We start from the raw sequence: 144,179 nt of genomic DNA on the forward strand, positions 1-144,179 counted from the left end.
ATCACCCGAGCCACAAACTGTTCTGTCTGCTGCCGTCTGGCACAACAGCCACATTCTAGGAGAGGATGTGGCTGTTGTGGAGGACTACAAGTACCTGCTGGGAGTGCACTTATGGGCTGAACTGGAGGATCAACACTGACGCTGTGTACAAGAAGGGGATGAGCAGACTATTTTCTGAGGAAGCTGAGATCCTTCCACGTGTGCAGCAAGATGCTGGAGATCTTCTACCGGTCTGTTGTGGCCAGTGCACTCTTCTTTGCTGCGGTCTGTTGGGGGGGGGGGGGGCAGCATAAGAGCCGGTGACACCAGCAGGATCAATAAACTGATCAGGAAAGCTGGGTCTGTCATCGGCATCAAGCTGGACCCCTTTGAAGCTGTGGTGGAGAGGAGGACACTGAACAGGCTGTTGTCCATGATGGATAACCCCACCCATCCTCTCCACCTGCAGCTGGACAGTCAACGGAGCTTGACTGTTTATTTGTAGTTTTGTTTTATTGTAAAATGCCTTGTCTTTTATGCTGCTGCAACAAAAACAATGTCCCAAATTGGGATCAATAAAGTACCATCTTATCTTATCTTACCTTACATCCGGACTAAAACCACCAGACTCAGGGACAGTTTCATCCCACAGGCCATAAGACTATTAAACACCTGAACTTTGCAATAACATCCATAGCATTCATCTGGCTGCTACTTGAAATGATTTGTCTAATATATCATATTCCAATCACTTGTATATAGACTCTTATTGCACTATTTACTATTTTACTATTTTTCTTTTTGTATTGACTTGCACTATTTTTTCTGTGTATCTGTTTTATTGTGTTGCACTGTTGGAGGAGCCTGTGACCTAAGGGGGGGAGGGGTAGGAGACGTTCGATTCCTGTTTTGAATAGTGTGCCGTCGATGGGTTTCATTCCATTTCAAAATGATGTTTGTCGCTCGGTGTAAACTTTGCGCACTGCCACTCCAACATCCAATCACAGAGCTTGAGGACTAGTCACGGGGTTTGTCAAGCAAAGCATATGGTATAGTCCCAAACGATAGCTGAGGATTCTGGGTAGTGTAGTGTCTTCGGCCATCCTAAACTGAACAAATATTTGTTTCTCCGAATCGAAGGGGAAAATTAAAAAAACATTGTACACAATTTAAACCTGTGAAGGAATAATTTTGTCTTTACTCCTAGATATTTCTGTTATCTCCTTTAAGGAATGTGCTCCAGCACTTAAGTGTCAGTTTTATGTCCTGATGGTGGGGTTTACGACTGTGAGAATGCTGGCTTCTAAACACCACTGACAAGTGATTGAGTATTTCTAGTTGGGGGATATCTCCTCTAGCTCCACAGATGTTTACGCCTCCCCCAATATGCTGATTAACTCTCTGTAAACTAGTTAAAAGGTCTATCGAGAGATAGGCTGATGAGAATTGACATGACAACCCACCCGTGCAGTCAGAACCTTTTGCTGCTGTGACTTGTGATATGAATTCTCCGGCCGTTGACTTGTAATAAACTACCAGTGTTTGACATCAAAGCTCCAACTCTCCTCGTGTCTCTCTGAGTCCTGACTCTCCATTGCTGCAGAAGTTTCCCTTACAAAACCAATCAATGTTGTGTAATCAACAAGGATAATCTGGTGTTTTTGAGTTGATGAGTAGTGCAGATATCACTGTAAAATCAATCGACAGTAAAGAGAATACTTACTTCCGGGTGTAAAATCCTCCGTTATCCAATGGGAATGGACTCACATTGCTCTCCGTAATACAATAAAGGGGACATGATCAAATAGGAATATAATGTTCTTTTAAAAAACGTTAACTAAAGGGAACAATCTATTTGACACAGCTGAAACTCTGGCCTTCCTTAAAAACTAACTACTTTAATAAAAATCAAAGTTATATTACACACAATGCACTGTTTTTTGAGAACAAAAATTCGTAACTAATGCACCATAATACATTCTGACGAAAAATACAAAATATTATGAATACAAATAAAATAAAAGAAGCCTCCCGTGAGTTACTACAATCTATAAAGTAGATTTTAAAAACGTTTTATAGAATAAAAGCTCACTGCAGGACATTGGGGTTGTTTGCGTGGTGCAGACACGTAAATGTAGCAAAGTTCGTGACTCCACCACTTAATGCGGTGTTAAGGAGTCGTGGTGGAGTCACGCATTCTGGTGAGATCAGGTTGCTTCATGCCGTGCATCACGAGCCTGTTGCACTTAGACCTCTGCTGTTCCCTGTATATACAAACAAAACACTACATTGAGTACAAATCAGGACACACCATGTTTTCCTCAACAACAAAAATCACATCCGTCTTGAAATCATAACGAGACAGTTTACATTAGCTGTTAACAGACAGTAACAGAGGTGCTATTCACATTTATTACAAGGGGTTTAAGCCATCAACAAAAAGGCTGGTTTGCAAGAAATTGAACCACATGGTCATGATATTGAGATAGTTCATAAAATGTCCAACTACTTATTTTGAACCCCACCTCATGCTCAGAGATTATATAAAGTGGCACATGGGTCCTAGAATAAAAAAGAACAGATGATTATTTTAACTTTCATCTTGATAAGTGTAGGAGCAAACACAGTGGTGGTGGCTTAAAGCCCACCTCTGCTCCGCGCCGTCCGTTAGATGAGCCTGGTCAGATTATTAAGAGAAGGAGTTCAAAACACCGGAATAAAAGTTATAACAATAATCTGATTTTAATGGTAAAAAACACCAATACAAGTTACAGAGTACTCTGAACTCCCAGTTCTACTGCCGTGCGATACAGATATCGGGACCAGCAAGTCAGAAACAGGGGGAATTGTGCATGAATCAACAACAGTATACATAGACATATTTGGGGCGGAGTTGTGTCGGCTCTTCCGTCCCATTTTACTCCTAAGCGAATCAGAGAGTCCGTGGGGAGGAGTTGTGCGGCTGCTCACTCCCCTAGGTGTTATTTACTGGTTGGATTCACTTTGGGTCGGGCCCAATACAGCGAATCAGAGTTCTGGGAAAAAGTATTTTTCTTCTGAACAGAGCGTGAGAGCTTCGGAAGTAAACAAGGACAGAGTCACTTTTTATCTTGCACCTGAGTTCACTCCTTTACTTTCCCAAGGAATATTTCACACAAACTCTATTCTTTCCTAAACAATCAAACATTATACACAGATATATTGGTGCCTGAGATTATATTGGCCCAGATTGAACCTTGAAAAGAATATGTGTGTGTGCTGGGAGGAGGTGTATGTGTGTGTGTGCTGGTATCTGGTCAGTGAGTGTAGGTGAGCAAAGAATATGTGTGTGTGCTGGTGGAAGGAGGTGTATGTGTGTGTAGCAGGGTATCTGGGTCATTGAGTGTAAGTGAGAAGGTTATATATATAGGATTACTTAAAACAGTCCAAAATAATACATGTCTACTTCAATACAGTTCAAGATAATACCTGTTTACTTTAATACAGTTTAAAACAATATCTGTTGACTTTATAAGTGAGAGCGCAGGCCAGTCTACATGAATGCAGGGCAAGGCACGATTCTGTCCAAAGGTTCCATGATGGAGTCGATAATGTTTTAAAATATCACTTTGAGTGGTGACACTAGTGCTGCATAGTTTACATCTCCATCCCATCTGTGATTTAAAAAAATAGAAATGGGTACGTTTACCTGATGCTCATACATCATATTAGTATGTAAACATAACACGTCTTGAATTAACCTCTGAAACAACAACTTTAGTCTGACACACTCAAGGGCTTACCTAATATGGACCTGAAGTCACTAGCAGGAGGCAAAATGTCTTCAAGAGGAGGTGGGACTGTTTTCTGGGGAGGAAAATAAAAGAACAAAAATAGTTACATGATGAAAATGTAACAATCATTTCAGTAGAATTCATTAAAACATATTTAATTCAATTAATGGAATCAAACATAATTAAAATATAAGTATCATTTAAAACGGTACTGTATTTATATACATTTATAAGGATGGCATTTATTAAGGATGGTATAGGCTCTGTGCACAAGATGGCGTCGATCAACTTCCGGCGGCTGGGTGTGCGGCCGAGTACTTCCGGTTTGAGTACAGAGTTTTGACAGCTTGACAGTTTGACAGTTTGTTATGACACACCGAGAGCAAGAATGAGCGGATTTCGGGGTAAAGAAAAGCGATTGGCCTTCCAGCGTGTAAGAAAGTCGGCACTACATTGCTGTGTGCCCCTTTGGACAAATTCGTCCCGTTATCAGAATCAGAATCAGAATACCTTTATTAGTCCCACAGAGGGGACATTTGCAGCGTTACAGCAGGAAAGAGCCATAGACAGCTTAGTGTTGCATATCTTACATGCGTTAAAAAAGTACCAAGTTATAATATAATAAACAATATGCTAAAAAAAGATAAAAAGTTACATAATTTTCAAAAATACAGATAAAAAAACAAATCAAATACAAATACAAAAGCATTGTACTGTGGTGCCACGTGATAGGACATCATTCACCGTGTGTTTGGTGTGTGTTGCAACCCGGACCCGTTAGTGAGGGCACCGGGGTTGTTGTTCATTCTGGCTAGCATGACATGCAGTACTAGCAAGTGTACTCATCTCTTGTGATCCAATGTATAATAAAGTGTGGAGTTCCATACTTAACACACCGCCTCCGACTCCCATTCTTCGTTTCTACACTGACGTTTTCGTGAAAGTTTCGGAAGACTCAATGAACATGGCTAATTGCGATGTTTTTGTAAAGCTGCCGGAGTTTTGGGAGCATGGCGCTGCGGCGTGGTTTGCACACGTGGAGGCACACTTTGCCTGCCGACAAGTCCGTGATGGGGATTTGAAATACTACCATATAGTAGCAGCGCTGGGAAGCTCTACGTCATCCAGGTTGGTGGGATTTATCGCTGACTCCCCACACCATGGCAAATATGAGGCGATTAAAGCCCTTCTCCTTAAGACATTTAGCTTATCTGCTAAGGAGAGGGCCCGCCAGATTCTTGAAATTCAAGGCCTAGAGGATAGCAAGCCATCTCAGCTAATGGAGAAAATGCTAAATCTGCTAGGGGGGGGGAAGATCCCCCGATTTTATTCATGGAGACATTCCTACGCATCTTGCCTTCCAGTGTCCAGACCGCGCTAGCCAACACGTCCATTACAGAGCCCCCGTGCATTGGCTGAAGAGGCCGACCTTTTCTTCTTGGCTACCCAGCAGCCCGGTGCAGAGGCGCTAGCTGTGACACTCAGCGCCCCCGCAACAGTTAAGAAGGCTTGGGGGAGACTGGACACGACAGCAGCAAGCTGGCGTGGAGACACAGGAGAGTGTCTTTACCATGCGTGGTTCGGGACCGGCGCAAAGAAGTGTGTCGCTCCCTGCAGCTACAAGCCTCCGGGAAACCGGTGCTCAGTAGAGGGCCTCAGCGTTGGCGGCACGAGCAGGCTTCTCTTCGTCAGCGACAGAGTCTCGGGAAGCTTGTTTTTGTGTGACACGGGAGCTCAACGGATTGTAGTTCCTGCGTCGAGGGAAGACGTTGCTCGTGGGGGACATGGACCGCGGTTGACGACGGCTAATGGCGGCCCCATTCGCACATACGGCGTGAGGCCTATGTGTTTGTGTATTGGAGGACAGCGGTTCAACTGGGATTTTGTGACAGCAGACATTTATTTTCCCCTCCTCGGGGCTGATTTTTTATGTGCTCACGGACTCCTTGTGGACGTTAAAAATAAACGCTTGGTTGATGCCTTGACGTTTTTCTCCCTCGTGTGTACACTTGGCAAGGCAGCGTAGGATGGGCTGTCGGGCTCGCTGTCGGGAGCGGACATTTTTTTCAGGCTGTTGGCTGACTTTCGAGACCTGATGCTGCCCACCTTCTCCGCGCTCACCACCAAGCATGGGGTGGAGCACCACGTCAACACCGAAGGTCCCCCAGTCTACGCCAGGGCCTGGCGGTTGAACCCTTCTAAGCTTTCAGTAGCGAGGGCGGAGTTTTCAACCATGGAACGCCTGGACATGGAACGCCTGGGCATCGTCCGCCGTTCTGACAGTCCTTGGGCCTCTCCTCTACACGCCGTTCCCAAGCCGAACGGTGGTTGGCGCCCTTGTGGGGATTACCGCCGCCTCAACGACGCCACGACACCCGACCGCTACCCGGTGCTGCACATTCAAGACTTCTCGGCACATCAGGCCGGTACGTCGGTGTTTTCGAAAGTGGACCTGGTGCGTGGTTAGCACCAGGTGCCCATGCATCCCCTGGACGTCCCTAAGACAGCAGTGATAACGCCGTTTGGACTTTTTGAGTTCCTGCGGATGCCTTTTGGGCTCAAGAACGCCGCCCAAACGTTCCAGCGCCTGATGGATTCGATGGTGCGGGACCTGCCATTCGTGTTCGTCTACCTGGACGACATACTCGTCGCCAGCGCTTCGGTGGAAGAGCACCTGTCGCAACTCCGAGCCCTTTTCGTGAGGCTCAGCCAACACGGGTTGATCATCAATCTTGCAAAGTGCCAGTTCGGGGTGTTTGACATTGACATCCTCGGACACCACGTCACCAAAGGCGGTGCAGCACTCCTGCCGGCGAAGGTGGAGGCTGTTGCGGCTTTTCCTCGCCCACTCACAGCCCGGTCGCTCCGTGAGTTTCTGGGGATGGTGACTTTCTACCACCGTTTCAATCGCCCGGGCCCGCTCACATTATGCGGCCGCTGTATGAGGCTTTGAAAGGTACGACCCCCGTCCAGGCGATCGGACGGCGGAAGCTGCGTCTGCTTTCACGGAGGTCAAGAACACGTTGGCTCAGGCGGCCCTGTTGGCACATCCATCATCCACGGCTCCCATCTCCATTACCACAGACGCATCGGACTACGCTGTTGATGCGGTTCACGAGCAGTGGGTGGAGGGCACTTGGCAGCCACTCGCCTTTTTCAGCCGTCAGCTGACGCCCAGAGAACTTTATTTGGCCGTGCGGCCCTTCCGTTTTTTGCTGGAAGGCCTTGAATTTACGGCGTTTGTCGATCACAAGCCGCTCACGTTCGCCATGTCTAAAGTGGCAGAGCCTTGGTCGGCACGTCAGCAGCGGCAGCTTTCCTACATCTCGGAGTTCACCACAGATATTAAGCACATGGCTGGCAAGTCGAACCTCGAATTTTTCCGATCATTTCCCTAGGAGACCTAGAGTATGCGAAAATGCGCTTAAAACGGACATTTTTCAAGATGGCCGACTTCATGGGGGGCGGGGATAATGGAAGCCATTTTGAAATATGTCCGCAATTCCATGAGGAATGTCTGTGCCAAGTTTCGGGTAGTTTGGATAAACTATATGTGACTACCGAACAATAGGGAGCGCTACTGAGCCGTATTTGCTAAAACGTACGATTTTTTTGTACAGTCTGGAAAAGGTTGTGGGCGGGGACGTTTTTTAACCCTTCGATTTCGAGAAAAAACTGAATAGAACACGCCCATATTTTTCATTGGTTGCGACCCTTTAAATCTCAGTTTATACTCACCCTTCCAGTATGTCTATGACAACATATATTTATTTCGTCCATCGGTTCTTGAGATATAAATTAGTTGTGTTTTTGGCGCCCCCTATTGTCCAAAATGAACATGTTTTGTTGTGGCTATTCCCCAAGACAGACTGAACCTATCCACCGAAATCTGTGATATTTCGATACATTGCGGATGAATAGCTTGGTTTCAGTCACGTGACTTCTACGACGCGCAAAATTCAAGTGGAGGTCAGGAAGTGAAAACGCAATCATTCATCAACGCAGGAATCATGGAGGACACCGACTATGTCAAACAATTAAATGAACCTGCACGCCGCAGATATCGTGAAAAAATCACAGCACACATCGGATATGATCTGTATCAGCTGAAAAAGAGCGACTTTTCTCGTGATTTATCCGATTTGCCCGCTGTCGAGGCGATGGATATCACCAGCTACCTCGTCCTTCATACCTCCTACTACACGGCTAGCCAAATGAAAGCGTATAAAAGCCTGGAAGCTTTCAACTACTTCGTGTGTGGATGGGTGAATGACCTCAGCACCAAAGAGGCATTCAACAAATGTCGCCTTGTTTTTGCCCGGGTGAGTGTTAACTACCTATACCTTCTTACCTCTAAGTAGCATTATTAGGAGACATCTAGCTAGCTAACTTTAGCTACATGGACTCATGTAAGGCAGGGTTACGGCTGTCGCCTTGCCTTCAGCATTAACTGGCCTGTGAGTGTTCTGTGTGTGTATATATATATGTGTATGTGTGTTATGATTACATGTAGGTACTATGGTTACCACGTCGGCGACGTTGTTTCGTTCCTACCATAGGTCCTACCACCGGAAGAGGTCCCGACGCCTCTTGATGACGCTACTTAAGCTGCGACGTTGTTGACATTCGGGGCACTGGATCTGTGCTAGGACGCCATGCCTCAGAATGTTTGTGTGTTATTGGTGCTTATGTGTGTGTCCTTATGATATTGTTAACAGAGGTTAACTCGGGTGCTTATGATGTGTGTTTCCTTACGATATTGTTAACAGAGGTTAACTCGGGTGCTTGTGGTGTGTGTGTACTTAGGATATTGATGTGAGTGTATGTGTTTAGCTTAGGATATATTGTGTTTTGGTGACAGCGTTGTACTTGTGCGAAACGTCTCACCAGTTCTGTCTTAAGTGACTGATATTCTGAGGCCTTCGTTTTTGTGTACTGTTGTGTATAGACAGCTCAGAGCCTTTGAACAGCCTGCACGTTGTTTATATCACTCTATGTTGAGGTTAATATTAAAAACAACCTCTTTACCAAGACCATCTGGTTATGTGTTGCTTCCCTTTTACCCCGAAACGAGCTGGGGACGTAACGGAACTAGACTAGCTAGCTATGGCTTGATGTTGTTAAATGTATGTTACTAACTAGCAAGTTGTTAACTGGAGCTTCAATTTTGTAGGTCAACCATTCCCAGAGGTCTGGAGAAACACCATTAAAAACGTGGATTGTAGCTAAAGAAGATGGAGAGGTTGTTACAGCACACTGTAACTGTATGGCTGGGTAAGTCATAAAATAAATATCCCAACCCAAAGCATATTTGACACAACACTTAAGCTCAGACACAATAATGCCTGCTATAATATTCATGTTATACATTACATTACATTACATTGCATTTAGCTGACGCTTTTATCCAAAGCGACTTACAATAAGTGCGTTCGACCAACAAAATACAAACTTGAAGAAAACAGAATCATATAAGTACATCAGGCTTCATAGAGAAAAAACATTTCAAGTGCTACTCAATTTGGCTTTAGATAAGCCAGCCCTTTATTAGTATATAAGTGCTTTGTTAATAGTTATATCGCTCGAAGTGGAGTCGAAAGAGATGAGTTTTCAGTCTGCGCCGGAAGGTGTGTAAGCTATCTGCCGTCCTGATGTCAATGGGGAGCTCATTCCACCATTTTGGAGCCAGGATAGCAAACCCACGTGTTTTTGGTGATGGGAACTTGGGTCCCCTTCGCAGCGAGGGTGCAGCGAGCCGTTTGGTTGATGCAGAGCGGAGTGCACGTGCTGGGGTGTACGGTTTAACCATGTCCTGGATGTAGGAAGGGCTAGATCCATTCGCAGCATGGTACGCAAGTACCATTGTCTTGAAGTAGATTCTAGCAGTTACCGGAAGCCAGTGAAGGGAGCGGAGGAGCGGCGTGGTGTGGGAGAATTTAGGAAGGTTGAAGACCAGGCGAGCAGCTGCATTCTGGATGAGCTGCAGAGGTCGGATGGCACATGCAGGTAGACCAGCCAGGAGGGAGTTGCAGTAGTCTAGGCGTGAGATGACGAGAGCCTGGACCAGAACCTGCGTCGCTTTCTGGGTCAGCTGGGGACGCATCCTCCTGATGTTGTAAAGCGTGTATCTGCAGCAGCGGGTTTTAGCAGCAATGTTTGCAGTGAAGGACAGGTTGTTATCTAGGGTCACACCCAGATTCCTTGCAGTCTGAGTCAGGGAAATAACAGAGGTGCCAATGTTGATTGTTCAGTCAAGAGTGGGACAATCTTTTCCCGGAAGGAAAAGCAGTTCAGTCTTGTCAAGGTTGAGCTAGAGGTGATGATCAGACATCCACATGAGAGATGTCAGCTAGACAAGCAGAGATGCGTGCGACGACCTGGGTCTCTGAGCGGGGAAAGGACTGAATTAATTGGGTGTCGTCAGCGTAGCAGTGGTATGAAAAACCATGCGGGCTAATGACTGATCCGAGCGAGTTTGTGTACAAGGAGAAGAGGATGGGACCAAGAACAGAGCCCTGAGGGACCCCTGTAGTTAATTGACAAGGGTCGGACTCGGACCCTCTCCAAGTAACCCTGTAGGTGCGGTCTTTGAGGTATGAGGTGAGGAGGGAAAGTGCAGAGCCTGAAACTCCAAGTTCTTGGAGAGTGCGAAGGAGGATCTGATGATTCACCGTGTCAAATGCAGCAGACAGGTCCAAAAGGATGATGACAGAGGAGAGGGAGGCTGCTTTAGCAGTGTGCAGTTCCTCAGTGACAGCAAGGAGGGCAGTTTCTGTGGAGTGACCTGCCTTAAAACCAGACTGGTGCGGATCCAGAAGGTTGTTCTGATGGAGATAACAGGAGAGTTGTTTAAAGACAGCGCGTTCAAGTGTTTTAGACAGGAACGGGAGGAGAGAGACAGGCCTGTAGTTTATAACATCAGACGGGTTGAGAGTGGGTTTCTTTAGGAGAGGGTTTACTCTTGTCTCCTGAGATTGTTTGGAAAGTGACCAGAAGTTAGAGAAGTGTTGATGAAATGGGTGAGAAACGGTAGAATATCAGGAGCGATAGTCTGAAGGAGGTTTGAAGGGATAGGGTCCAGAGGACAGGTGGTAGGGGCGGGCAGAGGTAATGAGGGTAAGAACCTCACTTGGAGAGAGAGGGGAAAAGGAGGTAAGTGTGTTGGTGAAAGGAGGGTCTGGTGACCCAGCGGTGAGTAGAGGTGAGTCAGAAAAAGAAGAGCGAATATCATCAACCTTTTTTTCAAAGTGGTTAACAAAGTCGCTTGACAGAAAGGAGTAGGGGGAAGGGGCTTTGGGGGGGTCCAAGAGGGTGGAGAAGATGGAAAATAGTTTTTTGGGATTGGAATAGGAAGATTGGATCTTATCTTGAAAGAAAGTGCTTTTTGCCTGAGAGATCGAAGCAGAGAAAGAGGAGAGGAGAGCCTGATAGGTTAGGAGGTCGTCACGGTGTTCGGATTTCCACCATTTCCGCTCTGCTGCCCGAAGGACGGTTCTATTGGCACGCAGTGCATCATTTAGCCAGGGAGCAGGAGGGGACTGACGAGCCTGCCGAGATGTGAGAGGACAGAGAGAGTCCAGAGAGGATGAGAGAGTAGAGAGGAGAGTTTCTGCAGCAGAGTTTGGAGGTAGTAGTTGGAACGAGTCCGAGGAAGGGAGGGCTGAGAGCACCGATGAGGCAAAGGTAGAGGGGGAGAGGGAACGAAGGTTACGGCGGACAGGTGCAGGATGAGAAGAGATTAGTTTGTTATACCATTACTAACTTTTATGATCAATCTAGTTATTCTAGTATGTCTCTGTCTATACAGTTTGTCAGAATCCTGCTCACATGTTGGAGCAGTTCTGTTTGCAATCGAAGCAGGTGGGAAGATGAGAGAGACTGCATCCTGCACCACTGAGAAGTGCAAGTGGCTAATGCCATCACATGTCAAAAAGGTATTCAGACCCCAGTGGTCAGTCAGCTGTTCATGCCGTCCTTGCCTGTCTCATTGTTACACTGCACCTACAGTGTCTGTCTCTCACATGTGCAGATTCCTGCTGCTCCAGTTGCGATGATAGACTTTTCATCCGCAAAATCCAAAAAGCAAAAACTGGATGATGCCATTGCTGGAAGGACAGGTGAGAAGCACACATTTCAGCGTCCCACAGTCCAGGGTTCAAAATTGGAGCGAGGATCAGAGAGGTATATGCAGTTTTTCAAGACTTTGAGCAGAAATTCCCCAAGAAGTGCTGCACTGATGTCCAGGGAACCATATTACAGAGAATTTGTCCCTAAATCTGTGAGCAAGCTACCTAAACCACTACCTCAGTATAGGACACCAGAGATGCTACAGCTATCCCCAACAGAGTTGCAGAATGCATGCCAGGACTTCAGACAGGAAGAGCTGACACAGCCACAGGTCCAGGCAGTAGAGGAGGAGACCAGAAACCAGAGCTTATCACCAATATGGTTTAGCCAAAGAGCAGGAAGGATCACAGCCTCAAGACTGAAGCAGGTTCTACAGACTAGTCTTGCACAGCCATCAAAGTCCTTGATCAAGTCCATATGCTACCCAGAGGCACACAAGTTCTCTACAGCTGCAACAAGGTATTTATTAGGGATTAGGGAGCCAATCAGAATGGAGTATTCACCCAGACCATGGTATAATTAAGCAATAGCTCACGACAGGCATATGGTCATTATATCACAGCTAAGGGGCGTGGTTCGGCCCTGACGCGAAGCGTCTGGACCGCTGCGTAAAAAGGAGGGTTTCTGCCCCGTTACTTCTCCGCTGCTTCCTTGTTCCAGTTTGAAAAGCAACTGTATACAGTTTTTCTCAGACGCGGAGGGATACCGACTTGTTGTGAAAAGTAACTTACAATTCTACCCGTGGTATACGCTGATTATATCACGGCTAAGAACCAATCAGATTGCTTGATTTGACTTGTCCGTTTTATAATGTTCTATTTCTGTTCCTTGTTGTATACATTACAGGTATGGATGCAAATACGAGGCAACTGCCCAAAATCAGTATGAAGGAGTACAAAGTCTGCACCACCAGGGTTTCAGCTGTAAAGACAGCGGGCTTTGGCTGAACCCTCAATGGCCATACATGGGAGCGTCGCCAGACGGACGGTCACGTGCACCTGCCATGGAACTGGTATCTGTGAGATAAAGGTAAGTTATTTGTTCAGTATTGTGCTACAGTAAAGCGGGTAAGTATAGGATTGTGACGTGATCCTGAGTCTGGGGATCCTCTCCCAATACATTTTGAGCTGCAGACACTTATTTACAGTACAATATATTACTTTTCTTTTCATTGAACTTTTAGTGCCCACACAGCAAACAAGAGGAGGCCAATCTTCGCCTGTGTGCTGGAGAACAGGGCTTCTGTCTCGTCAACGATGGGGGCACTGTGAAGCTGGACAGGAGACATGCCTACTACCATCAAGTACAGGCTCAGCTCCACGTCGTTGACGTTGACTACTGCGACTTTGTTGTCTGGACTAAAAATGACCTCTTTGTAGAGAGAATTGTGCGTGATGTGGACCTGTGGGACAACATCATTCCCAGAGTTGAGCGTTTCTTCAGACTATGTGTTCTCCCTGAAGTGTTGGGACAGCAACTTACAAGGGGAAAGGTAAAAGTCATAAAGAGTTGGTGTGCTCATTTCTTTCCACAAGAACATGATAGTGCATAACTATCAGGTGACTAAAAGCCTCCTCTCCCTGTCTGCTGTTCCATTTTTCAGTTTCAGTTGCAAGATGATCAGGAGGGAGAGAAGGCGTGATTACCAGCACCTGTGGTCTGTCCTGGTCCCGGAAGTGCTGGTTCTCTCCTTGTTGCATTATTATTTGCACAGTGGCAGCTCTTTAACCTGCATTACAGCACCTTCATATTCACTGACCACACTCACTAGAGGAAGTAGGGCTGTGTGATATATTGCTATTGTAAAAAAGATGTTTACTGAAAAGATTAAACGATACTAAGAAGACTGAATAATACATAGTTTCTTATTTACATTTACAATAACCCTCAATGGCCATACATGGGAGCGTCACCAGACCAATTGTCATCTCTAGAATATTGTTGAATGAATTAAGCCTGAATGTAGATGAAAGTTGTATATTGAGTAGGGCTACACAATTTACAACACACACAAATATGTTTACTGAAAAGACTTGAACACAAGATGTTTGAACACAAAAATATGTTTACTGAAAAGATTAAATGATACTGAATAATACATGGTTTCTTATTTACAAGACTACAGCTCCATGACTTTACTCCAATGGGTCGACAGACACTGACAGATTAGACAAGGCACAGCAAATAACCCCAATCTTGTCAATTAATGCTAGTGCCTCACCTGGTTTTGTTAGCATGTGCTCTATGGGCACAGCCCTGCTTTGCAGAATCTGATATTTTCTTCTGACTAATCCTATGACTCTTTCAACATGAATACGCACATTAGCTATATTTCTTGTCTCTTCCACCTCATATGCTGACAGCTGACTTTTCCCCCTGGTGAATGCAGGCATCTTCAGTGAAGCACAGTAAAATCCCACACTATCGGCAATATCGAACCCACGGTCTGCTAGGACAATATCTCCAGGTAACAGGTTTTTTAGGAGCCCACTCTGTATTGTGATCTGTTTATCACTAACTCTTCCTCCCCAGGCACAAGATATGTAAGTGACATAGCCTTGGGGAGCAACACCAATCAGAGATTTAACAGTATGGTGATGCTTGTAGTTGGACCATGTTTGTGCTCTAGCTAGTAAATTAGAGGGCCTCTCAATAAAAACTTCAAAACAGTCAACAATCACAGCAACTCTACATCCAAATGCCTGTCTGAATCCCATTGGCATTGTAGCTTGAAGTACATGTCGCTCTGGCCACTCAATTATAAATTCTGTACTCTCGTGAAGTATGTCAATTAACTTATGCCAAATTCTAGAAGCAGTGGAGAGAGAGATGTTGAACCTGAAAGCCAAATCTTTCAGAGGGAGATTTAGTCTCAGCCTCAGCAAAACTAAAATGAACTGTTCAAATTTGGAGAGCACAGACATAGGGCCACAGGTGATGTAAGGCTCGCACAGTTGAAAAACCTGAAGTAAAACTAAGAAGTTGGGGAGCCCGGTGTAAAACTTTGTTTTCTCTTCGTTGTTCTCAAAGGACTCCTGGTTGAACTTTGTGTCCAGTGCCTTTGTCCGAAGATCTCCCAGCTCTGTTGTGTTCTGTCTCAGAACATCCTCCATCCTCTCGATGTCCTCCATCGTTAAATCAGTCTGGCATCCTGCATCTGCATACAATATAGCAGTAGCAAGCATAATTAGTTATTTAAAATAGTCAAATATGAATGTGAATTGTTGTGAAGTTGTCTTTTTGACAACCTTTTTACAGACATGCCAGTTCTCTGTTCCAATAATTGCAGATTCTCAAGTTAGTACTCTATTTTCTAAAGCTAAACCTAATTCAAAGTTTGCATTGATTTTCTGACAATCACATTTGTAATATTTAATAATAATGCTGGTGGTTAATTTACCTTGTTGGTCATTTAATATCCCACTGGTGTCCTCTGGTTGTGGGCCGTCAGACGGGGGCTGCGTCGGTTCTGGGCTCTCGGTTGTCTGCAGGAGATCCAACAAAGCCTCTGCACATTCTGATTGTCTTTGTTGGTCTTCCTTGAGCTCCATCCTCTGCTCTCGTTGAAGAGATGCCTCTGATCTGGGCTTACTTGTTGTGTGGTAACCGAGGCTAACAGTGGGAGCTCAGTCTACCGACTCAACGTCACCCAAAGCGCTAGGGCACCCTAAAAAGTCCCAACAAAGTCCATATTAGACTACAGGTAACTTAAACATGATCAGTATTACTAAGTAAATACGCATTTAACCACAACCCAATAATACATAAACAAAGCCACAAAAACCAAGTTAGCTAATACCTCTGATGAAGTGGTCGCTGCAGACCCGTGCATTAGACGACTCTGCTCCTCCCGACCGCAGATGTAGGTTTGAAAGCCATTTTTTTCCGGCGTTCTTCGGTTAGCTTCTTAAATTGCTCAGCTTTATGGACGACAACCTTCGGCACTCGGTAAAACCTCTTGTTTTTCTCTCGGACGGATCGATTGGAACAACCGTAAACTACACAACACACCGGCATTTTCACAATGGTAACAGCAGCTAGATCCTCTGTAGAAAATTACTTCCTGACCTCCAATGGAATTTCGCGCCAAAGGAACGCATCAAGTGAAACCAAGCTATTAGGAGCATTTATGTGTAAGCCACACCTTTTTGCTAATACGTTGCGACGTATGTCGGCCACATTTTTCCACACCTCGTGCTCATTTATACGGTAATGTGTCTGACCCTCCACTGATGCTGTGCACTAAGTTTGGTGTGGGAAATACAAAAATTGGAATTTAAGTTAATATTTCACTGTTTTTCACATTATGCTAATTAAAAAAATCAAAGTAGGCGGAGCTTCGGGATATGAGAGGATAATATGTAGAACTGCTCCACCCGGAGAAGTGTGCAAAATGTCAGGTCCGTCAGACTTACGCTGCGACTATGTACATTTTTCGAAAAACTGAATTTTCACAGGTGGCGCTAGAGAGCAAGTTGGACATTTTTCACCCATCGAATCCAGAATGTTAACATTTTCACCCGTCCTGCTGGCGTTGCCAAATATCGCTACATGAATAGTGTCGTAACCCTCTCAAAAACAGGTCCAAAGTGCAGAACCGGTAAAATAAGAATAATAATACTGACGATTTCAATAGGTCTTTGCACTTCGTGCTCAGGCCCTAATCAATCGACAGTAAGGAGAATACTTACTTCCTGGTGTAAAATCCTCCGTTATCCAATGGGAATGGATTGGCTTTAACTGCCGCCGACTGAGCGTCAAATACCGCCGCCGATGGGAATACATTGCAATCAGTTGAAAGCTCTTTGCGTCCGTTTATGAAGCTGAAGGAAACTCGGCGCGTCACAACTACACGCCACGGGACCCTGACCAAGCGTCGCTATTGGACTATCAGGGAGTGAGACTGTGTTGATTGTGGGTAAGAAGCATGCGTGACGTCACGTTGCCGTCAAGCACGAAGTAACGTTGCCGTGGTAACAACGGAATCTTCTTCTGGTTTATTGTTCTTATAATAAAAAAGATTATTATTACTATTAAACAAAAAGGATTTGAAATACAGTCAGTAGCCATCGTCATTCCGATGTGGGGGAGTGGTTTTCACCATCATTATCAACATTATATATTTTTTAAATGACTAATATTAGTCTACAATAAAGGGAACATGATCAAATAGGAATATAATTATCTTTTAACTAAAAGGAACAATCTATTTGACACAGCTGAAGCTCTGGCCTTCCTTAAAAACTAACTAATTTAATAAAAATCACAGTTGTATTACACACAATGCACTGTTTTTTGAGAACAAAAAATCGTAACTAATGCACCATAATACATTCTGACGAAAAATACCAATTATTATGAATACAAATAAAATAAAAGAAGCCTCCCGTGAGTTACTACAAGCTATAAAGTAGATTTAAAAAAGGTTTTATAGAATAAAAGCTCACTGCAGGACGTTGTAGAAATGCGTGTGTGCACCACGACAAAGGAGCCTCATTCACTTTACATTGGGGTTGTTTGCGTGGTGCAGACACGTAAATGTAGCAAAGTTCAGTGTACCCAAACATCATATTACCATTAACACCACAACATGCACCTGTCCTTGATCAGAAATGCCTGTTATTTAAAAGTAAAATCCATGTATTAATGCAACGAAGAAGCATTAGAGAATTGTGGAAATTGTATCCATCACGTAGCTAAGCCAGGAAATGATCTGTGGAGATAACCTCTTCAGAAAGAGCTGTCCAACACACAGTATACAGTCACCTAGAAGGCATACTATGCTGCTGTAGCCTTTAGTCTGAAAAGTACAACCATTGGATATCAGATGGTGGTTAAATCCCATGAAGACAAGCAGATGTCTCAGGGTTTTGAGTTGTCCTTTTCAACTTATCATTCTTATTTGATTTGCTTGAATGTGTTCTGTCATAACTCGGCCCTAGATTTTCTGCCTGGATTTTTTTGTATCTGTTGTTATTTTGTAAGTAAACACTGTTTTTTGTAACCTGACTTTGTTGAGTCGTGCTTTTGTTTTCTGACTAAATGTTTGTTGAGCCTAAAATTCCTTTATGATGGCTCGCCACTCGCGCTTGATCATTCCATGACATTTTCTTTGACTTGAGCATCACTCAGAGAATTACATCAGATATCCGTACCTCCTGAAAATGATCCTTGACTCCCTCATTACACACAGTGATTATGTTGTGTGTGATAATAACAGCTAGTAAACCATCAGTACTACCAGCAGGTAGTGCACATAAACACCTACTGTGTGCTAACATGTTACTCTTCAGCCCACATCTCTCTGGTAAGGCAGAAAGAGAGGCATTGCTGTTCACAATACAACTACAAAATAGCCTTTCTCAGTTTTCGTTTCGTGCCTCCTCGTCTCCTTGCTCCTCAATCCTCTGGCTTGCGACCCTCTTATGGCACCAGCTCCATCATGCTGGAAAAGGCATTGTTCGTCATCAAACTGAGTTCTTAGGCACAATTGAGAGTGAGCCCACTCCCTTGGCTGAGAAGCAACCACACACATGAATGGTCTCAGGAAGCTTTACTGTTGGCATGACACAGGACTGATGGTAGCGCTCACCTTTTCTTCTCCAGACAGGCTTTTTCTAGAAGCCCCAAATAATCAAGGGTATTCAACAAGAGAAAATGATTTTACCCCAGTCCTCAGCTGTCCAATCCCTGTACCTTTTTACAGAATTTCCGTCAGTCCCTGAGGTTTTTCCTGGAGAGAAAATGGCTTCTTTGCTGCTCTTTTCGACACAAGGCCAACCTCCAAAGATGCACTCACATCTGCCTGCTGACATTCCCGAGAAGGCTCTGCACTGGTGGTGCTCAGATCCCACAGTTGAATCTACTTTAGGAGACGGTCCTGGTGCTTGCTGGACCTTCTTAGGGCCCTGAACCCTTCTTCACAACAACTGAACCTCTCTCCCTCAGGTTCTTGATGAGATGGTTGATTTAGGTGCAATGTTACCAGCAATATGAAGCCCTTTTTGTGCAAAGCAATGATGACTGCACATGTTTCCTCGCAGGTTAACAGGAAGAACAATGATTCGAACACCACCCTCCTGTTAAAGCTTCCAGTCTGTTCTTCTTACTCTATCAGCAGACACAGTGATCTCCAGCCTGGTCCTCATCAAAACTCTCACCTGTGTTAACCAGAGAATCACTGACATGACAAATGTGCTTTTGGGAATTAAGTTCATTTTCATAGCAAAGACGGACTTTGCAATGAAAAGCAATTAATCTGATTAGTCTTCATAATTAACATTCTGCAGTATATTTTGCCATCTTATAAACTAAGGCAGCAGACTTTGTGAACATTTATATTTGTGTCATTCTCAAAACTTTTGGCCACGGCTGTAGCCTCATTGTTCACTTGTCAAGTTACAGTCACTTACAGTATGGACATTATATTTAAATCTAAACTTGCTCTTATCATCGCAGTTACATGTCCCTGTTGTCCTGGACAACTCTTTGTCCCTCATGTGGTTTGTTTGCACAATCTAAACGCTCCGTCTTGAAGGACAGTGCAATTCCTAAAATTCATCTAGAGGATAGAGGGGAAAGGGGGCTTTTCGGAGCGAGGAAATATCTGTGTTTCCTTTGCGGAAGTATTTTCCACATAAAAGAGGCTTGACACACAGCTGGAATAACCTCAAGCCAGGACTCCACAGATGTAACTGTTCCTTTTCTAATCATAAATTGTGGTCGTTTAAGATAATCAACTTTGTGAACAAGCTTTCTGCCCTTTATTGTTTGAGCTCATAAGGAGCTGTTCTTATCGCTGACTGCTGTAAATATAATATATATCACTCATATACATAATATTTGAAGGTTGACGATGTTACTGAGCATATTCCCACTGCCTGTTGTCTGTTGCCGAGGAAACCGTGAACCCAATGGATGCAGAGTGGAGGTTTGTTGAGGTGGTGAACTTTTTTGATTATCTGGTGTCATGGAAATGTGTTAACAATGTAACTGAAGTCAAGAAAAAGGATGGAAGAGATGTTGAAGAGCGATGAAACAGCGTCCGCTTTGCCTCGTTTGGCCCAGGGGCAAACCAATGGGGTCCAGTTGTGGTATGACAGCAGGCAGGAAGGTGTTCAAGGTTTCTGATCATTGTATTTATACATTTTCTTTGGTAATAGCTTGATAAAAAGTATTAAACATATCATTGACTTCAGACGAATGAATCCAAACATGTCAGCTGATAAACATAGTTTGGGGGTTTAGATTGCTTTAAACATGTGATCTGAATAAACAATTGATGTTCTTGCAAACTGTATCGGGTCTGGCGTATATGATTATCTAAGCTGTGGCCGTGACAACCTGACCAACTAAAGCGGAGATAGTATTCATGACAATACACAGTCCCATTAAGAAGTTAACACAGATGTACATGTGTAATAATTCCTTACATTTATTATAGCGCTTTTCCAGATGCTCAAAGCGCTTTACAAATACACATTACACATATTTTGTATACATGCAATGGTCACTGTGGACAATACCCACAGGAGCAAGTTCAGATGAAGTGTCTTGCCCAAGGACACAACGGCCTGACGCAGTGGCGGCAGGAGCGGGTTTCGAACTGGAGTTCCCCAGCACCCCCCCTTGATCTGATGATCAGATGCACAAACCACTGCGCCACCCGTCCCAGTACATCTGTGTTAACTTCATATGGATGACCGCAGAATGATAAAGGAACAAGGTAACTTTTTTCTATATTACATGTATATATTTACTTATTCCTGAACCTTACTTGCACCAGTTTGTCGATTGCACTTTTTAATTGCACTGTTTTTTTTATTTAATTTAATTTAAGAAAAATATTGTATGTGGCATTGTTGGAGGACCCGGAGACTTAATAGTTGAATTGCCATTGCTATTGAGCATATGACTAATAAACCTTTGAATCCTTTGAATTTGCCTATTTGTAATAATGTTACTTGAAATAAAACCACATCAGATTTATTTAATAATAATAATAATAATAATAATAATAATATAAACATAAAATACATGCAGGGGAAAAATAAAAATAGACAACAAATACAAACAAATGTATGGAGGGTCACAGTATTATTTAAATGAGCAAACCAGATGTTAAATGATAGAGTAAGTAGGCTAATCTAAACAAGTCTTAAAGGTCTCCTATTATACTATTTTTAGGCAAATATTATAGGTCTCAGATATATAAAAAACATGTTTATGAAGTGTTTTGCTCAAAAATACCAAACAGATCACCCATTCTAGCCATGCCTCATACCCCTCTATTACAGCCCTGTCAGAGAAGTGCTGATTCTGGGTCCGTAGCTTTAAAAAAACAAATGATGATCCAAACCACATCGAGGATTATTTCTGAAACAGCATGGAGCTTGAATGCTTTTTCTCTTGCAGGTTTACAACAAGGTGAGTACCTTTTTATATGTCCTGCTTCTTTACACATACTCTCTCCATTACAGGTTAGCTCTGAGTGTTAGCATGCTAATGTAAACAAAGAGCATATTACAAAATGTTGGGCATTATTTCTGATACAGCGACGTTTCTGATAGGGCCGTGGGTGTAAAGCCAGCCCAAATTTTCGATATTACATCAAATGTCATTGTACCCCCGTTTTTAGAGATGTGGGAGGAAAAGAGAGAGGGTTTTATTTTTTGACACTTTGTGAGTTCTCTGACACACCGGGGACACATATTTATGTATAAAACACATCAAAAAGTGCATTTTGAATGACAGGAGACCTTTAACTCTAGATTAAAACGTTTAGAGGTGGGATTTGAATGAAGATTACACCCTTACTCCGAGTCAACACGCTGTACCTGGCGGTCTGCAAGCGTCACCAATTATTCCTATTATTCTCCTGCAGGAGCTAGAATCTAGCCCTGTTTTTCTCTGCAGTAGAAGGTAAGTGTTTGTAGATTTGCAGACATAATTAAATATTCATCAGCCGGCTGTCATTCTTATATCTTGTTTATTTTTGACTTATCTGCTAACAACACACAGCAGCCTGTGGCTCAAACTAAAATGTTACTGCTGCACACTGAACAAAACAACACTCATTGTTTGTTAAATGGCTTTTATCTGTGTCTCCTACCAAGCATACAAGTACATCACCCTTAAAAAAACAGCCAAAAGGTAAGGTACAAAGCTATGGGGCAAATCATTTGACAACAACATTTTTTAAATATGCATCATTTATTAAAAACATATTTTTAAATAGACAAAGGATTCCAAGAAAGCTTATTTGTTCTGCAGCTTAAATAGGACCATCTAGAAAATGTGTCAGCATGCTGTAGATAAATGATTCTTACTGAGAGGCCTCTGTGACTGGAACTGCCCATTGTTACACATTCAGGAAATATATGTGTATCATTATCTACAGTATGGTCCTCGATGCATTCATGTATGAATATTAGATCTCTGCCCAGAACGTCTTGTGGGACCTTATGGATAGTGTTGAGTTCAGGGATACAAATAATATATATTTGTAACTTTCTAGCAAAGTAAAAACAGTGTTATGGGAGATGTTATCATAACCATGGAATGTTACTATGCATTTCTGCTTTTGATGCTTCTGGCTCCCTTTATGTTTGCCATTTGGATAAACTTAAATATGGCATGATGTGGGCCCATTGGTCATTTCTGTATTGTCTGAAAGGTATAGCTACTGAAACTAGCATGCTAACAGACTAGCCCCGGTCTAGCCTGTCTTCTATTGCCACTTTATCTTCGAGGGGTAGTGACTCACTAAAGCTTCAGTCTGACCTCAGTACAACACGAGTGGATGAGGAAGTAGAGCGGCCCCTATGGATTTTTGAAGTTACAGGGTCTGTGTAGGTTTGTTCATTGGATATGATTCAAAGTGGCAGAACCAAGAACATTGGACATTATTCCCCATTCCCCCTTTGCCAGGGGTTGCTCTACCCGGAGGAGAGTGTGCGTGCGGGGGCTCTGGAAGATCGATCTTAAGAATTAGATGGAACTCAGCTATTGCAAACCCCAGCACAGAGGGTCTAACCCCAGAAGACTTATTTGACTCCCCCTTGCATCAACAGACTTTCTGATGCTGAATTCCACCAACTTGTTGTGATTTCCGGTGCTTGGATGTCTGCTGCCTGAATTAAAGTTGCTGTCGTCCCTGACTGGGGGCCCTTCACTCTATAGAATCGGAGGGATTAAACCCTCTTTAATGGTCACACATGCAGAGCACACAGTGAAATGTGTTCTCTGCTTTTAACCCATCCTAGTAGTAGGAGCAGTGGGCAGCTCTTGTACAGCGCCCGTGGAGAAATGGGAGTGGGCGGGTTGGGGGTTGTTTGGTGCCTTGCTCAAGGGCACCACGGCAGGGCCAAGGAGGTGAACTGGGACCTCTCAAAGTAGCAGTCCACACTCCATATTTTAAGTCTGTACTGGGACTTGAACAAGACTAAGGCCTCGTTTACATGGAGACTAAACGGGTTGTATCCGCTACAGTTCTCTATCGTATGGACGGTTTGTCCACACGAGGCCGTAACGGAACCGCGGAAACGGAGCTCTCAAACGATAATGGCTCCCAAGGTGGGTAGATCTGCGGACGAAACTGTAAGAGTCGAGAGGACCTGATAATTTATTCCGGGAAATTACTCAGACCTACTAATTGACCTGACCGAAGTTATTGAGTCTATGTAAGTTTACTGCTTGGCTCAGATCCACCTACGTCAGCAAGATCTCACCTCTATTAACTCCTGAAGAACCAGGTTCAATTAACTGCTGTTTCAATTCAAATCTGTTTAAGCGATCCCGAAGGATTTTGATATCAGTAAATGAGGTGTGTTCCTACCTAAGTGTGAGTGTGGCAGGGTGCAATCTTACCTTTGAAGCAGGAGAGGAGAGCGCAGATGTCTTTTAAGTTGTCCCAGTCCAAAAGGTGGGATCAGTTTATTTGAAGAAAAATAGGTCCAAACTAATACAGGGTTTTTACCTTCTCTTGTTACAACATTATTATCATACTAAACATATCATGCTGGGGTTATTTTCTAATCTAAAACCTTAATTCATAGTTCACACATTAAAAGTTTTCCGACGAAATTCAAAAGGAATTTCCTCGTGGTGGCGAAGGTTCTCTAATTAGTTCTAAAATCCTTACACATTTAAGAATGGTAGGCTTAAGAATTCCAACTCATTTATTAATGATTGGTCTAAGAAGTCCATCACATTTAAAGAATGTTTTGGTCTAAGAAGTCCATCACATTTAAAGAATGTTTTGGTCTAAAAAGTCCATCACATTTAAAGAATGTTTTGGTCTAAGAAGTCCATCACATTTAAAGAATGTTTTGGTCTAAAAAGTCCATCACATTTAAAGAATGTTTTGGTCTAAAAAGTCTAAACCATTTCCTCAGCATTCAATACACAGAGATTTAAGCAAAGTGAATTAATAATGTTAAACACAGGGTTGCAAAAGTATTATTGCAAAATGTAACTAAGCATTTCAGACAAACAATCCCTAAAGGATCATTTAAAATGATGTTCTGTTCTGGTTTCTAAAAAACTAAAGAGATGAAATGACAGTCACAAGCGCATCCCTTAGACAGCACAAACTAACATCAAGCAAAAGGCTGCTGTCTATTTGTGATTGTCTTATTATTATGGGATTAGGATAAATTAAATACACTTTAACCTAAATAAAAGATGATCAAATCTGGTGGAAATATTTAAAATAGGCTTTTCTTTTAGCCCTAACTCAAAGCAGCATGAGCTGAATAAAAAGGTTGTAATTTTGTCCCAAAGTTTAATAAACAGTAAAACATAGGAACATGTCAGAAAAATAAATAAAGCTAACAGCAGCTACACGTCAGGGTAGCATTTTATAAATCCCACCGTACTGTAGGCTATACCGGTCTAAATGTTTTCACTTTGGTCTATGTAATATAGAGTATAACTTATCTATAACAGAGCCAAGATCTCTGTATGACTTTAGTAAACTTCTGAATTGAATTAAAAAATAAGTGTAAACAACAGTGCAGTACGATCAGCTATAGCTGGACATATTTATCCGTATTATTTAACGAAAATGTACGTTTTAATGCCCCTTGGGTTTGACGTGTGTGACGTTAGTTAATTTAAAGTAAGTTAAAACCCAATACTCACATTTATTAGTGATTCCTCCGCTCGCTGCTGCTTTTAAATCCACTCTGCTGGGGAGACCGGAAGCCATTTCATTTGAAAAAAACTCCCTCTTCCCTGCGCACATTGCACCCTGGGATATGGTAGGCCCGCGGAGTGTACATCAGATGTATCCTTCAATTGGGGAAAAGTAGGCTGCATTCGTGGGCCGCATTCGGAGGAGTCTCGTCTTTACTTTTAATTGGGACAGCCTTCTTCCGGCGGAAGGAAGTGACGTGGTGCGGTCTACGAATGCACCCTTCGAAGTATGCAACCCCTGAATTGAGACACAGCCAGTGTCTTTATGCTCAACAACAGGATATAAAAACCTAAGACACCTCCTCCACACCCATTTTTGTGGAAACTGGGCATGGCCTCTGATGTACAGGACTGGACAGGACCAGACATATTCTATGGCTATGACATAACCACCTTTTTGAGGCCTCAATGTATTTCTCTGTATAAATCAGAGGCGGATTTAGGATTGTAGGAGATCTGGGCCTAGCCCAGGAGTCGTTGGGTTGGGGCTGGTGCAGGGGTACAGTGCTATTTTTTATAAGTGGGGGGTGGACCAAACATCCTTTAGGGGGGTTGTCGCCTCCTCTCGGGGGGTCCGGGGGCATGCTCCCCCGGGAAGATTTGTTTTTAAATATTGAAGTTGAAAGCATCAATCTGGTGCACTTTGAGAGCAACATTAACCCTACCTTAATAACACCTTAAAGCGGACAAAAGGCACTGGAGAACACTCATTAACACCCTTTAATGAAGCAAACTAATGCCTTAACTCACTCAAATAGTCGTTTACTTATTAAGGTGAAACGACTGTGCGTAGAGTTTTAAAGGATGCGGATAGTCTCACCTTGATTCTGGCGCATTGCTTATCGTTTTATAGATCTATTCTCATCCACCATCTTTGTTGTGACATAAAGAGTGTAAGAGTCACGTTTTCTGAATCGGACACTCTGAGTGGATGCAGTCACAGCCAATCGGAGTCTGATTCAGAGGGTTGCCTGTCAGTTCTGTTGTTATGTGTACTGAAACGAGAGCCGGTATAATTCCACGCGTGAAAACAAATAAAAAATTGGAATACGTTATTTTAGTGTCTTAAAAGTAGACTGAGTTATGAAGGGTTAACGTTACATCTTAGGATAATGTTTAGTCATGTTCTGTATACATACTAACATATAAGGGTATACTTAGTGTGGTTACTCCATGTTTACTAGCTATAACATTAACGTTACATCACTCTTTTTCACTTCTTACTCAGTCAGCCAGAGTGCAGATATCACCATTAGATTCACAAACCTGAAACATCATCCATTTCTTGACTGCTGGTGATGACATTGTTGTCAGCTGCTGATACTGCTGCTGCTGCTGCAGCTTGTGGCGCCGGCTGCTTCAATGACAATAACTTTCTAATATCCATAACTGTATAGGCTATTAGCTTAAAACTCGTCAGGCACTAGGAAGGATCACTTCTTCTTCAGGGCAGGCTACGCAGTACGCAGGCTAATGTCCCGCAGCGGCTGCCTCTCTGGTGGACTCCGGTACTCCCGAGACGTTTTTAAAAAAAAAATGTTTCATTAAATTAAATTAATTTTTTTAAGTGAAACATCCGGGGCTTTTCAGAAAACATCCGGGCTTCAAGTAGCCACCCCCTAGCGCCGCCACTGGTATAAATCATTATAGGTCTTACACTCAATTAAACAAACCACTTGTGTTTTGTTTATACTATAAATATAGAAAAACCTAAAATATGAAGCATTTTCATTGTGGGTTATACAAGAATATAATTGACTATATTTGATTATAACTAACTTTTGTTTTAAGTATTCAACATACTATGAAGATCTCAACACCCTCTTTTTGAAACGTAAAGTTATCAAAACAGCAACAACTAAAATTGTAAGCATACATACATATTCAAAAACCATCAAGAAGCATTCTCATTATGGGTTTATACAAGAATATGATTGATCATATTTGATTTATAATTAACTTTCGTTTTAAGTATTCACTTGATACTATGATCTCAACAAAATGCTCTGGGGGGGCAAACGGCTCTGTGTGTACGTCTTATACGATCATTTCCTGATAACGATGACGCCATAGCCCCGCCTCTCCCCACCTCTGCTGCTCACCCCCGCGTCACCCGTGTCATTGCTGATGTGTTTCGCCAACAACAATGGCAGATCACAGGGTTGCTTTCGTGCTCCAGACGCTACTGACCATGCTACAGATGTTAGTGCACAATCTATAGCTCCTCTACCACAACCATCAGCAACAAGTGGACATGGTGAACTACATGAACTACATGTTGCTAAATCCAACGCGGAGAATAAACAGAAGGGCAACCATGCAAGTTTGTGGCGGAAGCACAGCGCCACTTACAGGCCCGGCATATGTACTACAGCGTCTCCAGCGGGTCGAGCGGTCACGTGTGGACGGACATGTTTCTTGAGTTGATTCCGTGTGGATGGAAGACTTTTTTGATATCGACTAAGGTTTGTTTCCGTGTAAACGTGGCCTAAGGTGTAGGTTAATCTCTGATGAATGCCTCTTTGAATTTCATCCAATAAGCAAACTATCAAAGGTACAGAGAGCATACTTTATTTACTTTATTTAGTGGCAAAAATGCAGAAATGACTTAAGTGAAATTATTGCATCAGCCTATATTTCACAGGCATCCTTTATGTGAAATATAGGATGCAAGATGATAAGAAGATGATAAAATAGCATGCCTTTCATCAGAGGCGGACTGGCCATTTGGAATACCGGGAGTTTTCCCGGGTCGGACAATTCACTAGCACTAGAACTTCTTTGCTAATTTTTCATTTATGCAATAACAACCATTTTAAAGATAGTTAGCCTACAATTTAAATGACTGGCGCTCAAATCATCATGTTTTCCCAACACATTCATGTCAATATCTTCACATAATTCTATTCAAAATGAAATGCCACTCCTAGCTAGGGTTAGCTATAGGGCTACTTTTGCTAGAGTATTTAATGTATTCTATATCCTGTTTGTCACAGCAGCCTCTATGAAATTAGAAATGTTGTTAAGTCTTTGTTCTCTAATTTTCCAAAGGCAAGAAAATACACACATTGACACACAAACACATTCACACAGACGCACAAACACATACACACTGTGACTGACATTGCAGGTTGATCTGTGTTAAGGCTCTTGTTCCTGACAAATAAGTGCTGGGAACAAACATTGAGGCGGCGTGGTGATGTTAGCTCAACACCTTCTCTTAATTAAACAGCTTGTCTCAGTTCTACCTGCTATCTGTGCAGGGAGATAAGGAGGGAGAGTGGGGGATATAACAGGCAATGACACTGTGTGTGTTCACATAAGAGGATGGACCCTGCAAGTGATGATCACGTATTGGTCCCCAATGTGAATCAAAAACAGTGTGTGAGAGTGTGTGTCTATTTAAGTGTTTATGTTGTTGGTGTGTGTTGAGGTGAGTACTACATAGCAAGATCCACATAGTCAGGGTTTCTTTAGCTGGATCGATAAATCGTGATACCCTAGTCAGATATCTGTCTCTGTTAACACAGGATTTCCTGGGTCTTGATGTTTGCATGTTCTCGTAAAAGGGGCCTTCGGTTGGTCAATTCATAAAGTAATATATTTAATAAACTAATATAAAATATAATATAACATTTCTAACTTGTTTTTGTATTTTACAGCTCTTACACTTTAAACTTGATGCAAAATATTTCAACTTCATACTCAATTATAGTATTCAGGTCTGATGTTGTCCCAAAATGAAGGATGCATCACTTTAGTTTTGGGTAATTTCAAAGTTAAATGAAATGTATTAATTGAATATTATCTTTGATAAATACCAATAGACTAATGTATTTACTAATTATTTTAGTAAAGTAAATGTTTTAATATTCTTCAATATTAAAGGCACAAGAAAGAAACAAGCTGTGACGCTCCCAACCAGCAAGGTCTAAAAACTATTTGCTTCAGTCAGCCACGCCAGTATGCTGCAGCACCTCTCCTTTTATGTTGCAGCACCTCGACCTGCAGAGTAACGCACTTAAATTAAATAATAATATACACCACAGAATCTCAGGTTATACTCAAAAAAGATACAATAATATAAACTAAGGAAATGGCTCCTACATAACCGGCATCTAATTGTATTTTGGAGTACCATAAAAACAATGATCAAATATACATTTTTTAAAAAGGAGCCTATACAGTCAGGATTTCTATTCATTTCATGAATCCAGTCATCTATCAATATGAGTTGTGCGGTGTTACTCATCCTGTCTACATGACATCATCGTGCCATCAGCGGAAGAAGACTCTTTGCTGCCGTCCCTCTTCACATTCTAACAGCAGACAGATCTTGGTGATTGGCCTCTCCAGCACGCTGGTCTGTGTTTTAACTTTGACAGCTCGAACCAGTCCTTTAGTGTCTGCCATAGCTTCTAGCACTCTTCCCAGGATCCAAAAGCTATGCGGAGCAGTAGGATCAACTACCATTACTACATCTCCGGGTTTAAAGCTTCTCGTCTCCTTGCACCATTTCTGTCTTTCTTGCATGAGGGGTAAGTGTTCCCGGCACCAGCATTTCCAGAATAAGTCTGCCATGTATTGCACCTGTTTCCATCGGAGTCTTACGTACAGGTCATTCTTGTCAAAAAACTCCAGGGGGCAGAATAGGCTTGGTTTTTAAGAGCAAGATGTGATTTAGGGTTAGAGGCTCCCAGGTCTTGAGGGTCATTTGAGACTGTTGTGATTGGTCGACAGTTCAAAATGGCCTCTACCTCACATAAAAGGGTTTGTAGCCCTTCTTCATCCAAAGTCTGCTGCTTCAAAACAGAATAGAGAACATGCCTCACAGACTTTATCAGACGCTCCCATACTCTTCCATGGTGGGATGCTCCTGGGGGGTTGAAACTCCACTTTATGCCCTTTTGCAGCAGAGTTTCCTGAATTCTGTGCTGGTTCAGAATGGAGAGGGCTTCCTTCAACTCTCTCTGAGCTCCAACAAAATTGGTCCCATTGTCAGATCTTATATGTTTCACTTGACCTCTTCTGCATATGAATCTTCTCAAAGCGTCGATACATGAGTCTGTATCAAGTGAGCTAGCGACCTCAATATGCACAGCTCTGCTTGTCATGCACGTGAACAGCACTCCGTACCTCTTTAATGTGGTACGTCCTCTTTTGACTTGAATAGGGCCAAAGTAGTCCACACCAACATTGGTAAATGGAGGCATGTCTGGCTCAAGCCTTTCCTGTGGCAAGTCAGCCATCTTCTGCTCTCCAACTTTGGCTCTTTGTCGTCTGCACAAAACACAATCTCCCAATATCTTTCTTACAGCAGAGTTGGCTTTGATGATCCAATACTTCTTCCTAACTTCAGAGAGGATGTGGTTTCTTCCTCCATGTCCAGTTATTTCATGCATGTGCCTTAATATGAGAGTTGACACATGACACTTTTTTGGCAGTATGACAGGGAACTTAGTTTCTTCTGGCATAGCTGCCCTCCTCAGGCGTCCTCCCACTCTTAGCACTCCATCCTTTAACACTGGATCAAGCTTGTAGAGGCTGCTTGTCCTTTTGACACCACGTGTTGTTGTTTGCAGTGCTGTCATTTCCTCCGGAAAATACTGTCTTTGGGTTTGGCATATGATGGAGTTTTCTGCCTTCTCAAGATTTTCCAGAGTAATGGTCTGTCCACCCATGTCATGTTATGTTTTCTATTTTCTGCTCAACATTGCTTTTGTTTTTAGCATTGGTGTTGGAGTCATTTAAAGTGGAAATAAGCTCTTTTCTCCTTTGAACGAGCCGTTTCAAGCCTTCTTTGAACTTCAGGATCCATGCTACTGCAACTTTCAGTTTTCTCCAGCTGGAGAAATGCATGAGTAGCTGGCCTGTAGGATTTTCTGCGACTATAACTGTTGATAATAGCATTTATTTTGACCTCTAAATCATCGCAGGAGAGAGAGATGGATTCCAGGGGAAACAGCGGCCAGTCCTTTTCTGACTTCCAGAGCATTTCTAGGCCACGGATCCATGTTCTGTTCTCCATAAATGTGTCGGCCTTTTGTCCTCTAGAGGCGACATCAGCAGGATTGATCTTTGTGTTCACATAGTGCCATTGGGTTATCTCTGTGGACTCCCTGATGATGGAGATCCTGTTTGCAACAAATGTGTGAAACCTTGTGTGCTGGTTTGCAATGTATTTGAGCACAGATTGGCTATCAGTCCGAAACATAGAGCTTTCCAACTGTAGTTGCAACTCTGTTCTGAGTAATGTGTCCACTCTTGTAGCCAGCACTGCAGCAGCAAGCTCCATTCTGGGGATTGTGATCTTCTTGAGAGGAGCTACTCTAGCCTTTCCCATCATGAATGCCACGTGAATGTTGTTATTGTGGTTTACCAGTCTCAAGTAGCTCACTGTGCCGTACCCCTGCTCACTTGCATCCGAGAAATTGTGTAGTTGTGCTTGGATCTGTTGGCCAAATCATTGGGCTTGATGCACCTTTTTACCTTGAAGTCAGTCATCTTCTGAAGATCTAGCTTCCATGTAACCCACTGCTTAGAAAACTAACCAGGTATTTTCTCATCCCAACCGTAGCTAGTGCTACACAGCTCTTGTAATAGCAACTTGGCAGGCAGAGTCAAGGGTGCAAGGAACCCAAGAGGATCATAGATGGAGCTCACCATAGATAATATTCCTCTCCTTGTGTGTGGTTGTGGCTTGATGCTGACATTGAATGTAAAATCGTCATCTTCCACACACCATTGCACTCCAAGTGCTCTCTCAGTTGGGAGTCGATCTCTGTCCAGGTTCAGCTCCTTCACTTCTTTAGCTCTGTCAGCTTCGGGAACAGAGGACAGCACCCTGCGACTGTTGCTTATCCATTTAGAGAAGTGGAAACCTCCCCTCTGACATGCAGCTGTGAGCTCTTTGGCCAGCAGGATAGCTTCTTCCTCTGTAGCAACAGACTTTAGGCAGTCATCCACATAGATGTTTTTCAGTATTGTGTCAATCACTTCAGGTCTGAAGTACTCCCTATTATCCATTGCTGTTCTTGTTAATGCGTAGCTAGCGCAGCTGGGTGATGACACAGCGCCAAAGAGATGCACAGTCATGCGGTACTCAGAAGGGGGAAGGCCACCACAAGAATCTTAAAAAGTCTGTATCTTTTTCGGGCACCTTGATTTGGTGAAACATCGCTTGGATGTCCCCCATCATTCCTATTGGCTCCTGGCGGAATCTGGTTAGTACTCCTAAAAGGCTGTTAGTGAGATAGGGACCCTGCAGCAGTTCTGAGTTTAAGGATGTGCCTTTGAATGATGCTCCACAGTCAAAGACCACTCTGAGTTTTCTTTTCTTGGGGTGGTAGACCCCATGATGAGGTATATACCAGACTTTACCCTCCTTTTGCTTCAGCTGCCCCTGTGGCACTTCTTCAGCATAACCTTTGTCAATGACATCACTGAGAAACCTGGTATATTCCTCATGAAATGATGCATTCCTACGAAGCTTTATTTGCAGGCTGGAGAGACGCTGCTCAACAACGTGGCGATGATCTGGCATTGAAACATCATTCCTCCTGAAAGGTAATCTTAGACTGTAGTGTCTATCCACAATGTTTGATGAGTCTTTTGCTATTTGCATAAATTGCTTGTCCTCTGGTGACATTTCCTTTGTTTCCTGATAGGCCTTTTCACTGAAGTCTGTGTTGTATTGTGTGATCAGTAACTCCTGTAGATTGAGAAATTCTGTTCACGGAGACGGTATTGCTGTCCTTTGCGATTCCTCCTCTCAGTGGGCCATTGACCACCCATCCCAGTAAAGTCCTGCATGCGTATGGGCCTTCTCCTTGGCTAGTAATCATTTCTAGCGGTTCCATAACTTTGGGTGCATTGGTACCAATCAACATGCTGATTTCTGCATCAATGGTAGGGACTTTGATTTGACCATGGTTCGAAGAAGGGTTTGTTTTCTTTCCTGACATGTTGAGCTGGTTCATGAGCTTGCTTGTGCAGAATGAAGCTGTACTTCCAGGGTCAAGGAATGCATACGTTTGAATACTTTGATTTCCTTTGTTAGATTTTACTTTAACAGGCACAATAGATAAAAGAGCCATCTTTCCACCTTTCTTAAGCTCTTTTCTGTTCTTTGGTTTTAGCGCCTGGCCGACGCGCTCACACATCACTCAGAGATATATTGTTTGTTTTTGGTACATTTATTTCCATGTTATCGTTTCCATTTATTCACTGTTCGTTCTCTTCTTTAAACACAAATGAAGGTATCTTACCAGATGATGTTGAAACAGTTTTCGTCACTTAAATAAACAAATCGTATCTTTTCTGCAATGCAGCGGTCAAAAAACCGTGTGGCTTCACAACCAAACTAGAACCCAGAGTATAATCAGCAGGACTCTTTTAACCAGCTGAGGCAATCGCAGCACCAATCAGCCGCTCCGCCCAACCGTGGCTGCGGATCCCGATCAAATGACACCAATCAATTATACTCCATTACATATATTAAATAATTAAATAATCAAAATAATAAATCAACGTTTTGGCTCGTACAATAGATAACACACTCCTCTTCCACTTCACCGGCCCCAATATGCCCACATGCTTTTAGAATAGCCTTCTCTCCGGTCCTTGAGGTTTCAGACCTCTCACCTCTTTCTAATTTTCTTTCCTTTTCTGTTCCTATATGGAGCACAGTAGGGTGAGATTGGTTGCACACTTTACATGTTAAGCGGTTATTGCAGTTTTTGCTCATGTGACCTGGTACAAGACAACCAAAGCAGATTCCTCTTTCCTTTATGAAGCTTATCTTTTCTTTGTGCATTTTCTTTTTGAGTGAGAAACATGCATCCATTGTATGTCCACCTGAACAGTACAAACAGGAAGCTTGGGAGGTGCTGCTGTGAGGCTGGGGAGATGTGGACTGGTAGTCAATGTTTGTAATACTGGTGGCAAAGCTGCTGCTAGTGGATTTTGGCCTCTTGTTAATACTTGCTTTGAACCCAGCTTTGATGTGTTGACAGTTTGGTCCTGTATACAGCCAAAGACAGGGTCTGTTAATATCTTTACATGATGCTCAATGAACTTGACAAGGTCGCTGAATTTGACCTTGCTGTGCCGCCTTTCCATTAGCCTGTAGACTTCTGATCGCCACCTCTCTCTGAGTTTGTATGGTAACTTTGTAATCAAGGATTTAAGATTTGAAGAAAGATCCAATTCCTCCATGTAGGTGATTTCCTCCATTGCATTACAGCATCCTCTTAAGTACAATGCAAAGGCCTTTAAAGCCTTGGGGTCCTCAGATTTAATTTGAGACCATGACAGGGCTTTTTCAATGTATGCGTTAGTAATTTTAAACTCATTGCCATAATGTTCTTGAAGAAGTTCTTTAGCCTTTTGGTATCCCCTGTCTGGGTCCATGTATAGGCAGGTTCTGACCAGTTCACGACACTGCCCCCTGGTGTACTGTTCCCAATAGTACAGCCGGTCTTTACCACAGACAGTCTTAGCTTCAATGGCATGCTCAAAGGCCCTTAGAAAGGATCGGTATTCAATTGGATCTCCTTCAAAGACCTTGATGTCCTTTTGGGGTAACAAGGAATGGTTTTGTTAACCTGTTAAGCCCGAAAGACCCCGGTTCCGGGGGCCTCCTGCAATATCTTGCAGAAAACAGTGTCTGAGGGCATGTTCATTTAATAAACTATGAATGTTTTATATCCATGTAACGGAAAGAAACTCATCTAACTGATCATTTTCATTTATTATTTTTTAAAACCCCAATGCTAACGCTGAGCCTCTGAATTAGTAACGAGCGAAAAATGCTAACAGATGACTGCACCGAAATTCACTCACAAAACCTTATTATTTATCTTTGCTGCACATCTCAACCCATCGTTTCACATCGTGAGGGGACACAGAATCAATGGTTATCCTCATTATCACTCAATCATATGAACTCTCGGAGATAATAACAAGAACACACATCAAAATATATGGAGCTAGTTAGCCAAAAACAGCAAAATGGCTCACCTGTGAGATAGTCTGGTCAAAAGTGGTCTTCAATGGCATTAAAACGATAAAAACGATGCTGAAGTTAATCCATAGGTTAATCCAATGTGTTTATGTCACTTTGAATGATTTATGATAATCCATGAGCAATAAATCTGCTTTTCGGTTTTGAGATGTCAGACCTAGAGACAGCTTCAGTCTGGAGCAAAATTGCTTCCGTGAAGACGCCATTTTTTTTTAACATGAGTGTGTGTGGGACGATTCCCCTTCGATTCCATTGGCTCTAACGGTCAGAAAGATATGCCACATGTCAAAATCGAACAGGGTATGGAAAATATATGGAAAATCCACCCAAATGGCCCCAGAAGAGGTTTTTTTTGCTAAATCTGTCTAAACAGGTCAAATATCACTTGTTTTGCATCAATCTTGATACAGGGTACTTATTATATGTTGTACTTTGGATTCATAAAGCGTTTAGTCTACTAACCCATCATCCAAGGTTAGTTTTCACTATAAGTACAACATATTTTTTGGACGGATACTATAATTTACAGTTTTTTACTATGTTCAATCTGAATTTTCTTTAAAATAAAAACATCTATATTGATTCTGACTTTTCTACATCCAACTCACAGGTGTATCATTACTTTGAGAAAAAAGATTATTAATGTAACCCTTTTAGAAGGGAAGATATGGTCATTTGTTCTGGGAATGTCATTTTCGAGCCTGAGACCTGAAAAACAGGCTTAGGGCTAAACTGGTTAGAACTAGAGAGGCAGTAATGTCATTCTGTTTTTGTAATATGCTGTACAGAGTCTACACAGTCTCTTATGGAGTTTTCTTGAGTTGTTGGCTTACCTTTTCCATGTGATTGTGTTGGTTTCAAAGTGGGGTTTTGTGATGCCTTTGACTTCTCTCGAGCAGGATGGTGCAGTGAGTATTAGGGATGTTAAGATTCACCGATTCGCATCGGTGCACCTGCATAAACGTTCAAGATGCGAGTGCACCGGTTGAAAGAGTGCACATCGGCTACAGTTTGGGTTGAACTCGCCATGCATCGATTGTAGCGTCTTTGCTTCGGTAAAAAAACGATTCATTCATGTAAAATCCTCTCATCCTGTCAGCACTCAGCAGAGACGATCTTTGATCTTTGCTTCGCACTACGGAGGCCAAGAGTCTCAGTTATCAACACACATGGAAGTCGAGGAGAAAGAGAAACACAACGCACCGAAAAATACCTACAAATCTAACTTTTGGCAACACTTCGGATTTTTCAAGAAAGACGGTCAACTTGAAAAATCGCTCGCAAATTGTTAACGATGCCGTGCCGCTTTAAAGTACACAAGTAGTACGAGGAACTTAGCGACGCACATAAAGAGGCGACATGGGGTCTGCGGCTGAAAAGAGAAACCTGAAAGTTAGACATGTGAGTGAAATCACTCAGTGAGGTGTTCTGTCAGAGAGAGGTGTTTAGTTTACAGCAGCCTGTGACGGCCAATAATACTTTAAATGTCTTCCTTACTGTAAGCAGTTATGAAATACCTGTTTGTGAAAGGTTATCTGTACTGCTTTCTGCTCACTGGTGAGTTAGCCTCTGGATGAGTGTTAAGCACATCAGGCAGCAGTTGTATGGGCATTGCACTATGGTAGTTGTTTTGCACATTGTTAATCCTGGGCAATGCATCCTTAAATAGTTTAACTGTGAGGTGTTATACAATTGTACTGTACTCTGGAGAGTGCTTTAAGGTAAAAAAGAAACAGCATGAAGGGATGTGCAGTACTAGTAGAGAGAACCAATTCACTAGCAGGAACCACGCCACAACAGTGTGATGTTTGTACTACGTTTATTGAAGTAACATGTGAATGATATGAGGGGGGTGAAGGGATGATCTGGGAGGATGAGCTGTGGTCCGTGCAGTGGGAGACCCAGAGTGGGGGTTCTGTCTCCGGCATGATCTGCGTGGGCTGATTACGGGCCCCCAAAAGATTCGGATTAAAGCAGCTGACTTAAGCGTGTGCGTGTCTGAGATCATTGAGATTGTTGCTGATGTAAGCGTGGTACGCTTCGGATGACGAGCGCCTGAGGGCCTAGATGGTTGGATAAGAGATGCCCGGTCTAGCTGCTGTGGACGCTGCGCCAATACGGAAGGAATGGCTCGAATAGTGTTCTGAGCATATCCCCAAAATAAGCAAGACATTGTGGAAGTGTTTCTGGAACCAGAAACGTGTGGCCGTTTTCCCTATTTCGGTGAGAAAGAGTGGGTGTTGAAGCGTTGCGTGTGCATCGTACCTTGCGCTGAGGTTTTTGGTTAGTGGCTTGTATGGCTGGGATACGAGTTCAGGCGGAAGATGTGGATGGGGAAAGAAATTCCCAGCTGATCCGTTTTACTCCTTCGGAGTGTGAATATGAGAGAGTCGTTTGCCGTGGAGGGCTAACAGCTCCCGTTTTGTGCATCTGTCTGCCTGTAAGTAGTTTGACAAGAGGAGAGTGATGCGCTGTACTTTCTCTGAGGATAGAGAAAACTGGGTGATGCCTAGAAACTCAATGGAGGTTGTAGGCTCTGAGGTTTTCTCTTCAGACAGAGGAATGCCAGGGTTTGAAAAATGTTTGTATGAGTGTGCTCGGCCCGTGGCAGGGGGGAGAGGATGGTGGAGTGACAGTGAGAAAGTCGTCGAGAAGATGGAGCACATAGGGGAGTCTGTGATTGTTTGTCAAGATCTGGCACAGAGCTTCTGAAAGGGAATCAAAGATTTTGGGACTGCTTCTTGACGGGTGTGCTGAGGTCAATCTGCTGGTGTAGTTGGGTTGTGAGGGCAGGTGCGCCTGGCATGAGCGCCGCCGCAGAAAGAGCAGATGTGCATGAGGCGGCAGCTAGAAATAGAGCAGCCTAGGTCATTGAAATTGTTGCGCACCATCCTGCCTCCCTGGTAGAGGATTGGCCTTCCGCGTCTGTCGACACCCTTTGAAACGGGGGCGTTGGCTGGTGAACGTTCATTTGCGGGCCTAGGGATGATGGGGGTGCGGCAGGTGACAGGCGGTTGAAGATTGAGGCGTTGCCTCTTGATGGAAAGGGGAGTGAGCGGGGTGGCTCGGTGGTGGGGCGCTGACTGAGCATGCTGAGGCCGGGTGGGAGGGGGCTCCGCATAATTGGCAAGAGAGGGATGCGCGTGCTGCGAAGATGCGGCAGTAAAGCTCGGAGTCCAGAGCGCCCCAGTATGTTCCCTGGTTGAACTGCTTAATGCGGCCGGCGGCTTGGCTAGCAAAGTGGACGTGGTAGGTGTAAAAACCTGAGCCTCCGAAGCGTAAGGCCATGTCGAGCTCTATGAGGAGGTACTCATCTAACTCGGTTCTGCATGTGGGATAGACTGAGCAGATGACGTCGCGGTAAAGGGAAAAGCTAGGGCGAACTCTGCGGGGGTTAAGTCCTTAGACCTCAGAGGTGATGGATTTCGCAGCTGGACTAAACCGAAGTTGGTCTGCATTTCCCTGGGCTGGCTAGTGTCGATGGTTGATGGCTGTAGTAGCTGAGCCAAGTCTACGTAGTTACCTAGGAGAATCTGCTGGCGCAAGATGGGGGACATGGAGGAAGGGCGATTGACTGAGGAGGCTGGCTGGATGGGTGGTGTTGCTGTGGCTAGAGTGTAGCTGGTTGCACAGGGAGGAAAAACATTTGGGTGTTGGGGAAGGGATGGGGAAGGGATGGGGGGAGGGGGAAAGGATAGACCAGTTGGGAAAGAAGGTACTGGGTAAAAGTCGGCTAATGGGTTAGCATGTAAGTACTGGGTAAGGCGCTGTTGCTACGGCGTTAGCTGCTAAAGGAGGAAGGTAAGCCTGCTGAAGGTAGAGAAGAAGAAGGGATGAAGGGATGTACGTGCAAGGGGATTTTGTGAAGCCTGTGAGCACAGGGATGAGAGAAAGGTTGACATGAGCTGCGACATGTCAGACACAGAGAGAGCAGGCACAGAGGGCAATACGACCTGGCCCCCACGGGGGGTGCTCGTGAGTCGGGCTGTGACCGTGGAGGAGGACGGAGGCCTGTGACGTCACGACCCGTGGTGCGCGCGTGGTGTGTGTCTCGTTGTTCTTGCCGTTGTGCTGCTGTAGGCTTTGTAGAGGTTGAACAGTCTAGCCTTGTTGTCATTTCGGTGAAAGTGGATGCCGTTTTCTTTCAGGAAACGTTGGAGTTGAATGACTGTCCACCTCCTGAGTTCGGGCTCCGTTTCGGAGCGCTGCTCCGTCCGAGAGGCGTGTCGAGTGCGCCGCTGCGAGTGGCTGGGGACTGCTAATAAGGCAGGCTACCGTTGGTGGGGAGATTGGAGCTGGCTGTGCCTGTTGTGGCCCCGGTTGTTTGCCCTCGCTGGCGGAGTAGACGAAGCCTGGGACCTGTCTGGAGTTGGAGGTATCTCGTTGGGGGAGCTTGAGTGGGAGTGGTGGCGGTCTGTGTGTGGGACATTGATTGCCGAGCACACGCGGTTCCATTCGGATGCTTGGCTTAGATCCGACTGCTGAACCGTGGATGGCGGGTAGCCGATGTCGAAGAGATCTTCATCTGACTCCGGTGAGTTGATCAGCAGTTCGGGATCCATGGTGAGTTGAATGTTCTTGTGGTAGCGTTTAGCTTGTGCGTACGGCACTTCCTACGCCGGTTTCCCTTTATAAATCGCAACCGACTCGAAATGCGGCGCAGCTTTTGCGGGCTTAACGTAACGCCCATATTTGCCTATAAATAGTCAAAGAAACGCCCATTCATTCATTCATTTTGACTGACTTTTGCCCAGTGCTTGAATTGGAATGAAAAAGGTGCCAGTACTCTAAAATCAGCAACTTTTTCAAGTCAATTTTATATATACAGCCCACAAACAAGAATTTGGCTACTATAATGCTGGTGGGTTTGTCTCTTTACTACTGTATATTTTAGAAAGGTTCACTGTACTTAACATTTTTTATGATAGGCAGCGGATATGGCTAAAGCTCAGTAAGGTCAATATTAACTGAAAATATAGCAATCAAAGTCTAGATCTTCTGCTGAAGACACATGAAGCAGAGACCTTTCAGGTGAGAGCCCCTCTGGTGGTGTTCAACATTAATGACAAGGAAACAAAGCTCTGGTCAGAAGCATTTTTTTATAAAAAGCTTTAACAAAATTAAGTATTTCTGTACATTTTGAATGCAATCTAACTTTCCAACTCAGAAAACGAAAAACGAAAAAGTGCCAAAAGTCTTCTCACATGGCTGAGCTGCTTTGCAATATACTTCACCACTGAAGAATACAAATATGTATAAAGTAAACTATGATGCAATCTAACTTTCCAACTCAGAAAAATGATAAAGAGCATGAACAAAGAACATGTAAAAACAAATGCAAAATTTGCACAATCTAAAATGAGAAACTGTAACTGCAAGTAACAAAGTCTGAGCCATGGTAAAGAGTTACATTGAACACCAAGCTGATCAGATAACTCCCTGGTTGCAGGGGCGGGGCTTCAGGGGGGGCTGTAGGGGCAGGGCTCCCCGGGCCCTGGACGGTCGGGACCCAATGGGGGCCCGTCGCCGAGGCAGCAGGCTCCGCCCCCGAGATATTCGGGCGGGCCCTGCTGCCTCGCGCCACTGAGTGCACTGACGTTCGTGGTCATATTAGGTATAAAGCATTGTAGCCTATAATATGAGTTGAACTTGTGCTGCTATTTTCACACTCACATTTAACATTAAAACATGAAAAATTGCAAGTGAATCCCTTCTATTGTCTCCAAATGTATTTTGGGTAAAATCGTCATCAACAGCCGTCCATCAACATCATAAGTAAATGAACGTCAACGTCATCATCAATCACTTGTCATTCAACAGAGCACTGCCTAAGCATGAGCAGTTATAAACACAAAAGTGGAGCCACAAAATGCAAAGAAAAAGATAAAAAAGGAGGACCAAGGAAAAGCCAAATTGTCCAAGCTCGATGGATATTTTTTTCGCCAGCCGTGTTTCATCCCCGAGCCCCAGCCCGCCAACAACGTTAGTGGGGGTTAGCCAGATTTACAGGTAGGCTACAATCACGGCCACACACTGTCAACAAGAAAATGTGAGTTTGTGGTAAATGTTGATATCATATGGTTGTTGTTACTTCGTGTAGCTCGGCCGCCTAGCTTATTTCCTTTTCTGTCTCTCGGCTGTAGTGATGATGATAATAATAATAATAATAATAATAATAGGGACGACTCAGCAGCTGCTAGCTGCTAGCTGCTCGTCTAGAGGAGAGCCAGGCCTGACGCTTGACCAGCCGCACCCCTCCCCCTCCGGCTCCTTACTGGCTGCGCCGCAAGGTGAAGAAGTACCGGACACTCTTGCCCTGGCTACTAAATGGGGAAGTCAAACACAGTTTGAAACAACCAGGGCCAGGAAAGTTTAAGAGACACTTTGATGAACTTTCTGAAGACAGCCGCCTCACTGACGCAGATAGCAACTTTCGGGTGACCGTTTTCAATGCATGTCTCGATATAATCATCCAGCAACTGTCCCAAAGATTCACCAGTTTAAATGCAACTGTGAACATGTTTGAGGCAATTCACCCCAACACACTACTGCAAGCAAAGGATGAGGATTTACACCAAGCTGCCCAGCGGCTTAGAGAGCACTACAGTCGGGACATCGCCGCCAGCTTCCCTGGCCAGCTGCTTTCTTTCAGAACCTGTTTCAGGGACCAAATACAAAAACTAAAATCTGTCTCGGATCTGGTAAAAATGCTCATTGTTTACAACCCAGCAGTAACATCTACATTCAGTGAGGTTTGCACAGCCTTCATCTTATTTCTGACTCTTCCTGTCACCGTGGCAACCGCCGAGCGCTCTTTCTCCAAATTAAAACTCATCAAAAACTATTTGAGGAGCACGATGGGACAGGAGAGACTGAGTGGACTGTTCTTGCTGTCCATCGAAAGTGACCGAGCCAAGAAATTGGACATACAGCGTATTGTGGACAAGTTCGCGGAGCGCAAGGCTCGCCGAGTACCATTCAAGTAGTGGTGAGTACACTTCAAATTTAATTTGTACAGTAGCCTACTTGTACGTGAATGTATGGGCCGCCGTGCCTATTTTACACTGCTCTGCTCTCATGGTGGCTGTGAATGGTGTGTCAGAAATGTAGTCATTTTATTAGGCTATGTTTTCATTGTCCTTGTGGTTTGTTGGACTTTATGTCATGTTATATCATTATTATCTCTGTTATATATTTCGTTTCTATACCCTTTGTAAAAACGAAATCTTAAAGGGATAGTGGAAATGGAACCTCAAATAGTTTCGTTTTAACTTATATACAAGCATAATTACGTACCAAAACAATCACACCTGATTAAAAAATATATAATAATTGCCTTACGCATGTTAGAAGCACTTTATTGCAGCTTCCCCGAAGTTTTTTAGAAACGAAATGTTTCTCAGCCTAACCGGAAGTGACGAAAACTCAGGAAGACGATACGATAACAAACCATGGCGTCTATGCAGAATGAACGTGGAAGGGCAAATATACCAGACAAAGAAGAAGGATTGTACGAGGTATCCAGTGATGATAGCGAGTCAGAAACATCCTCTCGGCTTTCCTACGAAAATGTCGTTTTAGGAACTGAATCTGAATCCGGTTCAGTAAGCGACGATGGTGACAATATTGAGCCAGAAGATGGACCATTACGTCCTTATTTGTTCGAGCCCGAGCCCGAGGTGATGGTTCACGGCATGGGCAATGGCGAGGATGACCAGGACCAGGCGCCAGATGATGCACCCCTACGCACAAATAATCTTGACTGGTAGGTCCCTAAGCATAGCTCACGCATCTTAAGATCACCTGTAGCCTTTACAAATATTAATCATTGTTAACCAGTTAAGGCCGAAGGTCCCCCCAGTGGACCCCTCCCACCGTTTTTTTTCTCTCACATGTCTCAGGGCTTCTTAACATTTATGAAACTATTAATGTTTCATACCCTTTTAAAGGTAAGAAACTCCGCTAACTGACAATAAGAACAATTGTTAGCTAGAAAAAACACAAGAGTAATACCAAGCCTTTGAATTAGCATTGAGCGAAACAATGCTAACTAATGCTAACGCTTTTTTACACACAACACAAGGTAGAAATGCCCTTATTACTATCTTAACTGCACAAACAAGATATACGATTTAAAGCTGAGACTCCACAGATTCCACACATGTAATGTCATCACTGTAAGACCTCGAATTCCTGGAGCTATCAGCCAGAAAAGAGAAAGTAAACAACATCCGGTTCCAAAAATATTACAATAATTACGTCTTACCTTTTTTGATTTGTGATCAAAAGTTGTGTTCAACGGAATAAAAACGCATCTCAAGGTTAATCCAATGTCGTTGTGTCACGTAGAATTCTGTCGCACTACAGCCATACAAAACACATCTATTCACCATAATAAAGGTCGGCTATTCACATGCAAATGCTATTGAATGTCCGCCATTGTTTGTGCCCGTCTTCCTGAGCTCTCGTCATCACCCGAAGATTCCCGACGATTCCCGAAGTATTTTGTTTCATTGAGAGGGCGCAGTAAAATTGAAAATAAAATGAAACTAGGCGGATGAAATTAAAAAAAATTGTTTAATATGCTTCTTTTTAATAAAAATACATAAATTAAACCCAAAATTCGCGGATTTCCACTATCCCTTTAAATATTACACCTTTTTCTTTAGTTACTTTTCTTTCAAACATTGTTTTAAATTGTAATCTTACTGACTGAGCGACTTTTTACGCACAAGCGTCAGATTACCACCCCGGACTCCCGATATTTTTGTCAAGCTTTATTGGGTTTAAAGGGCCCGGTCATGTGGCCCCGCCCCCCGGCCCGGGTCTGATATGTGCCGCCAGTGCCTGGTTGGTCTGAAGTCCTTCTATCTCCAGGATTTGTACAAATCGGCACATTATGCCAAAAGTCTTCTCACTGGGTGAGCTGCTTTGCAATATACTTCACATTGTTAGAAAAGGCTCCAGAAGGCCTTGGGGACATCAGTATCAGGGGCTGGAGCTGGACAGGCTCTTTCATCAGCACTTCTCCTTCCCTTTGCCAGCCAGGACCTCACATACTGTTCCGGATTGAACTGTCCTAGTGATGGTCCATTACATTTAATGAAAACCAGGCTGGACAGTCGGCTGACAGAGAGAGCATTCCTTTTTGCAGTAAGGATATCGTTCATGCAGCTGAATGCCCGCTCACACTCACTAGTGGAGACAGCGATGGTTCGGACTGCTTTCAGTAGAGGCTCCATGGCAGCAGGTGTACGGGATGCCCTGGTTTCCTTGTATTCGCGAAAGCCCTGAACAGTCTCTCTTCTGTCCACTTTCAGCACTTCGCACAAACGTAGCACCTCTACGTCCCCATACTGTACGTCTAACTCCTCTTCAGGCCAACTTCCAGGATGGATAACTTTCATGTCCTGGATTAGCTGATTGTCCCAGGCCTCCCGGCCATGTAATGGGATTTCTCTTGTGCTGACATGAGAGGAGGTTGTGGAAGTCATTCTGTGTCTCAGATTCTCTACCATACTGCGGAAAAACTGACCTGCATGAATCTGTACAAGCCTGCCATTCTCACGCAGGGCAACACCCTTGAAGGACTTCTCAGCTAGAGCTGTATTAACTGTAGTCATGTGTGGGCCAGGCATGGTGACCATGGATTCAAAAACTCGTATTTCTCGAGTTAAGAGCCTATCTGCTGTAGGCAGTGTCATCTCTCTTTTTTGGAGTTGCCGAGAGAGGTCGCTGAGCTCTGTGAGCGCATCGTACATCAGTCCCAGATTGCTGACAAACGTTGCAGATGTGAGCACATCATCCAGGCCCTTGTACTTTGCTCTGTCTCTGGAATCCCTGCTCGTGTCGTTTACAGCATTTGTGAAGTGATCATGAAGCACTCGGTAGTTTTCCCAGACTGCTCTGACGCTCCTTTCACTTGAAGCCACCCAGCGGATGGACAAAACACGCCCTATCACCAGGAGACGCTGTCCGACTGCTTGCGCACACTGCGCTAACTGCCTCTGATTTTTGGGGGAGGCATGGAACAAGGAATAGAGTTTGTCAAAAAAGATCTGGAAATGATTGAGCCCTGAGACCTCCTTGACCACATCCCCAACTGCCAGCTCTAGACGATGATTGGAGCAGTGCCACACAAACAGGCTTGGGAATTTACTACACAACTGGGTAGCAACGCCTGTTCTCTTCCCTAGCATGACTGAAGCCCCATCACATGCAAAAGAAACGAAACACTGACCTAAAAAGTCCTCGTTAAAATCTCTTCCAAGACACTCCATTAACACCTTTGTGATGTCATCAGCCGTTGTTCCATCCAACTCGATCAGCTCCCAAAAAAAACGTTTCGGGCTCAGCATCAGCTAATGCTGAGCGTAGACACACAACAAGCACCGTTTTACCACTAATAGTGGTAGATTCATCGACCAAAACACAGAGTTTTCTTTGGTTTTCTGTAATGTCTTTTGCCATTTTTTTCTTCAGCTCATGAGCTATGTGGTCGATGATTTCGCCACAGGTTTTATTGGAGTGCAAAACCCTGCCCACGTTCAGCCCATTCAGTTTCTGTACATTCAAATCAATTGGCATGTCTGTGAATGGCCGGCTATGTTTGCCAATTTTATATGCCGTTCGAAAAACTCTGATAGTGGTGTCTAATTCAGATTTATGCATAGACTGCACTTGATGTTGAATAGTTTCACGTGAAGCAGATGTAAGGATGTCAGCAGCTTTTACATGGGCTTGTGATTCTTTATGTTCTTTGATTTTTTTTCTCAGGCTAGCTTGTTGTTTGCCCTTGTCAACACCGAAATGAGACACTGCACACTCACCCCATTCAGTTGACAGTTTCAGTCCTTGTCCAGTGTGTATTCCCAAAGATTTGACATGATCTCTGCATATCCGACATCCTAGCTTCTTATCTTTAAGAAGGAGCCATGCATTGGTCTTGCAAAAATATTGCACCTGGTCCGTTGTCCAGCAGTCAGGTGCATCGCTTTGCCCGGTGTTGGTGGTGGCAGTTGCGCCAGCAGCAGCTAACGTTAGAGGCTCTGGAGGAGGCGGCGGAGCTAGTGCTAATGCACTAGAACTTGGAGCAGGAGGATCAACCAAAGAAAGCTCCCCATCAGACACAATTTCCAACACAGGCACAGCATTCTCTGTATTTGAAGTTTCTTCCGGCGACAACCGCTGTCTTTTTGCACTTTTATTAATCCACACTAACATTTTAGAAATGCTAATTTGTGACGTGACTTGCTTTCCTTCTCTCTCGGGGGCGTGCCTGCTCTGTTCTATCACTCTACATAGCCACCCACTGGGTGGGAGTTGCACTGCATAAACACAACACACGTGCATCTAGGTATGTAAATTGTAAAGCATTAAAACATGGTTTTACTAACAGTTTTCAGTATGTTGTTACTTCGGCATTATTATTATTATTATTATTTTGAAACGTGTATTACTATTAAATCACGGTCAAATAGGTTAATTTTGACATAGTCCTTTCCACCACAGTATGGAGAAGATAAGCCCCGCCCCCTCTCCAGCACGTTCTGTTTGAATGACAGGAGTAAACAGCTGACAGCCGCTGTGAAACTCCAGCGGTTAGAGCGATGAGAATGTCCGTTCGGCACCTCATGACGCATCTACTGAGTACCGGGCGGCTGTATATATATATGGATGTATAATAAGAACGGCGGGAGAGTGTTGAGTACTGGCACGGTGCATGAGTACCGGAGTACCGCCAGCATGCCGGTACTGAGCAAGAAGTGCCGGTACTCCATGGGTCAGAACCAGAAGTGCCGGTACTGCGTACCGGTGAGTACCGGCCCAATTCCAGCACTGCTTTTGCCCCTTTCACACCAGTGCTTTTTCAGCTCCGGCTCGGAGCTGGAGCCTGAAAAGTGCCGGTTTTTCCTGTTCACACCGCAGTTGCGCCGGCTCTTAGCTCCGGAATCCGGTTCACTTCCAGTTCCAAAAAATTGTCGGTCTAGAGGCAAGAGCTTCGGAGCTAAGAGGTGGCGTCGCTTACGTCTCTTACGTCGAGGCGTGCAGGAAACTAAACCCACCTCCCCTGAACATGGGTCGACTGTCATGCCTGCCTACAAGCAGTAGTGCTTATAAACACACTTTATAAAGTCAAGGCAAGGCAAGTTTATTTATATAGCACTTTTCAACACAAGGCAATTCAAAGTGCTTTACAAAAAATGAAAGAGATTAAGAAAATGGCATTTAAAATCAGTCATTAAAAAGAAAAGCTAATAAAAGTCAGGCAACACTAACCAGGCTTCGTGTGATTCTGTTTATTTGTACCTTACTTTGACCATCCGTTCACTGTTATTGATCATTGTGGAGAGAGGCAGACATGTTGTTTTGTATTATAGCAGCTATCGGATGGAATCAATACATGGACTGCACAGGTTGTCGTGTCCGACTATCACAAGTAGAATCATAATAAAAATACGGCGGTAAAATGTGCCTGTAGAAAACGGTTTATGCCACAATAGGATAGCAATAGCAAGTAGTCAGTTTAGCTTCGGTTGCTATGCTAACATCACCCATTTTATACCAGAGAAACTTTCATAACAGCGTTGTGATACCAAACAGCGTCAATTCAGACTGACACACATTCACTTAGGCTAAGGGGAACTGGGGATATGTATCAGCTGCTTGTGTGAGTTGGACAGTGAATACTTTAGAGCGGCCGCAGCTGTGTGAGCTAACCGGGAGCTAACGGAGGAGAATAAACTCCCGTGGAAGAGCAACCAACACTGCAGCGGTCGGTAAATGCTGCAGAAACACATTAATAAACAATGAACCACGGCACTCTGGAGCAAAGTATAAGGTTGGAGAAGTCGTTATTCAATTTATTCTGGCTTCGTGTGATTAAAAGCAACACGATCATCGACCCGACGCAGTTCCCCGTTGTTGTTGTGAGCGCCGTAATGCCGTTGGGGAGCAAATCAGCGATGTAAACGGTGACGTCATGACGCAGCAGCGGCAGCACCAGTCGGGTGCTGGGCGGTGTGAACAGAGCGGGAGCAGAAAAGGGAAACCGTAGCTGAACCAGAAAAGCTCTAGCTCGGAGCTAGAAAGGGAAAAGCGCTGGTGTGAAAGCCGCATTTATGAAGAAGATCGCAGGAAATGACGACAGAAGAGCTAAAAAAGACATCTCACACCGTGTCAGATTTTGGTTATTTTGGGGAGGTCGAGATAAATCATATTGTTTGGTGGATGCAGTTTGAACCAGAGTAGCAGCATGGAGGTCGGATCGTCACCAACATAAATAAATAATGGCGCGTTTCCACTGCAGGCCTCGCTCGGCCTCACTCGGCCTCGCTCGGTTTGGTTTAGCCCGGCTCACTTTAATGCTGCGTTTCCATTACAGTTTAGAAACTGGGGTAGTTACCATAGTAACGCAGTGTAGGCGGGGCGATCAGCTTTTTGGCGGGCGGAGCGACGCTGCATACAACTGCCGTGATGTCATCTTCAATGCGACACAACTCACAAAACACACAACAACAATGGAGGATGTGGAAGCCATCGTGTCCTTGCTTCTTGGTACTTTCCACCTTGCACCAGGGACATTGGTGGGGTGAATGCTGGCTATTACATCCTGGGAGACAATGCCTATCCCTTGCAAAACTGGCTCATAAAAACGTTCCCTGACAATGGACGGCTGACAGCAGAACATGTGATCTACAACAAGAGAATTTGCAGCGCACGGGTAGTGGTTGAAAACGCTTTTGGTAGACTGAAGGGAAGGTGGCGTTGCCTCATGAAAAGAAATGACTGTGATGTGAAACTTGTTAAATCAATGGTGCTGACATGCTGTGCTCTACATAACCTCTGTGAGAGTCATGGAGAGACCTATGATGATGGGTGGGATGCAGCAGCAGCAGCAGAGCCAGGGGTAGCAGTGGCTCATGGGGCAGAGGAGGAGGGCACTGACATCAAAGAGGGTTTGATGCGCGACCTGAATAGCTAAATATTCATTGTATACAGGAAACTTGAATGTTTTGGTTCAAAACATCATGGTTCAGTAAGTTGATATACATTTCTTGTGTTTGTAATTATAAACACGACATTGAAAGATTGTGGGCCATTAAGGCTAGTGACATTTTGTTTTGTTTTTATTATTACTACATTGTATTGAACATAAATAAATCTATTTTTCTCTTTCACATATGTGTTTGTCAAATGATTTAAACAAAAAAAATGTTATCAGAATTGACTATTTAGTAAATATTTGATTTTCAAGCACCAGTAAGTACTTCCCCATAATAAGAACATTTGAGCAAATATGAAAGTAAACATAAATAAACTCTTTTTTTCTAAATACCCCCTTCCAGTTTATTTGTAAAAGGAAATCTTTGACTTTAAGTAATGTGTCAGTTACCAAATAATGTTTTAGAGGAGGGACCTCAAGCAAGCAAACTCAATTTCTTGCTTTAAATCTCTTCTTAAAATTAACTTTTATCTTATGGGCTTTTTCCTAACTGATGGTGTTTCTTATTGCTTTATAAATTCATGTATGTTTATATCTCTAGATCTTAATTGGGCTATTTTTTTGTAATTGTTTTTGAGTGATATTGTAGGCTTTTGTTTTTAAAGATCCACAAATATTATTAGTAATGGTATTAGTTGTAGCCTATTTTTATTTAGGAAAAATATAGGCCTATAACTTCTGCCTCATGTGAATCTGAGTTTTTGTTCTGCTGATTTAAAGCCCTTTAATTGTACATTTCAGTTTATGATTGGATTCCAAAACTGTAATTGTGTGTGAGTGGCCACCCAGTGACTTTGTTTACATGCTCACGGAAATCAGTTTGTTAATCAGATGATGCATTTATCAACAAGAGATAAGATGAGAAGTACTTTATTGAATCCCAATTTGGGAAGTGTTTTTTGTTGCAGCATAAAAAGGCATGGCATTGTATGTACAATAGAAATAAAAAATATATATATATTTGTTGCAGCAGCATAAAAAGGCATGGCATTGTACAAATACAAAATAAAAAATGTTTGTATTGCAGCAGCATAAAAAGATATGACATTATTAAAAAAAAAAAAGGAAAGATAAGAAATAAACAAGAAAGTATAAATGTTGCATTTACAAATTAACAAAAACAAGAGAGATGAAACTGAATAATATTAAAATTACAGAGGTGGTTCGTCTTCCTGAGGAGACGGGCCACGTCGGCTGCCCCCTCGAACCTGGCCGAGAGTGCGCAGGAAGGCCAGGTTAAACGCATGAGTTTGAGCGTTCTCCTCCCTTCTCAAGGCCATTTCCTCCTCCCTCGCCCGGGCAGTAGGGCTGCACGATTAACCGAAAAAAGATCGTGATCTCGATTCAGACACCTATGCGATCTCATTTCTAAATTACGGCGATCCTATGACGTCATGCTGATTTTTTATGGCATCAATAAATACAGTTCAAAATGAAGGGTTCAAGAACTTGATGAAGATGCTGGATAAGCGGTACTCAGTGCCTTCCCGCAACTACTTTTCACGTACTGCATTGCCTGCCATGTACTACAAGACTCGAACCACAGTCGAGACAAAACTGAAAGATGTCCAGCACTTTGCGACAACAACTGACCTGTGGTCCAGTCGTACCATGGAACCATATATGAGCCTGACGGTGCATTTCATCACCAGTGATTTCACCATGAAAAGTCGGTGCCTACAGATAGCTTTCTTCCCCGTGGACCACACGGGCGACGAAATTGCAGTGGGACTAATGGAAAGTCTCCAGTCCTGGAGCTTGGATCCGAAAAGGATGGTGTGCATCACTACAGATAGTGGATCAAACATCATAAAAGCATCCGACATAAACAACTGGACAAGGCTCCAGTGTTTTGGCCACAGGCTACATCTGGCTATAGGTGAGCTGAGTACAATCCATCCCACAGTAAAGTCCTCTGTTCATTTAAGTCTGAGAGTGTAGAGTTAAATTAACTGTCAATATTGTACTGAACATGTTTATGTATTTAAAAAAATAAATCTTATTTCATTTAACTAATTACCACCATTTTAAAATTGTAATGTATAGTCTAAATATTATAGTACCCCCCGCCATTTGGGTATATATTTATACTCAGGCTTAAATGAATAGGCCATTTTTTTTATTCCATCTTTCCAGACCCCATACATTTTTCCCTTAGAGATTTCCAAAAATATTTATATAAATTATTTTAAGCCTAGAATCAAGCCATCCAGGATACTGGTGATTCATGACCATAACACGTTTGATTTTGTGGGAAAAAATAAGTTAAAACCGCAAAACAAAGGGTATTTATTAAATGTAGAATATCATATAATTAAATATTCATTCATTTTTCATAGAATCAAATGTGTTATGGTCATGATTCACCAGTATCCTGGATGGCTTGATTCTAGCCTTACATTAATTGATATAAATATTTTAGGAAATCTCTATGGGAAAAATTAATGGGGTCTGGAATGATGGAACCAGAACATGGCTGCCACTGCTATGCCCTATAGCAGGGATCACCAACTACATTTGTCCAAGGGCCAAACTGTATCCAATAGACACTATCGCGGGCCAGCGATTTTTATATAGTCCAGAATTTTGAAGTTGTAGACCGGGGGGGGGGGGGGTATTGAGTGTTCTGTAATCAGTTACTAAATACTGAATACATGGCTCTGAAAGTAATCAGAATACAGTTACAGTTACGTGTCTTAAACGTTGGAATCGGGTCTACTTTAACATATTCAGAATACTTTTAGAATACTTTCTTTTTCCATAACAGATGGGTATGTTTTGGTGAACAGGAGACACGTATTTTACTGTTTTAATGGCTTATCAAGAGCACAAACACAACATCTTGGTGTCATTCTGACAGCTCTCTCATCTGCACCCCACATAAAAAACATCACCCGGACTGCATTCTTTGTACTGTCTTAAAACCTTTCCTTAGAATATGCTATGAATTGTAAGGTGTCCTTGGGTGCTTTGAAAGGCGCCCCTAAATAGAATGAATTATCATTATTATTTATTATCTGAAACGATGTTATAACTTTTACAACTGTTTCCAGTCACTTGCCCCAGGCATTCAGCAGCAGCAGGCCATTCACTTTGATTTGATCCCGTTATGAAATGTCATCATTTCGACAATAAAGAAATTCTACATAAACGTTAGCTTGCACATTTTATCTAACCATCTCCGTTTCTAACTTTCAATATATTTTAAAAGAGATCTATCTCTCATCTGCGTGCGGGGGCGGGGCCTCACAGACACGCTGCATATCTCTCTCGCTCACAGACATGCAGCGCCGTGCAGTGTGCACACAGCTCTGCCGGTATTGAATATTACATTTTGTGAGGACATTTTTCCACCAATAATTCCAATAAGTATTCCAAAATGTATTCACTTCAGGTTTACGAAAGTAACTGTAATCAGATTACTAGTTTTTCAAATGTAACGCCAGCTGAATACAGTTAGCCTACTTGATTTTTGTATTCTGATTACGTAACGCCGTTACATGTATTCCGTTACAACCCAACCTTGCTTCTAGGCTACTGTCCCGCAGCTCCTGCCTCTCTGTTGGACTCTGTCGCAGCAGGGCTGCTGCTGTGGTGCGGACCGTATTAACCAGACTCTTCACAACGAAGGATCACTTCTTCTTCAAGGCAGGGAAGGTTTCGCATTACGCAGTCTACTGTCCCGCAGCTGCTGCCTCTCTGTTGGACTCCGGTACTGCACACAGTAACCACGCCGCAGTCACCCCTGTCGTGCGGGCCGGATGAGAATGTCTGGCGGGCCGGATGTGGCCCGCGGGTCGCCAGTTGGTGGTCACTGCCCTATAGTGAGTATTTTACTGTGCATTACATTTTAGCTATGCCTTAATGAATTACTGTTATATGTATATATATATTTTTTTACCATTTTTTTGTCATGTTTTTACAGCAAAGTTGAACATTGTTTCTCTCTCTCTAGAAAATTCAATGAAAGATGAACGAATCAGCCGTGCTATGGGGGTCTGCAAAAAGATAGTGAGCTGCTTCAGCCACAGCTGGAAGCGGAAGAGAGAGCTTGCACAAAAGGACCTCTATCTACCTGACCACAAGCTCAAAACGGAGTGCCAAACAAGATGGGGATCCCGTCTAGCTATGGTCAACAGGGTCCTTGAACAACAAGAGGCCATTACACGAGTTCTCGCCCGGAACACTGACCGGAACAAGTTCGCTAGAGGTAACATTCTGACATGGCAAGACATACAGGTTCTTGAGGTGATTGACAAGACACTAACACCACTGGCAGAATTCACAGATGCGCTCTCAGGGGAGCAATATGTGTCTGTCTCCTCTGTGAAGCCAGTCCTCCACCTCTTCGAATCACTGATGGCAGTGAAGGAAGACGACCCTGCACTCGCTCGCTCGATTAAAACAACCATCCTGCAGTACCTTCAGGAGAAGTACAGTGATCCAAAGACACAGGCGCTGCTCGACATAGCTACAAGTCTGGATCCAAGGTTCAAACTGGACTATGTCAGCGAGGACAACAAAACCACTGTCAAGACCAGACTGAAGGATGAGATGACTAGCATCGTTACTATGGTAACTGTTTATATGAATTGGGAACATTTATTTAGTTTATCAACCTTAGTATTTAACTGCTGATATATTACTTAAGTTATCAAGTGTAGAATATTAAGGTTAACCTTTTTATTAAATTCTATTTTCCCTTTTCAAGGAGAGTCTCAGCCTCACTCCCACCACAGCTTCCTCCAGTGCCACGCCCCCCCCTGGTGGGAAGAAGAGAAAGACCTTAAGCAGCTTTTTTAAAGTAGCAAAGGGGAACGAGGCAGCTGCACCTGAAGTCGAGCAAGTTGTCGACATGGAACTAGGCGCATATCTACTCTCAAGAAATATCGACAGCGAAGATGACCCCTTAAAGTGGTGGAATGACAACAAGGGACAATACCCAAGATTGTCCATGCTTGCCAGGAAATACTTATGTATTACTGCGACCAGTAGCCCTTCAGAAAGGGCTTTCAGTACAGGGGGGAACATTGTAACTTGCCTGCGTTCCTCCCTGAAACCTCAGAATGTCGACATGTTGGTGTTCTTAGCCAAGAATCTTAGTGCAGTAGATGGACTGTGCTAGTAGCTAGGCAGCTAGGCTTTATTTACATCTATTCTAAAGCTGTAACTTTATGTTCTGTTCCGTTTTTATATTCAGTAGTTGACTGCAGTATTTAAGTTAATCCTTTTATTAAGTTATGTTTTTGTTACGAGAGAGACAAATTATATTAGATTAGATAAGAATCTTTAATGACCACACAGCAGGCTGGTGGAATTCGTGTTGAAATGTTGTCTGTTTAAAAAAAATGTTGCAATAAATATTTTCATTGAAACGATGAGAATCGTGTGAGAATCGTGATCTCAATTCTTATGGAGGAAAATCGTGATTCACATTTGAGCAAGAATCGTGCAGCCCTACCGGGCAGCAGCCTCCATGGTCAGCTGCCAGTGCCGATCCACCTGGGCCAGGCTCTGTTCATGGTGCCGTGCCTGCTGTGCAAGGTGCTCGTCTCCTCCTCGTTTCCTCTTGCCTGTATGACGATAAGATAATTATAGCAATAATAATTAGCAATAACAATGAAAAACACAGGACAGGTACAGGTCACACAAGGATACCATACAATGTATAAGCAGAACAACAGTAAGGATGAACTAAAGACAGTTATGCCCTAGATGTTTACAATGATTGTGAAAGTGAATTACATTATGTCCAGCCTGTTGATAATGAATATAAATATATGTATATAATAGGATGTCACACACAATTGTACTAGCTGCGTACTAGCTAGTTTGTAACAGAGCATTTCCACACAGTGGTATAGCTTATTTTACTTAATGACGATGGATGATCTAAAGTTTAAAAAAAAGTCACAATTCCAGTCGTTTTGCCATGCCTATTTCTTACCTAGAACCACACGCTGCGGTGTCGTGATGGCACTCGGCGTTGGTGTCGGTTCCTCGACTAGTGTCTGTGGTCGAGTTGAGGTGTGTTCTGATGATGTTGAGGACGGAACACTGCCACCACCCGTTGTTCGGGACTGTTCCTCCTCACTAGTCCCAATGGCATCATCTAGAACAGCAACATGACTTCTTAATTCCACAAACTACTGTAGCACAATACTAAATAGCAACAACAACTGTAGAAAAGAAGAACCTAAACAATGGCGCATGTGGTGTTAGCAAACAATAGCTCTAGCTAATGCTATCTGCCAGCTAGCTATGTAGCTCTTCGGGGCTCCATAAAAGCATGGGTTGTCAAACATAAATGTAAGGATAAAATACTTGTTTGTTAGAAGTGAGCTTTAGAATAGATAGGGACACAACGCTTTCAAGCAAATAACAGAGTGTTAGCAAAGACTTACCATGCAGGGACTCCAGTAACGCGGTTGCAGAGTCCAGGCCTCCCTCCCTCCCAACGTTGGCCGGTCTATGGCCATAAATAGCGTCCAACAGGTCGAACCACTTCCAGCTTTTCCTATCTGAACCACTCCGGCCGTTGTGGTCCTTCACGGCTCTATACTCACTCTTAAGCTTTTTCAGTTTTTCCCTACACTGCTGGAAAGTCCTTGAGAATCCGCGCTCGGACAACAGTGCAGAGACCTCCTGAAAAACGTTTAGGTTGCGAGTTGTGCCATCGAGCTCCCGCTGGATTGTATCATCTGCAATCAGCTGGAGGAACGTCGCAACTTCTTCAATCGACCACGGTATGTTTTTCTTTGCCATTTTCTTAGGTTTACAAAAATGCTGCAAGTGTCCCTTAATATATGCGACACTAGGGATTAAGTCGCGCGAGAATTGTGACGATTCTCTCTGACCAATCAGCAGTCGTCACTAGTTTAGCATATTCCGCCCGGTTGTTGGCCCCGCTTGTTGGCCTCGATAGAACCACGATTTAGTCGGGCCAGAAAAAGGGTGAAAAAGTAGCCTCGGGCCAAAAAGTAGCCTCGGGCCAAAATTAGGCCAAGTGGAAACGCAACCAAAAACGGGCCCCGCACGGCTAAGCGCGCTTAAAGCGAGCTACCCGCTGCAGTGGAAACGCGCCATAAGTGGTCCGAAAAAGGATAATGACAAAAACAATACACATAGCCTTCCTCAGGCAGTGTGTTTGTACCGGGGACAGGAGACACCCCCTTGATGAGAAACTGAAAGAAATGATCGGGGAATCCCTCCGGTGTGGAGTCATGACAACTGGATCTGAATTATGGTTTGTGTCCCAGCTGTCGATCAGCTGTGCGCAGAGTCTCCACTGCAGCCTGTGCATCTCACCCCCCCCCCCCCCCCCCCCCCCCCCCCGCAGCAACTCTATATCCACCAGTTAAAGGAAATACAACTAATGTGTTGTGTTATATTAGCTGTACAATTGACCACATATGGTGTTCTTAGTTTCCATACCTCCTGTGTTTTACGAGCGACTTATCAAGTCTTGGCAAACGGCATAAAACACGATTAAACGTGATAGTATATAAAACCATGCTCGTATCTACAACCTATAGAAATGCAAAACGGCGTCAGTTTAGACGTAATTCTGTCCTCCTGCTTACCGCATCATTTATGAGAAAACATTTCATAACATTAACACAACATATTCAAGGTGGTTTTAAATAACATATCCGTATTTATTTATTTCTCCAAGTTGTGTTTTTGTGTGCACTGAGGAGTCTCAAACAGGCGTTTGTTAAATCATTTTAAGATTGGCTTTAATCAATGTTTGAAAATGAATTCTTCATATATGATAAATGAGAGGTAACATTTTATTGATGGTATTATTTCCACATATTTCTCTCCATTCTTCCTTCTGCCAACGGTGTCGCAGTTTCTCGTCTCTCCCGTTGTTGTGCTTAGTGCGTACGCATGGGTTAGAGTTTGCGTGGAGGACCGCACGTTTTCCCGTCAAGTTAGTATTTTATAAATCGCAAACATTGCGTAGAAACTGGCGTACGCCATCTTTTGAGCGTATATCCCTTTATAAATGAGGCCACAGGGCATTCTAGCTATCAAGGATGTAGAATACCTTGGTTGAAGGATATTCTACCCAGAGACCCAGAACAAGATCTGATTGGTTGCTTTCTTTTCTAACACAAAACCACTGAAATGCGTAGTGCATGGTCCGAGAAGGACAAACAAATCAACGTAACACTGTAATATTACAGATCAACAACACAGATACGATTCTCATTTATTCATTTTATATACATTTTATTACATTTTATTTATATAATTAAATCGATTTTTGTTTGTTTTATCTGAGTGTTCCAGGGTATTCTCTGAATACCTTGAAGGCCCTGACGGTTCGCCACTGTCCAAAGCATGCCTGGTCCTTAATGAAGTTAGTGTTACCATTAGCGCAGCTTTCTCTGCTTCTGCACAGATGCGAGCAGATGAACTTGATGAACGTTCACTTCTTTGAGATCTTTTGGAGACTCCAGACGCACTTTCCCAAAGAGAATCCTCCTTTCCTGTTGCACACTCGGACAGCCATCTTGTCACAAAAATAATAAACTATTCAATGCTAGTCAATTTCGATTGAAACCAAGCTTCACTCTCACGTTTTTCTTCTTCCTCGTTTAAAAGTATGTGATGTGACAAGTGTGAGTCTATAAAACTTTCCGTCAAAGCATCATATTTGACCATATTCTCCTGCACTTCCTCTGCATTCATGCGGTCCTCCGTTAGCTCCTTAATAATGTTTCTTCTGCGCGTAAGATGTCCAAATCTGGCTTGTCTGGATAAACGCAGGCTTGTCACATCATCCCCCTCCATTTGGGTTTCAGTTGGACTTAGATTTGCCACAGCTGCTCCAATCAGTTCATTTTCATTCATTTTGCTGATTATTTTTTCACTTTTATATCAGCATTTATGAATCGGCACACTTTAAAAAGTTATTTTCAAATAGTTATATGCTGTAGTATGTCTGCTTGCGCCATTCATTAATTATATTACATATAATTAATATGTTTATTTTCCTATGTGTGTGTGTGCGTGTTTGTGTGTGTCTCGCCAGGTTGTTGTACTCTGCCACCACTGCAGGTCTTGACACCTGGACATGCTTTTATCTTTCTGTGACCATCTTGTACAGGTATCTTTGAGCTCTAACCCGTGCACTGTGGACACCATAAGGACTGGTTTACTGTCTATCCACTTGGTCAAAGCCAGCTATTTTGGCTTCCTTGTCACCATTTCAGATGACCCTCTCCCTTGTTAATCAAATATGTTATCACTGGTGATTTTGATTTATTTTGGGATTCTATTTTTCACAAGTGTTCCATTTTCAGGAAGGCCCTTTTCCAGCAATAGATCCAGTAGTTTGATAGAAGTAAAGTACCTAGACATATAAACAGACAGGAGAAGCAGGGGTTTCATAAGTGCCATATCCTTATGTAAAGAGAAAATAATAATCAACCCTTTAGTCATCATCATCATCATCATCATCATCATCATCATCATACTTGTCAAAGTGCATGGGAACAGACTCAGGCAAGCAAACAACCACGTTTGCACCTATTCCAGGTCCTGAGTGTGAAGGTTTTCTTTCCCTGATAGACATCAAAGTCTAACACAATGCCTTTTAGAGTAGCAAGAACAAATATTTTTAATCCTGCTGGATTTGGCTTGCCGGGCTAAAAATTATGGACAGGTCACCGACCTGTCAAGGGAACCATTTTTTCATCAATGGAAACCTTTCCTGGCCTTGGAAGGTTTCTTCTTCAGAAGTGGGCTGACTTTCCAAAGCAGGTTATTCATCTTCTTTTCTTCTGTTACATTGAGATCATCGATGATTTTGAGTGAACGTCTGATCTTGATAAGCGATGGCGTGCCATGGACTCAGATATTACTGGTACTCTTATTTTTGTAGACCGGTAGACCTTTATTTTTGGGGTATCCGAGGCATGCCATGTAAATGACACCCCAAAAGAAGGTATTGATCTCCTCAGGTGTTGTACTTAGACTCGAGCCTGACACCTAAAGCTCTCTTTGTGAAGTGCAATATATCCTAAAATACCTTGTTTTTGATGTATTGCTCAAATTGTTTAGAGGGGGGCTGTCCACACGGTTTGGGCCACTCTGGTTTCTTCCAACACAGGCTAAGAGATAAACAAATAATTAAAATATTATCCCAACTTCACCTAGCATATATTCTATACTTATTTCACAACAACAATAACAAGCAAAAGTCAAACTTTAATGTTTTGAGAGAAATGTACACGTATACTACTACAGTAGTACTACTATAGTTATATTTCCAGAAGTCCTTGTAGGTTGAATAATGCTGCATCCCAACCCTACAGAAACCCACGTGTTAGCTTTGGCCCCTAGTGGACGACGGACCCTCTCTTCTGTAACTGTCTCCTGCTCTTTCTCAGTCAATACCTCCTCCTCTGAGTTGTCAACATCATCCTCTTCCTCCATCACTGCCTGTGGATCTTCATCATCTGATAATATATCTGAGTCTCCCTCACTGATTCTGTTCAGAATTCTCTCTGCCTCAGTTTGTTAGCTGCCTCCTTTTGTATTGTGTAAAATAGAGGACATAAATAGTAAGCACATCCCTGTGTTCTCCGCAGAGGACATTCATGAATACATTTACACTGCTCTGAAAACTCATTAACTACTCAGATGTTCCCTGAAAACACTGCTAATTACAACATGACTATTTTTCAATCCACAAAATGTGCTTGTGTTGATGGACGCCATTTTGAGATACAAGGAAAAACATTTTTTTAAGTCACAAACCCACATATGTCACATGTCACAAAATAAGTCCTCTGTGAAGTAATTGAAAGCTGTGGCATATTTACTGTCAAAGTAATAGACCAACACATGTGCACCACACAGGACAAAAATGAATGGATGGGTCTCAGGAGAAAAACTCTCTCGCTTTTGAGTCATCTGGAAACCTAACTATACAACAAAAAATGATGATAAAATGAACCACGTTACCAAGTACAACCCCAATTTCCTGTAATTCCTCCGTTGATTTTTACCAACAATTGGCACAGGCTGCATGTATATCACAGACTGGAGACCGCTAGACATCAGCAAGAACCAGCACAATCTCGGTGTAACAGAACTCCTGATGCATGACAAATGTTCTGCACTCGTTCCTTAGGTGTGGTGAAAACAGAGGAAAGGTGTTTTTCTGAAGCATTCTCCAGTTTCTTGAAGTTGCACAGGAATGTGAGTTAGAGGACAGGGTCAGCACTGTAAGGAGAGATAGTGCTCACAGTAACAATATACCATACGTATATGTGCAGCTCACACTGGGAATCACTGTGAGAGCGTTTTTTCACAAAGCTTTAGATGAGTGTCATATTATTGTTTATAGTTTGTCATGCATTTATTTATTACAACACGTGTGTATTTGTTTTATCTCCCCCCAAAATACAGGTAAATACAAGTATTAAACTTGTGATTAATCATGATAAATCACAGATTATTATTGTGAACAATGCGATAAAATATTTTAAATTGAGCTACAACACTAAATAAAAGAAAAAAGCCCATTTCCGCTCACCATCCATGCCCCTGGTCTCCCTCGTGAATCCTTTAAAATCCAGACGGCTTGTTGACTCCATCTAGTGTCACAGTTTATCTACTACAGCTAGAGCAAGGTATTACTACTTCTGCCAATTACGCTGGTAATCAAATGTTATTTTATTTAGTCATGAAACATAATGAACATGCAACATTTCCATAACCAAGGACAAAAAACACAGATACAATCCATAGTATCCATAGATATTGGCAGGTAAAATCACCTGAAAACATTTTCATATTACACTGTTCATATGTACATCTGATAATTCCACAATAAACATTTAAATAAATCGTATCTAAAATGTGCCCAGAAATATAATACAGCACTTCACACAAGGTAAAATAAAACTAGAGAAAATAGTAGTTTCTTATAACCATGTCATTTGAATCGATGCAAATGCAGCATGCAAAGATGTAGAGCAGCCAGCCAGATGTCCACTGCACATTGTTTTACCACTATTCCACATATACACTGATCTTAATCATTGCATGGTGTTGCCTGTGCTTCCCCTTTTAGAGAATTGGGAGAAAATGGCAGTCCAGCTTTCTGAGGTATATGCAATCAAAGATAGCTGAATGTCCACATTGACAAATCAGAATCAAGTACTCAACTAAACCTTGTTATAATGAACGACAATAGAACGGCACAAGATCTGAATTCTAACAATCTGAGCCTCGTGTAACTTTAAAAACTTCAGGATGAGCTCTGAAACTAGTTCATTTTCCAGCAGGTGGAAGTGTTTGCAATCCAATAAAATGACAGTCCTTCCTTGAGATGTCCTCATACTCAGGACACTATCATGAGGTGGACTGCTGCTGCCTTCATGGTCTCGATTGTTTGAGAATAGAAGTCATGAATTGGTACACACAGTATACTGTCCAGTGGCTTCATATTATTTATCATATACTGTATCAGCACAGCTGTTAGTCAGTTCCTGCCAGTCAGACTGTTAACAGAGCGACCAGAGTATCAGATAAAGTTAATATATATACATACCACCTACAGTATTGTGAAGTTGTCGGAATTATAAAGGGAAATGGTAATTTTTGTTATTTCATTGACTCATTTGTTGTAAATATTTGCTTTACAAATGTACAATGGTAGGAAGTAACTAAGTACATGTAAGTACTCTAATTAAGTGACATGTTGAGACACTTTCAATATGTCCATGTTATGCTACTTTGCACTTCTACTCCACTACAGTTCAGAGGTACATGGTGTACTTCTACTCCACTACATGTATTTAATACCTTTAGTTACTTCACAGATGTGGATGAATGATGTGAAATCTAATCAAGTGTTGAATCAGACTTTAGTTCCACCTGGAGTAAATCCACCAGCTACCCTGCAGTATACAAAGTCATTCAAACTAGCTGCACCTTTACCAGCTTTGAGAACACTTTCATGATCAATCATTATAAAACATATAATATATATTATTCTGAAATGGACCAATCTGCACAATGACTACTTTTACTGTCGCTACTTTCACTATATTTGTATGAGAATACTTTTCTACTTTCAATTGAGGAACATTTTGAATTCAGGACTTTTACTGTAACAGAGTATTCCTACACTCTGGTGTACAAGAGAGTACTTTTCCCACCTCTGCAAATGTATTACATGTCTAACAAAGAATGGAAATACAATTGTACATCAGTAGTGCATTTTCAAGTTCCAAACTATGACAGGCAACTGTGGTAATTATAATGACCAACATTTATATTACTTTTCATCAAGTAGATGAACAGAGTTGCATCTGCTAAACTCCACATTACCAGTATCATACAAATGTATAAATACAACAATTCAAATGTACCAGGCAGTGTAAGACCAAGCATGGTTTCACTTATCTACACTTTTCGGAATATAACTTGTGTATTTTCTTTTGATTTTTGACCTTCATTTTGTAAAAGCCTGAAGTAGTATTTGAATTTCTGTTAGTATCAATAAATCCCTGACATGTGTATGCTGTCAGGATAATTGATGTAACAGATGTAATGTGTGACGGCCTGCAGATCACACTAAGCTGCCCAAAGTTAGCCGGAAGCATGCAGGCTGAGTGCTGTTTCTGCTTTCGAAATAAAAGCACATTTCTTGATCTTTTATAGAAAATAATGTTGCTATATAATGCTTGCTACTAATAGTCGATATATAGCTTCCTACGGGAGGCGTGTGGCGCAGTGGATAGAGCCTTGGTCTGGGGATCAGATGGTCACAGGTTCAAATGCACTGCAGTCAGCATGTTGTTGTGTCCCTGGGCAAGACACCCCACCCCAAATTGCTCCTGAGTATGTAAGTCGCTTTGGATAAAAGCGTCTAACAAGTGACATGTAATGTTAGCATTATGGTCGCTCCCCCTGCTACTTTCTCCCCTAACACATCTGTTAAAAACAAATATGTCTATGATCAAAACAATCCTTTTCAGAACTACTGTGTGTAAGTAATGTTGTTTGTTCTACATGTTGAATGTGTTGTCTTTTAATGCTAATTGTACCTGTACGTTTAAAGTGTTTCTAAGTCAATTGAAAACAATCTATTTAAAAAAAATATGATTATTTTTGTAATTTTTAATTAAAAACCACTGAAAATAACACAATGGCACAAACTCAGTATTATACTTTAATTATCAAATATTGCATTACTATTAAATTGAACATCATGACAATGTTCTCAACTGAGCTTTTGCAATACTGTAGAGGTACATAAAGATGCCTTTAATGCTGTTGGTTTAATGGTATGTCACACCTTGTCAGCGCTGTCATCTGCCCCCAGTCACGTGACTTAGTTTACAATCTGACAGCTGGAAGCAAAGGAAAGCCCTCAGGCCTCATGAGATAGGCCTATGTGGTGGTGGCTGTGGCTCAGTGGATAGAGTGTAGTGAGTTTATTTAAGGTAATTAGTTAGAAGCCCTATTTTATCAGCCTATGTCTGCACAGCAGTTACTATGGCCAAACTACATTAAAACAGGGTTGTCCCCATTTTTTCACATTAAATATGTTAATAAGATATGGACCGCAAAACAAAAAATGTGCCTGAATAACGAATTTAGCAGACATAAAAGTCAACTGAGTGTCACTTGCAATGACAGTGTTGTGTTTTTATTTTATGAACCTTTTACATTAAAAACAAGTTAGAATTTTCAAAAGGTCTTGTGTTTTTTTTCCGGGGGGAGGCCCTTTTTCCAGTTTAGAGCAATAGCCCCTCCAGATGTCTGTGCACGTCCCTGCCTTGCTCTATAACCTGATAGTTGTTTTCTCTTCTGCAGTGAGACCTGAGCAACAGGACCCTCTGGAAAACACGAGTTGAATGTCTCTCTTTTATTATGAAAACTCAGACAGGAAGACCATCCTGTCGCACTGCTTGTATCTTGTCAGTCTTCATTTCAGGGTTGGCGAGCGTTCCAGACCTCAGCAGTGGAGCGACTCTGGCAGCCGTGGCGGCCGCCTCTCACCCTCCCACGTCCCGCTCTCAGTAACCGCCTGAGCTGCTGATGCGCCCGGCCGCCATCACTGGCCGTTCGCCCCTCTCACCTCCGCTGAGAGCCCTTCTCCTCACCAGGGACTCCTGTCATCATAACACCCCGAAAACAACTCGCACTCTGGACTTTATAATACGCCTCCGAGCATACTTTCACCCCTCCGTTTCTGAATGACGGGCGGTCGGTTCGACTTGACGATGGTGCACCTACTGCGGAGGCTGGGAGGACGGAAAAGCCCACGGCCAGGGTGTGTGCACCGGACCCAAGGGCCAGGGTGAGTACGCGGGCTCCTGGTCCAACGGATTCGAGTGGTCGGCGTCTACAACCTGGCCCAGCGGGAACCTGTACCAGGGCTACTGGGCGCAGGGGAAACGCCATGGACTCGGCGTAGAAAGCAAGGGGAGATGGGTGTACCGGGGAGAGTGGACTCACGGGTTCAAGGGCGGTACGGAGTCCGGCAGAGCCTAAACACACCCGGCCAGGTACGAGGGCACCTGGAGTAACGGACTGCAGACGGATATGGCGTGGAGACCTATGGCGATGGAGGTAAGAGGGGAACACCTGGGGGACAGATTCTGATCGAGTAACTGTTTTCAATTTGTATTAGTTGACATTTGGTCCAGGCTCGTTAACATGTGGGAGCCTTTCAACTTGGAATAGTCAATGTGTTGTCTCAATTAACCCTACAGAGCTGATGTTTATGGTGACGGAGGTGAGAGGCAACCATAACAAGTGCAATGATAAAATGAGCAGGAATTATATAACCTTTAATAAGAATAATAAAGACAATGAAGATAATAGTAATAATGGAAGTAGAGTATACCTTTATTTTGTGAAGTTATTTAAATCTCATGTTATAATCAAATATCTGGTCATTACATTTCATAAAAACGTAATTATATGTTATATCATTTTTATTTAATATAAACATTTAGTTAAAATGCACTTATTTATTGTACTTTGTTAGGCTACATTGTTTTTCTTTGTGAGTGCATTAAATAGCATAACATAGAGCTTGAATTAAAAGAATACAAGTGCCAGAGAAGGATGCCATACATGGGTACATAGGCAGGGACCTCCAGGAGCATCTGATTGGTCGAACCTCAGTGGTCTTACTTGGAGTGTGATGGTTCATCAGCCTATTAAAAAAACCAAAAAATAAGCAAAAGTGACAAAGCAAACTGATTATCCCTGCATTAAAATATAGAGAGATGTCAGAGCGGGGCCTGCCTCATAGCACTGACATCCACTCTAAGACCCCCATTTACAACAGGGAACATTTGCGTTTACGCACCGTATGCGTTTTCAAAAAAGTCTTCCGTTCACATGCATTCGGCTCAATTAACGTGTCCGTTCACACGAGACTGCTGGAAACGCTGGAAACACTGGAAACGCTGTAGTACAAATGCGGGGCCTGTAAGTGGCGCTGCTGCTGCCACAAAGCAGCGAAGAAGACCCGGAGCATGGTTGCTATGGTTGCCCTTCTGTTTATTCTCCGCGGTGGACGGCGTGTGCTCCCACTGTAAATCTCTCCGGTAGTCCACCAGCAGATGACAAACACCCACCTCTCCGCCTCTTCCAAGGGACGAGGGAACCATGCGGCAGAGTTTCCGTTAACATTTTGTTTCGCCGGTCAACATGTCCGTTAAAGTTTAAATCTTCCGGACAAAATTAGAAAAGTCAGAGGTCTTCTTTGTTATTTATTGAGCTTTAAAACTAATTGATAACAACTCTATATAATAATATAACAATAATAAACGGAGCCTCTCTTCCCCCCCCCCCCTCTTCTGACAGCCCAGCAGCTGATCTCTGAGCAGGAGACGTGGGGAGAGGGAGGCGGGCTATTTCATCGTTATCAGAAAATGATCGTATAGAGGCGTACACACGGAGACGTTTGACCCCCCCAGAGCGTTCCATTTGCAGATCTATCCACCTTGGGACCCGTTATCGTTTGCGGGGTCCGTTTCTATCGTTTTGTTACGGCCTCGTGTAAACGAAAGGGCTATACGCAAGAGAAACTATGTGGATACAACCCGTATCGTCCTCGTGTAAACGCGGTCCAACATAGTTAGGGTTGGGAACCGAAACTCGGTTCCAGATGAGAACTTAACGGTTCCTAAACGTGGTAGACCCTGTATTCCACCGGGTCCGTCTGCGCTGCGGTGACTCGGTGGAATACAGGGTAAGGGCGGACTGGCCATCTGTGTGTTCTGGAGAATCACACCGGTTGACGGCCGGCTCGGTGCACTGTCAACCGGCACCGCCCTTCATTTTTTTAAACGGCATCATGTCTAACCCGCAGCGAGGCTCCCCCCGCCCTCCCGTAGACAGAGAGAGAGTAGATCGCTCCTCTCCACTCTTCTCTTCTAGACCTCTCTCGAACCCACGTCTCTCTCTTCTCGCCCTGTCTCTCTCTCTCTCTCTCGAGAGAGAGCGAGCTCATTTCTCCCGTGTTATTTTCCAAAGTTAATGACACTGATTCCTGCGATTGGCGATCGGCCCCAAAATTGGCGATCGGAGCATCCCTACTTCCCAACTTTGAATAATACAACATTTTCAAAGTGTTGTCAACGTTCCAAATAAAGCCAGTTAGCTTCAGTTAGCTAGAGCAACAGTGTGTAGCCTAAATTAATTGTAACAAGCCTGATCTTGCTACCTCGCTGGGTAGGTATGGCCTAGCATTGTTAGCTAGCTCTTGTTTTCTTGAGCATTCCAAGAGCAAGCATGTCTCTTTTATCTTCAAAGTTGTGTGTTGTCTATGAGGAACATCTTCAGAATGAAAATGCTGCCAACGTAACGCTGAATTATCTGCTGTTGTTGCTCTCTGCCTGGCTAGTTAGCAGCTAGGTGGCCTTGTCAAGCTGAATAAAATATTTCAGTTTATGTGTTTGTTTACTGTGTTTGTTTACAGCAGTAGCTAGATAGCTTATTAAGAATTTGCATTTGTTGTGCCTCTCGCTAACAGGTGATAACCATGGATGTATAATAAGAACTGGATACAGCGTGGGAGGCGGGGCCTCATTCATTCCTATGAGAGTTGCTCATTGGCGCATGAATGACAAAATGGCCCAACTTTTGAGAGAGTGAAACGTCACAGATTACCCAGCATGCCTGAGAAGTACCCGAATGTGCGCTCATAGCGCATGCGCAACTTTAACCACGCCCCCCAAAAGGCTCGTTCACATCAAGCACGTCAATTTGCGTACACGTAACAGCAACGCGCGTTCTGGATTGTTATGATGGATTTTATATTACCGAATAACGAGGCTGCCTAACAGTTAGCAGTTAGCAGATAGCAGCTAGCAGCTAGCTAGTGTAACGTCCGAGCCATTAGTAATTATGCTAATGTACACATCAATCGTTATGTACTACAATATTACGCTGATGTAACAGGATTGTTCAGCATTGCCAGCTTCACTGTTGAGCTTTATGTTGTGCCCAGCATTCTCCTGTGCTCTGAAATCAAAATGTGGATAAGCATAAAACAACACTAAAATAAACACTACAATACAACTTGTTATTTGACACACACAAGGTTGTTCATTTGTGTGTATAAATATACAACACAGGCTATATACATATATATATACATATATATATATACATATACAAGTATAATAATACAACTGTTAATTTGATTAGAGCTTTGACAGATATATCTTTATTTATATATGTATAAGTGACGACTTCTTCGGGCGATATCATATGGTATAGCTAATTAATCTGGGTCAAAACGTGTTGTGCCCACATGCAAAGGTTGTACACTCTGGCTTATCCCTGCGTGGTATTATAGTAATAGCAAACAGCAACGTTCAACTCCTTTAATGGTATATTGCAAGTGCAATAAGAAGCTACAGGGACGTTAATCTACGTCGGTAATATTAAAGGTTCCATGTTTTCCACTGATCATAATTCCATTGTTGAGGTCTACTAGAATAGATTTATATTGTGCATTTTTCCAAAATCACTTTGGTTTCTCAAACAGCATCTCTGTAAACTACGTGTATTCACTGAATTTCACTCTCTGCCTTTAACGGCTCGTTGTAGCTCCAATAGCTCCAGCCCCCACCCTCCCTGTGAGCACAGTGTGCTCTGATTGGTCGGGACGTTGTGAATCGCGCTGAGCTCCGTGGAGGTGTTGTTTCCTTGTTTAGCGATACACAGCCAAACACAGCCAAACTCATCCTGAGCACACACAAAGTCACAGCCGAAGTAAAAACAATAAGTTTGTTTGTTTGTTTGTTTATTTATTTAAAGGACAGTGCACATTAATTCACATTGCTGTAAATGAGCCAGTATTAGCCAGCAGGCTAATTTTCAACTGTTGTCCTTGGCAAGATGTTAAATGACCACAACAAGACTAGAAAATAAAAACATAATTAAATAGAGTACAGCAGAAAACATCAGTACAACAATAAATAGGAACAGCAGTACAACAATATAAAACAAGGAACAAACAAACATGCAAACAGATGAAATATCATCATACCTTGATACAGTTAAAAGTGTTCACATTTTTGATTGGTTAAAAGCCAGTTCTTATGATTGTGGTTAAATGTATGATAGGAGGTGTTATTCCTTATCTGTATTGGTATTGTGTTCCAGAATGCCCTCACAGAGAAACAGTGTTTGCCAAAGGAACTGGACCTAAGAGGGACTACACAGTCCCCTCTTACCCCCTAATCGCACCAGGAGCGTCTGCGCTGCGGCATAGCCGCGCTGCGCCGCGCCGCGCTGCGACCTCCTCCTGCGTCCTAACCCACCAGGCGCGTTTCAAAACGTTGCGGAAGCGGAGCGTCGTGTGTGCAGCCTCGCAGTTGTTGGATGAACATTCCACTTCCTGCCTGTGCCGCGCTGCGCCGCGCTGCGCCGCGTCAAAAATAGGATTCATCCTATATTTTAGAAATTCCTTGCGGCGAGGAGCTTCTGGGACGCTTCGAGCCGCGGCGCAGCGTGTCTGGTGGAATAGCACCCATTGACTAGAGTGGCCGCGATCGCTAAAAACGCCGCAGCCGCAGCGCAACGCAGCGCAAGGCAGCGCAAGGCAGCGCAGACGCTCCTGGTGGGATTAGGGGGTTAGGGCAGACCTTGTGGTTCTGCTGTTTGAGTTTTTCTGCTGTATAAAAGTGCAGAGTGGTGGGGATGCCTTGCCGTTTAGAATTTTTAAAATGAGACATGCATCAATGTGTTTTATAATATGTTCCCAGCTGAGCAGGTTATGTTTGTCCAGGATTTTGCAATGGTGGTATAGCTTAGGTTTTCTGTCCAAAACTTTGAGAGCTTGTTTGTGAAGTGACAGGATAGGCCTTAATGTTGTGCTATTCGCCTGGGTCCAGCTGCTCATACAGTATGTTAGGTGGGGAAGGATCATGGCAGTCATATAGAGTTTTGTTACAGGTGTTGTCAAACAGTTCCTTATATATCTAAAGTTTGCTAGATTGTATTTAGTTATTTGCATTACCTTTCTCACTTGTTTTTTGAAGGATAAAGTAGTGTCAAGGATAATGCCTAGATATTTAAAATGTGTAACTGTTTGAATGACCTCCCCAGACACATAGACCTTGGGTTCACAGTGTGATACAGTGTTGGTCTTGCTAAAAAAACATACAGACTGTCTTCTTAACATTCAGATATAGCTGTGAGTCAGTAAGCCATTGATTTACATGAACCATTGCATCATTTAGTTTGGCCGCAGCTTGAGCCTTGGTTTTTGCATGGACATAAATGACAGTGTCATCAGCATACATTTGCACCTCACATCCAGTGCACACTGATGGCAAGTCATTTATATAAAGGCTGAATAGAATTGGGCCCAGGATAGATCCCTGGGGTACACCCAGTTCATTCCTCAGGGGTGGTGATGTCTCGCCACTTACCCTTACACACTGAACTCTGTCTGACAGATAGGAGCTCATCCAGTCTATTGCACTGGGTGAGAAATTAAAATAAGACATTTTGTGAATGAGTACTTGATGATTGACTGTATCAAAAGCTTTCTTAAGATCTAAGAAGATTGCTCCAACAATGCCTCCTTTGTCCATTTTTGATTTAATATTTTCCACAAGGAAACAATGTGCGGTCTCAGTGGAATGATTGGCTCGGAAGCCGAATTGCATGGGGTGTAGTGTGAAAGGACTACTGTTAAGATGTCCAGTCAATTGCTCAGCTACACATTTCTCAGAGATCTTAGACATGACAGGTAAAATACTAATGGGCCTATAGTTGTTTGCATCAGTTGTGTCCCCGGATTTGTGGACTGGCACAACAATGGCTAACTTCCAGTCTTTTGGGAATTTTACCTCCCTAAAAGAGGTGTTAATTATTTTGGTAATTGTCCCTGTGAGGGTAGTAGCATGTTTCTTTAGAAACAGAGAATCCAGTCCAAAAGTGTCTTTTGATTTGGAATTGTTTAAAGAAGAAATTATAGAATTAACTTTGGATTCAGAAGTCTCTGTCAAGGAGAAGACTGGCTGTGTACAATCAATAGGTGATGAATGTATTTGACCAATTTGGGGACTGTTTATAGTCAGCCTCACAGAATTAATAAAATGGTTATTAAAAATAACCGCTATTTCTGCTGGCCCCTTACATAAGGTTCCATTGTTACTGATCTCCAGCTGCTTTGTTATTTTATGCCCTTTCCCTGTTAGGTTCTGCAGACAGTCCCAGATTTGTTTATGATTTCCCTTAGATTCATGAATGAGATTAACAAAGAAGTTGGATTTAGCTGCCCTGATTTCCTTTGTAACTCTGTTTCGTAAGGACACAAATATATGTGTGTATATTTGTGTGGCTTGATATTGAGTAAGAAAAAGGTTGATAAACGCTGTGAGAATGGGTCTGCACTCTGCAGAGAGAATTTCGCCGCGATCCCAATTGTCTGTTATCAGCCTGCAGCCAGGGAGGAGAGATCAGCAGAGCTGCTTGCACTGAGTGTGTGTGTGAGGAAGTCCGTGGATTGGTCAATTTGGACCAATCAACGGGGTCTTAACGTAACGGCTCCGCGGACGTAACATAACGGCTCCACGGATTAGTCCATTTAGTTCCGGGTACGTGTTTACGTAATCTCGTACCCGGAAGAATCAAATGGATGATGACATTTCACCAACAAGGCCTTTTGGGGAGGTATTTTCTGTGTTAGAGTTTTACTCGCTACAGGGTGTACTTTGAGGGTTTTGACTCTGCACACCGTTTACATGCATAAAAACCTTCCAGGGTTCGTACGGTCATTGAAAACCTGGAAAAGTCATGGAAATTCAAAATGCAAATTCCAGGCCCTGGAAAAGTTATGGAAAACAATATTTTTCCCAAAGTTTTGGAAAAGTCATGGAAATGTAACTAAAGTTCCGTCAAATAATTTACATTTTATCTAATCGCCCAAATAATCTGCGGTCGCTAGCTGTTATGTGCCATCATGACGCGCATGGTGTTATTTTTTAATATATGAAGCGCGAGCTGTGTGCTCGAGTCTTCCTGCCTGTCGGCTGATCTCTGCTGCTCCGGGATGAGGGTCAGCTACATTATCTACGGTGCGTTCGTTAACTGTGCGGAGTCACTGTGGCACAGACTGAGCCGCTGGTGAACATCTGTTAGAACGGGCCGTTCAGGTGTTCAGAGCAGAGCGGCAGAGCGTGATGTGAACTGAAACGTTTTTCTGTCGCAATATCATTTAAGGAATCGTTGAGCTAGCTAGCTAGCATACATTGTCACTATCTGCTAACGTTAGCTTTAGCCTTCGTTTTCTAATAGTTTTTTTCATAGGCTATAAACAGAGGTGGTATAAATATAGATATTTACTAGAGTAAAAGTATAGTACTCAGATCTTGTACTTGAGTAAAAGTAGAAGTACTCAGGTCTTGTACTTGAGTAAAAGTAGAAGTACTCAGATCTTATACTTGAGTAAAAGCAGAAGAACACTTGATTATATTTCACATCATTCATCCACATCTGTAAAGTAACTAAAGGGATTAAATACATGTAGTGGAGGAAAAGTACACCATTTACCTCTGAACTGTAGAGGAGTAGAAGTACACAGTAGCAAAACATTGAAATACTTAAATAAAGTACAAGTATCTCAAAATTGTACCCACGTATAGTACTTGTTGAGTTTATGAACTTAGTTACTTCACACCAGTGACTATACAGATAGAAAGACTAAGCCTTGCACAGAGGCATGACAATACATTTTCAAAATGCTCAACAGTGCTGCCAGAATTATAAACTGACTGCTACACAATTAAAATAAATGCTTTTATATATTTCTATTAGATGTGACTCTTTAGCGTTTCTGTTATTATTAACACTGCTGCTTTAGTTGTTCTGACTGCTAAAATCCTCTGTTATTCCTCATTTTAAAGCCGATATTCCGTGGGGTCGGGGGCTCGGGTCCTTGTCACCTTTTCCATACCTGATGAGTTTGCATCCCTGACTACAGTTGCTTTAGCGTGTAGAAGCTAGTAAGCCAACTATTTGATTTGTTTTAGATAGGCACATCATGTTTCATATGAAGACCTTATTTTCCTGTTCCATGTTCAAATAAACCATTTTCAGTGGTAATTTTTTTTTGGTCATGGAAAATTAGGTAAAGGTCATTGAGAAGTCATGGAAAAATCATTGAAAATCATTGGTGAAAAAGTGTATGAACCCTGATCATAACGCACAAGGGGATGGGTAATAACCAGAAAAGCATGACATGGGACCTTTAACTTTATTTAATACAAGATTTAATCATACAGCCCATGTAGTATAATATTTTACAAATGATGAATTACAGCAAACATGTGCAATATATCCATTATTACAGCTCCGTGGGCTGGCAGTAAGGCGATATGGTCCGTTGTTATTGTGCATCCATGGGTAAAGATAAACGCATGTAGTGCTGAACACGTAACATGAACGTGCCGGGCGGCGCGGTCCCGTGGGTTAGATGCGCGTTCATAATGCAGAGGGAAATAACTCTCAGAATAACGTTATTAGCACATTTTTACAACTTGAGGAACGAATGTTTTAAATAAGGGCTATACAAGTGTTCATACTGGGTAGTTTATTTAGTTAAAAAAAAAACATCCAACGATTTACAGACCACTCTTTCCCCATGTAAGTCAATGGGAAAAAGTGTTTCCGGGCCTGGCAACCAAACGGAAGTGTAGTACCGCCGTTTGGCCACCACGAATATTTTCACCTGAGTCCGGCGCACTTCCTGGGGGCTTGGTGATAACTGGACACTTCTGCTAGCATTTTTCAGCTAGCTGCGTAAATCTGCTCCGAGCTGACGTTGTCGTTGTTTTTTTATGGGGAGAACAATTCCGCCCGACTAGGTTGTGCGCAACCATTTGCGTTGCACACCGCTTGAAATTGCCATCAAGCAAACTGTGCTTTGGTTTTCATTATTTCAACTCTGACCTTTATCACTGCTGACCTTTCAAAGCGCAACCAATCAGAGAACAGCTGTATGAACCATAGAAACGTCACTAACTACCTATTTTCAACAAAAGGTCTAGCAAATAGAAAATCTCGTATGGCAGATTAAAGAGGCAGGAGGCATGTGATTTGCTAAAAGGTTATATGAGAATGACCAACAGACAATGGCATATACCCAAGAGGTTCTGCCAATGGATCTGAAAACTAACAGCTACTTTCATGTGATGGTTGAACTTAATAAAGTGAGGGACACCAACAGGTGGTCAGACATGTTCTGGAAGGCGAGCAGAGAACCCTCTCTTTTGAAGGGTAAATTAAACCATAATAATAATTAAGATGTTTGTTGAAATAGCACAGAGTAGAAATATGTTTATTTTACACAACCAACGTTTTTTGTTCAAGATTTTCATTTTTCGTTCCGGTCTTGGATAACTCAAATCTGGAACTATAATAATACAAATGTAATGTCATTATTTAACTAGACTAATTTCTTTATTGATTTTTTTTTTTTATACTGCCTGGCGCTTTTTTTTCTTTTCTTCTCTTATGGTAGTAATATTAGATCTAGTAGATATTTGTATATTATTTATGCATCTACCATTTCCTTATATGAACTTTCGATAAGGTCTGGAGAATTAGGTTTGGACATACCCGAGTCTGGAGTTTCCCTTTTAAAAATGAAGCACACAACAGCAGATTGTCCGTGTCAATTTCACTTACTGGAATACTCTTTGATTAAGGTAACGGTTGGCACATGGTAAGTGTAACCAGGAGGCACGTTATGAGACACATTCAAGCATGGTTATGTAGCGTGCTTGTGATTTGTTTATTAAAAACCAAGTGTCTTTCTTTTCCTTACATTTTTAAGATGATTTTGACAAAGACACACACAGACAGATATTACATAACTGTTGTCTCTCCAGTCATCATAAATGCTTGTTTTCATCAGGTTTCACACCATAGACGCCAGCTGTCATAGAGATAGCTTACCTAATACTATGGGTTCAATATTGAAATATATATATGAAATATATCTAATGATTGGATATTGATTTGAGAAAATATATTTATTTGGAAGCAATAGAGCAGTGCAGTGATGACATATTATATATGACCAAAGTTACTTGACAAGAAACAATGGGGTTTTTCCATTGGATTTCAGAATAATGCAGAATCTAAGATCATTGACAAACACACATTTATGATATTTGCACGTTTTGTTTACCAGAATAATCTGCACATATTAACACCACTTTTATGAATTTTGAAGCGTAAATGCTTTCACCAGATCTAACGTTTGGCTATAAACAAGTTATATCATGACTTCACCACCGCTAATCTAAAAGCAGACTTGTATTCGCTGTGATGAAGTTGTCGGCCTCCTTTGGTTACTTGTGAGCAACCGCTGTTTTTATAACTCATAGATTACATGCATTCACCAGTGGGGTATTTACTGACATTTTTTAATGTCATAGCACAAAATGTGAAAATATCTTGTGTTAATCACATATCTTATTTCAGGCTTCAACACAAAAACTTGTTCAAAAAGCACAAGTGATGAAATGCTGACTTATTTCTGGGGTTTTAGGACTCATTCCAGCACCACTGTAGCCTTACTTGAATTCAGGTAATACTATTAGAACGTCTTATAAAGCAAAATAAAACGGATGATGTCTTATCTAGAGAAGGAGTTAACCAGGCAGGGGGGCTCTAACAAAAGTTGCATCGTGGGAAGTGTAGGAATATCTGAAAATCGAGCCATACAATACTAGGGACTGAAAGATGTGAAGTATTTTAACATTCTGTATCTCCTAACACTTTATGGAAGTTGAGTACCCTTTACACCTGAATCCTCATTAAAGAACTCACCAAACCAAGCTGTAGGCTAGGCATTACAAAGCTTACTTTCACTCTGTAATCTGTATTTGTTAATGTATTCTACACTTTGAGTCAAAGGGCTGTATGATAGTAGTTAATGTATAGCAGTACCAGGTTTGTAGAGCTTCTTGTACCCACTACTGGTTATATAAAACCCTTTCGGCTCCCCTGCAAGGGGCCTCTCTATCTTTAGCTTGGCCCTGCACCTTGATGTGACAGGATTAATCCATCTTGGTTTGTGAAATGGTTCTTAGCCGCTGCACTAGGATTTTGCCAGTCCCACGTTTTTAAAACTGCAATGATTTGGTTCACCTGGTCATTATAAAACAGTGCTAGTGTACAACTAGCCTGCTGAGCTATTGAGCACATTTTCCTGTAGTAGGTAGCAACAGCTTCAATTTTAGTAGTGCTGTCATTATAGTGGAATGTATTACTTTGATAGAGTAACTTAAAAACAAAACAAATTGAGGGCATGCAATTTCATTTTTATTTTGAAAGATATAAATATATTATATTATGATTATCTGCTATTGCACAAAATAAATTGTGTTATGGTATAACACAATTTATTTTGTGCAATAGCAGATAATCATAATCTGGTTCAATGCCAAGTAGGTGTACACATACAAGGAATCTGCTTTTAGTGTATAATGGTGAATACATAAACACGGTATAAGGAAAGACGTTGTAAGAAAAAGATAAATAAGAGAACGATTATAAGAAGAAAATATTACATTTATAATATAAATGTTTTAAATATATTTAATATGATAAAAATAGCCACATGGAATATACATACAGAAAAATATAGTGTATCAGATTTGAAAGGGGTAGTGTTATACAGAGATATATATATATATATATATAATATTATTTTTTTTTGTAGAATTGTAGAATGGCTGTAGTAAATATTAACCTAACAATAATTACAACTTTTTTACATTAATAAAAGCAGTATTATTTTTAGGGTAGCACACATTCAAAACTTATCGAACTGAAACAAGTGCAGAGAGAGAGAGAGAGAGAGAGAGAGAGAGAGAAGAGAGAGAGAGAGAGAGAGAGACGCGAGAGAGAGGTATGGGGCACCGTAGAGAGAGAGAGAGAGGCGAGAGAGGCAGAGAGCAGAGAGAGAGGAGAGGACGAGAAGAGAGAGAGAGAGAGAGAGAGAGCGAGCAGGAGAGAGAGAGAGGCTGAGAGGAGAGAGATGAGGAGAGAGAGAGAGAGAGATGAGAGAAGAGATGAGAGAGAGAGAGAGAGAGAGAGAGAGAGAGAGAGAGAGAGAGAGAGCGAACAGCTGGTATCAGTGTATCAGTGTATCATGGAGGGCCATGATTACTTCATGTGGACGTCTGTCTTGGTTAAAGCAGTAATCACTGCTGACACTAGCATTTCCTCTGGTCTCTACTAGTGATGCTGTGAGTCCTTGATCATTTTAGTTTTCAAATCCCTTTTTAAGCGCCTTTAGTTTGACATGATTTTTTATTTATATTACATTTTACTTTTAACGTATATTCAATCCAATGTCATTATGTGTTTATAGAATATTTATATTCTGTTGACGGACCAAAAAATGGGGACATATATTTGTTTAATTCCTATCCACACGACAGGGAATTGTTTCCATTGGCAGCTTGAGATCTGAGCACCCAGCACTGCATTTGGAGCTGTCTGGGAAGGAAATGTGCAAAATAGATGAACCCTCCTAGCCTTTTTCTTGCTTTGTAAACTGCTGTATAACATATATACACGTAAATTGACTACTAAAAGTAGAGTTTTGTTTTTGACACAGGGATGAGTGTTTCAGGAGTGTACCCCCTCCGCTCATCCTTAGCTGGTCTGCTAACCATCCCCACCCCACGCCTCGTCACCATTGGTGCTCGGGCTGTTAGCTGCACTGCTCCCAGACTCTGGAACTCCCTCCCCCACACATCGGACAGTCTGACACAATCACCACATTCAAATCCCAGCCTCCTCACTGTAGCGCTCTCCATCGTCTGTGTCCACTCTGATTTTCTCCTCCATGATTGTATGTTGTGTTTGTATCATGTTCTGTTGCTTAGAGTATTTACCAAATTGTACGGTGTCCTTGGACATCATGAAATGCTTTCTATCAATATCTTTACAGTAATTTCACATTATATTAGAGATATATGCCTGTTTAGCTTTGTGGAGAAGAAGGTCTCTGCAAGTTGATTTGGAATTTCGTTTTTAGGGTTAATTTCTAGGACCTCATATAAATTCCATGCATTTCATTTGAAAGAAGTAAGGCAAATAAAAGATGAGGGGGGAACATATCCCCACCACATATTTTTGGGTTATAAGGGCTCACCTGCTTAAAGCATTTCAATGGTGTGGTAAAAATAAAAAGCATATAATAATATTGTAAAATGTATTTCCTATTCTCGAGACATTTTTCTGATTCATGGTAAATGCTGACATTTTTAACATATTGTGGGAGGGGGGACATCTTCAACTCAACTACATTGTTGTGATGCGCTGCTTTGAGTATGTGCTTTTGTAATAAACAAAGGCAGCCAATACTACTAAATACTATATTTCTAGTGCAGCAGCCATACAATAGACTGAATGTGCAGATATCAAGTCAGTTTCACAGTCAATGTTGCAGTCAACAAATGAAGAAAATACAAATCTGTGATAGTGCTAATAATACTAACAGAATATAGAGCAATACAGATTGCAGTCAACTAATATTGTCATTTACATAAAACATGACCTGGGGAGCTTTTATGAGAGAGTAATTAACCTCCTACATCTGTGTTTTTTGTCCCATTCACCTGGGTTAACACTATATTTTATTTAGATTCAATATAAATAATGGATAAATCAGAGGATGCACAGAACGGATACATCGCAATAATTGTACACAAATAAAAAATGAAAAGAACATTTGTGAACGACTTGTTGATGTTTTCAATCCTTTGAGAACAATTCAAAATCAATTCAAAAACAAGAAAAAGAATCACTTCAAAATGCTGTAAGATCCTTACTATGTGAAGAGCAGCTTCTAGAACACAGTCTTATCTGATATATATATATATATCAGTCAGTCTGCCACTGTGGAGAAGGCTTAGACCACATAGCGAGGTAGCTGCTTGGAGTTATGTTTGGCCAGCCAACAGACTTCCCGGTGTCTCAAGTTACTTCCATCTTTTAAAATAGCACATTCTCAAACTGCAGCCATAAGGGCCACAGCCCAAGCTTTATCACCCAATGACGCTCGCTGGTGGTGCTTTAAGCAACTGTTTTATGTCCAAACCTTTCAATCTGCAGCACACTGAGGCAAACGTACAGGTGTTAGGATCAGAGTGTGTCGTCTACACTCTCTAGGGGTTTAGCTTCAAGGCAAGCTACAAAGATTCATAGAAGTACACACTGAAAATACAATGTAGATGTGTCATTTCACATAATCAAGTTAATAAATAAATGGCAGTGTTGTTCCTAGGTGCTTTGGCCTTTTATGGTGTGTTTACAGTCGACGCAAAGCAAATTCTTTGTGCGGCACGTTAATATATAAAGTCAATGCAAAGCCGTTGATAGAGCCAAATGGAGAGAGTGATGCAACATTTGTTAACTGAAGCCAGTAATCTACGTGGTGCTGTCTCGCAAAAGCCAATCAGTGTTGAGAGTATGGACCTGTCATCCTTTAAGTTGTTGAATCACAAAAGGAAACCATCAGCCATAGGCCAGGTATCTGTGCAAACCATAGACTGTCTAATGTGAAAAAAAACGTTGCTGCTTTATTTTTGCCTGCATGAGGACTTAATTCTGAGTGTGCAGCAATAGTAGCTTAGCCTAGCCTTGTTTGATCACCATTCAGAAAACAGGGGGTTACGTATTGTAACCCTAGTTATATAAGCACAGGCGGAGCCCTCTACTGGACTCTATGGGTACTACTCTCTATCATGCTTTCACCTACTGAGTTTACGTAAACGTAGCCGGCCAATCGAGCGAGCCTACCTGAATGCGAGTGCAGGCCCACAGTATATAAAGGCGGCTACACCCGCCGCCCACTATCCTATACACTCTTCAGCGAGCGGACTAGGAAAGACAGGGCCCCCAGGTAGAGGGCTCCGCCTGTGCTTATATAACTAGGGTTACAATACGTAACCCCCTGTTATATTTCACACAGGCTCCGCCCTCTACTGGACTCTATGGGTACAGTGGGCGGAGCCCCGATGTATACACGCCCTGTCATCCAACAACATCGACCCACCACACCGTCCCTGACCGTGATAGTGCATCCCCACTTCCTCCCATCCAGTTGTAACCGTAGAGAAGTTGGGGCCGCAATTTGGATAAGGCACACTCACACACGCTTACCTTGTGTAGAGTGTGCATGGAAAAGATCTGTGTGGAGACTCCGTCTGGAGCCTACCGCGCACCATGTTCCCCAGGTCCCTCAGGAGCATGGGAAAACATAAGTGCACCACGTCCCCCACACTCACACATGCTCCGTGTAGAGTGGGCATGGACAATAGTGAGGAAGGCTCTCCCAGCCTGCCTCCAACCCTGTATGGGGCTGATTGCGCACCATGTCTCCCGAGTCCCTCAGGAGCATGGGAAAAACACAAGTGCTTTATGTCCAGGGGGGGGGGGTCAGACACCTGCTGACCCACAGCCACCCCCCCTCTCACCAGTCATAATAATAATCCTTATATTTATTATAGCGCTTTATCAAAGACTCTCAAAGCGCTTTAAAAATACACATTACACATACAGATCATACATGTAATGGTCATCTACTGTGGACAATACCCACAGGAGCAAATTCGGGTGAAGTGTCATGCGTTGCCTCGGCAAGCACAGACGACAAGAAGGAGCCAGACATGTCCAGGAGATAACATTTTATGAAGGAGCCTGGCATAGACCAAGACGCCGACGTGCATATATCTTCTACACTCACGCTGCTGAATAAGGCTGTTTGACACAGCCCGTGTAGAATGCGCACGGACCCCAGTGGGGAGGGTTCTCCCCGCCCGTCTATAGGTATGTGTAATGCACCCGCATAGCCATCCTGTTAGGCGCTTCTTGAAGAGAGCTTTTCTAGCCACACCATCCCCAAAGCACACAAACAGCTGTTCAGTGCGTTTAATGGCAGCCGTGCGCTCTACATAACATGCTAGCACACGCACTGGGCAGAGGAGGTGCAATTTAGCTTCCCTGGCATCAATATGGGGTGGAAGATTAAACCCACCTAACTGAATAGCCGTTGACCTGAACGAACTCCTTAGGCTCTTAGGAGTAAAGGAGGGGTTCGGTCTGAGTGTCGCTCCGCTACGGTCACCCCGGATCAAAAGGCAGCTTGGGTGCACCGACAGAGCGGTCAGCTCGGACACTCTTTTGGCCGAAGTCAAGGCAAGTAGCAATGCTGTCTTCCATGACAGTGCTTTCAGGGAGGAGAGCTCCAGAGGCTCAAATGGTTCTGTGACCAGAGCCTCGAGCACCAACGGCAGGTCCCACTGTGGGGCGGAGGTGTGCACTACTGGGCGCTGCCTCCTGACCCCCTGCAAAAACCGCCACATTAGCAGGCTGACTGAAGGCTGACCTGCCTCCAAATCCCTCTTCCTGGTCTAAGTGACGTAACGACGACCAAATGGACTCCAGACCCCACGCAGCATTCTCATCTGTTTGTCATTACTGGTGTCATTTTCTGGTTGCTAACAAACGCCATTGTAACACATAAACACTGATGTTCCGCTGTAACGGGGGTGGACTCATCAGAACAGAGTGGGCGAGCTGACCAATCAGAGCACAGTGGGCTCATAGGGGAGGGGGCAGGAGCTCCAACAAGCCGTTTAGGACAGAGAGTGAATACACAGACTATACAGAGATGCTGTATGAGAAACCAATGTGAGTTTGGAACATTGAACAATGTAAATCTTTTCAAATGGGTGTTGAGATGTATCCATAGATCTCCTCATGTTGCTCTCAAAGTGCACCAGATTGATGGTTTTAACTTCAATATTTTAAAAAAAAACGTGCACGTGCATGCGCGAGTCATGGTGAGATATCTGGATTAAGAGGTTGCTTTTTCTTTGCACAGCATGAAAGAAAGGCCAACTGAATGGGCTGTGATTTTAGTTTTTTTAAGCAGAGGTTGAGTTCAATCATTTGTACGACCCTCGGAGGATGTTGTAAAAATTGAAAGGAAAAAGGTTCCCCACCCCTGCTGTAAATAATAATAAAACCCCTTGATTTATAACTTAACATCTCTGTCTCCTATTGATCTGAGTATATTATAAAGAATAGTTAATTGAAGCATTATAGCACAGGCCTTTGTCAGATGGTATATTACGCTGTTTTTGTTCTGCTTACAATAGTTCTCTCTTTCTTCACCATACCTGTGTTTGCGTCACTGTAAATGAAACAAGTGAAGTACATGTTATAAAGCCGTGGAGGGCGGGAGATTATAAACCAAAGAGTAACCGCCCTTACGGGACGCTCTAATAAGTAAAGCGAACGCACCCGCAAGGACACCTAGCCTCCTATTGGTTGAGGGATTTTAACAGGGTTGAAAAAATACATTATCTGAAAGAAATACATAATCTGAACGTGAAATCAATAAATGATGCTCTCAAATGTAAAGACCACACTCTTGAATAAAGATAGAGAATAACCGCATAAAGGAGGATCAAGAACTATGTACAGTCATATGAATCCGCAGAAAGAAGTTTGGTTGATTACACGTTCATTGGTTTTCTCCATCAGAAAACGCCATGTAATACAGTTATACTCTATGAATATTCGTTTATATTTGTGGAAATCACAACACCTTTTATTCATGATGGCTAAACTGTCCCCAGTAAAGAGGAAAAAAAGAGGTTAAAAAACAGAGTGCTGGATCTCAAAGAAATCAACAGAAGGAGACAGACATGTAAACACTAATGGGAACAGCAGAAGAAGACAGACAAGAAGTAAACACTAACGGGAACAGCAGAAGAAGACAGACAGGAAGTAAACACTAACGGGAACAGCAGAAGAAGATAGACAGGAAGTAAACACTAATGGGAACAGCAGAAGAAGACAGACAGGAAGTAAACACTAATGGGAACAGCAGAAGAAGACAGACAGGAAGTAAACACTAACAGGAACCAATAAAGGCTTCTCAATTCTTAAATGTCCCCTCCTCGACTCCCCTCCTCGAGACTTAGTCCCGCCCACAGGAGATGCGAGCGGAGGACCGAGGAGGGGAACCGAGGAGAGAGGAGGGGAAGCAGCAGACGTTTAAAGAAATGAGAACTCCTCTCCTCTGAGCGGTCATATTAAAGCGACGTCCGTTCATTATTACGTGGCAACAGCTGCATCAGCTGTCGAGTGTTTTGTCATAGCGCTGTATCTCTGTTAGATCAGCTGAACATTGTTCCCCCACATATTTACTTTGAATTCATTGAGAGTGCGGTATAATGAGACAATAACAGGCTACAGATGCGGACACACACACACAAATATATTTATATAAATATATACAATTTAAAGTATGAGAGCACTCTCATAATAACGCAACACAATCAGAGACTGGATATATCCCCCCCTCTCTCTGGTCGCTGAAATGGGGAATTGAAATTATGGGCCAAAAGTTGTATTTACAAGTAGGCCTATTAAAAGTAAGCAGAGGACACCAAACCAACTGAGACCCGTCTGTCCGCCGCATCTACGCACTGTACAACACACACCTACACACTGTACCACACACACACCTACACACTGTACCACACACACACCTACACACTGTACCACACACACACCTACACATTGTACCACACACACACCTACACACTGTACCACACACACCTACAGCTCCTAAAGCATATCAGGCTACAGCCGTTGTGTATTTTATTATGTGAAGCAATGGTCTTAGAAAAATATTGACTCTTTGTTTGTAGTTATCTACTAAACTAAAGCAAATAAAGAGAGTAGGCCTGTTATACTGAGTGATATATATTATACACACTGCTCTGCTTTCTGCACGGACCTCACAGCTGTTCTCTCTGGAAACATCATGACGCGATGAGAGCAGTTTCTAAAATAATATCCAGGGGATGCATGCAGAGCTGTCATTGGCTGAGATAAGTCCGGCCGTGCGTCACGCCTCCACCGTTCCCGGAAATGCATCCGCGGAGGAGCCGTGGAGGAACCATCAGTGTATCCTCGGCTATAGCTCCTCCAGAGAGCCTCCTCGATGCTCGATCCTCGGTCCTCGGTGTGCATTTAGAGAAATTAGATGTCCTTCAAAATGGCGCGCTGAAATTCATTTCCGGGTCACTACCGGAGGACCGAGGAGTCGAGGAGTTGAGGAGGGGAAATTTGTGTATTGAGAAGCCTCTATGATCACCCAGCTGCAGCCGCAGCAAGACGGTACACGACACGCCCCCTACACGACACGCCCACTTGACAGGACACTACGGTGGCTGAGAGACATTGAGACCGTACATGGAAGATTAAAAACAAATTGCAAATGTTATTGTAGCATTTTAAGCAACTATTAGGTAAATAAATTAATAATGAGGGGTTACGTATTGTAACCCTAGTTATATAAGCACAGGCGGAGCCCTCAACTGGACTCTGTGGGTACTACTCTCAACCATGCTATGCAAGCATTCATCTACTGAGATACATAAACGTAGCCGGCCAATCGGGGCGAGCCTACCTGAATGCGCGCGCAGGCACACCGTATATAAGGCGGCCACGCCTCCTGATCCTTTCATCCCCTCTTCAGCGAGCGGCTTAGGAAAGACAGGGCCCCAAGGTAGAGGGGTCCGCCTGTGCTTATAGCTAGGGTTACAATACGTAACCCCCCGTTATATCTCACACAGGCCCGCCCTCTACTGGATTCTATGGGTATAGTGGGTGCAGCCCTGATGGATAAACGCCCTGTCGTTCAACAACATCGACCCATCACACTGCCCCTGACCAGCCTTTGGTTAACAGCCACATTTCTCTAAATGCCTGCTGCTTCTCCTCCTCTCTCCTCGGTTCCCCTCCTTGACTCCTCTGCTCGCATCTCCTGTGGGCGGGACTAAGACACGAGGATAGGAGTCGAGGAGAGGAGTCGAGGATGGGAAATTAGAGAAATGGTAAAACCTTCCACAAGAAGATAGACAGGAAGTAAACACTAACGGGAACAGCAGAAGAATACACACATTGAGTAAACACTAAAGGGAACATGGTTTGGGCTCTTTTCATGAAACTGTGTCTCAGGGCTTTTTAACATTTAACAACCTATTAATGTGTCATACCCAAGCGGCAAACTCTGGGGAAGAGCCGGGACGCCAATACGGAAGTGCCACACACTGCAGTTCATATATTGGCCGATAGGGACTGGCTGCAGAAAGGAGCAATTTCCATAGACCCCCATGTTAAAATGCCCAACTTTACAGCAGAAAAAAACATGTTTCTACCCATGGATGCAATAAATATTATTATGCATATAGTTAGATTCCACCTTCATGATTATGGATCTGTGAGTGAATTGTTTTCTAACTCGATCCTTTTATTTATATTAGGTCTTAAAGTTTTTGCATAAATTAGGGCGTGGTCACATTGAGTGACGGCTGGGACTCCCAGCAGCTTCTACTGAAGCCTTCCGAGTAAATCGCCAGAACGCCGACACCTCCTCATCTCCACCGCTCCCATGTTTTCTCCCTGCGTTTGTGTGCTGGGTGAATGCTAATGCTAATAATGCTAATGCGAGGATAATAAAATGGCGATTCTACAAAACATTTCAGAGTTTTACGGGGCGTGGTTTGCAATCGCCCAGCCAATCAGAACTGTGGTACTTTTTTTCCCCAGGAAAGTACCTGCTCTCAGCAGACGCTAAAAATGGGGTGAAAAGTTCCCGGCACTTAGTTATTTTTTTGGTGTGAACGCGACATCAGGGGTGCTAACGGAACTAAACGCGAATAGTACGGGTGAAAAGTACTCGGTGTGAACGCGGCTAATGTGCAACAGCTACCATAGTGCAATGCCCATACAGTTGCCAGCCTGATGTGCTGAACACTCATCCATAGGCTAACTCACCAGTGAGCAGAAAGCAGTGGTTTCTATATGAACAATAAAGAATACAAATAACCTTTCACAAACAGGTATTTCATAACTGCTTACAGTAAGGAAGACATTTAAAGTATTATTGGCAGTCACAGTCTGCTGTAAACTAAACACCACTCTCTCTGACAGAACACCTCACTGAGTGATTTCACTCATATGTCTAACTTTCAGGTTTCTCTTTTCAGCCGCAGACCCCATGTCGCCTCTTTATGTGCGTCGCTAACTTCCTCGTACTACTTGTGTACTTTAAAGCGGCTCGGCATCGTTTACAATTTGCCAGCGATTTTTCAAGTTGACCGTCTTTCTTGAAAAATCCGAAGTGTTGCCAAACGTTTGATTTGTAGGTATTTTTCGGTGCGCTCTGTTTCTCTTTCTCCTCGACTTCCATGTGTGTTGATAACTGAGACTCTCGGCCTCCGTAGTGCGAAGCAAAGATCAAAGGTCGTCTCTGCATAGTGCTGACAGGATGAGAGGATTTTACATGAATGAATCGTTTTTTTACCGAAGCAAAGACGCTGCAATCGATGCATCGCGAGTTCAACCCAAACTGTAGCCGATGTGCACTCTTTCAACCGGTGCACTCGCATCTTGAACGTTTATGCAGGTGCACCGATGCGAATCGGTGAATCTTAACATCCCTCATTGCCACATCTTCACGGGCACAGTTCTCAGTGCACGGAAGAAAGTTGGTCGATCCTGCACCCCAAGGTTTTACACATCTTCTTACCATTGTAGACAGGACTTTTTGATGTCAAGAAGATGCACACTGATTATCACAGCAACTTCTGAGAAAATTTATTTTCCAGTAACAGAATTCAAAGTGCTAAGAATTGTGATGGTCCCTCATTGGCTATAAAATGTTTTTAAATCAAGTCTTTCTAATGGATTTCAGTTTTGATCTTGTCATAGGAGCTCAAACTATACATCATGGTTATTATCTGTGTATTTAACTGTTAACTGACTGTCTTTTGTTTCTCACCCTGCCTCTGTTGCTGCTACAGGTTCATACCAGGGTCAGTGGACTGGTGGGATGCGTCATGGCTACGGCGTGCGTCAAAGTGTACCATACGGTATGGCCTCTGTAATACGCTCACCTCTACGAACCTCGCTCTCTTCCCTCCGTAGTGAGCAGAGTAATGGTACAGTACTTCGTGACAGCCTGTCTGACAGCCCTGCCGGTACACGTGGTGGCTTTGTACTCAACTTCCACTCAGACGGAGAAAGTTCAGAGAAGAAAAAGGGTCTTTTTCGCCGTGGTTCCCTCTTTGGGAGCCTTCAGCGACTGCGCAAATCTGACTCACGATCGTCAATTTCCAGTAAACGCAGCTCAGCACACAGCGACACAAACATGAGCCGCATCAGTTCTAGTGACGCCAATTCCACCATCAGCTTTGGAGACGGAGACACAGGCGATGATTACCTGCCTCTGGAGGACTACGTGGATGCCACCACCACCGAGGCCTACATGGGTGAGTGGAAGAACGACAAGCGCAGTGGATTTGGTGTCTCAGAGCGCTCCAACGGCATGAAGTACGAAGGCGAGTGGTTGAACAATAAGCGCCATGGCTACGGCTGCACTCTGTTCCCTGATGGATCCAAAGAAGAAGGGAAGTACAAGAACAACGTTCTGGCCCGAGGCCTCAAGAAGCAGCTGATCCCGCTGAGGAACACCAAGACCAAACAGAAGGTGGATCGAGCCATCGAGGGAGCAGTGAGAGCGGCAGCTATCGCCAAAACCAAAGTTGAGATTGCCATCTCCAGGTAAAATGTTGCATGTAAGATCATCTCACCTCAAAGCTATAAACGTTCACCCTTTTTTGCGTTTGTATTAGGTAGGTTGCTATAGAGAGCAGAGGACAGTCTATTGTGCAAAGGTCGCTTGCTGGATTTAAACCGGACCAAATACATTGTTAGCATCCTGAATCCTTACACTACAGAACAGGACACTGAAAATGATAATCAACCAATCAGGTTGGACACAAGCCTCCAGGTTAATCAAATGAGAATACAAATCTGTGATCTAATTGATTTACTATTGATGTGCTTGTGCAAATTTCATGTGAGGGCTTATTAGTCACTATCAGTTTGACTCCCAAACAAAGTTATTATAATCTTGATAAGCTTCCCACCATTCTCGTCTGATGAATACATTCATGTGTTTTGTTGCCATGCAGTGACTGTGTTTCCAGAGTGCAATTTGAAAAAGGGGAATCTGCATTTTAGACAGTTGTCAGTTTTATTGATCCAATGTCAAATCATTCTTTACAATTCTAGAGTCCAAAAGCATAGAGCTCAAATGGGTGCATAATAAATACCATCTGATACACTGGCACATCAGTAAACATGCCAATTACATTTACATTTAAAGGTCCCATGTCATGCTTTTCCAGTTATTACCCGTCCCCTTGTGTGTTATGAAGGTTTGTATGCATGTAAACGGTCTGCAGAGTCAAAACCCTCAAAGTACACCCTGTAGCGAGTAAAACTCTAACACAGAAAAGACTAATAATCAGTAGAAATGGCCATGACATGGGACCTTTAAGATCTAAATGTCCTTTAGCTTACACTTTTCGAAAATGACCTGCATACCAGGGCTCTCGACTAACTTTTTTCCCCATCCTCCCGGAACCGTCCCGAAATACAATCTAAGCCGTCCCGAAATTAATGTGGACCGTCCCGAATTTAAAATGTTAGTTTTTCTACATTATCATTAGTTAAAATCATTCAAAGTGACCTTTAACATAAATAAAACATCATACAAATCATTAGATGATCATTCATCAACCTTTTTATTTGAGTAAATCATTCAATCACATAAACAAACACACAAACGAGAAAATGACTCTAATATTGAATCCAATCAAGTCCCATCCAATTAACAAAAAAATCCAACACTGTCCTGAAGACAGAACCCAGAGTAACCACTAACCAGGATGACAGTCTGTAACCCAGTCAGGAGACCTTTACAAACTGCCCCGCCCCCTCGCACACAGACGGGAGAGAGAGACCTCGTCTGGATTGGAAAGCTCGAAAATACAGCATAGACGCATGTTGTAGTCTTATTGCATATTAGAAACGGAGTTGGTGAAACTAAAACTGCGATATAATGTGTAAGATCTTTACATATATTTTTTAAATGTCTCCAGTACCGATAAAAAGTCCGATAACGTCGGAGCTTAACGTTACCACTGTCTTTAATAATTCCGGCCCGGGGCCCGTTTAATACCGGGGCTCGGTACCCATCCCTACATGGGGAGAGGCGCATCATATTGCTAAGGACTAAATACGATGGAGAGTTCTCATCTCAGCCTTATTACCCATAGGGGATGAAGAAGAGTAAGTAAATAAAGAGGCCGGCGCTCCAGGGTCTGGTTCTGCTGTGCGTTTTTGTGATGTAACGGTAAAACATTTCAGAATTCCTCCACGGGATGCCATTGTACATCACTCAACCCGCGAAATACACACACTCAGTACATAGCTAGACCAGCACATTTGCGGGCCAGGAATTCGCGGGCACAACCAGCTGGGCGGCTGGCTGACAGCCAGCAGCACAGCTGTAGCTACATGTGTATTTCGCGGGTTTCTAAATGTTTTGTGTGTGTGTGTTTATGTTGACAAGGAGGTTTAATAACTGTGTGCTACACAAAACGTGCAGTCGGTTTCATTTTCATCGCCGTTTGTAGAGTTAGCAGGGTATTTTTATTTTAACTCTCGTCTCAAATTCGTCCCAAAATTATTTTTTATCCTCCCCGACACAATTTTTTTTGACGACGGGACGTCCTTAAGCTCGAGCCCTGCTGCATACACCTCAGTACCTTTGTCATGCCTATGGGAGACATTTTGACATGTTGACCACTGATCTCCTGAGTGGCAGTGGCCTAGCTAGAGTGGCGTAAGTTAAGAGTAATAAAGACACTAACGCAACTTCAGACTGTTACAATTTTGTGTTTCTAGTAGGGCTGAACGATATACCGTGTCATGGCGATAACCGCGGTATGCGCATGCGCGGTATTCACACCGCAGGGACGTGCGGTTTTATTCATTTTTTTTAAAAATGCTAACGCACTTTAGCACAGAATTCAAAGTAAAGATACCCTTATATTACTTATCGAAACTGCACATACAATATATCCGATTAAAGCTGAGACTCCACAGATTATTTAAGTATAGTATCTAAGCGATCCGATCTCGCAACAGGGGAAGCAAACACAGACATCACAACACGTACCTTTTACGGAGCTTTTACGGGAGATCGTCTCACCGTAGCTGTCAATCTGATCAAAAGACGTGTTCAATGGCATTAAAACGAGAAAGAAAAAACGCGGCTGAATCGGTTGATCCATAGGTTGATAATGTATCTGTGGCTTTGAAGCAATTGTTTATAATCCATAATTCCATTTTTATGTAAAGATCGGAGCACAAAAGTTAGCTGCTAATGGTAGCCACCAGAGTGTATGCAGCTTCCGGTTTTGGCTACGCGTCACTCTCACTCATTATTTGTTCATGTGTTGGTGTGTGTAGAACTTCCCCTGCATGCACAGCAAACCACCAATCACAATCATTCTGTATCAAGATTGATGCAAAACAAGTGATATTTGACCTTTTTAGACAGATTTAGCACCAAAAAAACCCTCTTTTGGGGCCATTTGGGTGGATTTTCCATATCTCTGGCCCACCTTGCTCGATGGGGAAATCGCGATGTCATTTTTTTTCAATACCGTGCAGCCCTAGTTTCTAGAATGTTGTCTGTGTGATCTGTTGCAGGTGCTAGCTCTAATCATGACATACTGCAACAGCTGTTCCTACAGCCTCCCTCAGCTGATTTGAACAGAGTCCATCATGGATTCAATAAATATAGGTATTTTATAGTAATTATTCTCATGAGTGCTCTAGTTAATAAATGTAATCTTTGAGGAGTGGTTTTCTGAGTTGATGGACGTATCAATCATCTTCAGTTGGCAAGGTGATCAGCTTATCGCTGTAGCGCTAACACTTGAAACTGCTGTGGCAACAGAACCCTCCCTAAATCCTTTAATATGCAACTAACAGAGGAAATTCTGCAGTTTTAATTTAAGCACAGTTTTGCGAGCTGCAATTTTATTTGATAAATCTAGCCGAGTTAGTGCAGGATGTGTTACGGTTAGGGAAAGGTAGGACCCAAAAGCAGACTACAAAAAAGGGTAAGTTGGTCTAGAAAACAAAAAAAAAGCTTTATTGTAAAAGCTGATGGCAAAAACACAAAGGAAGCACAAGGAAGATATAATACAAAAAGCTGACGATGACTGACATGGAGATTGACGGGAAAAACAAACAATGAACCGACACCGAACACAGGAAGAGACAAGACTAAATACAGGGAGAGGTAATCACGAGACGAGAAATAGCCGGGGAGGAGAAACACAAGGGCAACAGGTGAACACAATCAGAAAATTAGACACACCAGGGAAACTAATGACAGGGAGGAAAACACAGGGAGAAGGACCAGACAAGAAACAAGGAGGAAAACATGACAGGGAGAACAGAAAAGCAAAATAACCCCACAACTAGACACAACAAAACTCAAACCCTGACATAACCCCCCCCCCCCCCCTCAAGGGACAGATTCCAGACGTCCCTACACAAAGTCAAACATCTCCAACAGGGTGGGTGGAGGGGGTCCGGAGGACGGGTCTGGATCGACAGCCCAGGAAAGGCACAGTTCATTGAGGGGCTCTCGGGCGGACGGCCCGGGAGCAAGGCAGAGTCCATGGTGGGGGTCTCGGGTGGACGGCCCGGGGGCAAGGCAGAGTTTGAAGAGGAGGTCTCAGGCGGAGACGGGACCCTGGATGGAACATGGGCCGGCGTTAGTGGGACCCCCGACGGAGCAAGGGCTGGTGTCGGCAGGACCCTCGGGGTAGCACGTATCGGCAGGACCCCCATAAGGACAGGATCTGGTGTTGGCAGGAAATCCGGCGGAGCAGGTGTCGGCAGAAACACCAACAGGACAGGATCAGGTGTTGGCGGGAAATCCGGTGGAACCCCCAACGAAACAGGACATGGAGTTGGCAGGACCCTCAGCGGAACCCCCAACGACACTGGACGTGGAGTTGGCAGGACCCTCAGCGGAACCCCCAACGACACTGGACGTAGAGTTGGCAGGACGTGGAGTTGGCAGGACCCTCAGCGGAACCCCCAACGACACAGGACATGGAGTTGGCAGGACCCCGACGAAACAGTAGTTGGTGGAGCCTCCAACGGCACAGGACATAGGGTTGGCAGGACCCCTGGCAGAACAGTAGTCGGCGGGGCCTCCAACGGCACAGGACATAGGGTTGGCAGGACCCCCGGCAGAAGAGTAGTCGGCGGGACTCCCAACGGGACAGGACATAGAGTTGGCAGGACCCCCAGCGGAACCTCCAACGGCACAGGACAAAGGGTTGACAGGACCCCCAGGCAGAAGAGTAGTAGGCGGGAACCCCAACGGGACAGGACATGGAGTTGGCAGGACCCCCAGCAGAACCTCCAACGGCACTTGAGTAGGGACTAGAGAAGGGACTAGAGAAGGCACTTGAGTAGGGACTCGAGAGGGAACTCGAGAGGGAACTCGAGAGGTGACTCGAAAGGAGACTTGAGAGGGAACTTGAGAGGTGACTTGAGAGACGGGGAGCTGGCGTCGGCCGGAGAGCCAGTACTAGCCAGAGCCGAAACAATGGCTGCTGGGGCCGGTTCTGGAGCCGGAACCATGGTTGTTGGGCACGGAACAGAAGCCTGGACCCTGACTGTGTAAGCCAGGTAATGGAGCACGGAAGCATGGCTGTGTGGGTCGGTACTGGTGCACGGATCCATGGCTTTGTGGGCCGGTTCTGGAGCCGGAACCATGGCTGCTTGGGCCAGAACTAAGGCTGGGACCATGGCTGCTGGGGCCAGAACTTAGGCTGGGACATGGCTGCTGGGGCCAGGACTGAGGCTGGAACCATGGCTGTATTGGCCGGTTCTGGAGCCGGAAACATGGCTGTGTGGGCCGGCACTGGAACCGGAACCACTGGAGCACGGGCTGGAATCTTGGTCTTGCGTCTCCTAGAGATTCTTTGGAGGATCTGTGGGCCTCCCAAGGCCTGGTCATACCCAGGAAAGGGTTAGAGGCTTCGGACAAGTCCTCAGGACAACTTGGGAAAAGTTGTAGCCACTCAGGCAACATGCTCCTGAGCCAGGGCTTGCGAGCAACCTCCTGACGTGCCTCCTTCAACGCAGCCTCTCTACCCCGTCTAGATGAGGTGCCATTCCAAGTATAAAAAATGTATGAGTATAAAGGAGATCATTGCAATCACAACTCAGCAGCATTAAAAGGTAAACCACACATTTGATTAAACCCAGGGCATAACTGATTGGAATATATTTTTTCGTGCTATATTTAAATGCTCCAGTAGATTTCCCTTGATTTAAAGAAAATATTTTCAAAATACATCCGGTGGCATCATGCTTGACGCTTATTGTTGGCGGGGAATGGAAATTGTTTGACATCCTCCCTAGAACAATCTTTTTATATATGTTTACATTATATTTTGAATCAAATGGTCTGTCTATGTTGTAATGTTATTAGGTTGTTAATTCTGTATACACAACATATTTTGCAGGAGTTTCCATCCTGAAAGAGGGATCTTTACATTGAGATTATGAATACAAGAAGCCAAAATAAAGTTCCTACGTAGGCTTATCTCAGCTAGTGGCCATTGATTCCTCCTGTGCATATCCTTTTAGAGATTTTCTGGGCACGCCCAACTGGTAAGAGGCCCCGGGTTAGACCCAGAACACACTGGACAGATGATATATCTTGTCTGGCTAAGTATCACTTTGGGGTTACCCGGGAAGAGATGGAAAATATTACTGGGTAGAGGACAATCTAGAATTACCTTGTTAGCCTGCTGTCCCCCCAACCCGACCCTGGATATATAAAGAAAATTGATCATAGACGTTATGTATGTATGTTATGTATGTATGTTATACCAACAAATGCATTTAGAGCAGTATTACATAGATACCCATTGATAATTACATTCACAAGAGAGCCCACCTGAAAATCAACCCTCCACAGTCCAGAGCTGAGCCCAGAAAAGAGTCCTCTATGCTGCTCCCTCTCAGACACACTATAAGCAGCCTCACAACACTGCTGTCCTAACGCCAATCAGAGTAAAACTAACAATAACGCAATGTAGGGGAAACTATTGAGATCATTAGCAAGAAGAATCCTAAAGCAAGAGTAGATTACAATGTCATCCAGCCCTAAAAATAGAATGAATGAATTGGTAGTCTCTCTGTGAGGGATAGAAAGCAGAGACACATCCTAACTAAGTACGGTCCTGGCAGCCAGCAGAAAGCTGAATATGGGGTTACCGTTCAACACAGACGCAATTCCTTAAAGAACATTTATTTTTCAAAAAAAGGAAATATTGTCTTTTTGTCATGTTAATGTTTGTATCACTTTTATTCGGTGCTGTACGATTATTTGGACCATTGTTATTTTGATGCTTTGTCGAAATTGTTATTGACATTTTCAAACGAATAAACATTAATATTAATTTATTTAGGCAGGAAAAGATTGTGGGAACACAGTGATAATACAGAGAGAGAGAAAGAGTAGCTGTGTGGGCTGAAGGGAGAGAAGCAAGTAGGCACATTCTTGTGTGTGTGTGTGTGTGTGTGTGTGTGTGTGTGTGTGTGTGTGGTGTGTGTGTGTGTGTGTGTGTGTGTGTGTGTGTGTGTGTGTGTGTGTGTGTGTGGTGTGTGTGTGTGTGTGTGCGTGTGTGCGCGTGCGTGCGTGCGTGTAGGCCTTTATGTGCGTCAGAAGTAGTGCTTGTCTAAATAAGGCCAAGATGGACAACGCTTATCAACAGCTGACATCCCCCCCTGAGCTACACACACACACACACACTCACAGTCCCAGAGTAGTGTGCTTTATCTGGTATCCTCCTTGGTCAGTGTGGAAGAACGCTCAGAACTCTGGTGACGACATGGCCGACCTTTGGACTCTAGCTCCCCTGCTTTGGTGTCTGTTGTAGATCTAGGCTGATCTTCTTTTTGATTTCACTGGTGTATGAATAGTTCTGCTGAATATTATAATTATATGTACATAATCATAGATAGCTTGAGTGAGGGTAATCAATCCTGGTTTGTAACCCTTTTCAACAGTTTAGGGGAGTGCATGTTTCCAAAAACCTTGTCAGCTTTGGATCCTTTCATTAAAGGTAACCTATTATGTAAAATATACTTGTTCATGTATTTTATATATAAACATGTGTCTCCTGTGTGTAAAGAGATTCTGAAAGTTTCAGCAAAAATTTCATAAAGATTCTCTCACTGTATGTCCTCATCCATTTCTATAAAAACCTGTCTGAAAATGAGCCGATCAGATTTTGGCCACTTTATGATGTCATAAGGATGTTTTGTCTTGTGTAACCATTAGCCAATCAGCAACCAAGGTAACCCCCCCCGCCCCCACATTATCACCTCAATCTCCTTCTTGAGCACCATTGTGTTCTTTTTAACCAAATGTCTCTCAGAGGGGCGTGGGGAGTGGCTCCTTATTTTCATCTAAAGTAACAGACAGAGAATCAGCACTTTGGAAACAGGGGGGTTTATGGGATGCTACAATGTACAATCTGATTGGTATTTCGAGCCAAACACATCGGAGACTTGTTTTGTATATATATGAGACCTATAATATATTGATGAAAAACAGTACCTTTAAAATAGCATAGTTAATGCTATGTTAACGAAAGGCTAGCAGCCGACACTGATGTATTGTATAGGTTAGCCTTGATAAATTACTGACAGTTTCCTACGACAATATGCATATGTAAATGGTACATAGTTGAACTACAAAAAGCAGTTGCATTGCTTTACGAAAAGGATAAATGGTCTTGCCAATGGACAAGCAAAAATAAATATATCAATAAGGACAAAATGAGAGTTATAGAGAACAATGGTATTACTAATAACCACTGTTATGTTAATAATCCATCCATCCATCTTCTCCCGCTTATCCGTGGTCGGGTCGCGGGGGTAGCAGTTCCAGCAGAGCCCCAAACTTTCCTTTCCCTGGCCACATCAACCAGCTCTGACTGGGGGATCCCAAGGCGCTCCCAGGCCAGCGAAGAGATATAATCCCTCCACCTGGTCCTAGGTCTACCCCTTGGTCTCTTCCCAGCTGGACGTGCCTGGAACACCTCCCTAGGGAGGCGCCCAGGTGGCATCCTAACTAGGTGCCCGAACCACCTCAACTGGCTCCTTTCGACGCGAAGGAGGAGCGGCTCAACTCCGAGTCCCTCCCGGATGACTGAACTTCTCACCTTATCCCTAAGGGAGACACCAGCCACCCTGCGGAGAAAACCCATCTCGGCCGCTTGTATCCGCGATCTCGTTCTTTCGGTCATGACCCATCCTTCATGACCATAGGTGAGGGTAGGAACGAAAATGGCCCGGTAGATTGAGAGCTTTACCTTCTGGCTCAGCTCTCTTTTCGTCACAACGGTGTGGTAAAGCGACTGCAGTACCGCTCCCGCTGCTCCGATTCTCCGGCCCATCTAACGCTCCATTGTTTCCTCACTCGAGAACAAGACCCCGAGATACTTGAACTCCTTCACTTGGGGTAAGGACTCATTCCCTACCTGGAGTGGACAGTCCATCAGTTCCCTGCTGAGAACCATGGCCTCAGATTTGGAGGTGCTGATCCTCATCCCAGCCGCTTCACACTCGGTTGCGAACCGATCCAGTGAGTGCTGAAGGTCGCAGACCGATGAAGCCATTAGAACCACATCATCTGCAAAAAGCAGTGGTGCAATCCTTAGTCCACCGAACTGCAGACCCCCTCCCCCACGACTACGCCTCAAAATCCTACCCATGTATATTACAAACAGGATCGTGGCAAAGCGCAGCCCTGGCGGAGGCCAACCCTCACCGGATATGGGTCCAACTTACTGCCGAGGACCCGGACACAGCTCTCGCTCCCCTCCTTTCGAGTACCTTAGAGTAAACTTTCCCGGGGAGGCTGAGTAGTGTGATGCCTCTGTAATTGGCACACACCCTCTGATCCCCCTTTTTGAAAAGGGGAACCACCACCCCGGTCTGCCACTCCTTCGGTACTGTTTCCTATGTTATTATGTTAATAATAACATGAGTAAATGCATTGAAAATAACAATGATATAATATAATAATAATAATAATGATAAATACAGAAAACCTAATACTTGAATATTTCGTAAATAAGCATTGTGTTGACATAAACATCACTAAATATTTGTAGAACAACACATCGTTAAGCTTCCCAGGCAGCAGCTTACACACAAACACACTTTAACACTTGGTAGTATTCTTATCCAATATACAGAAATCTTTGTTCAGACATATATTCAATTCTAGCAAAATGGGGAAGTTTACCATTCAAGTAACTGAGCCTATGTTTGTTAATTGTGTGTTTCTGCAGGACAGCCCATGCCCGGGCCAAAGCAGACTCTGCAGACCAGGCGGCTCAGTCAGCCGGGCAGGACTCTGATATTGCCAGAACCGTGGCCAGAGAGCTCTCTCCAAACTTCCATCAGCCAGGTACAGTACAACAACAGCACAGTACACGTAATTCTGTCAATAATGTTACAGAAAGCAGAATGTGTAACATTGTTTAAATTAGTAGGATACAGAAATTACCGTCATGTGGTTCTGTTTTTGAATGCGGTATAGTACTTGCATCCATTTCGCATCACAGGTCACAATTTAAAAAACATTGCTTTAAAAAAAAACAAAACTATTTATTTAGCAATAAACAGCATTGAAAATAATGACTTGCGAGAGGCAATTATGGCATTTGGAAGGACCGCTGCCTTACTACAGTGATTTGTATTGAAGCCGAGGTCACAACCATGATAAAGTATTGATTATCTCAGGATAGGAATCCCTTTCTTGTGATAATGGGGTTCTTTATTTGATTTGTTATTTCAGTTTACAACATTTAGTTTTCTCTGGATGTCCCGGTTTCATTACTTAGCCAACTCAACTCTGTTGTCCCGGGACAAAATGTACAGTTATTTTAACAACAGCTTGATCAAAGATAAAAGTATAGCTCAATTGGTAGAGCTGGAGGCGCATTTACTGGGGTTGATCCTCAAGTGGAGGACCAGGGTTCGGATCGGTCTTGGGACCATTTGCCCCGTTTCAACTCTGTCTCTAGAAATAAAGGCAGTGGTTTCTGAGACAATTTCAAATTTGTTTTTACTGATGACTAAGGGATCATTTGTAGTGCCAAAGAAGAGGAAACTATTTGAAGGGTTATACCATAGCTAGTATTAAGCTATGATGCTCCCATACGCTACGCTTAGCTAGAACCTTAGACTAACGCTAATGTGAGTGACGACAATACCCAAAGAGCATTTGCAGGGGGGGTTGTACAGGATATATGACCTCTGACCTCAAATAGTTCTTCATAACATTTCCATTAGCAAAATAGTAGATAGTTCCAAATACCTGCTACTTTTTTTGTACCCCTTGGCTCTGGTTAAAATCTTTCAATTCAGGTCTAATCTACATATTCTTAACTTCTTAAAACACAAAAATTAAGAACTCTATTGGGCTTTTTCAAAAATGTTGCAAATTGCATGATCTTTTACAAATAGTATTCCCATTGGTCTTGAAAAATGTTAGGAACATATCAAAGTTCCTATTTCTGTCTATTTTATTTTTAGCAGCTGAACAACGAATTAGAACTAAATAACTGTTTTGATATCTTCCAGTCAGAATTTTTACCACACCACAATATTAGGACTGCTCTTGTTAAGGTCTTTCATGACGTCCACACAGACATTGGCGGAATCTCAGTATTATTATTGGACTACTATTGTGTAGTGTTTATTTAGTATATAGTATATTTGTGCTGCCTTGGACACAGTCGACCCCAACATATAGCTATATCAACTGAAATACTGAATTTTGGCCCCTTACCTTTGAATCTTACTTAAAGAATATGGGGAAATATTTTTTTTAAATGTAATTGCAGATCTAAGCAGACAGATGTGATGAGGGGGTTCCTCAAGGCTCTATCTTAGGGACCTCTTTTCTTTAACATCTACATGATAAATATTAAATAAAAGACCCACTCGTAAATCAAAATATTACCAAAAAAGTTTTTTTCGACATCAGGAAAATTATTGGTTATTTAATGATTGTTTTTTGGGGGGTTTTAACATTTCCTGATGATGTTATCTTCCCATTTTATGAGATTTGAAGGCATAATTATTAAATGAAATTACATTATAGAGTGTTTCAAACTGTATCAGTAATATTAAACTGTACTGTCCAGCAGATGAAGAAACATGAATACTCAGATGGTCAGACAGGTTGTGTATTTTTTACTTCAAAGAGTGCTTTAAATAATCTTTTAAACCTGTGAAATTTCTTGATTATCCTACATTTCTGTAATGTAACTTTAGCCCCAGATCTCAACAATGATTTGGATGAGTAAAATGTTATCACAAGAGATGGACATGATGGTCTGCTAAAAAAAGACCCAAGCTGTTATAAACAAAAAAAAGGGATGTTTTTCATGGGAAATGTTCACTGTTGTATTTAACTACATATATATATAAATTGCTTTAGTAATATGTTTCTGTGTGTTAAAACCTTTCTTAAATCTTATGTGATTTCAGGCCCTGACTACATACGGCAGAAGTATAATGAGCCAATAGAGGTGAAGGAGGTTCCTGTGGAGAAAAAGGAGAAATCTCCAACAGGGAGCCCTCATTTCTACCGGAAGGGCACAACACCCGACCAGTCTCCATCTTCAAGCCCAGTTCCCAGCCCCACTCCTTCACCTATTGCTGTAAAAAGTACAATTTTTAGCAGTAAAAGTCCCGCCGCAGTCACTCCACTAACTGTGACAGCAGGTAAACAACTTCTTGTTTCATTTGACCAGCCTGTCTTTCTCATGATACAATTAACAGTCAGCAAGTTAACATGGTACATGTCTTGATCATTTTACAACACAGATGTTCCCCCTCCTAAGTTCACACACATACAACATATATTTAAGTTGGAAAATAAACTGTGAATACTGCAGAAACAATGCAACCAGCAGTTTTTGCAGTACCTGACTCAGAAAGCAGGCAAATTGAGTATAAAGTACGGGATAGTCCCTTCTTCATCAGTTTATTGTTACTTTGCACTTTTTCGGGATATTATTAACAGCTACAATAGGTCGTAATGGCTCACAATTTACTGGTGATCAGAAATGGACAGATTTTATTTACTATAATAAATTATTAGCAATTTTCGACTCCCATTCATTCTTTAACACACATTCAAACACACAGAGGGCAGTGTTACAATGCAACACATTGGCCTGACCATCAAAAGCAATTTTTGTTAAGTGTGTTTCCAAATGACATGGACAAGATGAACAAGGTTCAAACCGGTTACCCTGCAATCATCTTACAACACAGCTACCAACCAACACAGTGTTTGTCGTTTCTTTGGTTAACCATTATTTTCTCTTTTCCATTATTCTATTTGGCAGGCATAACAAAGGCAGCCTCAAAACTATCTCTCAAACAGGAAGTGAGGCAACAGGAGGCTCCTCCAGTAGTCAAACCAGTTGTAACATCAGCAGGTGGCGGTAAACCTAGCAACGGGCAGATTCACTCCCAGTACCATGGTTACTATGTCAAGGCAGATGTCAAGATCCCGCCCCCCGAAGAACCAACTGGTGTGGAGGACGACCTTCACCCGTCAAGCCTTGCACGCTTGCCACCCCCCGCCAAACCACTTTGGACTTCAGCACCAAAACCCCCACCCACCCTAACCCCTTCACCAACTCCACCGAAAGAGAACACAAAAGCACCAGAGCCCCCCAAGCCAAAAAGACAGGAATCAACCAGACCAAAGAGCCTTGCAGAAACCAAGAAAGCTAGTATGGAAATAGTTCCTGAAATTGTAGAGGAGGAGTCGGTGAGTTAGATAAAGTTACTACATGTTTGATTCAGATTTGCAGATTGAGTGCATTGTTTCATACCCGCTGGGGGAAACCCATGGATGTACAAAGAGATCTGGATCAGCATCGGAGTTGGGGACCCGTTCGTTCCTATGAGAGTTGCCCTGTGGTGCATGAAGCCCAACATGGAGCGATTGTAGATTCAAAAAGTAGAGCCATAGGGGCAATATTTAATTTTAATAAACACAATTGTATACCTTATCAAAAACACATTATAATCTTAATTCAATATTTACTTGTCATTTTTTAGATGCTTTTATCCAAAGCAACTTACATACATTCAGTACTGTGGACAATCCCCACAGGAGCAATTTGGGGTGAAGTGTCTTGCCCAGGGACACAACGACATGCTGACTCCAGTGGGACTCGAACTTGCTATCCCCTGATTCTAAGTCCAGCACACTACCCACTGAGCCACAGCCTCCCTTGATATTATAATAGGTTTTCTGTATGCTTCTTATATCTAAAACCTTTCTTTCATAGGATTGTAGACAAAAGGTGTAGACTGTGAAAAAAAATTGTTTTTCTAATATCAGTCAGAGTGCTGTAAACCCCTCGTTAGAAAAAAAAAGCGAAAATATTGGAGAATTACACACATATGGTACAAAATGAACAATATTCTTAAATTGCTTACTGCCCTGTGTTAACCAGCCAATCAGCAACGTAGTTTGTTAGCCAGTTGGGCAATTAGAGGCACTTTATGAGAGCTAATTTATTAGAAAACGCTGCTTAAGGTTATCAAACATTCACTACATGTGTGTGTTTGTGTTCCATACAGTATGTGTTAAACTAGCATTGCTTCATCCAGTACACATAATGCAACATAACCTCTTTGTGTGTCTTCACAGGGCCCGAACTCTATCTTGGTGGCTTTAGTGATGCTGTTGAATGTAGGCCTTGCAATCATTTTTGTCCATTTCCTCACCTGACCACATCTGAACCCAGGTAAGAGTTTACTAAAAGTTCTAAAGACAATCTGCTTAGGACTAAAACTGAACATGAACTGGAACTGTGGTCGTGGTTAGTTTATGAATGGTTCTGTGTTATGTGAATCATTTTAAACAATTCAAAATCAGGTGAATGTTTAATGCAATGTGGTATGTATACATTGTTCATATTCTCTCCAAATTATAAGTTGTTTCTTTTTAATGAAGAACCTAAGCTGTATGTTTGGCAGTAAAAAGAGACATCAACATGCTTCTACCTAAATTCAATTTTTGCTGACTTGCACTCAGTGATTGTTTCTTTGCTGTCTTCTCACATCTTCCTATAACATATGACCGTTCTTACTTATGATATCACTTGTTGATTAAAGCAACATTGATATCATACAAAGGTAGATAAGGCAGGCTTCTCATTTCCAACAACAATGCATTCCCTCGCCGGCATGTAGCTGTAGCTAGCTAATAAGTGCAGTGCAGAGCTAGTTGGTGTTTTAAACGTATAAGATAAGATATACTTTATTAATCCAAATGTGGAAGTTACAGCAGCATAAAAAAAACAAGGCATTGACCATCATTAGAAATGTAAAAGAGTAGTAAATAAACAATTATAAAATATAAACATTTCAAAAATAGTTGACTGTTAAGTTTGTCTAACTATCTGACATATAAAATGTAAGGAGAAATGATTTAGCTTTCATACATAAGTTTCACTTTTATATTACACGAGAACGGCTAGTTTATGGTTTTGGCAAAAATGCAGCCCTATCTCTGCTGGAGTATAAACTTCTAGGAGCTTCCAAAGCTCCACACTGGGTGTGCTAGTTGTGATAGTGGCTTTTTAACAAATCCTGTAACCCCACACACTTTTTTATGTGATATTGCTAGTTAATAAGCCAGATGACATGCTGGTGTTAACCGTTTAGGTTAGAAGATGTTGAGACACAAATGATTTATTCTCATTCTCCTCTTACACTTTTCCTCTTTTGTTTTAACTGTTGTGTGAAGAGCGGTTCAGTGATAACGTTTTTCTGTCGGCCGACATGGAAGTTAGCATCACAAGGGCAAAAACAGTGTTCTTTTTCCATTGGTTTGTGGAATATTACAGAGAACAAGATATTTGCTAAACAAGGATAGTTTTGACTTATTAACACCACTTTAGGCTTTAAATGAGCTATGAGTGGAATAGCTGCGCATCACCTCTGCTAAGCTAAAGGCTGCTAATGTATGCTAATACATGTCTTGATGACATTCAACAGTTGGGTATTTACTGATGTATGTTATGTGGTAGAACATACAAATCTCGTAAGCTTGTGTTAACCACAAACCTTATTTTAGGCATTTTATCGAAAACATGTTTAAAAACTCTGGACTTAGAGACAAGGGAACTGGAAGTGGTAAAATGCTAACTTATGTCAAGGTTTTAGGACTCATTCCTGCACCACTGTATTGCTCTTAATATCTGCATACAAACTTAATGATATTTAACTTGCCTCATGCACAGCAGTCATTATGTCAGGTCTGATTTAAATGATTGGACTTGTTTATAAAGCGCTTCTTATATATAGATAACAGACTCTAGCTTTAACCTGTTCAACACGGAGGCCCCCGCCTGCGGGGGCTGCGGGTTTTTTTTCACGAAATTGTGTCTCAGGGTTTCTTAACATTTACAAACCTATTAATGTGTCATACCCATTTAACGGGAAGAAACTCAGCTATCAGACGATAAGAAACCATCTTTACCGAAACAAAACAGTCTCACAAGAAGCGTCTAAATGAGCCCTGAGCGAATGCTAACACACTTAGCACAGAACTCTAGGTATACCTTTATTACATATCAGATCTGCACAACAAGATATCGATTAGCAAGCTGAGATTCCACAGATTCTAGGGGTATAAGTATCATCACTGAGTGATCGGAACTCGCGACAGGGGAAGCAAACACAGACATCACAACACAGAGCTTTACGGAGCAAAAACAGGACATTATCTTACCTATGCTGTTGTTCTGATCAAAAGCTGTGTTCAATGGCATTAAAACGATAAAAACGCTGCTGAAGGTTAATCCATAGGTTAATCCAATGTGTCTGAAATGATTACTGATAATCCATCTTCATATTTATGTCAATAACGGAGTTTTCATATATAGTTGCTATGAGAGCTACCAGAGTGTTTGACAGCTTCCGGTTCCGGGGCATTCTGGATCACTCATTCACCAATGGGTAATATTTAGATGTATTTTAGGAACTTCCCTTCGATTTTATTGGCTCTAACGGTTAAAAAGAGATGTCAATCATCAACATCGACCGAGGGGTCCATAGATATGGAAAATCTACCCAACGGACGGACACTACAATTTACATTGTTTTACTATGTTCAATCTGAATTTACTTTAAAATAAAGAAATGATATATTGATTCTGACTTTTCTACATCCAACTCACAGGTTTATCATTGCTTCGAGAAAAAAGATTATTAATTTACCCCTTTTAGAAGGGGCATTTGTTCTGGGAATGTCATTTTCAAGCCTGAGACCTGAAAAACAGGCTCAGGGCTAAACAGGTTAATATATTATGTGTGTAGTTACAATGTGTCATTCAATAACATTTATCCCTAATCCCAACTCTTCTGAACCCTGCAGTGGACTCATCCAAATGCCCAGGTCGCTAACTCTCCATCAGCCAAAGGGGCCTTCTACAACAATGGCGCCCCTCAGAACAGCAGACACGGGCAAAACGGAGGACTGGAAATAGACGAGTGAAGGTGGAGAAGACGCGTGGGGGGGGGGAACACGTGGAGGCGAGAGAGAGGAAAAATTAGAGAGAAAGAAAGATGAAACCTCCACTACCTCCACCCCCAGCCCCCCCTCTCTGGATGGACTGAATGACTGTCTTTGGTGCTGAAGTCCAACTTGATTGGACTGGCGATGATTTGTGACTCCACTTAGAGTGCAGTGAAAGCTGAAGCAAGCAGTTACTGGTTTTGAAAAAAGGGCCCCTGAGCTCCCAACTATGGATTCTTTATCAGGTTTAGCAATAACAGGAGCGTCTGGAGATTGGCGTGAAAGTGAGTGAGCGTGAGACGCCTGGCATGTGTGTGTGTGTGTGTGTGTGTGTGTGTGTGTGTGTGTGTGTGTGTGTGTGTGTGTGTGTGTGTGTGTGTGTGTGTGTGTGTGTGTGTGTGTGTGTGTGTGTGTGTGTGTGTGTTTGTGTGGGTGTGTGTGCGTGTGTGCGTGGGTGTGGGTGTGTGTGTGTGCGTGTGCGTGCACGTGCGCGTGTGTGTGTGTGTGTGTGTGTGTGGGTGGGTGTGTGCTCATCTGTCTGTAGCTCCATTTCCATCCAACTTTTCAGAAAAATGTGGATAAATGCTAAAATAAAAAGAGAATTAGTTTGATCATCCAGAAACACAGAGCGACTTACGGTGTTACTTTGAAATGAATGCCATGTTGGGCGTAGGCCATGCTTTCAGTCAATTGAACTACCATCAGATACTTCCGGATGGACAATATATTTAGAACAGATTGTTGAAATCAGAAAGCCAATTTGGAGCTGTAGTACACTTTAATTGAGCTCTTCACCGGAGCCTTTATTTCTGATTCAGTCAACGCTGCCAAACTATCTTCAGTGAGCATGGAAAAGTTGTTGCGATGGATGAGGAACTTTTGTTAAACTTCTACTCTTACATAAAAATCCACACAAAAGTCTTTGGATGGAAACCAAGCTGGTAGATATCTCAGTGTATTTCACGTCTGCTTCTGCTTTGTGTGTGTGTGGGCATGTGTGTGACTTTTTGTGTGCTTGCGTGGGTGTATGTGTTCCGACTGGGTATGTTCAGAGATGCACTTTGAGCTGATGGAAGCCGACAGCTGCCTTACTATATACAGAGTGACGTGGTGGTGGGTGAGGAGGCCCAGGCAGGAATGTGAAACGCTCGGCTGATTCTCCCCTGGCCATGTCCTGGGAGAGGGGCTCTATTTCTAACAGTCTGTCAATCGATCAGTTCATATCTGTTTTGATCTGTTTCCGTGGGGCCTGCCTGCTGTTTTATATTCATATTTATTTGTCTTCCTATATATATATATAAATATATATATATACATTCGAAAATCAGACAATCAGAGGGGTATAACATTTTGCAAACCCGATTGCTCCATGGTGCATTGAAGAGTCTTTAATTGTACAGATGAAAGACTCCTTTTGACATGGTCTTCACTAAATATTTGTTTATGTTTATTTTATTTATGTTCCCTCATTACATTGCCTCATTTAATCCTTATGATCAAACATGGAGAATGGTAGCTGTATAGCACCATATCGGATCAGAGGCCCTATTGTGCTTTGGGGGTTTTCCCTTTCCTGTAGTGTGTTCTATAGGTGTTTGTGCATGTACATGGGCTGCAAAGGATAACATCGCTGTGTTCCCATCGTTTTAGCAGGATGTGGCCCCATTAATGACGCCCTATTTCCTACATTTAGATTCACCTCCTGTTATCACGAGGTCCTTAGATAAAGAGGCACACCAATACTTGGAATGTAAAATTCCCTGTTGGTATTTGTAGTCTGCTGTGGTTTGAATCAGGACCGATGGACGGACAGATACATACATATTGAATTCTTCCTGACACTACAGAGCACAAAGTGGAATGTGTCCCATACTTCCAACATGTCATCAAGTGCTGCAGCTCATACTCTTTTTTGTTTCATTTTATTTCATATATCATACTCCACAGTATATTAAAAGTTATTTTATCATTTTAGAATCATGTTCAAATCATTTTTAGGGAAATATTTTTTAATTGATGTAAAGGATTTCTCTTATGTCATACAGTTTCTACAGAGTTAGTGTAGGTGCCTCTGTCACTCACAGTGGTTATTTTGCAGTATTAACATTTTAACTAGTGCAAAGACATAGGATTTTAATAACACAGACTCATAATCACAATAGTAATCAGCCCTTTGAAGAATGAACTGCTTTCCTTAGGTTGTTTTCCGTTACAGCTTATATTCAGCCACAGAGCCCTGAGGCTGAAAACATATTATTTATTTATTCATATTTTGATGGGAAAATATGCAGCTTTTACCAATAAAATAATGTTTGCTAGCAGAGCTGAATAATGATTAACAGTAGGTGTCTAATATTTCATGTATTTGTATCACTGATTTGATCATGATACCTGTTCTGAGTAACAATTGCCTCATGATTCATTTTCAGATATTGTTAAATATTCAATATATTACAGCAAGCTAAAATGTCTACATGTCTATACGCTTTATTTTATGGGTTTGTAAATTACTAAAATGATGCATAAAGTTATACTTCTTACTAGGGAACTTTTCATAAAATAATTAGTAAATTATGGGCTTGAAATATCTTGTTTGGATGTTTTTATTACTTACATTTTGCATTCAGTTATAACTGTAACAAGATGCTTTATTTTGCATAATTAATTGCAATCACATTTTTGGTTAAATGATTTACATTTTATTTGTTGTCTGATTAGTGATATGATAACAGTAATTGTTGTCTCTGGCCATGCTATAATCCTGTAAATGTAACCGTAGTAGCCGAGAGCGAGGTTAGCTTTCACTTTGTTTGGCGTCTGCATTTCAGATGGGCCTTAAGATCTTTATGAGTTATGGTTTTCATGTTTTTAATTTATTCTAAGCTGCTGGTGTGTGATTGGTGCTTTCAACATAAAGAGTTTGCCCTTTGAAATCATCCACTTCTAACACGCATGACGCCGCACCGAAAACATATTTATATATTTTGATGAAGATAATTTATTTGAACTCTTAAATAAGTTTACTTTTGGAGAAAAATCATCGTCTTAAATCTGTGTCCACCCTGATAACATTGTGGTTCTGAGTTTAGCATGCAGATATCGGCTGGTTGTGTTTAGTTAGATTGGACGTCAGAGTAGAATATATTGTGTGTGTGTGATTAGGATTCAGAGTTTGGTATGGATTGCAGAAGGTAAAGACACTGTGGGAAACTTGTTTGCTAAATGATGCTTTTAAAACGTTTTATTTAAAAAGCTCCATTTCCATTGTTTGAGAACATCAGAAACATGCGTCTTCTTCATTCAAGCACTGGGAATTTAGTGCGGTCCACCATCTCCATGTTTGATAATAACACAGATACTCCGAATAATAAATAGTAAATAGCTCAAAGTCTATAATAAACTCGTTCAAATAATCTTGAGAGTACAGCTACCACCCTGTACTCAAAGATCAGCCAAGTGAGAACAAACATTGATTTATTTGATATACCATACAAATGAGATAAGAAATGTGTTACTACATGCACATAGCGTCCCCGGTGGCTCTAAAAAAACAATTGGATCTTTTGAAAATAAGTGGATTTTCTTTTTAAATAGTTGATGTGTGTCCTAGATTAAACAGGCCATCAAATTGTGGCGGACCCTCTACAAAAGCAATACATTTCCCATGAGGTCTTAAATAGTGTTTTCACTAAATAAGTGGAGCTTTTGTAAATCTGTAAATTTCCTTTCATATGTATTTAAGATTTCGATTTTCGGTTCCCGGTTTTAGGGTCTAAGAGATCCGAGTTGACAGCTTTTTATCAAGGCTGGTTTTCACTTTGGAGTGACTTATCAGCAGGACGAGACACTTTTTAAAAATAATGAATGAATTTAAAAGCCATTGAGTGGGAAATAGCCTATAGATTTTACAAATCACATATGTTCAATTAAATGTATTTTAAAGGTCTTCTTTTTCTTTGGAAAAGGGTTACAGTAGATGGAAGGAACAGAGTTCTGAGATAATGTGCAGACATAGTGAGCAGATATGGTGTAGAGTTGTGACTTCTGGTGAAGCTTCTTGAAGATCGCCTGAACTTACAGGTGGAAATAACCAATGTGATGGTGTAGAGTGGTGCAGTGATGACGTGTATTTATTGAGGCCGACCTGGAAGTTAGCATCACAAGAACTCACTCAACAAAAGGGAAGGGAAATTGGATTTTGGAAAATGCAGAAACTAGGGTCTTCTGCAAAAACACATTTATGATACACATTTTGTTCATCAGGATCATTTTCACATATATCCTCAATTTTATGATTTTTGAAGCTTAAATGCAATCGCCAGAAGTGAAAGCTAGGATATAAAGGAACTACATCACCGCCACATGGCTGCGAGTCACCACTGCTAAGCTAAAAGCAGCTAATGTTCGGCGTTATGATTCGATGTAGTCTATTTTAGTAACTTGTTACAGCTCTTTTAAGCTTTTTGAAGCATAAATGAAATTACCAGAAGTAAAGTGCTAACGTCAGGCTATACACCTGCTACATTGCGGCCGTGTCACCACCGCTAAGCTAAAGGCGGTTGGGTGTGATGAAGTTTAGTATTTAGCAACTGCTAACAAGTGTTGTTTTAATCACACATAGAAACTTGGGACATTCAACACTGGGGTATTTACTGACTTATTTTATGTTGAGGTAAAAAAAGCGTTAACTATGAGAGGAGGGAACTGGAAGTGGTCAAATGCTAACTCATGCTCATTCCTGCCCCACTCTATTAAATCACAGTTAGCATGCAGCGGGATGGTATTCTGATCTCAAATCTGCATTAGACCCACTCTACAGCAAGAAGCTTAAACATATCATGATAATCTTCCTAATACTGTTTTTGTTATCTTTTGCTTTCTTTGCTGGAGTTTGGGAGTTGTTCAGTTTAAAGCAGACGCTACTAACATCATGCTTCACTCAGGTCTGATCTTAAGGAGGTTTGTATTGTTAGAGAAGGACACAGAAAGAATGGGCAGATGAAATGTTTCTGAGGGGAACTGGGAAGAGAATGTGACAGTCTTGTTGTATCAGGAATGTTTTTGTAGGCTAAACTATAATTGGCCCAAATTTGAAATTGAACCCGGGTTATTTGTTGCATGATATCAGTCACTGTGGAGCTGTTTTTAAGCTGCTCTGTGAAATAGGTGTTGACAAATCAAGGAGGAGCCTTTAAAGTGCATATGTATGTGTACTGTATGGAATGAGCTCGAACATCTATTTGTACATTATGACCCCGACAGGACAATCTCTTACATTTCATTTTTGTCTCTGTATAGATTTTTACATCACTGTATATTGTGTTTTGTTTCTAAGGCGTTCTGAGAGCCTTTTTTCTAACACTGTATGCCTGTATTTGGATTTGTTTGGCTTTGAACGCACCTATCATCTTGGCTGCTGCTGGTGATACGGTGCACATATTATTATTATTATCAGTTATTTTACTTGACAACATTTTTTGTTTGTTTTTTGGCAGTTGTTTCTATGGAGATACATTAAAAAAGAGGGTTTACATTTTACTTCATGAGTTTGTGTGTTCTTTGAAACTCACTTCACGAGCGGCAAGGGATTCATGATGACTTTCATCACGGCGGTGAAATGTAAAACATATTTGTGATCCCTATGATAACAGTGTGACAGTGTCATGCAGTGACATAATGACAGGGGCATTCCCTGTTGCTTAAGCCTGCAGCGCTCTATTCCATTAGGGATGCTCGAACTAAAAAAATAACTAAAGTGTGAAAGTTGGCTCGGCTCTCCGTGACAGGAATAGTTGTGGTGGCTGACAGCTGCTGGCCTGCCTGGAGACTGCAGCAACACTCAGAGGCTTCAGAGACAGGGAGCTACCATGCTAATGTTCTGAAGGTAAAACACGTCTGTCTAATTCTTCTGTGTTCACAGGAAATGTCAAATTGCCCACACATCCAATTGGGAAGCTACAGAGGTTAAATGGTGCAAGTGGCATTACTTAATACTTTATATATGTGAACCATTCAATGTCCTTGTTTCATGCATGAATTGGTCATTCATGTGATCTGATTTTCATCTAAATCACAATGTTAGACAAACACAATGTGCTCAAGCTTATAACACACAAACATGTATAATCTCTTATTGCTTTATATCACACCCATTAAACATTTACACACTTCAGAAGATGCGTCTTGTGAATAGAAACGTGTAAATGTTGGTGTTATTTCTCTATATCAAAGTTGCACTGATTAAACAAAGTGTGCTAACTCCTACTGTAACTCAATCAGCTTTTGTTCAAATCGGGGGGTTCATACACTTTTTCCAAAGTACCCTGTGGATGTGATTTATTCAAAATGGACAAGAGCAATACAATAGTGTGTGTGCTTTTTTACAATTGTAAATTGGATGAACATCAGATTACATTTAATAACCAATTCATGCATAAAATCAGGAAATTCCAAAGGGTTCACATACTTTTTGACACTATTTATATTTAAAAAGATGCAACAGAAACGACTTGGATATGTTCGGTTCTCGACAGTATGGACTGCAGATTTGAAAGATATAAACAAACTATTGATTAAAAGAGAATATGGAGTGACATCTCTCTAACATCACGTAATTATAATAACCAAATGATAAAGGAAATAGTACATTTTTGGGAATTTCCTGGAGTTAAAACCGTTTTGGAGTCAAGTGATTGACATCATTTGGGTTCAGATCAGAATTCCTTTATTAGTCCCGCAGCGGGGACATTTATAGTGTAACAGCAAAAGTGGCATAGCAGGTCAAAAAGGCATGCAATAATAAAGAATAAGCTAACATATGTAATATAGAGAAGAAGAGCACACATTGGTATCAGAATGAAAGTGAAGGGGCAGCAATCTTAACATCACATAACATATTAGGTGTTGAGACATTATAATAATGATAATAATAATACATGCTTTACATAAAATCAGAACAAAAACAATATCAGAACAGAAATAATATAAAATAATTATAAAAGTGTGAGGACATATACAAATGTATGTTTTACATAAAAGTGATTATTGCACAGTACAATTGCAAAAAAGTGTTTATTTTGCACATGGCAGGTCTTGCACAAGATTTCAGCAGATTGCAACAGCATGTATAGTGTGGGGGTCTACCAGGGCCTGGTGGTTGGACAGATACCATGCCTCCCAACTCAGACAACAGCATCTACACCTGGGACTAATAATATAATAATAATAATAATAATAATATAACTAATTATATGGCTGACATTAAAGGTAGAAATGCTACTGAGGCATGGTCGTGCCACCTTTATGGGACTGCCAAGTGAATTCAATGAACAAAGACAAACAACTGGTTAAATATCAGATTTAACTGGAGGTTTTAAGACATTTGAGAGTAATTATTCCTATTTCATTTATACAGTAGTTGCTCATGAAGACAAATCCTCTCCCTTCAGTCCATATTTTTTTTTTTATATTTTTGAATAGCGTGATTTAAGGTCATGAAGCTGCTCTGGGTGTATCTGTGTGATCATTTGATAACCCTAAGTATAACCACAATACAATGCAACTTTGTCAAATATGAAAACAATTTTTTTTTGGGCAGATAAAACAGATATGTGTAAAACATATTTGAACATAAAATAAATAATTGAATTCATAATAAAATAAAGACACAAATAAATGAATAAGGAAATAGTCTACATGGCATACAGAGCACATTATTATTCTTCAGTTCTTGTTTACCAGGTTGGTGTCTGTGCTTTGTATTTGTGATGTTTCTACCCTTCTGTTACTGCAGTGGTTCTCAAACTTTTTCTGTCTGTCTGTCTATTTGTGTTGGGGGGGGCCCGACTTTTTTTTTCTCCAAAGGGGGGCTTTGGAGGAAAAAAAAAAGTCGGGCCCCCACCAACACAAATAGTCAGGCTCAGTGGCGGCGCCAACAATTTATTTTGGGGGTGCTGTGGGGTAGCTTGACGTTTCATAGAGGGTGCTCAAACATTTAGGGTTTCCCATTAATGTACCGGGCGCTACAGAGGAATGTTCTACTGCAACACTCCCCACGCATATACACAATGTACAATGACTGTTACAATGAAGGCTCAATAATCAGCTCACGTAAGCAGGGGTAAAGTGCTATTTTTATAGGTGGTGTGTGGACCTCACATAGGGGGGTCCGGGGGCAAGCTCCCCCGGGAAGATTTATTTTTAAATATTGAAGTTAAAAGCATCAATCTGGTGCACTTTGAGAGCAAAATGAAGAGATCTACAGTATGGATACATCTCTCAACACAGAACTGTAAACAGATTTACTATTTCTTTATGGATATTTTATAAATCACTCCCCTTTTAAACGTTATACATTTTTTAATGTCATATAGTATTTCATAATTGTTTTTAATTTATTTATATTAATGGTGACCAAAACGTTTGAGACGCACTGAGATAACACTGAGAGAGTTCTTTAGCTCACTGAGTCTCTCAGTCTGACAGGAGAGGACTCTCCTCCACTTTGTTGTTGAAAAAACTCCTTATATCCGTTAGCGTAGCTCGCTAGCACCAGAAGCTAACATCAACGATCTCCGGTACCGGTGCGCTCTCTCTCTCTCTCGCTCGCGCACACACACAAAATGGCTCGTTCTACACACACACAGAGCCGAGCTTTAATGAAACACAGACACCCAGACGTAATAGTACTGTACTGTATCATATTATTTTCGAATCAATAATTTTTCAAAATATGATTTTTTTTAATTAAAAAAATATATTTTTTTAATTAATTTGTTTTAATAACCATTTGTTCTCCTGGTCTCTCGCGCCCCCCCTGTCATGCCTCTGCCTCCCCCTGGGGGGGCGCGCCCCCCACTTTGAGAACCACTGTGTTACTGGAAGAAGTAATCAGACTACTTTGAGCATCACATTCCTGCTGCTTCTTCTTGCAGGATCTTGAGTTACTGCCAATGTGTGCCGCCATCTTGTTGACCAGATTGTGGAGGTTCTCCGTTACACTGTTTTGAAAAGTTCATTTTTTGCAAGCTTTTACAACTATAGCCTATGTTGCTTGATTAGCCGGCAACCAATCATTATTTTTCCAATGATATACTTACTGTTTTTGTTCTCGAAATATTCAGAAAAATGTTTTACATAACATAATAGGCGCTTTCACTTTGCCGTACTTAGTTCATCAGAACTAGATCGTGTTCACACCGGAATAAGTCCCTGAGGGAGGATTAGGCAAATGAAGCCGCTGATGTCACTTCTTCTTCTTCTTCTTCTGCTTCTTCTTCTGCTTTGGGTTTACTGGTAGGCTGCAAACAACTTCACGGCGTATACTCAGGCCCAATCCCAAACCACTCCCTCGACCCTACCCCTCCGTGATGGAGTGAACTCCGTCTGTAGCCACACTCGCAGCTCAACGAGGCTCCCTCCTGTCGGATGGAGGGAGTAAATACAGCAGCAAGCTTTGGGACGGCCTCCCCTCTCTCCGGCAGAAACAGGAAATGCCGTAACTGTATGTAACAACGGTTTCAAATCAGCATCTCTTAGACAAAAAGTTTAAATGAATAACTCAAATAAAACTCCAAACATCTTTTATTGTGTTTCAAAGCACTTTTAGTTTTAAACCTGATGTTTATAAGCTTCTTAGTTTTTGCAACGGTCTGTAAATATACACAACTTTATAATAAAATGCACACATTTACCTTTTTCTAGACTAAACACAGGTATGATTCTAAGTTAAAAACATGAGGTCATCATGAGGTTGTTAACATCGCAATTTATCAGTGGATGTTTGCTGGAACTACTTGTAAACAGCGTGTTTCCTGACGGACACACACAGCGTGACTCCGGTCAGGTAGAGACCGGTGTCAGTACCAGATATGTTCGGCCTACCAAATATGTTCGGGTGTATTTCCGTCGCATCCGTCATCCGTCATATCCGTCATATACTCACCTCCCTCTGCTCCCAGCGCTATGCTGCCACACACCGGCCGTCTGCGGAACTGCAGCCGGAGGAACTCGGTACAGCTTGTTATGTGTGTGTACTTAATTATTTACAATTAAAAAATATATATATTCTGCGTTACTTTAGCCAACACTTTTATAATATATAAGCCTGATCATGTCGTTGAAAGCAAGTACAGATGTTCTCCCTTTTCCACAGTTCTGTGTGAACTTCATCTAAGGTAGATGCTTTGCTTCTGCACCAGTTTAGCAGAAGTCTGTTTTGTAAGACTGGTTTTGTTGCAGTCTGTTCATGCTATGTGTTTCTTGCGTAAGACTATATACACACGGAACACATGTATTACAGGGCTGTACCCAGTGTGCTTCATAAAACATTTTTGAAGCTTATTTTTTTAAATTAAGCCGTTTCCATGTTATAACAGCATCTCGTTAAATCAATATCGGAAACAATAATTGTCTTTTTGTGGTTATTTAAATGTAATTTATGGTGCTATTAGAGTGCTTATAGACTGACCCGTTAATACAGATGCCCCCCCCCCCCCCCCCCCCCCCCCCCCTTTGTGTGCGGTGAGCTGGAGAGAAGGCAGTCTATTTATTTTGGTGAAAAAAAAACCCCTAACATATATGGATTGAATCAGAATATTGTGTTGGATCAAAACATATTGTACATTTTGAGAATTCTTACATCTATTACAATACATTTTGAGCTTTGGACAATGTTTGGATCAAACGAGCCAGAAACAACCTTAAGCAGCCACCACTGGAATATTATTGCAGTAATATCATAATACTAGTAGCCTTATATTAGTGTAGCCTAATATTGATCGACAAATATTTAGAAATAAATCTGGTTCTGCCTGCCTGCCTCATCGCACTATGCCCTGCTGCATTACCATGTATAGTATTTACATTCATAATGATCCTTTTTTGTTGCAGAGCTTTAGAGGCTTTAAGAGACGAACTGTCAATGATGCCAACTTGGCGACCTACAAACTAGATATAGCAATCTTGGAGCTATTGCGGCTAGCTACTTTCATTGGAAAGAGTCTCTAATTTTTTGTATGTATATATTTCATATATCCATCCCAAGCTTACCTACCCAACTGAATGAATTCACACATTCAAGTAAATAGAAAGACAGCACAGCATTCAAGTGTTTATTGAGAATTTGAACTTCAACGTTAATGGAAAAAGCTCCAAACTTTTCTCTACAGCCCTTAGTATCAAGAAATCCTTCTAGTTCCTTTTACATGTGGATAGGAAAACAGCACAGATTGTTCAGAATATATGAGGAAGCCATCAGGGAAGCAGCATGACCCAAGGCAGGACTGCAGAGACAGGTTCAGCCACGACCCGAAGTCCACGACCCGAAGTCCACGACGGGCAGCGTCCGGGAAAACCAAACTTGAAGGTAAGATATCAAATGATGATCTTCATTAATTGCAGTGACAATTTAGTCTATTCTGACATTTGTTTGTGTGAGTTAATCTTTACCTATGATATCTGGTTGCAGAAGGGACTGCAATAGCCTGGATGTTGGTCATCAGAGTAGATGCCCTGCAATTCTCCTCTTTTACCTTTCCCAACATATCCTATGAATAGAAAAAGAAAATATTGTAATTGAATCACACTAGGACCACAACACACTAAATATGTAATGACACATAAACATTATTATCCAGAATAAGAAGTCTACCTGGTTTGCAGTTTTTGTAAGGCTCCAAGCATCCACGGCAGGTGTCAATGGTGTACATGACGTTGAAATCCTGCTTGTATGAAGCAGAGAACAAACTCCATGTAGCAACACCTGTGTAAAACAAGCATTTCAATAGAGCCATTAAAAATATGCATAGACACCACAGCTGTCGTATACTGCTGCACCTTCACTGAATCACTTACTCTCAAGCCAGCGAAAGTGGGCCCCTCTTCTGAAAGACACAGTGGACATTGTGTCTCTGAAGGTGGTACACACTAGAGTGAGTGATGAGTACGCTTTGTCACCTTCCTGGAGAACCACTTCCATCAGAAGGTCCGAGAGAAGACAGTTTGGCAGCTGTGAAGTATTGGTCAGACTAGATCAAACATATTTAACAACACATTGACTAGACTGTTGCCAGCACAATCGAAATACCAAGATTCTTTGGGCTTCAGGTAGCAAAAAGACACATTTTTAATATTAATGTTGAATATATCACACACATTTTTCTTATGTTTTGTTATTCTTCTCCTTGAGGTAAAAAACAGCTATCAATAAAGTTAAAAAAAGCAGTGAGACATAATAGTTGGAAATTCTGCCGTGATCATAGGTCGTTTTTTAAACAAAAAACAGTTACTGCTTCACTGAAAAGATATTACCTCCAATATGAAGCACATGTCGGACTTTTGAAACTGGACCTTTGAAGGAAAATATAAGGTGTGGGTCATGTGATTGTTTAATTACATGTGTATACAATTATCAATATGTATGCATGTGTTAAATAATCTGGATCTGTCCGTGGCTATAAAAATCACATAATATCAGGATGAAAATGTAAATCAGTGTCAAAGAAACTGTTGTCTATAAAGTAACATTTAAAATGTATGATTTACCCTTCAATCTGGTACCGTTCCATGAGCATAATGCACCACCATTTCCGGATCTGTGCTATGTCCCGCTAAAAGAAAATGTAACAATAATAAAGTTGAAAATGAATGGAACCTCATCATTTGTCTACTCAATGTTAGCCCCCTCTTCCCCCTGAAATACTAACTCAGAGGATAAATACTGACCTCGGTAAACCAAAGTAGAGCATCTGTGCTGAAGTTGAGTGCATACTGTGAAAGGATAAAGATCTGTTAAGTTATGAGTTTCAAAAACTAACAAAACCCCTTAAAAAAAAGTGTCAAGGGAGGAATTTACCATCAGTATGAAGACACCACAGTCATTGCCCGTGGTTTGGTGAGGCTAACCCTGTAAGAATTTGGAATATAACAGTGATGTTCATGGTCAAATGGAAAATAAAGACATGTGAAAGCAGGTGTATGAGATGGTGGAGAAATGTACCTTGACGTCTCTGCCGAACTTTACTGTCCACTGACCTGGAGCAATGCGGTGCGCTAGGTCACTGTCAAAAGAAATGATAAGACATGGGAATTGATTTGGTGAAGGAACGCTATACACAATATAATTCATGTTTTTGGATTTCCTTACATTGAACTATTGCATGCCTTAAAAGAGGAAAGTTATGAAAGCCACTGAACGGGGCTAAAATAAAACAAACAAAAATACGTTTACCAGCCTCTGAACAAAGCTGAACTTGAAAACAACCTTTGAACAAGGCTTATAACAAAATGAATATTATAATTCATAGCATCCTGTTGCAGACTCTTTTTCTTTTGGTTCCACTAAGGACACTCCAGACTTTGTGGAAATGGAGATATATTATAAATGAATTTGATCAGATTCAGACCCCTGGTCTACAAGATGGTTACTGCAGTATTAGAATACTATAAACTATTTAGAACTCCCATACAAGCCACAGAACGGTGAGGGGGTAATCATGTTACAAAAACCTAAATATGTCCTTGTAGGAATTGTCCCCAAAGCCATCTGGCTTAAGAGGGTCGAGCAAATATAACTCTCTCTTTGCTGGCTTGATCACCTGTCAACCATTGACAAAATAGCTGAAATTAGACATAATCAAACACCAGAAGAAAACCACACAGCACAACTTATGTTCATTTTGTACATGCTGGTGAGATCATTTGGAACAGACTCACGCAAAGCAAATAGTGATCTGCCTTTCCTTGCTGCCGACTCCAGGCAGGGATGAAAACCATGTCCTTGGTGGCCAATTGGTCAGCCTAGTATTTTAAACAAGGGATTTTAAGTTGCTGTATATCAATTTCAAGAAACATAGGTCTCAAGCAACAGGAACTTACTGGAAAACTGGCCAACACGTCAGCTGTTTTGGACTTCCAGGTAGGAACCACATACATATCCACGATGTATATATCTTTGCCCTATATTGATAGTTTTTCAAAAAAAATGAAATCTTCATAGAAGTATGTTCAACAACAAGAGACAACCACACTTCACGAGATTGGAGTTTCACCACTAAACAGCTATTTAGAAAATATGTGTTATTCAAAAGAAAAAAGCAGGCCAATGATGTCTGTTGAAAACCGTACATGTCTTTGGGTGGCTTCTTGTACCATCTTCAGGCACGTGTTTCCAATCTGAAACAGTAACAACAGTAAGTTACCTGTGCCATTTATTTGAGACAAGATGAAGTTGGGAGGAAAGCTCAAGTATACCTACATTTGACTCCATGCACTGAGGAAGACCCAGGCTCCAAAAGTCCTCTCTGGTCAGGCACACATCACCCTCCTTCACAATGACCTCTGCTCCAGGCCTATTGTGGTCTAGCACATAGCTGAGCTGCAAATAACAGATTGCAAAAACATACTTCAAGCCAATAGAAAACATAGAAAAATTAAAATCAAAACAATGCACCTCCATCACTGTGCATGAAGTAAACATATATCTACCAGCTTGTCTTGAATCGGATGTAGATCCTTTGCGTATTTCGCACCAGAGAGGGCATACTGGTGGTCAGCAACTGACCCCTCCGAATCCAACTTCGGTTCAGCTGTTATTAGATAGACACAAAATAAACAGTATTATTGAAGTACCACACATGAAGTATACCTAAAATGTGTCCTTGTATTGATAATCAAAATACCTCTCAACATAGGCCTGATAAAGGGCTTCAGCTGAGACACATTCACACTCTGTCTCAGCTGAGCTCCTGTTGAGCTCAACAGGGTTGCCACACCCTTGTTGGTGATTGAGGAAACCACATAAGGGCCAAACCAGTTGCACTCCAGTTTTCCACCTTTTCGGCCCTCCTTCCTCTTATTCGCTCTTAGGACCTCATCTCCAACGTTAATCAGGAAAGATTTCACATTCTTTCCCTTGCGTTTTTCAAAAGAGATTTTCTGTCTCTGTTGTGCTATTTGGATGTTCTGGTAAATCTGAGAAAGATATGTAACAGTTATCATTTACAGTCCTTAACATACGCTTGCATTTTTTAGGAGTTATTATGTTTTAAATATTGCCATTTTATTCTCACCTTCGAGTGCAAATCTGCAATGGTTGCAGCCTTTGCCTCAAGCTGCTGTTCTGCCTCATCAGCAGGCACCAAAACAGAGGTATCATCCCTGTCATTGACTGTAGCATTTATAACACCCGGGACGCGAGGGTGCCTCCCAAACTGGGCAAAATAGGGCGTGCACTTGGTTGACCTCTGAAAGCATAAAAATTCCTTTTAGTATCTCTGTTGAGTATTGTTTCCATCTGCATTTGTTACAACATTGTACCTGCTTTGAGGTGTTAATGCTCGCCACAATGCCCCTCAGATGTAAATCCCAGTCATTCTGGTCCTCTCCACAGTACTTTGCAAGTGCTTTTTTTATGTTTTGGTTTGTACGCTCATCTTGGCCATTGCACTGGGGATGGTACGCTGAAGTGATGCAGTGTTTTACACCCAGTGCATCAAAAACACCACGGTTGACCTGCAGATGGTTTAGTGTACACCAATTACCAAATTACCTGAAAAATCGTATTACATTGTTACACATAACACATACACTGTATTAGATAGATTATTGTACCTCATTGACAAATTCCCGTCCTTGGTCGGTAATGATCTTCTCGACAAGACCGAAATCGAGAAGAATATTTACAATCTTTTTTGAGACCTCAACAGCTGTTTTGTGGTAGAGCGTTTTTGCTACCACCCACTTCGTGAACAGATCAGTCGCTGTTAGAATGTATCTGCAATATAAAATGCAGAATGTTGTAAATACATACAGAATCACTGTAAATGATTTCCTTTCTTTTTAAACCAGATTCTTCACGTTTAGAACCTTTAAAGGAGGTTACACATGCTTCAGCCCATCATGATAGTACCTTTTGCCCTTAGCAGTGGAGGGAAGTGGGCCAATGAGATCCACACATGTCTCACTCTGTTTCAATGTACACATACAACACATTTCTGTAGATCAATAATCAGTCAGTCAGTCAAAAACTCCCACCCATTTCTTCACGTCCTCCCGCATAGTGGACCAGTGGTACGTTGCCAAAACCTTCTCGGTGGTGCGCCTTCTCCCTGCATGACCTCCGGAACCCAGGTTATCATGGCACTCCTTCAGGACATTGATAATTTGGTCCTTGGTGCACACAACCATCCTCTCATTGTCCTTGTATGTGTAGTACAAATCTCCAGCTGGCACAACAGGAACAACAAAACAATCATTTAGACATGTGTAGAGATGACATTATGACTAAAAGCTGTTCAAGAAATCCAGTGGCAAATGTGGTTTAGACGTAACAACTACAGTAATGTAAAGTGTGTATAAAAAGAAAAAGGAGAAACAAGCTGTGGAGTCCTTGCGATTTACTGAAAAATGTTGGAATTGCAATATGATAAACCATTAGAGGTATGATCACTTTTGCACCAAAAAACACCATTAGATAAATAGATAGATAGATATATACTTTATTGATCCCTATAAGTAAAGGGATGTGATGATGTCACATGTACAGGGGGTTTATACCTCATAATAAAAACGTATGTTCGTGACTTAACCATGGTCTTATTCTGTTACTTACCTTTGATCAGGTATTGTTTGGATGCCCTCCGAATTAACGCCTTCCTTTTATCATGCTTTTCAGCGGCGATGGTGAGATTGTGGTAACCACCATTGAGCACGTACTGCTTTATCTCAGCATAAAAGCTCTCCATTTCTGTCATGAAAGTTAAAATGGTCGCGGTAATTATGGGGAAGCGGAGGGATCTAGATCGTTCACACATAACAAGCTGTACCGAGTTCCTCCGGCTGCAGTTCCGCAGACGGCCGGTGTGTGGCAGCATAGCGCTGGGAGCAGAGGGAGGTGAGTATATGACGGATATGACGGATGACGGATGCGACGGAAATACACCCGAACATATTTGGTAGGCCGAACATATCTGGTACTGACACCGGTCTCAAGTCAGCACCACTGCAGACTCGCTGTTTGAGGGCTTGATAGCCCACTCCCCCTCCACACTCGTTGCTTTGGAACAGCCCTCAATATGGCGGACCCTCCGCGTGAATGCGCAAACGGAGGGGTAGGGTGTAGGGGGCGGTTTGGGAATGGGCCTCATAGCCGCGGGAAGTAGGGGTGCTGCAGCACCCCCTGTTGGCGAGTGGTGTACATTTGAAAAACTGAGTGACCACCTAAATAAAAATGATTAAACTACATAAAATAGTTATGATTTTACTTAAAATAAAATTAGCTGTATACAGTAGCATATAATAGTCATAGTATATATTTGTATATATCAGGTGGCTTGAATTTATTTTCCAAATAAGTAAAATCCGAGTCATCTAGGTCGTAGGTCGTGGGAGAGTGACGTAATTGACGCGACACACACTGCAGAGTGACAACTTTGGCGCAAAAAAGGATTTTGGATTTTTTTCTCCAACAAACAATGCAATAAAAAGAGTGGACCACCAGCTACTCCTCAGCCCACCACCTCTACAAGTAGAGTAATATGACACAGAAGAGACTGACACATCTGACTTTAATGCATGTCCATAGTAACATTTTGGACAATGTGGATGTATCTGCTCTAATGAGGGTCTTCATTAGTGCCACCCCAGGCTACATTTGGAGTTTTGTGAAGCCCCAACACAAGGTAAGACGATATGTTTCCTTTAATGCTGCTGCCGCTGTGCAGTGTTTTGCCTTGTCAATCAGTTACAATTGAATTCATAGTTTTATTAATATTGTAAATAATATTTTCTGACTATTTGTAATGTTATGTAGGTTTGTAAGACCCATAGTTAGCATGTGGGCATGTGCAGCTGTTGCTAAGTGATGTAGGTCTATAATGGTTTATTAAAGTTAAGGCGAGACACCCCAGGTGAATAGGGTAATTTCTCCAGTTAATTACCTACAATAAGGCAATTGTTTCTTATATTACAAGTTTTCTGAATATGCAAATTCCCATTATCTCATTACATTTGCGCATATTTTAACACATTTCAGGAACCGAAATCTGAACTTTGGATAAAGCCAGGTTCAAAATTCTCGTTTCATTTTGTAGTCATATTAGCATCAAAGGCTTTTACAGAAGGGATATTGGATATCTCTTTTTATCACTCCATAAATCAGAAAATACTGTCAACAGCCCTAAAATATCAATTTTCGCCATGTTTCTAGGTATACAATCTTATATAATTCAGGCTATGAATGATATATGAACAAACCCTTCTGTAAAAGCCTTCATAATATTGATAGGAATATAACTGGAAGGTTTGGTGTATGTAAGCGCAACTGAAGTTGACATTTCGGACTCAGAGTAGGAGAAAAAACTCATTTTGAGAAAACGAACTTTAAAGATTGCAGTGAGGCGCTAGCTAAACCCTCCTGTTCTCTGGATGACAGCTTGCGCCTCGACGCACTCCGTGAAGGTATTTCATGTTTGGGGTCATTTGTGTTTTGTATAACCTTGCTTCGTGCAAGTGACAATTGTTGTTGTATTCTCTGTGAACGTTTTTTTCGCCGTTCTTTTGTCATTTTGAGATTTACATTTCTAGCGGAAAGCTAACCAGGAAGTGTTTTAGCACACCACGTGATGCATCTGAACGAATCACGTTGTCAGCAATTGACACCAGCCAATGAGATTTTGTTTCTTGGTTTAAGACCCTTTTGTGCTTTCACGATTGGTTGCTGATACAAAGGAAATGACCATATTTGGATCCGATGAGATCATTGTGCAGGAGAGACTATGAAGGTAGATATTTCCTTCTGCTCACCGAAACCTGGCAACAGCCCGATGACTTCTTCTCCCTCAACCAAACATCCCCCCCTGACTTTAAATACATCACTAAACCCCGCCCCTCCCGCCGTGGTGGCGGCCTTGCTGTAATCCACAATCAGAACATCCAGATCACAGAACTAACCCTCCCCTCAGTATCATCCTTTGAATTCATTGCCTTCAAAGCCCCTCCCTCACTGACAGTCATCCTCATCTACCGGCCTCCTAAACCTCATCCCTCCTTCCTCTCCGATTTCACTGAATTCCTCACACTTGCCTCATCCCTCTCTCAACGTCTGTTACTACTTGGTGACCTCAACATTCACATTGACTCACCCACCTGCAAGCTGGCATCCGAATTCACAACCCTACTTGACAATTTCTCTATCACCCAACTAGGGCTGAGCGATTTTTTCGGTTTTAACGATTAATTTGCATTTTTACTTTCCTACGGTTTGTGAAATGGCTGAACCGAAAAATCGCGATTTAAAAACATTTCTAGACTCCGCAGATTTGTTTTGCTTTAAGGGACTCCGTAGTAGCTTACTCTCTCACTTTCCAGAACGCGCACACAACTCAGCCACATTGCCTGTGACTACCCGATCTGCAGCTCTGTGTACACATAAACACTTAAATTATTCAATACATCCTTTGTACTGAAGTATTCAAGAGTAAATAAAGTAAATAAAGTTTAATATAAATGATTTGCTGTGGCCAATTGTTTTCATTGCATTTACAGACCCGTGTAAATCTCTGATACCACCCAATGAATGCATTGACTTGCTTGTAGAACCACGCTACACAAAACAGATAGCAACACCTATACAAACTATTTTTTTTAAAAAGGGGCTACTGTATCGACCTATATAAAGTATATAAATATTATTATTTTTTCAAAATACCAAAAATATCTTGCATTTTAGCCATGCCTCATTTCGCTCCATTTGCTTTTTCCAGCGCTGTTTTTGCAGGGGGCTGATTCTGTGAGCTGCAGCTGACCACGCCCCCCTGCAGGAGAGGGGAGCGTGCTCTGAGATCAGCTGCTGGGCGGTCTGTAGAGGGGGAGGAAAAGAGATCTCGGTCCTCCGTGTTTTATTCTTATAGAAGTAAGAAGAGAAGTAATGGGGCAGAAACCCTCCTTTTTACGCAGCAGTCCAGACATAGACATCAAACGGCGACACATATTCAGTGTGCAGTTACTTTGGCATTAGGGCAGGGATATCTAGATACTTCCCAAGGTTTGACACAATGAATTGTGCAACTTTTAAAGCAAGCAACGATGTTTTCAAATCTGTAATCAAAAAGCTCCTCAAAAACACTATCGAAGCAGTTCCTGCCGTTGCTACGTTAGTTCAAACAGTAACAACGGACTATTTTTCTTAGCGGATGCTTGTCAATTTAAATCAATACATAAAACTATTTTTTAAGTCAATAAAATCATTTTCTAAATCCATAAAAGCATTTCAATTAATATTGGGAGTCATGTCGTTACTTTGTTGAGAATGTGGCCATGTGTAATAAGCGGGATAATGTGCACATTGCATAATGTGCCTTCATGCCGATCTAGATCCCTCCGCAAAAAAAACGTCTCGTTCGCGGGCGAGAGCCGGCTCCCGTCGTTCACTTAAAAGAGCCTTGGTCTGGTTTGTTTAGAAAAAAACAGAAAAAAATCGAGGTTTAAATCGAGGTTTAAATCGAAAATTGTCCATTAGTTAGAAAAAAAATCGCGATTTTATTTTTAGGCCAAATCGCGCAGCCCTACACCCAACATGTCACCTTCCCCACCCATGACAAAGGACACATTCTTGATCTCGTCTGCTCTACCAACCTCCCAGTGATTGACCTCCACCCTTGCCCATTTCCCCTCTCCGACCACAAACTCATACAATTCACCATTGCCCCCCCCACCCGAAACCCCTGCCCACCCAGAAACATCACCTTCCGTAATCTACACTCCATTGACCATAACCATCTCTCCGAACTGCTATCATCTAATCTCCCCCTGCACGCAACCCTCAGCTCACCTGATGATCTGCTCAACCACCTCAACTCCACCCTACTCACCTCCCTCAACACTTTAGCCCCCCTCAAAAATAAAACTTACTTTCAAGACCTCCTCACCCTGGTTCACACCCGCACTGCGTAAAATGAAGCAGCGAGGCCGCCAACTTGAACGTCTTTCAAAGAAATCATCCCTCACAGTCCATTACATAAGCTACAAACTCCATCTCAATGCATACAAAGATGCTCTTATTGCCGCTAAATCTGCCTACCTCTCCAACATCTTCATTGACCCCTCCCGTAACCCCAGGACCCTCTTTTCCACAGTTAACAAGCTCTTCAAAGCCCGTGCTGATAACCTCCCTACTTCTACTTCCGCTACTTGCAGCTCATTCCTCCAGTTTTTCGCAGACAAAATTAACGCCATTAACCACTCCTTCTCAGCTCCATCTGACATACAAGCATCTCCCCCAACCTCCACCACGACCATTTCTCCCCCCATCTCCCTCGACCTCCTGACTCCTCCCCAGCGCCGCCTCTCCCAGTTCAACCTGGTTACCCCACTTGAAATACTCCATCTGATCGGTTCCTCAAATCCCACAACCTGCTCCCTTGACCCTCTACCCACTCCTCTTCTGAAGTCCTGCCTCCCCGTCCTCTGCCCCTATCTTGCTAACCTTTTCAACTCCTCGCTGTCCCATGGAACCGTCCCCTCTGCCTTCAAAACTGCTGCCGTTACTCCAATCCTCAAAAAACCTGGTCTTGATCCCTCCTCCCTCACTAATTACCGCCCTATCTCCAACCTACCATTCCTCTCAAAAACTCTTGAACGCATTGTAGCCAAACAAATTCACTGCCATCTCCAAACCAACCAGCTTTATGAACCCCTTCAGTCTGGATTTCATCCTCACCACAGTACAGAAACTGCACTCGTCAAAGTCCTCAATGACCTCCTCACCTCTGCTGACACTGGTTCCCTCAATATTCTCATGCTCCTCGACCTGAGTGCAGCCTTCGATACCGTGAGCCACAACATCCTGCTCACCCGACTCAGGGACATTGGTATTGAAGGTATTGCAATCAGATGGCTCCAGTCCTACCTCACTGAACGATCCCACTTCATCTCCCTCCCAAACCATTCCTCTGCCACAGCTTCAGTCACCCAAGGCGTTCCTCAAGGATCAGTACTTGGCCCCCTCCTCTTCATCATTTACATCCTCCCCCTCGGTCAGATACTCCGCCACTTCAACCTCGACTTCCACTTCTATGCTGATGACACTCAGATCTACCTCAGCACCAAATCCCTCCATGACCCACCCCTTACCCACATCGATTCCTGTCTGACAGCTATTAAAACTTGGATGCAACATAACCTCCTCAAACTGAACAGCAACAAAACAGAACTCCTCCTAATCGGCTCCATATCCACCCTCAGCAAGGTCACTAACATAACACTCACCATCGATGGCACCATTGTTTCCCCCTCCAATCAGGCACGCAACCTTGGCGTAATCTTTGACCCCACCCTCTCCCTCGAACCTCACATCCGCCAAACAGTCAAAACCTCATTTTTCCACCTCCGCAATATTGCAAAAATCCTACCCTCTCTCACCCGCCCCGCAGCCGAACGACTAATCCATGCCTTCATTTCCTCCCGCCTCGACTACTGCAACTCACTTCTTTACGGCATCAGCACTACATCCCTCAACAGACTCCAACGGGTTCAAAATGCAGCTGCACGTCTCCTCACGCATACCAAATCATGGCATCACATCACCCCAGTCCTCAAAGACCTCCACTGGCTTCCTGTCTCCCATCGCATCAACTACAAAATTCTGGTCCTCACCTACAAAGCCCTCCACCATCTGGCCCCCCCTTATCTCACAAACCTTCTCACTCCTTATCAACCTCCACGGTCCCTCAGATCCACCGCAGCCGGACTCCTATCCATTCCCACATCCACACTCTGCAGCTTTGGGGACAGAGCCTTCTCAGTGGCAGCTCCTAGGCTCTGGAATTCCCTCCCCCAAGATCTCCGTGACTCTGAGTCCCTCACAGTCTTTCAGTCCCGCCTCAAAACACATCTTTTCAACTCTGTCTACCCATAAGCCCCCCCCCCCTCTCAATCAACTTCCTCTTGACTGCCTTTTTATTTTTTACTTACTTGTTTGCCTGTCCTTGTTTGTCTACCCTCATACTGTAAAGCGTCTTTGAGTTGTGAAAAGCGCTATATAAATAAAAATGCATTATTATTATTATATGGTGCAAAATGCGAGAGCGTGAAAACCTGATGTGAGCACTTGCAGAAAAAAAATCTGAGTTTGTGTGCATACATTTACACTTGAATAAAATATCCACGTAACTGTGAACCAAATGTACACTTGAATAAAATATCCACGTAACTGTGAACCAAATGTACACTTGTATAAAATATCCACGTAACTGTGAACCAAATTTGAAGTCACAGAAGAAAAACAAAAGTTTTGTAGCTTGTAGAAAAAAAATGAACTTAGTTATGAAATGTTCACTTGCAGAAAGATACATATTTTTAAAATATATTTTCCATTACAACTGCAACTTTATTTATTACAACCTCTCAAATCAGTCATTACAACTTGACGAATCTGCTCTGTGGCAGTATAAATCGACGAATCTGCGGTCTTGACTTTTGCTACACTTGAGATAAATGTGTTGCAAAAGTAATTTTCACCTGTAGATGTGGGGGAGGGAGGGGGGTTGGAGCGAAGGGGCTAACGGGACTAACGGTTCGTGTCGCTACCAGTCCGCTGACATGGCGCATCAATCAACGGTACATTTTGCCCATTACTTGCCCAGTATTACTTTGAGTATTATTATTGTGATTGAGGATTAAATCCGCTTTGAAGACCACCATTTTATATCGTGCAGTTTAGCGGCAAAATAACGTCAGTCAGCCAGCTAACGCTAGCTTTGTTGAGTTTATGCTAGCTAAAGAAGTAGTGGTTGTAGTCTACAGCAGTAATTAATATATTATAGCCTACTGCTTTGGCACTAACGGTTGATAACCGTTTATGAAAATAAAACCAATTGAACTGTACTGAAATAATGACAAGTTTTATAATTGTCTTGGGCTCCTGCTGTGTTTTTAAAGCCTTTGTAAATTATCCATGCTATTTTCTATTTAGCTAACGTCGAAGTAGTGTATGTGAAATCAGCCTCACAATAAGATGTGTGTATATTACAATTATTAATATCATATTTCAAGATGATTACTTAGATATTACAATATGGTTGGTTGAGCTGGAGTTCATTATTGAGCTTACACATTAACGTCACAGTCATCTGAAGAACGAACCCAAACCTTGTTGTTTTTATTAATTGCATTACCAAATTGATATCAAATAAACAGTAAGCATTGGTAACACAACTTCCAAAGTTACAGTAAAATAAAAAGGACCCTGACTCGGACAATACACAATCCAACATGTTCAACAGAAGAGAATCAGTTATATTGTTTGTACACATGGTACTTTACATATATCTGTTTGTTTAAGGTGTCCAGGTGATGCAGACAGGCTGGACCAGAGAGTGAGAGACAGAACTGGACTCCTCACAGCAGTGAACTTCAGCACAGGTACAAAGACTCTTTTTTCATACTGTACAAAGAATCAAGAAAGATATTGGTTTAAATGAATGAAGTATTGACTTGAATACACTGATATACATTCCATTAAACAATACTAAATACTAGATCACCTACACATCAGTGAAGTTGAGGTTTTTTTCCATGCAAAAGGTTACATTTAGATGTTAACAAGCAATATGACTTTGTCAGCTTTCTAATTTAATGTATTGAAGGCAAAGATATTTAACACATAGTGAGAACTGCTACTATTTATCTCTCAATATTGTCTGAAAAAAACGTGGTAAAAGTTATTCTTTCAGTGAGACAACAGAGCAAGCTTCTACAGTTGCACTACGTTTTGATAACAGTTCAATATTATTTTGATAATAACTAGTGCTGTCAAAATTATCGCGTTAACGGCGGTAATTAATTTTTTGAATTAATTGCGTTAAAATATTTAACGCATTTAACGCATGTGCAGAATGGCCCGCCCCATACGTGCCACCAGTGGCAGCGCCAGGGTATGGCTGGGGTAGGCTACACCCATACCAAGAAATGGCTTAGCCCCACCATGAAAAATGATGTTAAAGTAAGCAAAATAAAGTCTGCCAACTCGCGCGGAGTAAATTGCACAGACAGCAGTTAGTAAGATTGATTTCAGTAGCCACGGTTTTGAAAACTTTTGTCACGTAGTGATCGTCTTCTCAATAGAACATCTTTGATAACGGCGTGGTGTTGTTGCAGGAAGTCCCGACGGAGAATACTTTTACTGTAGTACAGGCCAGGGGTGCACATAACTGGTACGCAGGTTATGTGCGTAATCTGAAATGCGTACCGTCACTTGTGTCACAAAGCGCATTTGCGTACCGACGTACTTGTGAAGCTTTTCCAGAAGGCGGTTAGATCACCGGACGACAGAGTCGGTCTCCGTGTGCACAGACAGGGCTGCTGTTAACGTCGGTCTGTACAACGGAATTGTGCCAAAACTACGCCAACCGGCTGCGGAGGGAGACTCCCCCCCCCTTCACTGGAGAACTGCGCTAAAACAGCTGATCACAACGTTCACACTCTGTGGTCATGAAGTACTCCACGAGCCGCCGCCCCCCCCCCCTCTGTCGACTTTCCTGAAGTACTCCCCCATTGATAGAAATCAACACGTAATGAAATAAGACCCCACGGTTTGATGATTGATAGGTGTGTGGGTTGTCTTTCATTTTGACACACAGAAAAATGTTATAATAAACATAGATACTGTATGTTAAATGGATATATCCGCCTTCTTTCATTTATCTTTCCATTCCCACAACAATATGCATAAATAAATGGCATATTTTGGAAAATAGTTAGAATGGTGATTAATCATGATTAATTAATTTTTAAGCTGTGATTAATCTGATTAAAAATTGTAATCGTTTGACAGCCCTAATAATAACATATATTTCAATGTTGATGAATTTCATACTGTTCATTTATAATCTGATTACAATTAAAAAATAATTATATCAACAGCCCCTAAACACACAAACACACCTATTTCATAAATAACACACTTGTTCTGCAATAATGTTTTATGTTTCCTGTAATTTTTGTTAGGGAAGGACATGCCTGAAAGACACGACATATTCTCCTTCTCTGAGGGTCAAGAAGAACATCCAAGAGGAACATTAAATGCTGATGTTATGAGATTTTAAGACCAGTACAGGACATTCACTAAGAAACTACTTTTATTGTGAAAACAAAGATCTGCACACCGAATATTTTTGTAGTCTATCAGGACCATCATTTGTTTGTGACGCTGCCTGCACCTCAGAGAAGGGGTGGTTATAGTCAGGCTTATAAAGTATGGCGAAAAACACAGTCAGCTGATGGGATGCATCTATTTCCACATCTACACTCCATCAGCTGATTATTTCTATTTGCCTCACTTTATGAGCTTCACATCACTTGTGCCTTGTATCGCAGAGTTTGCAACATCACAAATAAATGGGGCCAATCTTCAGTCAGATGTGAATGTGTAATCTAACATTTTCAGTAAGAATAATGGACAAAAGGAGTGCAAATACAAATACAATTTATTGAAATGTGAACCAAAAGTTAATCAAATGTTTTAAATAAAAAGCACATATGGACAGAAGGTGTAAACCTATTAAATGTATAAGTAAACACATTTAGTCAAATAAAGTGACCGACTAGGCCTGTGCAGTTGGTATCAGCTTTGCCCAGCATGGGCTCCTCCATCAGGCCAGGTCCTCCTCGCTGAGGAAAAACCCTCAGTCCTCTCCAAACCAACAGACAGGACGTCCATCACACGGAGGTTTCTCCCTGAAGTCTCTGCAGCTCTCTGGACACCACGCTGTCTCAATCCGTCCACACTGAATATCAAGGCTGTGCATCTTCACTGGTCTCACGATTCGATTCGCTTTACGATTATCCTGTCAACGATTCGATTCGATTCGATTCAATTCGATATCCCGATGCATCCCAATGCATCACGATTCATACCAATGCGTTGCATCCTCAATTTTCTATATTACTGCACATGGCTTATTTTTCATCAATGCATACATGCAGTAAATACATATGAACTCTCTTTTTATTATTTAGAAAGTGCTTCAGAAATCAATAACATAAATGTCTTGACATTCATTTATAAACCAAAATAAATGAATTGTATAGGTCTAGCCTCCCTATATCTGTGTGTGAAGTTGTTCCATCCTCAAAAACAAAAAAATAATGCTTCTGCAGTCTAGCTGCAGCTTCTAGCAACGGTCTTCTGTTAAAAAAAGGACACTGAATGTGGCATCACACACAGGACTTGAGTCTGAACATAGCAGACAACAGGAGTATTTACAACAGCATAACAACTAAAATACTGCATGTGGGTGCACACTTACATTCTCTGTCTTACTGTTACATAAATCCCATGAATGTATGAGATTAAGTTAGCTTCATTATATCTCAGTGATTAAGTGAATAATAAAGTTTATATCGGGTCACTATCAGCCTGTCACTCATTATTTTCAGGGAGGGGGCGGGGTTTGGAGGAACGGAGAGGAGACGGTGATCGCGGAAGCTTTTTTCCTCCTGCCTTCACAAACTTTACACACGTATATATCGTCTAAAAATTGCTAGAGGACATTCATACTTTGCAATCCAAGACTTAATTAAATCCACCAAAAACCTGACATGATTGTAACGAGATTATTTTTGAAAAAAATCCCTGTGCCGCAGCGACACGGAGTGATTCAGAGCGGGTCCTTCTGCTGTTGGTTCTGGACTGGTGGTGTTGTGTTGGTGGATAAAGCAGACTGCTCCGTGTTTGGTGTTGCTGTGCCGCTGTCACGTCTTTTCCCTGATCTCTGCGTCACCGACCGATTTGATATTAAAGTGACAGAAAAAAAAACGTTATAGTAAAGCCGCGGCCGGAAAATCAGGAAGCAACGATACTACGCTATAACCGATTATCTTCCGTCACTTCATCGATACCGAATCGTCCACGTCCGCATCGCAATGCATCGTAGAAACGATTATTTTCAACACCCCTACTGAATATGAGAGGGGGAAAATGAAAATAATAAATCCTTTAGACAATAAGAAACATAAAGTTGACTGTTGAGTTGCTCAGTTTTTTTAGATTGTCAATACTATTACTGTATAACTAATATCTCAGGTTAAGAGGCACATTCAAATAAAGATTGGTCTTTAAATACATGTTGTCTTTTGAATTGTTTGTCTAAAGTCAAGGATCTAGAACTGGTACTTAGTTTTAATGATACAGTCTGGTTATTATGCTGTTTGGAGGAGGCCTCACAGGTAAGAGCACTAACTAGCTACCATCACATGTACCTTAGCTTGACTTAAATGTATTAAACGTATAGTTCAGTGATGGCAAAATATAAATAACTAATGTCATGCAAACATATTCATATTTGCTTGATTCCAGAGTTGAATTTAGCACAATTGCATACAAACGTTACGGGATTTTAAGATTCTGAAGTCTTCGTTCTAAATATCATGGATAGCATGGATAATTTACAAAGGCTTTAAAAACACAGCAGGAGCCCAAGACAATTATAAAACGTATCATTATTTCAGTACAGTTCAATTGGTTTTATTTTCATAAACGGTTATCAACCGTTAGTGCCAAAGCAGTAGGCTATAATATATTAATTACTGCTGTAGACTACAACCACTACTTCTTTAGCTAGCATAAACTCAACAAAGCTAGCGTTAGCTGGCTGACTGACGTTATTTTGCCGCTAAACTGCACGATATAAAACGGTGGTCTTCAAAGCGGATTTAATCCTCAATCACAATAATAATACTCAAAGTAATACTGGGCAAGTAATGGGCAAAACTTACCGTTGATTGATGCACCATGTCAGCGGACTGGTAGCGACACGAACCGTTAGCCCCGCAGTCATCCGGTTCGACGTGACTGACTGACTGTGGCTGTGACTGTGTGACTGACCCGAGCCTCGTTGTTCTGATAGCTCCGCCCCTTCGCTCCAACCCCCCTCCCTCCCCCCACATCTACAGGTGAAAATTACTTTTGCAACACATTTATCGCAAGATGTGTAGCAAAAGTCAAGACCGCAGATTCGTCGATTTATACTGCCACAGAGCAGATTCGTCAAGTTGTAATGACTGATTTGAGAGGTTGTAATAAATAAAGTTGCAGTTGTAATGGAAAATATATTTAAAAAATATGTATTTTTCTGCAAGTGAACATTTCATCACTAAGTTCATTTTTTTTCTACAAGCTACAAAACTTTTTTTTTCTTCTGTGACTTCAAATTTGGTTCACAGTTACGTGGATATTTTATACAAGTGTACATTTGGTTCACAGTTACGTGGATATTTTATACAAGTGTAAATGTATGCACACAAGCTCAGATTTTTTTTCTGCAAGTGCTCACATCAGGTTTTACACACTCTCGCATTTTGCACCATATCTACCTTCATAAGAGACGGAGCTTTTCCAACGATGACATTGTGCAAACAGCGATCGCGGTACTTTATGTTACGTTAGAAATGCTAACTTTTGGTGAATTTAAGAGAAATCTCAAGACGCAAATAGACAAACTATAGTAAAATGAACACTTACATCTGTATTTTGTACGTTTTCCTTCCAAAAGCCTGAAAGAAAACATGTTATGGAATCAAAATAGCACAACATCTCAAAATGTACCAGTGCATAAAAAACTATGTTTTTGCCTGCCGTGTCTCGCCTTTAACAAACAATTTATGCGGCTCGTATCGCTGACAGCCGGGCCCGGCCCGGCACCTCCTTTAAAAAAAAAATGTAAACGGCTCCATCCCCACTTTTGGCAGCACCCCCTGAGCAAAATGACTTCCCGCGGCTATGCGTATACTTCCACCCGAAGTCCCCGGCTGGAAGTCCCCGGAGTTGGGGACTGGAGCCTTCCGAGTAAATCGCCAGAACGCCGACACCTCCTCATCTCCACCGCTCCCATGTTTTCTTTTGTGTTGCCATAAGTTAGTGTCTCTGCGCTTGTGCGCTGGGCTAATGCTAATAATGGTAATGCAAGGAAAAGAAAATGGCGGCTTCACCAAACGTTTTAGGAGTTTTACGGGGCGTGGTTTGCAATCCGCCCAGCCAATCAGACATAGGAACCTTTTTCTCCCACGAAAGTACCTGCTCTCTAGCAGGGACTGAAAAGGGGTGAAAAGGTTCTCATGAACTAAGTTCTAGTTCCAGATTTTTTTGGTGTGAACGCACATTTTCGGAACTGTATCGGAACTATACTGGGAAAAGTACTCCGGTGTGAAAGCGCCTGATGACTGTAACCAAGACAAGCTTTTGAAAAAAAGCCCTTCATTTGCTGACATTATTTTAGCCTCTAGGGAGCTCAGGACCAAGCTCCCCTATTATGCAAAATCCACTTTGTCATATCTTTTCTACATACACATGTGTTAAAAGACTCAGGAAAGGAGTTTCAGGAAAAAAGATTCTCTCTTTTTTTCCTGATCCATTTATATAAGAACCTGTCTGAAAATCAGCTGATCAGATTTTGGTCACTTTGTGATGTGATGTTTTTTGGGATGTGTAGCCAATAACCAACCAAGGTAACCCCCCCCCCCCCCTTATCAACTGAATCTCCTCCTAGAACACCATTGTGTTTTTTAAACCAATCATCTCTCAGAGGGGCGTGGCCAGCAGCAGCTCATTAGCATTTCAAGCTACAGACACAGAATCAGCACTTTTGAAACAGGGCTGAAACAGAGGGGATTATGGGATGCTGCAATGATCTGTTTGGTGTTTCAGCCAAACACTTCAGAGACAAGTTCCGAATATATCTGAGACCTATAATATATTCTTGAAAAAGATTACATATAGGGGACCTTACATGTTTTCCTCAATACTCAAGTATTTATGAAATCCTTTCAATGCACATGGTCCCTGAACTTCACAGATGTGTGTCGCCGCTCTGCTCCTGTCAGAGGGGGATCTTAGTCCATGTTCTTCAGTTTAGGACTCTCAGTATTTCAGGATGAGACACACCAAGGTCAAGTGTCAAACCTCAGACACCCCCCCGATGCGCACACCCTCGGCTCTCCTATTTCACAGGTCATCACTTCTCTGCAGCCGTTAACATTGGCATCTGTTTCCACCAAGCAGAGAGCGGGTCCAACATCCTGACTCTGGAGCAACGAGCTTCTTAATGTTCTAAAATTCAATACACATAGTTTATTAGGTTCTCTTTGTTTAAACAACATTAAAAAAGTACAATTGTATGTCATTGAATTATTTACAAAGAGACACAGTGAATGGGTAAAAGTAAATCCAATCTGAGTCAGATATAGTACTATAAGTTGTATTAATGTATTTTATACCTGCATTATTATCAGTGGTTGAAGAAGTATTCAGATGCTTTACCTGAGTAAAAGTAACATTATATTATTGTCATAGTACTTAATTACAAGTAAAAGTCCATGCATTCGAAATCTTACTTAAGTAACATTTTGCATATTTAAGTAATTTGACTATTTTGTGACTTGTTAGTCCACTAGTTTGATGCACTTGCCTTTAACACTCCGATACAGTAGGTAGTGGGGCAGCTTAGCTCGACATTCCATAACAATTGTGCATTTTGTGATACAAGCATCAAATGGTACACTTGTAGCCAAAGACATATAGAAACAAATTAGATATGGAGGCATCATGAATTTCCAATATGGCGGCCATTTTCAAGATGGCCGCCAACAACAACTGTTGTTAGATGGAATTTCATATTCACGATGAATATGATGTGATAGAATCATCACATTTGGTACAGTTATAGCCAAAGACATGCAGAAAATGAAGCCATCATGAATTTTCAATATGGCAGCCATTTTTCAAAATGGCCGCCAGTGACAACGTTTTTTAGGTTAATTTTCATTTTAACAATGGATATAATGTGATATTGAGGCTATAAGTTGAAATGTTCTACCATGCATAGCACTTGGGAACTATCGTTTGGATAATACATTTTTCAAGATGGCTGAAACTAACGAAAAATGGTAGTTGCAATAGTTGCATAGACTCGTCTGATTTGGGTTATCTTTGTGTCGATTCACATATTTTTTGGGATTCTGGGGCCAGTTGCACCAGTCGTTACTAAGTGGTGACTAGGCCTAGGTGTTGTCTAACTCGAGATTTAGTCACTACTACATTGAAATGGGTTGCACCATTCCCGACTAGTTCTTAGTAACAACTAAATATTTACACCACCCAGGAGGTGGTGTAAGTGATGACTAGTGTGAGGAAGTAATACTAGTGACTTCAAATCTGCTAAAAAACAAACACCCTTGATAAATATCTGTTTAGGTTGTCATTGCAAAGTAGCTATAACGTTAGTGTTAGGACAGAGGTGGGCTGAAACATTGTAGCTAACGTTTGTTAGCTAGCTAGCTAACGTTTGCAAGCTAACATTAGCTAGCTAGCAACAGTAACCAAGTAAGGGTGATCACCTTCCTTGTTTACATTTTACTTGCTCGCCGATTGGCTATTTGGATTTGAGTAACTAGTTAGTAGTACCTAGTTAAGACAACGCCTAAGTTGCCGTGGTGACACCAACTAGTAGTATGCGACTAACTAGTAGAAACTAAGGGTTTAGTCAGGGTTTAGGCGTGACTAAATGCTTGGGTTTAGTCACAAGATAAGACAAACTGGTGCAACCCAGTCCAGAATTCAAATTATGAACTTCAGAATTCCTCAGAAGCTACAATTCAAGACTCAAAATATGTCATGACTCATGACAATACATTTGTTCAAGATGGCGGCCATGCCTAGTAGCCTAAAAAAATGGTACTTGCAATACATTGCATTTATCTGATTTGGATATCAGTTAGGGTTAGAGTTTTGGGAAACGTGTGGCGCTCCATAGGAGCGCAGCGTGGCGCACGGGCTCTCGGGTCAATATCTCAAAACTCCTGTAGTAAAACCAATAAAAGTTTATAAAAGCCCTGTTTGGTCTGGGTTAAAAATGTTTTAAAAAATTGAATAAAAGGGATAAAAGAGAGCAGCGGCTGCAGCACAGAGCGCATGCGGCGGGGTTAAAACCTGTACTCCTGCCCCCGCAAGTGGGTCTCCCCCGGTGGAGTGTCCGAGGCTGCGTCCCACAGCATCTGGTGAAAGACCTGGTAAGTGGGTTAAAAACATCTGGCTAAAAGGACCGAGGTTGACTTTGTTTAAAATCGGCATGCAGGTAAAATTAGTGTTAAAAAATTATAAAATAAATACATAAAATTGCTTTTAAAAATAAGTCCTGGTAATAAAAATCACATCAACCCAAATGTTAAAATATGTATATAAAACAAATGTGTAAAATATAAAATACACACGGGTTAGTAGGCAAACAGGGAGGGGAAATATCTTAAAATAAAGTCAACCAAGTGTCCCTATGTGTTTAAAACCCAGGCCGAGGTCTAGAGAGGTGGTGCAGGTGAGACTTTGGACACGCCTCGGATGAGGCGTGTCCCTGCGGGAGGCTCCAACATCCATTTAAAAATGGAAAGTAATTCTGTAGGTCACCCTTGAAAAAGAGATCTTTTGATCTCAAGGGGCTTCACCTGGTTAAATAAAGGCTACAAACAATAACTAAAATATAAATAAAACAATGTTTAAATAGGAAACGGGGGATTAATAATATATAAAAAATAATAAAATATATAATCTTCTCATTTGGAACCTAATGACATAAGAAAACATGCAATACAGTTCAAACATGAAATAAACTGTGACATGTCAAATGTAAATAATAATATAAAATGTAAGAAAAATATATAAAATGGTAGTAGTAATAATAATAGTAATAATAATAATAATAATAAATAAAGAAACCCATGCATTTAAAAAATCATAAAGGAGTCCAGATGAGGAGGATTTATAAAAATAATGATAGGAAATATGTATAAAAAATAAATAATACACAGATAAATACTACAATGTAAATAAATAATACATTGATAAATAAATAATTAGATAGTTAATTTAATAAGCAATACCCTTAGGTAATGTATATAAAATATAAAATAGGGTGGAACTTCACTTCATCCGGAGGGGAGAAGCACACGTCGGGAGGACAGGAGGGACCTGTTAAGTTGCAAGTCTTAAAAAAGGTAAGTATATTTTTAAAAAATGTGTAAAAGAGATTTAAAAACCATCTGATAAAAAGGAGGCAGACCCATCACTGATATTTTTCATTGACGCCTGTAGGGTCTATCGTTTTGAGGCGATGAATCCACCTCCTCTCCGCCGCCCGTCTCTGTGCCGTGGTCCAGCTCCCGCTGCTCTCCAACCCCAAAGACTGGAGGTTCTCTGGGCCATGGAGTTTAAAATGAAGGAAGAGAATGCTCGTACCGTAACCGTTATTTATTCTATATAAGTGTTGTTTAATCCTGAGGCTGATCTCATGCCGCGTCTCCCCCAAATAGAGCTTGTGGCAGGCCCTGCACCTGACGGCATAAACCGCATTCTTGGTTGTAGGTTGCAGGGCCCGCCCGAGGTTAGCTCCGAGCTTTGAGAAGGGGTTAAAAATGTGGGGGAGGCAGATGAAACCAACCTCAGAAATGTGAGGCGCCTCCCTAGCCCGGACACTGTTATCCTTTAGTTTAGTGTGGACTAATGGCGTATTTCCACCATGGCGCGGAGCGCGGTTTAAGCATGCCGTCTCGTGCCGGGCCCGTTTGTGGTTGCGTTTCCACTAGGCCTAGTTCCGGCCCGGGGCTACTTTTTCACCTTTTTTCTGGCCCGACAATATCGTGGTTTTATCAGTGCCAACAAGCGGGCTGAATATGCTAAACTAGTGAGAGAATCGCTGGCAAGGGGGCTACAACTACAACAAAATGAACATATTTGACCGTGATTTAATTGTAATACACGTTTCAAAATGATGCCGAAGTAACAACATACTGATACCGGTTAGTAAAAACCATGAATTAATGCTTTGACAAGTCTGCAGACAGACGGCAGGCGAAAAACCTTTTAAAATGCGTGTTTTCTAAATGGAGATCGGCTAAGCTAACGCAGTGTATGCTCCGACCGTCCACACTCACAACAACGGCCTATACAGACATAAATAAACCAGCGACTGTATTCTCCATGACACAGGCAGTCTGTGGTTTGTACTTGTTTAACTTTTGTCTAGTTTCTGAACAGATATGAGGAGCTGTGAGCTCTGAGTGCTAACAGCTAACGGCTGTGTTGTTTTTCTGAAGATGACGTCACGGCTCCGCCTACACTGCATTACTATAGATCAGGGGTGGGGAAGCTTTTTCCTCTCAAGGGCCATTTCAATTTTTACAACATCCTCCGAGGGCCTTACACATTATTGAACTCAACATCTGCTTAAAAAACCCTGAAATCAGCGTAATCATTTTGCCTTTCTTTCATGCTGTGCAAAGAAAAAGCAACCTGTTAATCCAGATATCTTTCTGTTTTATTTTCAATGTTTTTATGTTATGCTTTGGAGAGAGTGTGTAAAAGGCGTAAGGCCAAAAATGCAGACACTCATAGCAAGTACCTTGAATTCCAGGAATGTAATGAGCACTTCAATGCAACAAACTGAGGAACACTGGATACTAAACTGCAGAATGAGTGAACACAACAGAAACTAACAAAGCAAAACCAGGTGAACATCACAAACTAATCTGACATAAAGTGACGTGTTTGTCAGTTAAAAACACAAAATAAATACAGGAAACATGAAAAGACAACACTAATAAACAAATAAACAGGATCATAACATTTTAGCCAATTAAACTGTGTTACATGATCTTATTGTTTTCATGCTCTTTATTTTAAATAATTATATTCCTGTTGTTTTTAGATTCACTGATATAAAGCACGTTGAAGTCTGACACAACGTGAGAGGTGCAATATAAATAAAGTTATTATTGTAGGAGCCAGTTTAAGTTTATTTATTATATTATTATTAGCTTCATAATGCAATATTGTTTTTGGACACTTGGTGGCAGTGATTAGCTGTACAGGGGTGTATAAATGGGGTCATAGGTGACCGGACAGGGAAGGGCTCAGGGAGAGAGAGCACATCATTTCCATTACAATTATTATTATCTCACCTAATGCGAAGGCTGGAACTGCTTCTCTTTTGTGAGGCGTCTGATGCCAGATGGAAGTGATGAAGATGCTACTCGCAGCTGGTTTTCCAGGTTTAGGTCAGTCAGTCTTGAGCGTAACCTGGTCTTGGCAAGGCTTAGCTTTGAAAATAACTGCTCACAGCGGTAGGTTGTCCCAAACAGTGATGCAAACTTCAGTGCATGTTTCCTTAGAATGGGAAAATCCTCAGCCCCCACACACAGTTTGTAGAACTCAAGCAGAGGGAGGTTGTTGTACCTAGCTTTGACTTCATCGTTGCTTTGCAGCTCAATGATTTCCAGCTGTAGGTTTTCAGGCACATCAGCTGGTTCCACATTGAACGGTGTTGCAAAAATGTTCAGTTCCTTCTGGTAACGGTTCAATCAATCAATGTTTATTTATATAGCCCAATATCACTAATGTTACATTTGTCTCAGTGGTCTTCACAGTTTGTACAGAATATCAGTGTGACAATACGACACCCTCTGTCCTTAGACCCTCACATCGTACAAGGAAAAACTTCCAAAGAAAACCCACAGTTTAAAGGGAACATGGGAGAAACCTCAGGGAGAGCAACAGAGGAGGGATCCCTCTCCCAGGACGGACAGACGTGCAATAGATGCCGTGTGTAAATTGAAAAGATAATACATTTACAACATAGATGGTCCAAATGTTTGGAAATGCATGTGTCTATAATAAGAAGATGAATCCACGAGGATGTCAGCAATCCTGTGGGAGCCATCAGGGAAGTAGTATGGTGAGAGTCTGGCAGGACCGCAGAGACTGGTTCAGCCACGACTCGAAGTCCAGGACTCAGATCCAGTGCTCAGGATAGAGGATCCAGGACACAGGATCCAGGACTCAGGATGCAGGATCCAGGACACACGACCACAGCAACAGGATCAGCCTCGACTCAGGATCCCGGCGTAGATATGGACACAAAAAAGAGATTTGGGGGAAGCTGGGTTAATCGGAACATGAGAGTACACAGGTACAAACAGCCAGAAAGACGGAGTAAGGTGCCCCCCTCAACAGTCCAAGCCTATAGCAGCTAAACTAACATGTCTACATACATGCACTCCCTTAGGATAGGTTGAGGGAAAGGGGTAGCAAGTAAGAAGTAAGGAACACAACGTGTCTACATACATGCACTCCCTTAGGATAGGTTGAGGGAAAGGGGTAGCAAGTAAGAAGTAAGGAACACAATGTGTCTACATACATGCACTCCCTTAGGATAGGTTGAGGGAAAAGGGTAGCAAGTAAGAAGTAGGAAACAGAGGTGGAGAGGCACACGCAGGGAGAAAGGTCCCCATTAGAACCTGAATTGGTTAGAGGTGAGGAGCAGGTCTGTGACTACGTTCCACACTCCCCGGCCGGAATAGGCCTCTCTGCAACCTGTTACCCTCTAATAGAACCTCGAGAGGTCAGAGAGGGGAAAGGTTTGGATAAAGTTTTAAATATAAGATCTAAGTTTTTAGGATTTAAGTGAAAGAGTAAGAACTAAAATGTATAGGTGAAGAGGCACAACGTATCTACGTCAATGCACTCTTATTAGATGATTTTATTTTATCACTATAAGCTTTATCAAAAAGGAAGGTCTTAAGCGTACTCTTAAAAACGGATAGGGTGTCTGCCGCCCGAACACAAACTGGAAGCTGATTCCACAAATGTGGAGCTTGATAAAAAAAGGCTCTGGAACGTCCTGGAACCTCTCTCTGCAGGCCTGATGTAGTTTTGCACACTCACCAGCATACTCAGAGGTCACAGCAGGCTTTTGTTCTTGCAGAGTATGAAGGTGCACAGTGTTTCCCTTCTCCAGTTGCAATTGCCACAGCTTTAGTTTAGCTTCAAATGATTTCACATTTGAAAGCAGAGAGCTGAAAAGCTGGTTAGGACCTTGAAGTTTGACGTTCAGCTCTGCGAGGTACTTGGTAATGTCCACCATGAAGCCCAAATCCCAGAGCCACTTGCTATCACTGAGTTCCATGACTGGTTTCCCCTTCATTTCAGTGAACTGTTTTACCTCTTCCCTCAACTCGTAAAAACCGTGCAAGCATACTTGCAGCCAGCGCACCTCACAATGATAAATCAGATCTCCGTACTCCGACTCAAGCTCTCTCAGTAGCTGCTTAAACTGGCGACTGTTTAATCCTCTGCTTTTAATGAAGTTTATGGTGGAAACAACGGTATGCATAACATTGTTGAGCTTCAGGGAATGTGCACACAGGTTCTCTTGATGTATGATTCAGTGACATACAACCAACTCATTTGGATCGAGACTGAGACGACTAATTTCCTTTCTGACCAATGCAGTCAGTCCTTTCTGCACGCCCACCATGGCGGGGGCGCCGTCTGTCACCAGGCCACATAACCCTTCTCTTGCGTTAGGTCATACCCCCCTTCCCATGCTATTTTCTGTCAAAATTGACCGGTGTGTTTTGCACAATGATTTCTCTGGAACCCTTTATCCAATGTTGATGGTTGACCTCTCATTTGAACAGTCAAAGCAAGTAGAATCAATGGATGACAGACAGAATGACACCAGGGGTGAATTTAATATTATGTTTGGCCGTAAGTTCAAAGATAGTGCATATTTTACATTACTGTATATTATAAACATGCTTGCCATGTAGGCTGTTTTTACTGGAGATGGAAATGATTTAGTTAGTGTTGTAGCTGAGATTTTTCCTGTTCCAATGATGTGTGGGATTTATTGATTTGATACAAGCAAGCCAGTGTTTCATGTCATGGTCCGGACCCACCGGTGGGCCCATCAAGTTCAGCATTCACTGTGATGAATATAAAATAAGACACTGATACTGTTTTCTTCAATGAACATTTATTGAAAGAGAAATATACCATAACAGAACGTGTGTGTGTGTGTGTGTGTGTGTGTTCACGTGTGTTCACGTGTGTTCACGTGTGTTCACTCTCCTTCCTCTCCCAGGGGCCTCTCCCTCAGGTGCCTTTTCCTGGTCTGTTGTAGGCTCAGTCTGGATCGCTGTTGTCTTCCATTTCTGAGACATCTTCCTCTATCTCCTCTTCATCTGGTTAAAAAATGTGTCCAGAGCCCCTCGTACAGAAAATAGCCTAATCGGTGTCAATGAGTCAAATGTGAGCAAGGCACAAATATAACTGCTTGAGAGCCAGTAAGGAAGGCGCATTTAGCGCGAGAAAGTGAGAGGTTTGTGTTTCTCGAGGGGCACAGAGCTTGCACCTGTGAGAAGGTATGATACATTGTATCATACAGCTCGAGAAAGGGAGAGTAGTGTGTGTGTGTGTGTGTGTGTGTGTGTGTGTGTGTGTGTGTGTGTGTGTGTGTGTGTGTGTGTGTGTGTGTGTGTGTGTGTGTGTGTGTGTGTGTTGTGTGTGTGTGTGTGTGTGTGTGTGTGTGTGTGTGTGTGTGTGTGTGTGTGTGTTGTGTGTGTGTGTGTGTGTGTGTGTGTGTGTGTGTGTGTGTGTAGATGTTTTCCATCTGCAGGATGAACATAATATCTCATACTCATTCATTTCCTCTGGCGGTCAAATCTGATCTGATCTCACTGTTGAATAAATCACTCAAAATTCAATGCAAGTGGTGATCATCAAGTGTATATGTTCAGAGGCCTAGTGTGGAGGATAACATAAGGTACTGAGGCAATTGGATGAAAAACACAATATTTATGATTAAAATAAAAGTCATTCGGTCACTTTTGACCCGAAACGCAAGAGAAGGGTTGTCAAACCGCAGGTCAAATTTGTTCATGGCCAAAACAACTTGTTCGAACAAATCCTCACCTCTGGTAGTGCTTGCAGAGACAGCATTTCCTCTCGAGTATCAAAAGCAGATCCCTCGCACAAAAATGGCGAATTGGGTGGTATTAGTTATGTCCGTTTTCTTGTCACAGGCCAAAGAGAAAAACTCGAAA

General features: G+C 42.2%; 1 protein-coding gene, 1 long non-coding RNA gene and 1 pseudogene across 2 annotated transcripts; 1 reads left to right on the forward strand and 2 right to left on the reverse strand.

The window, feature by feature from the left end:
* Nucleotides 1–3,581: 3,581 nt before the first annotated feature.
* Nucleotides 3,582–55,870, reverse strand: LOC117546363 (zinc finger and SCAN domain-containing protein 20-like). The gene is made up of 5 exons (XM_034216572.1): nucleotides 55,510–55,870; nucleotides 55,053–55,217; nucleotides 54,567–54,678; nucleotides 3,762–3,825; nucleotides 3,582–3,632 (listed from the first exon to the last, which is right to left on the reverse strand). Exons 1-4 carry the CDS (start codon nucleotides 55,868–55,870, stop codon nucleotides 3,762–3,764), a joined length of 702 nt encoding a protein of 233 aa, XP_034072463.1. The 3' UTR covers nucleotides 3,582–3,632.
* Nucleotides 55,871–64,020: 8,150 nt separating this feature from the next.
* LOC117546365 lies at nucleotides 64,021–109,796 on the forward strand (annotated as a pseudogene).
* Nucleotides 109,797–119,704: 9,908 nt separating this feature from the next.
* On the reverse strand, nucleotides 119,705–120,351 carry LOC117546366. Its single transcript, XR_004568998.1, has 3 exons — nucleotides 120,291–120,351; nucleotides 119,868–120,030; nucleotides 119,705–119,768 (listed from the first exon to the last, which is right to left on the reverse strand). It is a non-coding gene; the product is annotated as an uncharacterized LOC117546366 (long non-coding RNA).
* Between the last annotated feature and the right edge of the window lie 23,828 nt (nucleotides 120,352–144,179).

Source organism: Gymnodraco acuticeps, unplaced genomic scaffold (assembly GCF_902827175.1).
Source record: "Gymnodraco acuticeps unplaced genomic scaffold, fGymAcu1.1, whole genome shotgun sequence".
NCBI lineage: Eukaryota > Metazoa > Chordata > Actinopteri > Perciformes > Bathydraconidae > Gymnodraco > Gymnodraco acuticeps.

Coding starts and splice junctions, on each gene's coding strand:
- LOC117546363 (XM_034216572.1), bottom strand. CDS start 55,870: ATGGCAAAGAAAAACATACCGTGGTCGATTGAAGAAGTTGCGACGTTC. Junction 55,218..55,509: donor GTTACTGGAGTCCCTGCATG/GTAAGTCTTTGC, acceptor TTGCTGTTCTAG/ATGATGCCATTGGGACTAGT. Junction 54,679..55,052: donor ACCGCAGCGTGTGGTTCTAG/GTAAGAAATAGG, acceptor ATCGTCATACAG/GCAAGAGGAAACGAGGAGGA.